The sequence below is a fragment of the Desmodus rotundus genome, chromosome 2 (genome assembly GCF_022682495.2).
Source record: "Desmodus rotundus isolate HL8 chromosome 2, HLdesRot8A.1, whole genome shotgun sequence".
Taxonomy (NCBI): Eukaryota; Metazoa; Chordata; class Mammalia; order Chiroptera; family Phyllostomidae; genus Desmodus; species Desmodus rotundus.
Window position 1 is genome coordinate 51,223,949 of NC_071388.1, and position 126,036 is coordinate 51,349,984.

At 38.5% G+C, this 126,036-nt stretch overlaps 2 protein-coding genes across 10 annotated transcripts; both read right to left on the reverse strand.

Annotated features, from left to right (window-relative positions):
* Positions 1-103: 103 nt before the first annotated feature.
* On the reverse strand, positions 104-3,170 carry GP5 (glycoprotein V platelet). Its single transcript, XM_053919421.1, has 2 exons — positions 3,122-3,170; positions 104-2,042 (listed from the first exon to the last, which is right to left on the reverse strand). Exon 2 carries the CDS (start codon positions 1,873-1,875, stop codon positions 184-186), a length of 1,692 nt encoding a protein of 563 aa, XP_053775396.1. The 5' UTR covers positions 1,876-2,042; positions 3,122-3,170; the 3' UTR covers positions 104-183.
* Positions 3,171-6,771: 3,601 nt separating this feature from the next.
* On the reverse strand, positions 6,772-92,241 carry ATP13A3 (ATPase 13A3). Of its 9 annotated transcripts, none has more exons than XM_053918225.2 (35): positions 91,743-92,241; positions 90,957-91,000; positions 78,496-78,637; positions 68,877-68,975; positions 67,390-67,563; positions 65,974-66,156; positions 65,614-65,684; positions 63,841-63,921; positions 62,614-62,683; positions 60,944-61,078; positions 60,442-60,514; positions 57,950-58,123; positions 54,648-54,827; positions 54,200-54,357; positions 53,311-53,499; positions 49,596-49,657; positions 45,535-45,685; positions 40,797-40,913; positions 40,237-40,254; positions 39,763-39,916; positions 39,548-39,668; positions 36,194-36,318; positions 34,501-34,676; positions 33,875-33,997; positions 33,706-33,785; positions 32,726-32,768; positions 32,529-32,638; positions 32,142-32,238; positions 30,973-31,045; positions 29,185-29,362; positions 27,749-27,936; positions 22,657-22,745; positions 18,718-18,798; positions 17,154-17,243; positions 6,772-10,218 (listed from the first exon to the last, which is right to left on the reverse strand). In XM_053918225.2, the coding sequence occupies exons 4-35, from the start codon at positions 68,925-68,927 to the stop codon at positions 10,021-10,023; spliced, it is 3,813 nt and encodes a 1,270-aa protein (XP_053774200.1). In that variant the 5' UTR covers positions 68,928-68,975; positions 78,496-78,637; positions 90,957-91,000; positions 91,743-92,241; the 3' UTR covers positions 6,772-10,020. The 9 variants fall into 9 exon arrangements, with proteins under 9 accessions (XP_053774200.1, XP_053774199.1, XP_053774198.1 ...); XM_053918224.2 differs by having other exon boundaries at positions 78,496-78,640; XM_053918223.2 differs by lacking the exon at positions 78,496-78,637 and having other exon boundaries at positions 91,749-92,241.
* Positions 92,242-126,036: the final 33,795 nt, after the last annotated feature.

A 126,036-nucleotide genomic window follows, 5' to 3' on the forward strand; every position in this document is an offset into this window, starting at 1 on the left:
CAAAGTTTATAATGGGAAAAGGGAGGTAGGAAGAGGAAGCAGAGAGGTGGGACGGAGGGGAGAGGAGAGGACGGCAGGGAGAAGAGAAAGGAAGACAGTGGGAGCCTGTCTGGATCTCCCAGAACCACATCTAACAATACTCTGGTCACGTTTTAATTAATTGGAAGGTTTTTTTTTATTGACTCAAACAAGAGCTCTCTCTCTGATTAATTTTCGAAAGAGCCGGCCGAGTTTAATCATAGCAAACACAATGACCCCAGTTATTACGGCCTGAGCAGCTAAAAGCAGAAAATAAAGACCCCAGAACAGGTTATGGTCTTGACCCTTGCCCTCGGCTACAGGCTGGGCCCATGCCCAGGGTTCTGAGCTGTTGGGCACCAAACGTGGGGGGCTGCGGGCCGCCGGCAGGGCTGGCGGGGTCGGGTCGGGAGAGTGGGGAGGCCGACCCCGGGTGCTCAGGCACCCCAGGTCACTGTCCTGCAGGGCCTGGAGGGGCAGGCCAGCGCGCTGCCCTGGGCCGTGGCACTGCGGGGGCTCGGCTCGGCCCACGAGGCCCGGGTGCTGTCGCAGCCACGCCAGGAACGGCCGCAGGCTACAGTCGCAGCGCCAGGGATTGTGCCCCAGGAGGACCACCGCCAGCCGGGGCAGAGCCCCAAACACATCGCCAGGCATGGTCTCCAGCTGGTTATGGTCAAGCTGGACCTCCTCCAGGCTGCGGAGGTCGCGGAACAGCGAGTGGGGCAGGGTCCGCAGCTTGTTGTGGCGCAGCGACACTTGGCGCAACTGGCCGAGGCCGCGCAGCAGGCCGTCGGGGAGGGAGGCCAGGCTATTGGAGTGCAAGGCGAGCACCCGCAGGTTGCCGAGGCCCCGGAACGCGGCCCCTGGGAGCGCGCTCAGATGCGGGCTCAGGGTCACCCCTAACGCGGATAAGCGGCTCAGGTTGCTGAAGACGGCGGCGGGCAGGGTGCGCAGCTGGGTGCCGTTTAGCCACAGCTGCTGCAGGCCTGCCATCTCCCCGAAGAGCACCTCCGGGAGCTCCTCCAGCGGGTTCTCAAACAGCGTCAGGGAGGTCAAATTGTGCAAATGGAGAAAGAGCGCAGAGGGCAGGAACTCTAGCTGGTTTCTGGAAAGAGTCAAACTGCTCAGGTTGCGGAGCCGGTCGAAGGCCCCTGGCGCGACCGAGCGGATGAGGTTTCTGTCGAGCCGCAGCTCCATCAGGCTGCGCAGGCCATCCAGTAGCCCCGAATCCAGAGAGAAGAGCTGGTTCGAGTGGAGCAGAAGTCTCTCAAGCTTAACCTGTGCCCCAAGCAATCCCTTGGGCAGGTGAGTCAAATTGTTTTCTGATAAATCCAACAATCTCAGGTTCCCCAGAGCTGAGAAGAGGCTAGCAGCAAGGAAGACGAGTTGATTGTGTTTTAAAGAGAGCTCCTGCAGGTTAACCAGGTTTTGAAACAAGTTTTGGTCAATACTCTTCAGCTCATTGTGGTTCAGAAACAGCTGTTCCAGGAGCACCATCTTATCCAAGAGAGCACCTGGAAGATGAGTGATCTTGTTACGCGACAACCTGAGGGTTTTAAGTTTTATCAGGTCGTTGAAGACGCCTGGGGCGATGGCGGAAATGTTGCTATCTAACAGTATCAAGCGCTGCAGGACCGTCATGCCCCCGAAGCTGTGATTCTGCAAGGTGCCGTGGCCCATTTGGAAAAGCAGGAGGTGCGTGAGGTTGGTGGGCAGGCCGAGGGCGGCAACGCGCGCCACGCTGCCCCCGGAGCACTGCGCCGCGTCCCGGAACGTGCACTTGCAGGCGGGTGGGCAGGGGAAGGGCTGGACGCGCAGGAACGCGAGCGCGGCGCACAGCAGGGTGCTCCTCAGCATGTTGGAAACCTGCGGACAACGCGCAAGGGCCAACGTTCGCGTCCGAGCTCGTAACCCTGGGAATTTAATTTTGCAGAGGCGGGATTCTTACGCCGGGATTATCACTGACTCAGAAGGTGATCCAGACACAACTAAGTCTTCCGCGTCCCTTAGGCGTGTAGATTTTCCTGGGTGGTGGGTGGAAAGACATCCATTCATTCTCCACTGCGAGGTCTCATTCTTTTGTTTCACTGATTTTCCACTCTCCATATAAAACACCGAAATTAAAGCGTTTTCAGGTTATAGAAAGCGCAATACTTTAAAAATCTTTACATAGAGAAAACTCATTCTCACATGGAAGCTCCAGATATCACAGAGCAGGGCCACTATAAAATAGGTCTGCTCTTTCTACCTTACCCAGGGGCGGCTATAACCCAGTCGGGAAAGGAGCGGCAAAGTCCTTTAGAACAATGCAGCCGCCCGATTGCTTTGATCACAGCCGTGCTGCTCTATCGCAACACTAACTACTCTGCTAAAACAAGGAGCACCCCTCCAGTGGTGAACACCCTCGGCCACGCTGGAGAAAAGCAGTTGATAACACTTGTCACTTTAAAATGCCACGCACTGTTCCTAGCACTTTATTTTAATAAATGCACTTAATCCCTGTGTAGATTCTATTATTGTCCCCCAAGAATGAAGAACGTAAGGTACTGAAAGTTTGAGGAACTAAACTAGGGTCACAGAACTAGAATTGAGAGTAGTGTATCTGAGCCGTAAATAAGAAGCTATCATTTCTAAGATGCTTAAAAATGAATACTCTTGGCCCTGGCTGGCGTGGCTGGAGCATCACCCCACACAGGAAAGGCTGCCGGCTTGATTCTCTGTCCGGGCTCATACCTAGGCTGCAGTTCAGTCCCGGCCTGGGCACCTACGATCCCTGTGGGAGGCACCCAATCTACGCTCCCTTCTCGCATCAGTGTTACTCTCTCCCCTCCTCTCTCTCTAAAAGCAATGAAAAAAAAAAATGTCCTCAGGTGAGCATTAAAAAGGTAATACTCTTGACACTGAACTATCTGTGAAATATACAGTAATACTAACCTGCCAAAACAATGTTTACCAAGTATAATTTTACACAAATCATTTCTTCTAGCTAAATTTTATTTCTTACGCACACACAGACTAGCCAAGCCCTCCAGTTGCCCATATTCATTTTTAAAGTATTTGGCCTTAAAAAAATAAAATAAAATAATAAAATATTTGGCCTTACCTGAAATGGTGCTGCACCCCAAAGCGACTGAAAGGCTCAGGGCCTCGCCTGTGATTCAGCACTTTCCAAAGGAAAAGGGCAGTACCCTTGCATCCTCAGGATAAAGACTCCAGCAGAGTAACAGTCATGGAAGGGCCCTATCTCAGGGCGTATTCCGGTTTTTAATGACAAATGTTTTCAAACCAAAGACATCACACACAACCTAGGTTCTACTGTCAAAGCTGAACGGTAAGAGCAGGAGGGAGAGAAGTTTCTCCATAAATGGCACAGTGTAACTCCATGATGCTAGACAAACCTAGCGACACAGTTGGGTCATAGTAGCAGCCACACCCCTAGATGGGCCACACTTCCTCTGGGGCTTCCTTTTCATGCCCCAGTTCTCTAATCCAGTCCCCCACCCCCCTTCAATGAATAATAAGGTTAAGACCATTCTCAAAGGCTTCACTCAATTTCTTTTTAGGAACAATAGGGCTGAAAACATTGTCTAATATGTTCAACTGCGCAGCACCGGTTTGGGTGAAGGGCGTTCACGCGTTCCAATTAACTCAGGAATGTCAAACTGCTTCCAAAGCCACTGCACCCCTGCAAAGTCGCCGGCAGCGCCTGACCTTTCTGGTGCTTCGCAGCTCTGCCCACACTTGGAAATTTTTTAAATTTAACTTTTGCAATTAATATGAAATGACTGTCAATGTGGTTTTAATTTTGCATTGCCTTAATGAACTTGAGCATCTTTTCATATTTTAAGGGCCACTTCTTCATCCTCTGAGAAATTTGAGTTTTCTTTTGCCTGTTTGTCTTTATGTAAAGTATGCATGCTTATATCGTTATAAAAAAACTGAATTATAGGCATTCTTTATACATTCTGGATACTAATCCTTTGTTGATTATAGGTATTACAAGTACCTTCTAACTAGTTTTTGGTTTGTTTGCCTTTTCACCATTTTTATGAGGGCTTTTCATATATGTCTTACTGTAGTCAAAGTTATCAATCTTTTAAAATTTGTCATTTTTGTGCCTGTTAAAATCCCCCTTTCCTCCGAAATCAGAAATATACTTCCCTGTAATGCCTTATTAAGTTTTATAGTTTTGCCCTTTGCCTTTAGGTCTTTAATCTATCTAGAGGTGATTTTTGTGTATGATGTGAGTTGAGCCCGATTTTTTCCCCCCACCAGGACAACCAGCTCTCCTAGCCTAGTTACACAAATCCCTTTTCCCTCAGAGCTGCAGTGTCGGCGCCAGCATCCCATGAATGTGTGGGTCTAGTTCTGGGCTATCTGATAATCCCTGCACCAGTACCACAATAAATGACCTTTTAATGTTTAAAGCCTGAAAATTAGTGTTTTGTAAAGTGTGAAGAAATAGACATCTTCACACTACATTGGTGGGCATATAAACTGGGGTAAACTTCTTGAAAGAAAATTTAGTAGTATCAACCAAATTTAAAATATATGTATTTTTTGCCAGCAGTTCCACTGATTTAAAAATACACCCTATGGATATATGTTCATTAAGATATGCACACAAAGACATTTATTGCGGGATTGTACAACAGAAAGAGAAACACAAACCTAAATGACCATCAATAGGAAACATCAACAGGAAACACGTTGTTTGTAGTATTGTACGTCCATGCAATGGGATGCCTTGCAGACTTTAAATAAAGTTGAGCTCCAAGAGCTGACATAACTAAGATACACTGAATGACAGAAAACAAGGGCAGTGGAGCATATACAATGGAATTCTACTTCTGTAGCATTTTTCAAAACATATTTACATGGGAGTGTATACATATTTTTTCTGGAATGATACACCCAAGAAACCTTAATAATCACCTTTTGGGGGAGATACTTGGGAATAGGTGGACTTCCCTATATACCTTTCTGTGAGGTTTAAATTTTTATTAAACATGCTTATATCACTAACATTTAATTTTAATTGTAATGCAAAAATAGTGATTTGGAAGGGAAAATGGCATTATTGAGGGAAAAAATATAAAGGTATTAAAGCATACTGGGAAGTCAGAGCTTGAGTTGTGAAAGAACAAACATTAACTTCTGGAATCACTGAGTGGAGCGGTACAGAGGGGTTCTTACATTTTTACCCTGGTCGAGAAAGAACTCTTGGATCCATGACATTTGCAGTAGAAAAAGCACTGAAGTCCGGTCAGCCTGTGACTTAGCCAAATGTAGTGAAAGCGCAGCAAATGCTGAACTGACTGAAATTACCTTCTAAGTCATGAAGTCCTAAGCCACAGGGAAAGCCACTGCCTCCGCCAGGTATGTATGGCAGGACGTCTTCCAGCTTTAATCAAGGGAAGGAACTCCAGAGCTCAGAATAGATACCCTGGTGACTCCGTGAGTCAGGCATGCATAGGCACACCACGTGAAAGGCCCTTTGCCCATGAAAATGCCAGGGAGTAAATATGGTAAGATAGATTGGGAATTACTGTTGGAATAATCAAGAGTAAAACTTGGCGCCAGATTCTGGTGAAACTTCTTTAGCCTACTTCCCCAGGAAGACCTCCAATCTGGGTGGCCTCCAAGTTTTGCTTTTTGAAGACAGCAGGACATTCAAACTGCCCAAGGGAAAACGGGGAAGAGATGTTGCAGACAATGGAGGAACGCTGTGAGTTCATCCACCAAACAAATGAACAAGGTATTGAGAATTATTTTGAGAAATAAAGTTGACAGTTCTAGTGGTTCAAGTCCTTTGGAGCTGGGGTCTATGATACAGGTCAGAAATCTGCTGTCCTAAACGGCTTCTGTGAGAGTCACAGAACCCTGGTCTATGAGGTTTGGCCATTCAAGTGCAGGTATCTGCCTGGATGTCATACTTTTCTTCTTCTGTAAAGGAGACTCAGAAGCCAGGGCACAGCAGGGATCTCTCTGCAGAGTAACCACAACCCCACCTATGAATAGGGACAGTCTCAAACTCCTAGAACTCCTATCCTTCCCTGCAATGTACACACACTCAGAAGGCGGCGACTGGCAGTGATGTAGGGAGAAAGAGGAAGGACAGAAAGGCTGTGCTCACACCAGCAGGCTGAGGGGACATGACCATTTCCCATAAAAACCATAGTGCATGGAAGAATCTGGGTTCAAACGAGGCCTTCACACCGCCCAGATCCATCACACCATAGCCAGCCTCACAGTCCATAGCAGACGATGCACGTCTTCTGCAGAACCAGCCGTACCAGCAAACACCTACCCAAGCACAAAGGCCTATCACAAATCTGCCTTGTCCGGGATTTCTAGGACCAGCAGTTAGCTCCACAGCTTCTGTCTCCTTGGAGGGCTCTTTTTGCACCCATGGATGCTACTTCACTTCAAACTTACCATGTCCTACATGATATTAGCTTTTGGTTTGGTCTTCCCAACTATAAATAGACTAACTCCTTAGTCTTATAATTCACCATTTCCAACAGACCTCCTGACACTTAATATTTGGCTCTACATTGTAACTGACTGATAGGTTTCTACAGTCACAGACATAAAGTTATATGGAATGCTCTATTTATTTCCTTCAAAAACCCAAAGCTTAAAAAAAAAAGAAAAGTAAGAAAATGAGAATTAAGTAGGAAAATAAATGCAGAGAGGGAAATATTCATGTAACTAAAAACCAAACAAATGTATAAAGACAGAAAAAAGAAATGCCGTTTCATTCATTTACATTTTTATTTTGAATAGCTTCAATCAAAAAAGATTTCATAAGGTTATTTACAGTGCTGAATGTACAATTATGAATGTATGTCTTTGACATCAGGGTACCATTCTTGAGCAGCAATACAATTTTAAAAATATAAAGATGCAGTATCATTTCTGATATAAAGTTTCTTAAAAAAATTCCAAAGTCTTAGGGAATTAACAAATCATAACAGGAAGTTAACTATTTATTAATTTAATGTGCACATAATTACCAAATTTTAATACATTAAAAATATGTGTAAATACCCAGACTGTACAAAAATTAACATCCCATATTTTGTTAAAAGTTCCCTACCACCTCCCACCATAAATATACAAAAACCTGTTTTCAGATGTCAAAATTACATGCAAGAAATCTTAGACTGTTTTCTAAAGCTTGAATTTTGCTCCTCTCTGAATACTGAATGTATAGCCATTCTGGAAGCAGAGTGTATAAACACCGACATTTTACCATGCATTTGAAACTGCGCAGTGTTTTCATAAGCAAGGAAAACAAAATAAATATAGTAAAAACTGCAACAGTTTTGTTTAAATGCACGTGCAATTTGGAAAGCTTTTGAATACAAGGACTATAAAACTAATATAAAAAGTATATATTTTGTTGTTGGCTTAGCCATTTTTATTCAAGCATTATTTGCAGCATTGCTTTATAGCAGTTGGTGCTAGAAGATACAAAACATAGTTACCACTATTTATATTTGAGGGGAAAAAAAATCTTTTAAACAACCCTGAGGGAGACACACATTAAAAATCTTGTTATTTATTTAAAAAGTTAAAAAGTTACATATCATTATTTAACAATTACTTTCCTGGACATTTCTGTCCTTAAGTATGTGCATAAATAAAATTTAAATCAGCAATACTTATTAATACACCAAAATAATATATGTACAGATTTTAAAATTTAGGTCTGTATACACTCAAATAATTTAATGTGAAATTCAGAATCAAAATTACTATGTAATGGTGACCTACAGGGAGAGGACTCTCTCTATGGCACTGAGTAGGACCCACACCTATATTCACAGACATTCTTCAAATATTCTGGAAGCCATCAATTACAACTTGAACAACCACTTAGTCTACATTCAAATCTAATTTCCTACAAATGCTTTTCCACCTACCTAAAAACCTTATTCCTTTTAAAACAACATGGACAGACAAGATATAAAACCCTTATAAAATCTAAATGTTAAAAAAAAGGGAGGGTGTAAAAAATATAGCTCTTTACGATCATGCTCTTAAAGATGGTAAATACAATCTGATAATCGGGTTTTTAAGCTGCTACTTAGCAATTACCTTAATTATATGCTTCAGTATTTAAATCAAAGAGTAAGATTTACAGTTTTGGGATATCACTGAAGAATAACACTTGTACATGTTGAAAATGAATGTGGAAATTATAAAACAATCAAAAGCGTTAGTAACTATAGAAAACAGTGCTAATTCACAGCTCAAGAGGTCTAAGATGCATAGCTTCATAGAATCATCCATGGGACAGCTGTCCTTATCATCTAATGTGTGTTCATACCGTTATAATATTTTCTGATGGAGAACTTCGATTGCATTTCTGTAAGAATCATCAGCGGCAACAGCAATAACGGTGGTCCTGAGTGTAACTTACATTTTTCTATAGTTACCAAACATCACTCATATCACTGCACCATAAAAAATGAGAACCATTTGATTCTACAGTTCTGGGTAACGTTTGATAAATTGGTAAGTACGTATCAGGAAAATGATCAGCTGGAAATGGAAAGCACATGCATGCTACTGGGTAAGGAAGAACATAGACTAACGCCAGAGTTCTAGCAGTTTAGTGTCCATTTACGGCAATACCAGTTTCCTTGTGTATCACAACTGCGGGCTTTGTCAAACTGCTGGATCTTACCTATAAAGGCCTTCTTAAAGTCACTTTCACTTTGTTTAGAATTTAAACGTTAACCAGGCAAAACGGAAAGGTGAAAATATTATCCACATTTCTTTTGGTTCAAGAAATGTCTAATCTTTAACTTTATTTCCATTTTAATTTTCTCCAGGAAACAATTACAACCAAAATACACTCTCGTAAAATTCGAATCCAAAACTAGGTAAACTCTGACCTCTGGCGCCACCTAATGGCATAAAACAAACTCTCACCAAGTTCATACTGTTTCGGAAAAATGGCAGTGGTTAAAACCACTCATTTTTAAGCCTTAGTATTGATAGGACAGACATATATCGAATCTTAAAAATTTTAGAAGGCAAAAGTCTAACTCAATAAAACTAAAAAATAAACCCACCTCACTCACTGTTATCAAATGTCTTTAAGTAATTTAAAAGGTGGCAAATAAAAAGGCATTTAAAATAATATAAAACCTGAGAGACAGAACAGGTATGAAGAGATAATCAGACAGATGGATCCACATCTACTGCCAAAAGAAATAATCTTTGTTCCTAGTGAAAAAGGCTTTACAACATTTAACTGCAGCAAATCATACGACCGACACCAGACAGCACAAGATGCATTTAATAATTTTGAGGGACATCTCAAGAAGGCAGTGAAGCACCTTACTGATTAGAAAAATAAAACCCAGGCAATTTGTATGGAAAATATAAAACCACAAGTGGAAATCACCTGAGTTGTTCTACAAGCAACACCATAAAACTCATCTTAGCTCCAGGCTATCAAAGGAATCTGGTGTGTGTACATACAGAATTCTTTGGAAGAAATGTTGGAATCAAATGAAAACAGGGTTTTTACCTATTTCACTAGAGGCTAACATCCACTTTATTTCTCCATCACAAATTTAGGGCCTGTAGATAAATGAGGACATTTTCTAAGAGGGGTTGTGAAATTAATTTAAAGGTGTAAACTAAGTCTCAAAAGCTAATGTCGAAAACCTTACCAAATACCAACTTTCTTCTTATACCTTATATAAAAGAGTATCACTGAGAGTAACAACCAAGAAAAATGTAGACACATATATATATATATAACACTCAAAGTTACTGAATGAAGAAAGAAGACTTCAGATTGATTATTAATTTAACTGGCAGGCCAATCTTATTTTTGTTTTCAAAGCTCTTAAATCAGCTACTGTATCAGAAGGATCATGAACTGAAACGATGCCATTCTGGCACACAGGATCAGGAAGTCCTAACGTTATATTCTGTTCAGCACTGCCGCCAGCACGCCAGCGAGGTGATGCACTGCTATGTTATGGTGATGATTTGACATGATCCATTTTCCTTAACTAAAGCTTTAGCCTCTGTTGTTGTTTGAGGTTTTGGTGGCCATTCCGGATCAACCAAGAGTTCCTGAGCCAGATACATGTACTTTGCTTTTGGTATCTTCTTCCTACAGTCCAGGACCCAGGACAAGCAGCACTTCCCCCAATGATCCACTGACTCCTAAGGAAATAAGGACAAAAGAATACCCTAGTAGGTTAAAGGCTGCTTGTTTTTAATGTTTGTTAAAGCACAGTACATCAACACACACACACACACAAATAAGGGGAAATGACTTCTGAGCACAAACAAATGAAAAAAATCCATGTAAAAAAGTCAGCTTTCAATTATTCAGGAACATTTAAGGTCAGATTTTTTTTAGTTATCAATGTAATTTACTTCAGTTAGTTTTATATACCTATCCTCTTCTCTATGGATACATTTAAAAAATAACGAATATATGGATAACACAAAACACCTAATGCATTAAGAGTAATGTTGAACGATTCAGAAAGGAAATAGTTTTAATATTTAATATGGCAACCTTCATACTCAATCCCAAACTATCCTTTGTACTGTTAGTCCTAACAGCTTAGCTACCTGATCATTTTTGAAAGAAGCAGTGTAAAGTTATTATTGTTACTGTTACCATTACCTTTCAAAGCGTGAAACGTTATGAAAATATTATCAGGTCAAAATTAGAACTTAGATCATGTTTAATGTCAATCACTTCTTTTAAAATCATATTTTTGTGAATATAAAAACAGTTTTATTTTATAATGATGGCTTCCCTTGGTGTTCCACCTTTGGAAAGAGGTACATAAAAAGCTATAAAGCAAGTACTATTTCGTAGTATTATTTCATTACAAACAGCTGTGCTATCATTGAAATCCTTCTAATCAATCCCAATGTTTTTAATGACTGTGATCTTAGATAAATAACTCTTGAAGAATAAGAAGGCAGAGAGTCCTTTGCTATTGTACAGAAATATAAATTCAATAGAGGCCTTCAAAATTTATCTTAATTAAAATTTGTGATAAATAAAACTAAACAATTCTAAAGTACAGTCAATTTTTAGTTATTTTGGCTGTTGCTTCTCCAAAGCAAAGTTTACACTCCAGGTCATTTTATTTTGCCATCAACATATAACCCAGGTCACAACTAGGTCTCACCTCAATCGAAGGGATCTCACAAAATGGGAGCATAACAAAACTAGAGGAGTGTTCAACTGCTTCATGAGCAAGAAATGCAGATTTGCTGTAACATATATATTCTGAACCATGTTTCTAAATTTGCCAATGGAGAACTGCAAAATACTTTAAAATGAAACCTCTTCCATATTTGGACTTGGCAGGCCTTCTCATTTTATTGAGACAACCATCAGGAACCCACCACTCCTTCCTTCTCCGAAACTGGCGTGGGCACGTGGCAGCACTGCCATCATGATAAATAAAACTACGTGTTCTTAAAGATCTGTTTGCTTTGTCAACACAGATCTTTGTCAGTACAGTAATCTGCACCGCTACTGAGAAATTAGGGGCAAAAACTGTGGTGACAAGGAAGGTATACTTTAAAATTCCGCAGGGAGATGGGGGGTACAGATTCTAAGACTAGTCATCTACCTGAAAAGAGAGTCACTAGCATCACCGTAAAAGGAGCCTGTAAGAAAGTATTTTGCATTAAGATACAGAAGAGACTAGATATAGGATTCTTCAGGTGACCCAAACAATTCCTTTCCAGTGCAGGCACATATAGAACAAACCTTAACATTTACTGTGATGCGATGGCTCACTACCTGGACCTATCTTTTTCCCCAAGGTGTTTAAGGTCTTCAATTTTATTGCATAAAAGATCATTGTTCCTAAATCAATCTGAAAGCCGTCACTTTTTATTTTATGGCATGTAGCACTATTAAAGGACCACAGGAAAAGGTTAATGGTGAATGTTGACTTTATGAAAAAGCAGAAGCATATAGGCCTTGTCTGTCCAGATGAGCCAGCAGGGCTGAAGGGCAATGCAGAGCAGGCTGAATTAAGGAAAGTCACAGCCAGGTGTATTCAAATGGAAGAAGACACATACACACATCTCTAAATCCACTGTTCCCTACCTGTGGAAAGTGAGGCAAGCAATAAAATTAAAACTAATTTCACTGCAAACAGAATCACAATTGAATAATTTTTCTTACATTAAGGTACATGTTTTAAAAATTCCCCATTTCCCTATTAAAAGCAATGTACACTTGTTATAATTCAGAGAAAATAAGTTAAGTTACAAGAAACACTAGGGATACCCCCTGCACTGTGATTAAGATGCACACGCTGTTCCTGTGCTCTCAACCCCCCAAACATCACACACAGGCAAGCGTAAGCTGACAAGCACAGACATACCACACACACCCTCAAACAAATATAATTCACAGGTAGAGAAAATAAAAGGTTCCACAGGAACGCTGGGTTGAGAAGTCAAGGGAGAGAAGATGTTGGCAAGAGGACACAGGCAAGCACTGTGCAACAAGAAAGCAAAGGGGGGGGGGCATCACAGGGCTGAGAACGAGCACTTGGGTCTCCCCAAACACGTAGGTGTAAGTCCCTGAAGCAGGAGAACAGAGGAGCCATTGTAACCGAAGCTTTGGGTTGCTACTGAAAGGACACCCTGGTGAAATAATCAAGCGTATCCTTCAGGAAGGGGAAAGAAGCTACCACAGACCAGCAGACAAACCACAAAGAACTTTCAAAAAGATCTACAGCTAAAATTCTCCTGCTTCTTAGACCATTACAAGCTGTTCATTAGAGAACCCCAATGCCTCTTTAATCTTTGCAATATCTTTTAGGAAATGTTTTCATGGGTGGCATGTAAAATATAAAGCCATGCTTAGAAGAAATGTTACAAAGGTACTATGATTTTCGTAAGTCTTCTTCCATAACAATCCTGAATATAAAATAAGGACAAGAAGAATTAGCATTCTATATAAATAAGCTTGAACAATATTCTAAGTGGCATAAAGACTACAGCTAAGACTCGGAATTTCCCCCCAAAAGGAAAACATAATCAGGCACATATCCTCGGGCAGGGTCGAACTACACGATTCTAGTTCCACATCTACCACTAAGCACCTTAGGTTTACCAGGCAGAAGACAAGACACCAGTGCTGCTCACCCGAGGACATTCCTTCATTGTTTTTAGAGACAGGGAGGGAGAGAGAGAAACATCAATGCCAGAAAGAAGCATCAATTGGCTGCCTCCCATATGCACCCAGACCAGGGATGGAACCTACAACCTAATTAACTGCCCTGACTGAGAACCAAACCTGCAACCTTTTGGTTACGGGACGATGCTCCAACCAACTAAGCCACACCGGCCAGGGCAGCAACACTAGAGCTTCCAAGTAAGAGAATATGCAGTACAGATCTGCTCAAACAGGGGTAAAACTGTATGGAGATGATGGGACCCTCCACTGAAAATTTGTCATTCAGTAGGTCAAGGGTGAAGTTGAAGGCTTTTTTTTTTTTTTTGGAGAACACTTTTGCTTGAAAATCACTAATATATCAAGAATTTTTTTTTTTTGTCGGAGAGTAAGTATTAACATTTGGGGGAAAATATTTAGCTATATAAAAGTTTTAAGTTTGATTATTTGCACGTGGCTTACTTAACCTGTTTTTAATTCGATTCAGGCCACTGAGCATCAATAAGAAAAACAATCACTAACATATATGATAATGGAAAAAATATAATAAAAAATAAATTTAAAAAATCAATTACTATGAGAAACAAATTAGTATTATGTAAAAATGCTTCCTGTATCTAAATTAGGTTAGCTGCATGAACATTCAATAGGCCAAGTAGAACACAATGTCTAGCCCTGGCTAGTGTGGCTCAGTAGATTGAGTGCCAGCCTGCGGACCAAAAGGTTGCCGGTTCCATTACCAGTCAGGGCACGTGCCTGGGTTGTGGGCCAGGTTCCCGGACAGGGGTGTGCAAGAGGCAACCAATCACTGTTTCTCTCACGCATCATGTTTCTCTCCCTCTCCTTCTCCCTCCTCCTTTCCCCCCCTCTAAAAATAAATAAAATCTTTAAAAAAAAAGAACACAATATCTAAAATGTCTACAATTAAATAAAAATGATACTTAAAAGTTTATTTCATCTTTAAAGAACAGAAGCTTTTTGGTATAGAAATAGTATGGACCTAGGTCTACATAAATCTAAATCTGAATTCTAGTTCTAACACTGTTTCCTCATCTGTGAAAATTGGGAGAATGAAATTAAAGACATTCCTGAACCTCAATGTTGTTCTAACAATAAGAGAGAACTCATACAAAATACCTCATACTATGTCTACCATAAAAAAGAGGTATTAAAAATAGTAGCTATTGTTTGTCTCCATTTTCTCATTTGATTATAGTATTAATTTACCTCTTTATGTTCCAAAATATGTGAGGTAATGTGGTATACAGTAGGAAAAACACTCCTCTTGAAATCAGAAACCCTGGCTTCAACTCTGAACTCTGCCATTCATCAGATGCAAAACCTTGGCAAGTGAACTGAATGTTTTCTTTATGTAGAAGATGAAGTTAGAAATGGCTTACAATTGGAAGGATCCTGGACATAACTGCACAGTGCCTAGCAGATCACCAGGTATTTTGGACATGGTTACTAGAGATTTCCAGGTGAGGTTCTTAACTTCCCCATTCAACTAAGACCTGAAGCCTAGTCCAGGATCTCTAGCTGTCAACTCAACTCAACTGTCCCCAGTATCTATGATAAGGGAGAAAAAGAAGAAACAGGAATTTTCTTCCCCTGACAGTAATACAGAGCGGGCTGGTTGTTTCAGTCTGAGAAGACTTCATGGAATCCTTGATAGTGAGAGCACAGAATGCACAACTGTGGAAATAGTTTGTGGTGCGGGAAAATTATGGAAGCTACAGAAGTTCTCAATCTGGATGTTGCCGGTCACACTGATCTTTTCTTTCTTTTTCACCTATGGCAGGGTTTTTCCAACCTGGGTACTACTGTCGTCTTGGATTATATATTCTTTGTTGTGAAGGGTTGTCCAGCACACTAAGAAAGATGTTCATTCAGCAGAATCCCTGGTGCCTGCCCAATTACATGCTAATAGCAACACCCCTCAACCCAAAACTGTGACAACCAATTGTGTCCAGGTACTGCCAGATGTCCCCAGGGAGTGACAGAGTGCCCCTGTTTGAGAACCATAGCCTTACTGTAATATATATGACTGACTACCTGGTTGTTGAAGGATCACAAATATGAATAGGGACACATTACATACATAAATGTCAGAAGACAAAAGTGTACCATTCTGTGCTAAGAGGTTACAAAAACTCTCTTTTTAAAAGCCAAAATTTTTAAAAACTGCTTTCTTAATTACGACCATAGAAATTGAAGCCTGAAGTTCGTGTCTGTGCAATGACTCTCAGAAGTGGGGAGCACAAGGGCATGCCACAGCCGCCTGCTCCAGACCACTCCCTCTGCCTTCTCTCTCTCCTAAATGCTTTAGAGCTAGGACTTCACATGAGAGACACAAACTCTTAAAAGTAAGGACAGATGCTTATTAACATTTTAAAAAATTAGATATAAAGCAAATGAGAGCATTTTCTGTTATTTAATTTTGGTTGAAAAGTAGAGGGATTTCCAATTCAAATGTTTTAAAGGAGCTTCATGATACCCAATTTTGACTAAATCAGGGTATAACTCCTCTCAGAACCTACATTTACTTCTTGTTTAGATCAACAGTCAAATATCTCTCTGGAGAAACTGAAAACTCAATGTAAATGTTTTCCTTGGCCTGAGCCTTACCCATACAAGTACCTCATATGAGGACTGATGAGCCCAAGCTAACACTTGGAAGTTATGTAGTGAAGGAACCAAAAGGAAAGAAATATAGACACAGAGGAGATTTGGCTGAAGGACTTGAGCCTGTAATACAACTCGGGTCATACCCACTATCAGGGACAGCTGGGCATTACACTGCTTTGAGAAAAAGAATCTGAAGCTGATTCCAAACTTATCATCGTTACCAACGATCACTATTCATCATAAAGCATTAGAAAGGAAATGGCACTCTCCAGGACCTCTTATAAAAGGACCTTAGGATATTACACTGGGCATTAAGCCTGCTGACTTACCAAAATAAAGCTCAGGAAGTTGGTACTTAGGGGAGAAAAAAGGCTATAAAAATGATCCAACTCAGCAATGCCAAGGAATCCTCTCGAACTCTAGAAGCCTCCTTGTGGCTCAATATGAGTAAAAGATTCGTATTTAGAAACTTTTAGTAAAAGATTTAGAATACATCACTCACCCTATAAACAAATGGGTAAGACAATGAGGGGGTGAGGCTTTGTATTATCAAGTTCTCTATAGCCCAAAAGCTGTAGAGCTGTATGTAATTCAGTGGCATCAGTTTAAAAAATAAGACTAACCTGTATTTTCTATTAAAAACTATATATCAGCACCTTAGCATCAGGAAATGGGTTTTATTCATCTGATTCCCTTTTCTTTCTTATCACACAGCTTGCATATTTTTCAAATAATAGGCTATTAATGGGCCCAAAAAGTCAAAAATCCTAAGCCATGGTTTGTATAAAAATGAGCACTGTGTGTCTGAAAATTTTTCTGAATGAGAGACATATGTTGAAGAAAGCCAAAAGGCCACCAAAAATTAAGATACAATAAAAAGATATAAAAAATAATTGCTGAAAAATGTTGACCTTTGAACTCTGATCCATTTAGAAATAATTCCCATAACTTTGTTTACACAAATCTCATTTAGCTTCTAATGGGACTTATAAAAACCCAAAACACAGAATTTAAGCCCAACAAAAATGGAAAAATTAACTCTCACCTCTGGGGACAAGGCCTTCACACACATACAAGATAAGGACTGAAATGGAAAAGAGACTTAGGAAATTTCTGAAGTCCTGAAAAGCTTGTAACAAAGGTTTGCCAGGCATTTTTTAGGACTCCTTACAAGAAACAAAATGCCAGGAACAAGGGAAAAGGTGGAAGCAACACACAACAGAACACCACTCTACAGAATGCAGAGCACACAACTGACAGAGCCTAGATACATGTGAAGAATTGAGAGCAAGTGCTGATTTCCAACCTGTGGTGGCTGTGTGGTGGTGAAGCAGTATTCTCCTTGTCTGTCTCGACTGAACACAACTTTCCAAAGGACCGTGTCAAAGCAGAAGTTCTGAGAGATATTCCAGTGAGTTAAGAATTAAAAATGACTAAGTCATTCTTTATTAATGTGCACATTTAAAAAGAATCACACAATGCTGAATCATTAGTGAAAAACATGATTTGATTTTTATATACAGAATTTCAGTAACATGGCTTTTATGACAAATAATAAATCATCATAAAAAACTTGATAAAATGAGACCTCTAAATTTTCCACAAAACATTACTTTTATATGGATAATGGGGTCTTCCCCATATTAAAATAATGCTTACAATCCAAAGTCTTTTCTTAGCAATGAGTTATTTCCATTGAATATATACAATTAATTCTATATCTATGAGTATGATTTCATCAGAGTCCAATACAAATAATTCTTTTGATAGTGAGCAAGAATAACAAATTACTAGGGATTATGAAAGGATTCCCTAAAAAATCTGTTTGATAAAAATATTTTATCTTAAGCATTTGAGTGAAAAGATGAACTTACACTATAGAAGAAGAAAAGCTTTTAAAATACAATGTCTTGGATGTACTTTCTGTTGTTCACACAATAGCAAAAACACATTTCCACCGGGCAATTTGAAAAGTTCAGTACCAGTACCATAATATCCATGCTGCACACTATGGCCCAAATTTAAATACCAAATCATCTTTTAGAAAGATAATAAATTAAGCATAATTTCCAAGTCAAGAACTATTATCGCTAAGGTATACATTTCACAAATTACCTGATTTTAATTCAAAATCATGCCCTATGAAATCCTTAATTTAAAAATCACAACTGTTATCTCCTTCCATTTCATACACTGCTACTGTAGGAGTGAATGATAACAGTTCTGAGAACATACAAAATTATACTAATAAAAGCAGGAAATATGAGAACTCCGTAGCTCCTTTTATAGAAGTGGATCTAAAGGTACACCTAACAGGAGAGTAGTTCCCAGGGCTCAATGCTAAGATTGGATAGATTCATAATGTTCATTATTTTGTATTCTCAATAAACTCTCTTGTTAATATTTAATATATTTCATGGAGAAAGCCCCCTTCCTTTTCCTTCTTTAAAAGGGGAGTTGTATTGTACATCTAAGGACTGGGTATTGCCCACCCACTCTGATTTCTTGGCCACCAGTTTATGGGACACCTGAGCACCAGTCCACACCCCGCCCCAGCCAGCTTGGTGGTTTCCTCTTTATTAATGGGCCTCTTACATTCCCTCGCCAATTCTCAGCACCAATCCTCTCTCCATTCTATCAATCACTAATTCCTGCCATCTCATTGCTTATTTTCTCCAATCTATATGTGTGCACCTAAGTAATATCCCTTAATTAACGAAAAAGTTCAGAAGGGCTTAATGAATTTAACTAAAATAAAACTGAAATTTTGTGGGCTTCCACAGTGCCACCTGTCCTCTTCCCCCATTATCATTAAATCACCAAGAATCCCAAAGCAGCAGGGCAGACATCTGATTATCTTAAGTGCTTACCTCCACCATGACAGATACAAGGGCATTGACAAGAACAATGATGAGCATAGTTATACGCCACTGATATGGTACACACACTATCTGTAAGACAAAAATTTGTAAGTTAAAACTACAGTATTTAGTTGGTATTTACAGCATTATATCATAACTTCAAAATTAAATGAATTCCTATTATGTACCAAGCACCTTCACATAGAATATCTACTCGATTCTCAACAGTGCCACAAGGCAGATATTATGTCCACTTTTCCGATGATAAAGCTCAAAGTGTAAATAACTTAAGGTTAAAAAATTATTAAAGTGGTTGCGTTTAGAGTCAAATCCTAATCACTCAGATTCAATAACCCATGCTCTACCAGACCATACATTTCTAACCAGTCCCTATTTTAAAATAACACCCTGTCTTTAAACAATGAGGCAGATACTGATTTAATAATGACGTATTACTCAAATATCTATAACTGTTATAAAGACAAGTTCAAAAAGAACTATACAGATCAATTCAAGAAATATGATCTAAGTTTTTACTTTAAAATCTGTGATTAATTTCTAAGGCCTAAAAAAGCAAAAGAAAAAAAATCTCATGCATTCATCCTTTTAGTTAGCAAATGTTCACTGAGTGAATACTTAAGATACTGTGATAGATACTGAGGAGTGATACGATCTAATGTTGTAGAAAAACACCTATGACTCTAGCAAGAAGCATTTGAGGGGTAAAGACTGCTATAGCAATCCAGGCAAAAGACGAGGGTAGCTTAACCAGAGTGGCGGGCATCATACTAAGAACTATATATCTGGTCTCTATCCCTGGTTCATGACACCTGGCCCTTAAAACTCTTGTAATTTTCTCAGTGATGGAGGTGATAGAAGTGTCTCATACAGAGCTTCTAAATCCCCTGGGATTTCCTGGGGATCAGGAATGTTTTTTGTTCTAATGAGGCTACTCTTAGTGGGCTCCTGGATAGCAAACCTCTCAATAACATAGAACAAAGGAAAATTAAGTCTGATCTTACTCATTCAATCAGAAGCAAATATTCTAAACAAAACCAGAGCAAACAAATCCAGAGAGTATAAAAAAGAATTTATCAAGACAAAATTGGGTTGATGGAATACAATATTAGTTCAACGTATGAATACCAGTCTAACTATAATTCACCACATTCTCTAGGAAAAAAAACTGTGTGATCATTTCAGTAGCTGTAAAAAAAGCACTAGATAAAACTAATCATCTATTTTATGGCAATCACATTATGGAAGGAAGCTTCCTCAACATGACAGACAGGATATACCAGAAACCTACAGCCCATAATATATCCAATGGTGAAATATTCGGCTCATTTCCTTTAGAGTGAAGGACAAGACAAGCATATCACTACCATCACAACCAACATTAATAAAGTTCGTAGACATGAAAAACACATACAAGGTGTAAGTACTGAAATGTCAGAAACAAAACATTTGTCGTTTACAGATGATGACTATCTAAAGGAGAAAATCCAAGAGAATCTCAAAATGTTTAGAATAAATTTTGACAAGCCTGCTAAATACGAGATGAATATACAAGACATCAGTACTGCTTACACCAGCATAAAAGAATTAGGAAATGTAATTTTAAACAGGTATTTATCAGAGGAATAAAAATAATAATACCCCAGAAATAAATCTAACAAAAACTCGTATTACAACACTCAGGGAAAAAAAGCTGTCACACTTTATTGAAAGACATACAAGAAGACCTAAAGAAATGTAAAAAAAAAAATATTGTTCATAGAAAGGGATACTAAATCAATTTTTACTCTATTTCCAGTAACAATTCCAAGAGGGCTTTTCCTGGTACTTGACAAGCTAAACTTAAAGTTTGTATGGAGGGGGGAAAGCTCAAGGGCAGACAAAACGGTCATGATGAACAACAATGAGGTGAGGAGAGGAGTCCATGCATCCAAATTTCTTATACTGTCCTGACAATCTGGACAATGTGGTACAGGCATGGGGAAAGACAGAGAGAACTAGAGAAGAAACTTCAGAGCCCCTATCAGGCAATGGTACACACATGAAAAACTGAGAGGACAGAGACACCACTCACTGAAGGATCAGTGGAAAAAGATGAGACTATTCAACAAATAATAGTGAAATAAATGGGCATTTATGAGGAAAACAAAGAAATCTGATGCCCATTTCAAAGGCTATATATAAAATTATATAGAGAGATGAATTTAAAGACTATGAAAGAGAAGTATCTATATAATTCTGATAAACAAGTCTGCCAAACTAAGACACAAAAAGCACAGAACATAAAGAAAAAATTGTTAAGCTTGGCTACTGTAAAATCGTAAAATTGTTTTAAAGAAAGATATTATAAACAAAGGAAAAACCACAAACTGGAAGAAGTTATTTATCACATACGTAGTCAAATACATTAGGAACTCTTAAAAGTAAGAAAAAGACAACATCCCAATAGAAAAAAGGGTAGAAAACACGAATATGCAACTCACAAAGTAAATAAAAATGGCCAATAAACACATGAAAAAACACTCAACCTCATTAGCAATTTAAAACTTATAATCTGCAAATTAAAACCATCATGATATAACACTTGACATCCACTAGACAAGTGTGAGCAATGATGTGTAACAATGGATCTCATACACTGATGAAAAGTATAAACTGGTACAATCACTTTGGAAAACAACTTGGCACATTTGAGAAAGCTGAAGAGCACAGGCTCCAATTTACACTGCAACAAACCAGAGAACCCTTTCCCCCTAGTGGTACAGCAAGGTAGAGTGGGTGGTAGTGTACGTGGTATTTTATCTCTGACGTTATTTAAAATTCCCAGCATATGGTGATATTTTAAAAAGAGAGACTTTTAGTGGGCTTAACTGCTGTACTTAAATTCTCTACAGCAATGCACCATGCTCTTGATATTTGTACCTGGGATGTACCCATCCCCACTCTGATTCACCACCTCTCACTCCCCCACACTAAGAGACATGTACAAGAATGTTCGTAACAGCCCTGTTAATACAGGAAAAGAAGACAACTCAATTATTTACCAACAGAGAATGGAAAAATGAATTATAGTATAATCCTACAGTGGGACACTACATAGCAGTAAAAATGAAGTGCGAGTACCAGCATGGATGAATCTCAGAAACAATGCTGACAAGGGAAAAAGCAAATCACAGAAGAACACAGATGGCAAGACACCATTTTTATAAAGTTCAAAAACAAGCAAAACTATCTTTTATGACTTCATACCTATAAATATGAAAGCAAGACAATGAGGTTAAAATCAGAACAGGGGTTCCCTCAGGGTGCTTGGACAACGGCTCGCAACAGTGCCTTGTGTTGGTGATGAAACCTTTTTCAGGTTTGATAATGGGCTTAAGGGCGTTATTTTCTTATTATTATGCTTAACAACTTAAATGTGTGCATATTCTCTTGTATATAATAACTATTTCATCATTCGCAAGAAGTAGGTTGAAAAAAAAAGAAGTAGGTTGGTAAGGGACAGATCAAGTAACAGAATCAAAGTTTTTTGTTTTTAAAGATCAAGAGACATTTATTTGTACACAAAGGAAAATGGAACCAAAAGCAAACTGAAGAAACAAGAAATAAAAATAAAATAGCAAGTAGAGTCAATAAAAGCTACTGTTTTAATTATGTTATTTTTTTATTCATTAGAGGGTATTTTTAGATTCATATAACTGTATCTTAGAAAATTCAGAAAAAAAGAGGTCCTGGAGAAAAGAAGCATGGAAATTTAGTCTCTTTCCCCAGTAAAGTAAGCGTAGAGGGATAGATTTTAAGCCATCGCAAACATCAAGAAGTCTCATTTGTTGTGTAAATTAATACTAACGTGTCATTCTCTGCTACTGTCCCAGATATTATCACTGCTCGGACAAGCAATAATATTGATGTGCTTAAATTAAGCCTTACCTGAAGAACCTGGTCAATAGAGGCAACTGGATGCAACATGATGAGTAATATGAAAGCATACAAAGTAATCACAGACACAACAAAAAGATCTGAAAAATAAAGTAAAACAATTAAATGAGAAAGTTCCTTTATATAAAATGGAGTATAGTAACAACTGGTACACTGTCAATACTGTCAACCCTAAATTTGGTTTTGAACTCCGAATGCTTCTATTTAGGTTGATGATGTTACAACTCTACGTTATCTCCTAGAGTGTGATACATCATTCAGGCCCAAAGGATTCATTTATGTGATATCAAAATAAACCGCATTTTAAGAAGTCAGAGACAGACCTTTATGGACATTTATTTGTATTTCTCCCAGATAGCTCCTATGTAAGATAGTCAACAGACAACTCACAAATAGGAGACAAGACAATGTATGGCAAAATGAGATAATCATTTAAACATGTATGGAATGACAATTACTGTTGATTGTAAAAAATGCTGAATAACATTTATTTCAGTGCTATGTATGATATAATCCTAAAAAGAGGCATTCTAAGTTGAATGGAAGTATATTTCTATTACGTGAATTCCACTTTTTCATTTGACTTCTTCCCTGAAAATATATCCACAGAAAATGTTAGCTAAAACCTAAAAACCGAGTTGATTTATTATTTTAAATGTGGGCCACCCCTATGGCTGACTGTGAAAGCTAGGGATAGTATATCCTACCCAACAGCACTTCGAGTCACTTTTCCAGCTCGACAAAAACCCTTTCTGCTCTTGGCCCTCTTATTAACTGTGTGTGCACGTGCACGCATGTGCACAAGCACACCCTTAGACCACAAGCCACGGAGGAGGCTCAGCAATTTCCTGGGTACAGTGATGGGCCTAACTTTCACCCCCTTTTTTTCTTTGGTCTGGATATTTATTTACAAGTTCCTACTTGAGATCAGCTTTAAACTCAAACTTTACTAAGACCAAAACTTTATCATGAAGCCTTCATATTGGATAAAGGACTCAATATCCTATATTATGAACTGTAAATGAAGGGGTCTCAACAGTAATATTAAATGTGGGAGTCATTTATAAATATAAACTTTATTACATGTTCAAAATTATGGGCCAATATCTACTGTTCTACAAAACACTATTATAAACACACATATTGTTTTCTAATACATAAGTTATATGGTCATTCAAATAGCTATTGAAGTCAGTTAAAGAAAAAGTGTTTAGAAAAATGCCAGTTGTAAGTACACACACACACAAACTAAAAAGAAAAGGACAAAAAGAAATGGTCAGAATACAAATGCCAAAGAGATGTGGAGACAGAACTACTTTTGTTTCAATAAGAATGTTTTTCAAATTCTATCGCATTTTCACTGTTATAAGCAAAAATAGATTTGCAATCTACTTCCCGGCATGTTGCAAGATGAAAAAATTTACTCAGGCACAGAAACTGCTTACATCTACCTCAACACTGTTTCTCATATCTTCATGCTTTTCTTCTGGAACAACCCTCTTTGATCATACCTCTAAAGCTCTGCCAAGACCTCCATGCAAAGGAGAAAATAAATAATTGAATCTCTCCTCTATTTCACCAGGGGGAGAAAAAGAGGCACTATTCATTTGACATGGGAGGTGGACAGCTGGCAGATTTATGTAATCATTCAAATAAAAGGACCAATAAGGATTTCAACCAAGCATGGAAAAATCAGGTGTTCATTTTAGAGAGGTATGAGTTTCCAGTGCCCTGTGCTCTCAGCCTGACTTCTTCTGGCCTGGTCAGTAATTTCTTAGTAATCCTACTGGAGTGCAAGTACTCTTCACCAGAAGACAGCCACCAAAACAAATTCTGTGCTGGTAGTGATTAAGGGTCAGGGGAGTATGCTCCTTAAATTAAATGTTTAGATTGTTTTAGATTCTGCCACAAAGCTTGTGAACACAAGCAAGTCATTCAGAGTCAAATTACTTTCACTATAAAATGGAAATATAATGAGGGTCCCTTAGGAAAGAGTAGATTTAAGTACTTAAAATGCAACATAATATGCATAATATGTAAACTCAAGTTATTAAATATGCCCCAGTTTATGGCATTATAGATTTGTTAATGATACCAGATCCTTTTGAGGGAATATGACACCAAAGTAAGGCATCGTAAAGAATTTCCTTCTTATTTCCTTTAGTGATTTCAAAAACAAAACCTTCATGGAGTAAAAAAGCCCACAATACTTTTCTATAGCTGATATATACCTCTCTTGTTCCTTCCTCAGAAATACTAACTAGGATCTTCTGACCTTTAACCATAAATTTCATCTTTTTATTCCCACGCTCCCCTTCCTTACTCAGTTACTTGTGTTTTAGAAGACCTAATCCTGAAGGGCCGACAGATAACTGCTCCAATCAATTCAGGCATGGGCAACGTACAGGAAAACCAATATATAGGCCACGAGTAAGAGAGATACTGGCAGTTAAGTAATAATGCCTTCACAGACTGAGAAAAGATACACAATTCACAAGCAGTCAGTTGGGATCAAGTAAGAAACTGTGGCAAAAACTGAAGCCAAAATCCCAAGAAATCACATCTAATCAAATAAGAGTGCAAGAATTTAGTCATATCATCATGGCCCTTGAAATGATTAGTATAATAATCAAACAAGAAAATATAACTGAGCTAATAAGCTAGAGTTGAAGATGGGTAACCACAGACTGAAATTAGATTTTATTTAGAATCAAATAGAACCAGTAGAAGACAGCCAAAAACCTAGAGAATGACTTAAATGTCTAAGATTGATTTTTTAAAAATAATAATCTCAAGACTGATGTAACAGATTACACTATTTGGATACAGAGAACAGCAACTAGCAGATACTAACAAAGAACTATGACCCGTCTATTCTATAAGAGAAAATGAAAAGCTGTCAGCTCTTGGAGAGCCTTAATTTCCCCCCCTCATTTCTTTCCATATTTATACTTTACATTGTACATTACTTCATTTCAGTCATTTCTTTTCTTTCTTTATTCCTCAGTATTCCAAGATTAGGGAACTCCACATAAACATAAGATGTGAAAATTAGCAAAATATGCGTCTGTTGCCTTTTCTGCTCCCACTGGACTTTTGGGACGCATGTTTCATGGCAGCACGCACTGTTTATCCACTCACAGACATGCGCAAGCTACTTAAAGAACAAAGGTTTTGTGGCTATATTTCTGCTGAAATATAATTTTTAATACACATTTTAAAAGCACAGTCTTGTGGTCAACAATTAAGTTTTATTATTTAAGTCAATCTGAAATTAAAAGGGAATACAAAATACCTAAGCCTTTAATTTTTTTGAAGTTTTCCAAATATCATAATATAAAACATTCATTTTAAAAATAGGCAACTAACAGTCCCCCGTTCTTTTTTTTTTTAATTGGAGAAGTTCAGACAGGGTGGATTTACTTAGATCTTTAAAACTAACTTTTTCTGATGTGGCTAGCATGCTTTACCAACCAATCTGAGCACCAGTTTTCTTTATACAAAGAAAGCATTGTTCCTTGACAGATGTTTCAGCTATCCTTGGGCATGCTCAGTACTTCCTTGAAATTTAAGAAATAGTAAAATAAAATTAAAGAATGTATATCAATCTCAAGTACTAAGTTTGCCTTATAATAAGTTAAGTTTAATTACAAAGAGTTCTATAGTGATAGATCTTCTATGGAAGGCTTTTGTCCCACAACATAGTTCTACATGATTGTCAGTAACAGTTCCTATTTCTTAGAAAATAATCAGTTCTTTTAAAAAAAGGTCAATACAGACTTTAATATTATAGATACTTATATTTGAACAGCCTTACCTGTCCAAACATAAAGTAATACAGCCTGCCTTGCAAACCATATTGGGTATAAGTATAAAATAATGTATCTGAAAATACTTCGTAAACTCTAACATGAGACAGAGATGCTGGCAGCTGTTACTCCTATGACATGTCAGAATCTGTGACCGGACATTTTGCCAACCAGAACACTGGCATTTCTTCACAACTACAGCAAAAGAATAACTACTATTCACTCTAAGATGCTGCCATACTCTAAAGTTCTATTACAGAAAAAAAAATTAAGTTGTTCCATATATTAATTAGTATATTCTCCATGAAAAAATAAAACTGGTAATTTATGCACAGAACTAACTTTTTTCCATAAATCATAATTCTGATCAATCAAAATGCTATAGCAGCATGAATGGACCTGGAGAAGTATTATGCTACGTGAAATAAGCCAGTCAGAGGAAGACAAATACCATATGATCTCACTTATATGTAGAATCTAATGAACAAAATAAACTAGCAAAGTAGATATAGACTCAAAGATACAGAGAACAGATGGCTGTGAGAGGGGAGAGGGGTTGGGGTGTTGGGTGAAAAAGGTGAAGGGATTTAAAAAAAAAAACCCAAACCACAGAAAACAGTATGGTAGTTATCAGAAGGAAAGGAGGGTGGGGGAACGTGGAAGAGGGCAAAGGAAGGGATAAATGGTGGCGGAAAGAGACTTGACTTCAGGTGGTGAGTACACAATGCAGTATGAAGATGATGTATTATAGAATTGTGCACTTGAAACCTGTATGGTTTTATTAACCAATGTCACCCCAATAAATTTAATTAAAAAACAATTAATTTAATTTTTAAAAATGCTATGGCAGATAAGTCTACAAGGCACAAGTCTCCATCCCATGCGTCCCTTCTGCAGGATGCAAAGGGTATGGAAATGAAGAATTACAGGTGAACTGGCTGCACCAGTGTCAAAAACGAAGAACAGACAGCTATGCTGTGCAGACCACCCAGAAGGAAAGTATAACACTCTCTGTTCCAACTGAGGAAACACTGTTCCTGCTCCTAATTCTAACTCTCTGCAATGGACTGTGAAAATAAAAGTTGGGGCCAGAACTAATAGGATGTGGAAACCAGGGATGTTTACAACTGGTGGCTTTAACTTTAAACTTAGGGTGGCAGCTAACATGAAAACAAGACAGTAAACATAAATCACAATTTTCACTCTAGTCTTCTTACATTATTTTTAAAGAATTAAATAATCAAGACGGAAACCACAATAAATGCCAAACCTACAATTCTTGTAGCACGGTTGCCTGAAGGGTTTTCCTTTTGAAAAGGCAATTGCCACTATGAGATACTGAAAACTGGAGATAAAAAACACTGTGGTATTTTCATAGTTTTGTATATTATGTGGATCATCTTCGGTTTCATTGTACAAATGTGAGGAATTCCCATATAGGCCTCCTGTTGTATTACAAGCACTAAAACACACAAAAAAATTTTAAATTACTAAACACAATACCCATTTCCCAAAAGAAAACAATTTTACCTTACCTGCTTTAAGTCACTATTATAAAATAAATAGAAAGAAGGTACATAGCAAAAACTCCAACAACATTAAGGTAAGAGATATAGACCAGGTAGAACATTGAGGGGTTTTTCACGTTAGCCACATTACAATCAGTTAAAAAATTAGAAGAGGCTTCATTATTAATAAACCCCTCTAGCTTTTTAAATTTTGTAACTTTAACATAGTAAAGATAATAGATCTTGGGTTTGACCTTGGCTCTATCACTTTTTACCTGTAACTGAGGAAATATTATTTAATTCCTGAGCCCATACCCTGACCTATAAGTGTGGAAACTACCTGCTCATTCACAGGGTCACTGTGGGGAATGAGTAAGGTAACATATGTAAATGTGAAGCAAAGCACTTCGCACTGAGATGGCCTTCCGTATTCTCCAGCTATGGCTCCCTCATCTCTACCTCCAGGGGGGCAAAACCGTCAAACATACACAGGTCCAAGTCCGGGAAGTCCCCAGTATCCATTACTAAATCACAGTCAAGTGGTAACAAAATGTTAATCTGCTACAAATCTGGAAAGATTCTTAAGAACAATCCCACCTATGCCTTTTCATATGCAGTGTCTATATTTACATATAAGCAGACAGTAGTATTAAGTTTCTAAAACTTGTAAAAACTTTTAAAGATGAGCAATCTCCCTCAATCAACCAAACTAAATGTTTGCACCTGAAAATTTAAATCTACAAAATTACCTTAGTGATTTGCTTATATGTTTAATTACTTAATGTTATCATGATCTGTGAACTGTAGAGCACTCTACCTATAAACAAATACTACTTTTAAAAAAAGAATTTAGGTTTTAAAATGTCATTTCCTAAACTGGGGTTAGGCAAGTTAGATGCACCAACGTAGACACCCTACTGGTTAATTTCAACTTTCTCATTTACAGATAAGGAAAGCAAGGCTCAGTAGCAAATTAAGAAACTGGTCCAATGTCCCATCTTGGCAGTGATTACTGAAATCTTGCCAGACCGTCTTCCTACAGATAGCAGTAGTTATCATGATATAAAGTCAAATACAGGACAAATTACTTAAGTGTGTAATCAAGCTGCAAGTAACACTTTTATATAAATTTTTAGATTTTTTTACATACGTGTATATTACACATACTTTACACAAATTTTTTAATGGATTAACCGACTTACTCTGAATGTGGATGCCATACTTCATACCAAGGTTGCTGCTTGACCCAAAAAAACCCCAAAGATTGAAACGCAATGCAGATGACGATCTGAGACAAAACGGAGAAGAGCAGAGCTCCCGATATGAGACCTGATGGTGGTCTTTGTGCCACGAGCTCCTTCCATGCAGGATTTAAACTCACTATGTTGAGAAGAAAAAGATGAAAGGTTTGTAGCTAAATTAATTTGTCACTATAAAATACATAAGCAGATTCATCTAGGAACTTGAAAAATTTGTTTTTGTCTAACGAATGTTTAATATGAAAAATGTCCAAAAACCAAGCCAGATGTCCATAAATAATCTGTAAAAGGAAACAATTTAGGCTTTTCCAAAAATGACTCAGGAGTACTTTTTAAATTAGTCTAATGAAATTCAAAGGAAACATCAATACAAGTAAAAAGAATATTAAATATAAGCATATAAACTAAGATTAATCACCACCCTGTATGTTTAACTAAGAACTTATTTTTAAATTTTTAATTGTAAAACCAGTTAAATTAATGCATATTTCTTCCTCTTAATAAATAAGACATTAACAAAGGTTTGAGGCAATATAAACATAACAGTAACATTAAAAAAGGCCTTGATTACTTATTAAACTGGAACCACCGAGTCTCTGTCCACTGTCAAGCTTCCATTTATTTCTTTCTACATAAATAATTTGAATATTGAGACTATGTAAAAATTTCTTTCCTCATCAAACTTTTATTCACTAGTTTTAGCATCCATTAAAGACTGTCTAAGTAAGTCATTCTCAACCAACATAATTTTGCTCCCAGGGAATATCTGACAATGTCTGAAGATACTTTTGGTTGTCACGACTGGGACAGTGTGTTACTGGCATCTAGTTGGGTAGAGGCCAGAGATACTGGTAGCATCCTACAATGCACAGAATAGACCCTCATGACAAAAAATTATTTGGCATAAAATGTCAATAAGAACAGGCAGGATCTTTCCATGCTTTAAGACCCTCATTCCTTCTGTATTTATTAGTTTGCATTTTATTGTAAGGAAGAACTTTCCTTTCTCTCCCATTTATTCACTCACTTATTTATTCCTTCATTTATTGCCTGTCTACCTGCCAGTATCAACTTGTAAGTTTTTATTTGATTAAATGGGTCAGATCCCATTACCATCATTATTTATTTTGATGTGAACATCTTTTGTCTCCTTGTAAGATGTATGTAGGACACAGTCATGCCTGTGATGTTCCCACCAAGAATTCATAGCCCAAGTCTAACAACAATACATCAGAGAGTACTATATAACTGCGAAGAGGCCCTCCAAAAAAGGCTGATGCAATATTCTGGGTTAAAAAAGTCTAAACAGACATGATAATTACATGAAGTTTATGAACCTTGATTAGATCCTGGGCTAAGGAACTGAGGAAAAAGGTATAAAGAACATTATTGGGACATATGACAAAACATATGAATATGAGCTGTAGATAAGATTGTATCAACGTTAAATTTCTTATATAATAGAATGGCCTTGCTTTTAGGTAACATACTAAAATATTCAAAGGAAAAGGGGCAAGATAACACAAGCTTATTCTTAAATATTTCAGAAAAGAGTGGAGAGAAAAAAATAAAATAAATGGCGCAAAATATAAGCTATTGGTAATAAAGGGAATATTCACAAGAAATCTGGAGAGGTATGCACAGTATTATAATTATTGATATAAATTTACCAAAGTTCAATAAGTCACATTAGAATTTCATATGCTTTGAAATCAATAACAAAATACTCACTTGTAAATACCACCACCAAAATGATTGCCAGATCAATGAACAGAAACTGGAAATCTCCTAGGTTACTTAACACCTACAGAAGTAATTTTTAAAAACATAATTAGTTTTCAGGAACTATTTTCATACCACTTTTTCTGCTTTTAGTTTTTTTCTCCCTGCTAATTATTACTACTAAATGATACTCGGACCTGATGAAAAAGTTAACTACATTTGCCATTCAAATCAGTGAAATACAATGTATTTGCAAACATTCAATTTAATATATTAGTATAAAAGGCATCTCCTTACAATTCACTCAATAAAAATCTTTCAAAAGTGTTCTCGCAAGAGGAAAACACAAACTTTTACTCACAATAGTCAATATTCTTGAATATTAGTATCTTGAAGTCTCCTTAGTATCTAACAACATCCCTCCTGATACTATCTACAAATTATAAAAAAGTATAGTTCCACAAAGATGCCTTGGAATGTCTCCAATGTTCGTTTAGACTCACAGGGGTGTCCAACCTTTCGGCGTCTCTGCACCACACTGGAAAAAGAAGAGTTGTCTTGGGCCACACATTAAATACACAAACACTAACAAAAGCTGATGAGCAAAAAATAAGTTTTAAGTAAATTTACATTTTTGTGTTGGGCCACATTCATAGCCGTCCTGGGCTGCATGCCGCCCACGGGCTGGACACCCCGGATTAGAGATATGTCTAAAGTAAGATCACTTCAAGTGTAAAGTCGGATGGAGTACCTAGGACACCACTGTCCAAGCTTTTTCTCCAAACTCGTAATATCCTACAATTATTGCTGAAACATCTTTTCTCATTCTGGCCTTTTCCTGTAAATCTACTGCAAAGTTAACTGTACTTCCAAAATATGTCACAGCTTGACATTTGAAAGAATTCTAAGAGAGATGTCCAATCTGTGCTGAAGGCAAAAAACAAACGATCACCTTTTTCCACAAGGTTCAGCCACAGTTGTTGGCCTTAAGGAAAATATTATTCCATATTAATGAGATTTTTCAATCTGCTACACAAAACATAGTAAAATAAAGAAACATTCATAGCTACTTAAGTAAGTTCCATAATTAATGGATGCTTTCAAAATCAAACATACAGGCTCAAATCTTAATTTAAATGTTTTAAAGTGCCCTGTCTGTAAGCAATATCAGTACTCACAGAATACAGTAGAGTAACACTGAAGTACTGTATAATGCTGTACAAAGCCATAAATTTAAACACACAGAAGGAAGTCATTAGAGCAGCACGGCCTTCCCTGTGAAAACAAATATTGGCATGTGAATAAAGGCATTTTAAACTCCTCCTCAAACCACAATCATATCTTGACACACGAACATCTACATTCAACAGCTACAATAAAGCACATTTCTACCCAAAGAACTAAGCCAAAACAGAACTGCAAGAGATGAGGAGTAAAAGTCAGTCTGTTGCTAATAAGTAATATAAAATATAGCAAGCAAATCCACATTAGTTTCTATGATAAATTTATTTTATTTTATTAAAGCAAGCTACAGAGGTTATGGGAAAATTTTCAATTTGTACTACCTGATAAGGTTTGGCACACAGGAAATACTAGGAGTTTTAGAGGTAAAGGGAGATGCCACTGAAGCCTCAAGCTCTGATAAGGAAATGCCTCCATGCGCCCTCTTCAGAGCCTAAAAGTTTGAAAAAGGAAACTGGCTGAGTTTTGTAAATGCTCCTTAGAGTAAAGAAGGAACTATAAATCAAAAAATTATACTTACACCACAATCATTTGCACCATCACCACACATCCCAACAAAGTAACTAGGAAACAAAAATTATGTTAAGATTTTAATTAATTTCTTAAAATAGACAATATTTAATTAAAGATTTTTCCAATATAGTATTATGGAGAGCTAAGAAACCAAGATTCTCCCAGTGAAACAAACAAATCTTTTCATTACAATGACCATAGGCATGTTGTTTGCAAACAGCACCAGCCTGCATGTCAAACAACCTGGGTATTGCCCTATTTCTGTCACAAGATGGACAAATAAGTTTCTCATTTTGACATCTCAATTTCCTTTTCATTTGCAGGCCAGCGCTCAATCCACTGACCCACACCAGTCAGGGCCCCTTAATTTCCTAATCTTTAGAGCAAAGTTCTTGGGCTTGCACAGTCTCTAGGCACTTACTTTAAGGCTATCAGTAAAGAGTTCTCCCTTAAAAACGTGAAACATAATTATTTATGAAAACTATAAAGTCACTTCTGTCAAACTGAAATGAATGAACTCTACCTCACAGATTACCTGGAAAAGAAATTGTCGCTATTGTACTTTAGCTGCAAGATTCTGCATGAGCACATAAGCCTCTTTTATTTTTTAAAATATATTTATTGATTATGCTATTACAGTTGTCCCATTTCCCCTCCTTCCCTCCACTCCATCCTGCCCACCCCCACCCTCCCACATTCCCCCCTATAGTTTATGTCCATGGGTCGTACATATACGTTCTTTGGCTTCTACATTTCCTATACTATTCTTATCCTCCCCCTATTTTCTACCTACCATTTATGCTACTTATTCTCTGTACCTTTCCCTCCTCTCTCCCACTCCCAAGCCTCTTTTAAATAGACAAAGTTATCACCTATCTAATAGGGGGCAATATTATATATGTGAAATATTAGTTATTAATACTTTTGGGGGGGTTGAAAATGAAACAATTCAATGTTAAGAAAACACAAGCACACATCAGTACTTACTCTACATTTTGCAGTGCTTCTACCAATTGTGTCTTCTGATCAGGTGCCATACGAGCAAACACAGTGCCATGCAGCATCAACTGGAAAAAATAGGAATTTCTTTTAAATACATTGTGTATGCATTCACAATGTATTCGTGTGAATGCATACACAAACCCAAATCACTAACCTTAGGAACAAGGTCTTGAAAATGCTCCAGTATCACTGAAAATGATTTCCCATTCATGGCAAAATGATAACGAGTCACCTGAAGATCCTCTAAGCTATTATGGGCCAATTTAATTGGAATAGCCTGTGTATATGACATTCAGAACAATATTTAGGCAGCCAAACCAAGTAACACTACCTTATTTTAAAAAACAGTTGATCCAAAACTAAATTATTTCATTTGATATTTTATATGACACTGAAAGTTTAACATTTATTGAAAATAAAGGGAAACACAATTTTAGGGGGATTTATGTTTATTAAAAAAAGAAAACTTTAAGGAAGGCTAAATATCTGCTTCAATTTGAAATGACCCATGAACTGAATATTATGGCACACCTGCATCATTTATCACTACTTTTAAAATAGGATAAATCTTTGGGATTCATATACTTAAAATTGTGCTTCTCAACTTTGTCTAACTATCAAAATTTAAACATTGAGATTCCTGATTCTAATGATTCAGAAACCCAGGCTTCTGTTTTTGTTTACTTTTCGTTTTGTTGTATTTTAATGTACCACATTTTATTTCTTTAGACTAAATTAAAACAAGCAAGCTACAAAAGAGAAAATTCATCTTGACATTACCTCCGAGTCAATTGCTAATGAATTACTGCACTGTGTTAGGGAGTCTGCATAATGCCAATTGATTTTGGCCACTTTTCCATCCTTTGGAGGTAATGCTTCAGCAATAATAACTTTATCCTGAGGTAGTATCATTCCACAGTCTCTGGCCACAGAGACAGCAGTCAACATGTTGTCACCTAATTTTCAAAATGTTGAAAACACATTAAAATTAAAATAGGAACATAAATGTATTAACCAACAAGTACTTATTCAGAATCTAGTAGAGTCCCCCACGCCTAGGATGTGGCACAATGAAGATAATGTATGGTCTTTACTCTTGGAGCTTAAAAATAATAAAATCGGAACATACTTATCAAAGGAAGCCTCAAATAACTCAAGCATATATATACTAAATAGTCAGAACATTCTCACCCACAATTTTTAAAACCAAATACATTCTCAATCTTTTTGAGTCATTCACTAGTAGTGTCCACTCAACACCTGGCACAGTGCTACATACAGAGCAGGTGCTCAAGAAATATTTGTTGACATAAGGTAGAAGTGATTGGTGATCTGTACAAGAATACTAGAGTATCACAGAGAAAGAAAAAGAATGAATTACAAAAGGAAGACTACACAAAACTAAAAGATAAGCAAGACAATAAGAATATAATCTCTACGAAATGTAAAGAGAAGCAAGACAGGTAACTTCTCAGTCATGAGAAAGAAAGAAGAGCAGCACTGTAAGGACAAGATCAAGAGAAGAAAACACCAGCTTACAGGAGAAGCTGGCAAAGGCCTGGGGAGCCCACTGCTATCAGAACTGAGGGGGAACATCATTTTCCCCCCAAACTCCCGCACTCTTTTTCCAAGGGTGCCTCCCTGTGACCAGGTAGACCCCTTGGGACAACAAAGCCATAGTCAGTCATGGCAGAGGAAGACGGGGAAGAGACAGAGATGGAAAGTGCTTTGAAGGCGTCATGAAAACCAAGAATTGCTAGGATGCTAATAAATTTAGTTCTTGAGCTATATAGTAATAAATATGCTATCAGATGAATCTCACAGTCTAAAACATGAAAATGTGCTTGGACCTTTACTACTAAGTCTTACTGAACACATAAATGCCGTAAGTGAGTATCTCTTAAGTGAGTATCTTTTAAAAATATATATATTTTATTTTTCGAAGGAGAAGGGAAAGGGAAAGAAAGGGAGAGAAATAGCAATGTGTGGTTGCTTCCCATGCATCCCTCACTGGGGACCTGGCCCACAACCCAGGCATGTGCCCTGACTGGGAATCGAACCAGCAATCCTTTGGTTCGCAGGCCCTCGCTCAATCCACTGAGCTACATCAGCCAGGGCCATAAGTGAATATCTTAACTCTGATTACTTACTTAACAAAAAAAATACTCAGAGCTTCCACAATTTCACACAGCTAAGGAATAACAACTATCTAATATTATCAATACTCTGTAACACCAGGAGAATCAGTCAGATATAGTAGTTATACTTTATAAATAGAATTTGTGAGACCTCAAAAGTGTATTGCAAAGTTATCTTATACCTTGAAAAATATTCAGAGCTGAAACAGGGCAATGTAGGATGGAGCCACTACATAATAGGCTTTTATAAGCCAACTGCTCATTCCTCAGTATTACATATCTTGAACTCTAAGAGTCACACTCAATTTTTTCTGTGCCCTTTTATAAAGTCTAACCTGTGACCATGACAGTGCGAATGTTGGCTTTATGCAAATCTTCAAGTACTGCAGGGGTTTCTTGCTTTAGTTTGTTCTGCATTATAATTAATCCCATAAAATCCATGTTGTTTTCAATGGCATCTCTACAGAAAAAGAAATTTTAACATATAATGGTTTAGTCAAGAGAATAGGTTATTTTCTCTTTATATCGATAAAACAAATTAAAATATCCATAAATTATAAACTAAGACATTTCATATACAGAAATAAACCACATATGTGTTTGAGTTCAGTATCTCAAAATTTTTCAACCTGGAAAAACAATTCCCAAGAAATACATTTTGAAATTAAATTTCACCTGTTTAAATGCAGGAATCTAAGAATCATTTGGAAAGGTATAGTTGCTCTCCATATCCCCAGGTGGGACCTGGGAACCAATCCCCACACAGATATCAAGGGAGAACTGTATACTTTCATAAGACACTAAACACTCATAGTATTAATGAATCACCTTGTGTCTTGGAAACCAAATAAGCAAGCATAAATAAATCTATTTTTTACTGTCCCCATACAACATACCCTAACTTAAATGTTAAGTAAAAGAGAAAAAAAAACTGCCCCATAAGCACATTTGATACAACCATACTACATTCGTTTTCAAGTTTTTGATGAATTTTATAAAACTCGTGATCAAATTATTGATCCTTTAAATGTGATCTAAGAAGCACTAGCAATCCAACATGAGATCTACTTGGAACCCAGAGATAAGTCTTTTAGAATATTTATTCATGTTCAATAGTTATCAAGATGCTATTCCTTCAAATAGCGGCCTATATAATGCATCAAGTATATAGTAGTCGCTGGGATGTCAAAGATGAAAAGGCATGATCTCCACTCTCAATATGCTTTTGTGAGGAAACGGACAAGCAAGCAAAGGGATGTGAGCGAAAATAATATGTGCTTCAGCACTATGATGGAAATGAAATCTGTTCAGTGATGGTTGTGTTAAAAAATCCATAGCTACCAAAATTAAATCACAGATTTTTTGCCCCCCCAGTGGAGAAAGGGGGCTTGAGGTTAGGGACCAAAATTTCAGACCTGCAATAACCAAGTGGTTTTTCTACACAAAATTTAACAAAAGTCTTTTACATAGCCATACACCTAAACATCTTTAAAATGTATTGTATAACAATGGGTGCTAAAGGTGTTAAAAAATAGAAAACTTAATACAAATGATATTACTGGTGGCAACAGGAAAAAACAAGCCTTGAAATCTAAAACTGCAATTCAAAGCACAAAGCTCCGCGAACGTGAAACTACTCTGTCAAAGGCACTGCAGCCATTTCCCTATGAGGTACTAGCAGTTTCTGGCTGCAGCTGGTTTCCTAACTTTCCTATGACACAGGTCATGGAAATTTTGCCCTCTTCTTGAATGAACAGTACAATATTTAATTTGAGATGTAAAGGTTCAACCTATTCTCAGAAGACAGAATGAAAACACAGAGAAGGCCTCAGTTGAAGGATGAGGATGAAGTGCAGCAGAGAGAGCAAAGCTGATAGAGAAGGACAGGGTATTCTGGGCAGAAGAAATGCCTATCAGAGGGCATTAGTGTATGGTCGTCAAAGGGTGACAGTTCCTCCACAACTGGGGAAGTTGTGTCTTGAAATTCTAGATGAAAAGGGATGTCTGACTATAACATACTCAAGCTCTACAGTCACCTGGTTAGTCCTTAGAAGGGAAATGGCAAAAGGTGAGCTGTAGAGAAAAAAAAACCTAGTATGCCCTTCACAGGAATCAGGATATAATAATTTACATTTTGGCCCCGAATCACGCATATGTATCATATTATTTAGTTATTGCTTTTTTGGGGAAACATTCAAGATTAGACCACATCCCTCAAATATTGTTTTATAGTTAGAATTCCTAATGGAGTTTTCCCTTTAGTTAATCTGGGCACCCACTCTACTCCTGCAGTTCTCACTCAGAAAAACAGGAATGTAATACAAACACTATTTACTTAACTTGTCTGGGATAATTAACAGAAGTTCTAATGGTCCATAATTTAATTACTGCCCTATTGGTGGCTGTTACGTTATCTGTACTATTTAAACACGAACTTACATACATGAGAAGTAATCTTCAAGGTGGAGTCCTAAAAGTGCACTAGCTAGGTCAAATAATATAAGCAAATTTAAATATTCTTTAAGATTTACAACAGTGTAGTAGCAATATGTTGTTGTTATTGCTAACACTTGCTACTATCAATCTTGCCAATTTCGCCAACTTTAGGAAAACTGTGATGTCACATTGTGGTTTTGTAGTTCTCCAAGAACTAAAGTGTCCTGCCTATCATTTTCATGTGTTCACTGCTCATTTGTATGTTTTTTTTCCTGATATTTACCTATTTGTATAATTTGCCTATTTAAAAAATCCCATGTTTTGTTTTCTTTCCTGTACATATCCCTGGATTGTGAACTCATCCAGTTAGTGATAGGGAGCCACTTATAAGATTCCAGGTAGGAGATTGTTAAAAAGCTTTCTCTGGAGCAGTATTCAACATAGATTACAGAAAGAAAGGACTACAAAAAAGAGCTAAGTCCCTGAATTATAGATAATGGTAGTGGGGATGAAGGAAGAGAAGGCTATTTCACAAGCCGAATAAGCATGCACGTCATAAGAGAGTCCTAAATAAAAACATTATCCTCAAAGGGTAGGTCTAGCTCTGGTTCTTGTGGCTCAGTGGATTGACCGCCAGCCTCTGAACCAAAGGGTCGCCGGTTCGATTCCCAGTCAGGGCACATTCCTGGGTTGTTGGCCAGGACCCTAGTAGGGGGCATGCGAGAGGCAACCACACACTGATGTTTATCTCCCTTTCTCCTTCCCTTCCCCTCTCTCTAAAAATAAAAATAAACATATTTGAATATCTTAAAAAAAAAAAAAAAGATAGGTCTATATCAGTTACAGCCAAAGTAACAATCCTTGAATGTAAAACCTGTATTTATACATGGAAGTAAATGTGATGCTGGTAATACCATTTGACGTTTGGGGTAGAGAAGATCTTGCACACTGTGACTCGTGATACTCTGACTAATTAAGTACTTGGTTCCAACTATTGGGCAAGAGCAAGCTGATCATTTGGGAAAAATAAACCCAGTGGGGAGGGACTCAATAAATATTTAACAAATAAACTGAAAATAGTTCCAAAGAGCTGTGCTTTTATCTCAATCAACTAAAAAAACATTGCATTATGTATATTTGCTACATTCAATAAATATTCAATAAATACTCAACTACATATAAATTATTGTGACTTACATAAACATAAATGACATTATTGGAAAAACTGTAGGAAAATTGTTCATCAACCTTACCTGCTAATATTCTGTACTTTATGCCATGTCAGTTTGGACTCCAGTTTTTTGTGTGCAAGAGCAATTACACGGAAGCCCTGTTTAGTGTAATCCTCTAAAACTTTTTCAAAATCAATAGGAACTTGAAAAGGAAAAAATAAGTATCACTGTTAGAATTACTAATACAAACTTATACAAACATCAGAATTTTATTCAAAGCCTGGTTGGCTCCTTACCTGTTTCAGGTTTACAAAGACTGGCAATGACCTCAGGTGCTCCTTTCATGTAGGCATCCATTTTCTTATCTCCCAGGACCCTTGAAACCACACTCATACGTTGCAAAGCAGAAGAAAAGGGGAACTGGCGAACAATTCCTATCTCATAAATAGCCTGCATAATTTCAAAAGATACACAAAGCATGTATTATTGTCTCTTTTTTAAAAAAGATTTTATTTATTTTTTAGAGAAAGGGGAAAGGAGGGAAAAAGAAAGGGAGAGAAACATCGATCAGTTGGTTGTCTCTTGCACACCCCCAACCAGGGACCTGGCCCACAACTCAGGCATGTGCCCCAATGGGGAACTGAACCAGCAACCTTTCACTTCATGGGCCAATGCTCAACCAACTGAGCCATGCCAGTCAGGGTGCATTTATTATTCTTTAAGAATTAAAACAAATATACTTAGGTAACAAGTAAACATTCTTCACTTACTGGAAGTTCAAACAGCTCCTAAAAATGAAACAAAAAGAACAAAGGAAATAGTACAGATTAAGTCCATTAACATACTCAAGATAAAAAAATAATGCATCCACAAAACACTGTCTGAAAAACAGCAAGGAACTTTGATTATTTCAAAGTCATGTTTCAAGACTGCTTCTCCCCTGCTTCCCATTTAAAAGAAAATTCTTGAATATTTTCAAATATTGTTATCCTAAAATATGAACATTTTAAGTCCTAAAATAAACTAAGGAAAATATATTTAAATATCCAACCAAAAATAAAGCATCTCACCACATCACCATGTATCTAAATCACAGGGCACTAAGCTGCTGAGGAAATATGAAGGTAAAGTAATGGTACTAAGAAATAAATCTCAGTATTTTACAAAGAGTATCTGCAACGGCCCAAGTGCAGTTTCTAATAACCACAGTTAAAATATTCATATCTGCATGAGAGTTAAAGGACATGTGATTTCATTTTCTAGTTATATTTCAAATTTAGGATTAAATATGGGCACCAACAATATAATCCAGCTTAAAGTAATTTCGCACCATCTCCTGGTTTCCTGCAGGTGTAGATTCAGGAAGCAGTTGCTTTGGAGGACGAACTACAGTTGGCATAATTCTATTATGAAGTGCTGTTTCCTCTTCAGTTGCTTCTTCTAGAATCTGAACAGAAAATATTCAACATACTGTTTTATAACTGAATTTTAAAACTGAATTTACTGGTTCCATTTTTAAACAAAACACTATGGCTGCTTTCAGTTAAAAAAATTTTAGTGTTCAAGGAATAAATGAGCACTATTAGATTATTAGCCTAAATAAAACAAAATAAAAACAAAGCTAGGGGCTTCCAATCAAGATGGTGATGTAGACAGACATGGCTCACCTCTTTGCACAACCCCAGCAAAATTATAACTAAAATACAGAACAACCATCACTCAGGAATGTCAGAAATCGAGTTGAATGGAAGTCTGACAACTATGGAATTGAAGAAACCACATCCATCAAGAGTGGTAGGAGGAGTGCAGACAATGAATGGGCTAGCCCCACACCCACGTGGATAAAAATTCAGGAGGGATATCTTGGGAGCGAGGAGTCCCAGACCCACACCAAGCCCCCCAGTCCAGGATTCCAGTGCCAGGAAACTAAGTCCCCATAACTTCTGGCTGCAAAAACCAGCGAGAATTGAGTCAGTGGAGTAGGCTGCTGGAGCCCTAAGCAGTTTCTCTTGGGGAACCCACACAGGGACTCAGATACTCAGACTCGCTCCCTCTGAGCCCTAGCACTAGGGTGGCAGCTTGAAAGGTACCAGTGGTATACAGGGAAAGTGTGTGGCATCAGGGCAAGTAGAGGCCATTGTCCCTTGGCTGAACCCTCCCCCCCCCAGAGCCCATAGGCTGGTGCCACATCTGAGACTTTATCAATGTGGCTAACACTGTGTGACCCACCTTGGAGGACCCAACTATGGGCCCACCCAAGCTGCTTTTACAGAAGAATGGCTGGTCTTGGCTCCTAAATCCTATCAAACAAGCAACTGCTGGCTTAGTGAGTCCTATAGGCAGCCAGATTAGAGTCACTGGCTTCCCTTCACCTGGGAATCTCCAAGCCCAGCACAAGAAGCAGGTATCTCAGATTGTTTTACAGCTAAGGCAGGGTGGCCCCAGGCAAAACACAGGTGGGGGTTAACCTTGGCTTGTACCACCCAGGAAACCCCAGGGCCTACACACCCAGTGTACAGCTACAGATTACACTGGAGCACCACCACCCTGCCCCTGCACAGCTGATCCTCCAAGGAGGGCAGAAATTGGCGGTCAGTGGCCACAGCTAGTCCTTGCAGCTGACTGGCCTGGGTAAATCCCTCCCATTGATCTGCCAACAGCAACCAAGGCTCAACTACAAGAAGAGGGTATACTCAGCCCACACGAAGGCAGCACCTTGAGTACCCAGTTTGGGTGACAGGGGTGGCTGTGCCACTGAACCCTACAGGACACCTACTACATTAGACCACACTACCAAGGCATGAAAACAAAGCAGCTCTACCTAATACATAGAAACAAACACAGGGAGGCTGCCAAAATGAGGAAACAAAGAAACATGGCCCATTTGAAAGAACAGATCAAAACTCCAGAAAAGAGCTAATAAACAAAATGGAGATAAGTGATCTATCAGGTGCAGAGTTCCAATAACTGGTTATAAGAATACTCAAGGAACACAGTGGGGACCTCAACAGCATAAAAAAGACCCGGTCAGAAACAAAGAATACACCAATTGAAATTAAGAACAATTTACAGGAAAACAACAGTAGAATGGATGAAGCTCAGAAATCAATGATTTGGAATGTAAGGAAGCAAAAGACAACCTCGCAGAATAGTAAGAAGAAAAAAGAATCCAAGAAAATGAGGATAATATAAACAGCCTCTGGTACAACTTTAAGAGGAGCAACATTCAACTCCTAGAGGTTCCAGAAAGAGAAGAGGAAGAGCAAGAGATTGGAAATCTACCTGAAAAAACAGTGAAAGAAAACTTCCCTAGTTTGGTGAAGAAAATAGACATGCAAGTCCAGGAAGCACAGAGAGTCCCAAACAAGATGGGTGCAAAGAGGTCCACTCCAAGACACATCAAAATTAAAATGCCAAAGGTTAAAGATAAAGACAGAATCTTAAAAGCAGCAAGAGAAAAGAAGTTAGTTACCGGAAGGTTGTCAGATGGAAGTGGGGAGAGGGAGAGTGGGTGAAGGATTAAGAAGTACAAATAGGTAATTACAGAAGAGCCATGGGGATGTAAAGTACAGTATAGGAAATGGAGTAGCCAAAGAACTTATATGCATGACCCGTGGACATGAACAATGTAGGGGAATTGCCTCAGGGAGCAGGGGGCACTGGGTGGAGGGAGGCAAAGAGGGAACAATCAGGACAACCATAATAAAATAATCAATAGAACTTTAAATTAAAAAAACAAACAAAAAACCAAAGCTAGTTAAAGTCCTAGCACCTCGTGGGAGAGAAGAGGAAGACGTTATAAGTGGAATAAAGAAACAGAGAAAAATTTCTCTAATTTTGCTCCTACAACCTGTAGGGCTCAGAGACTAATTCTATTTTTTAAAAAATGTTTTTATAGTTGCTAAATTTGCAATCTATCATCCAGGAATTCCTTTCTGCTAACATGAAAGTGTCCAAACATATTATGTACCTCAGATATGGTTGACAGAACCAATGGGTCAAGAACATATTGAGATCCAAAGATATAAGTTTATTGTTTCAGTTTGCACTCTTCTAGTTAGGTTGGATACCACTACCCTAACCCCTTAAAATTGACTATAAAAACACTTTTTTGTTAAAAAAAAATTCAAATAAGAACTTGTATTAAAAAGATACATGAAAAACAAACTAATTTGACTCCACAAATGGAGGAATCAATCGATAGGAAAATGATGGGGAGTGAACTATGCCCAATTAGCCTATTTTACACAATTCTAAGACACACTTTAATATCTCTGAAATTGGGATACATCTCACAGGGCTTCTATCACACCAAATAGCAGTAGTGATCAGTTATATGAAAACATTTCTTGATCCTTTCTGGTAAGACCAAGCATTAAAGCATTAAGTCAGCAAAACATGCAATTATACAAACTTACTTATCGAACCCATTTTTTAAAATTCTACAAACACTAAAATCTACTGTAAATCTATTCATTGTAGAGAAGCTTGAAAGAAGATCAAAAATGAATCAGTCCTATTTTGCTTTACTCTCTACAAACGAAGTGGGCCTCCTTTAGAAAATTAAATTTGAGAAGTGTTTACTGTGAGTTTTCAGAAGATGGTAGAGCACTTATCCACTCATTCATCTCCTTCCCTTTCAAAATCTCAACACCACACACACAACACACAGAAAATAAACCTGAAAAGGTAAATAAAAAGGCAAGTAGGGAGAGGAGATTTCCAATGAGGACACAAAGTCAAACCGGAACCGTATTGATGATTACAGCAATGGAGGGAACAAGAGCCCAGAATAAACAGAAGAGGACATACATGAGATGGGGGAACATTTCCTATCAACCAGAATAGCTGAGCTAAGCAAAGACCAAAAAACAAAATAAAGGAATCATTCCCTAGAGATATTCCAGAGTAAAACCCTACTTGTGGAAGCACTGTTGGAGTATGTGAGGAATTCAACCTGAAGACTAATTCTGCTTCTTTGAAACTGAAGAATGTCTGCCCTCAACACACCCTCGACACACAAGCTCCCCCTAGTCAGCCTTCTTATTCAGGGGAGATGCTTCTCAAGAAAATGGTTTTACATACATATTGAGGTTAAAAACTTCACTGCAGCTACCTAGAGTTATCAAATCAGACCTTCATTCTTAAATACGAAAGTATCATCAAGATGTATAATGAAAACAAAAAGCATAAAAAAACGTTAAGGATATGGAAGAGAAACAAACAAACAAAAACCCCCAATACTGGCCCAGAGAAAATAAATCATTCAGATGCCAGAAGGGAACTTTAAAAACAAAACTGTTACTGCATCTTTAAAGGAACTGAATACGCACTGACTGGTGTGGCTTTGTGGATTGAGCACCAGACTGCCAACCAAACGGTTGCTGGTTCAATTCTCAGTCAGGGCACACAGCTGGGTTGCAGGCCAGGTCCCCGAGAAGCAACCACACATTGGTGTTTTTCTCCCTCTCTTTCTCCCTCCCTTCCCCTCTCTCTAAAAATAAATTAAAATCTCTTTTAAAAAAAAAAAGCAAAGAGAAAAAGAAAGAACTGAATGCAGTGGAATGGAATAGTTAACAACCAAAGAACATAATAAAGCACAAAGAAATCAAAATTATCAATAGCAAAACACGTAGGAGGAAAACCAAACACAAACCTCTGTGTGTAAGGATACAGGAAGTGTAAGATGAGGACAAAGACACTAAAGACACATCACTACTCTGTACTCTTTACCTGACCACTAAACTGTAGCTCCGAAGATCATCTTACTGACTCAGGCTTACTGCCCCAAGGTGCTGACAGCTGATTATCTATTATACACATAAAGCAGGGGTCTGAGCAGGTCATCCTCTATTAAAGGTGTTTAAGTGAGTCAATCTAACTAAAACAAACATTTTCTTTATACAATTATAATGATCTCTCCAGTGATGCACCTTTAAAAATTATATAGTTCCTTTCATGGTACAAGGCAAACTGTCATCGAAATAACCAGCAGAAATAATACTTCTGTAAGGTAATTTTTACTCTATCTTCCTGAAGTTACTTGTGCTTTAAAATATTAAACTTACCCATCCGATGGCTTCGAACATTTTCAAATCAAGAGGATCACCAGAAAGCACTCCTTCAATTTTTGTGAGTGAATGGCAAGTAGCCATACATGCAACAAATTGAGACTTTACCAACATCTCATTGCAAACGTTTTCTTCTGGCAAAAGAAAACTAAACAGAAAATGTACTGAATTAGACTCATGAATTCCAAGACTCAGGACAATATTCTAACAATATTCAGGTTTCATAATTTTAAAAAATGGAAATAAAATGTTTGCACTTCAGCACATTGTAACTAAAGTTTTAGAGATTCAAAAACATTTTCTTCCATGAAAATTATACATGACTAAAATACAGTATTGTCTTAGATTCTGAATAACTAGGCCAGATATAACACTGTAGAAAATTCTAGCTACTAAATAATAATTAAAACTCCTGCCTATGGACATATAGTAGATTAGAAAAACTCTTACAAAAACATAAAATAAATGTGTAACACATAATCTTTTCAATGTAAAACTGAGCTCACAAGAAACAAAAGGGAATTTTCAAGAGCCAGAAATAGAAGGAAAGGAAAACCAGAGGGGTATAAACTTGCAGATGCTGTGACTACATGGGGGAGAGGAAAGAAGGGAGGGGAGCCTTCTTAGGGAGCCACCAAACATACCCGCATTGGAACAGGAGACAAAGTCCAGGCCACATACAAAGTGGGGACTTGAAACTAAGACAGCTAGTGTTCTTCAAGAGCTACATCCTTGGAAAAACAGTATACTAAAATAAAAAATGTACTCACAGGCACAAAGGCATAACAAACAATAAGCTTATTTCTCTTCATCCTCAATCCCTGCCCAAAGTTCAAGAAAATTGTTAATATCTATATAATATTTACCGTGCACTAGGCACTGTTCTAAAAACTTTAAGTATATTTGCCTCATCTCATCCTCACAGCATAGGAAGTTGTTTTATAACCCCTATTTTAAAGACGAGGAGACCGAAGCAGAGTGGTTAAGTATTTGCCAAGGTTACAGAGCACATAAGTGACAGAGTTCAAGGATTCAACCACAGGTCAGGTTTCAGGGACTAAATTCTGAGCCACTACACTACTCGGGATGGGATTTGGGTTTTACTGTATATTACTGACTGGTTTGAAAATCCCCAAGTTATGAAAATAACACTAAAGTTTATCTGGCACCACTGATACCACTCTTGGCCAAGTTCCTGGCCAAGCAAAGGCAAAGCTCTCTAGAGAGGAGCTCCCATAACACAACCACAAAGGAGGGACTCTCACAGGAAAATTCTGCTAAGGATGAGTTCATAATTTAACAATGCACTAGGAAATAATTCTCACTAATTAATAGACACAACAAAGAATTAGAATCCCATAAATTTCAGATAATACATGGTCTGGCACAAATAACACCCCTTTTTCATTACATAAAAATCTTTTATCACAAAATCATAAGCACGTAATTCTGTAACACAGCAACATCGTGCTCAAGCAGACCATATGTCATTTTAGGTGAAACGTTCAAATTGCTGCCCATCTCGTGCAAGACATTCCCATACCCTACCAACCACACTCAATGGCATTACTTTTGCCAGACCCTGTAGAATGGCAATCTAAAAAAATGCAAAAAGGGATTTTAAATTAAAGACTTAGAGAGGGGGAAAGGGAGATGAGGATTTGGAAAGAATCAAATGAAGTTTTCTGTCCAACATACAGTTAGGATTTCTAAGTGAAGAAACAATAGGGGAAAGGCCATAATGGAACAGAAAGAAGATGAAAAATTCCCAAAATTTATGACAAGCATATATCCTTAGAAAAAGCAAAATGAGTCCTGTACAAATAAAAAGATGATGGTGAAACTGCAGAAATCAAAGATAAAGAAATATTTTTAAAACAACACAGGAGAAAAAAGATTACTAAAGAGAGTAAGACTTCTCAACAGGAGTAACAAAAGGAATCAGGAGAGATGGAATAATTCCTTCAAAGTGCTGAGAGAGCAAAACTGTCAACCTAGAAATCGATACAGTTACACCACCACTCAAGAAAGACAGTGAAACAGAGAGTTCCTAATGAATGTAGTTACAGAAAATGGAATTTAATGCGGAGGAATGAGATACAAGAAGCAATGGTTAGCAAAGATTTTTGAAAAACCCAGGTAAATCTTAGCATGGAGATTGTAGAAAACCAAAATCATAATCATCAAATATTATGCAATAAATATGTATAAGGGAGGGGAATAATCAAAGTATTCTACAGTGCATGGTGTTTGAGGACAAATAAAGATACCCATAAACTTTAGGCTTTTAATATGAATTATTAATACTTTAAGGATAAGTAGTAAAAGATTAGGACATACAAAAATACTGAGAAAATATGAGAAAGAAATACGTGAAGATGTGTGTATGCATTGATCTGAAACCACCATAAATGTGAACACAAGGCACAGAAAGACTGAGAAGTAAAGAGATTAAGAAGTAAAAAGATTAAGAAGTGCCCCAACTGGTGTGGCTCAGTGGGTTGGATGTCGTCCTGCAAACCAGAAGGTCACCAGCTCAATTCTGGTCAGGGCACATGCCTGGGCTGCAGGCCAGGTCCCCCGTTGGAAGCAATGGTGAGGCAGCCGATTGATGTTTCTCTCCCTCTCTTTCTCCTTCCCTTCCCCTCTAACTAAAAATAAATAAATAAAATCTTTAAAAAATTAAGAAGATATGCAAATTAAGGCTGGTATGTTAACTATATAAAAACATTAGATGAAATACAATTTAAGTCAAGATGCATTAGTAGGGACAAATAAGTTTGCAACTGTGAAACTGCATGAACCAAAAAATAGTGAGCCAAACTCCCACAGATTTTTAAGAGAAAAAAATGACATAAACACAACCATAGCAATAAAACGTCTAGCACCCAAAGACAACAACAACAAAGTAAAAAGAAGAGACAGACTGGTAGAACATTTCTGCAATGCATGCTACTGAAAAAGATTACTATTCAGAAAATACAAAGGACTTCTAACAAATGAGTAAGATAGAGACTAACAACACAATAAAAAAATTAGACTGTATACTGACAAAACACACAAGAATGCTAAATATGAAAATAAAGCTATAATAAAATATCATTTCATATCTACCCATTTGGCAAAAATTAGGAGTCTGACAATATCAAGTTTGGCAAGCATGTGGAGCAACCGGGAGCTCTTATCCACCAAGGGAGAGTGAGTTAGCAACATCACTTAGAGAGCAATTAGGCAATACTCACTAAGGCTGTAGCCATGCCTGTGCTATATAACGATCGACACTTTTAGGAAGTAAGTTGACTGAAACTCAACCACATGCTCACAAGAAGTTGTGTGTAAGAATTTTAATTGCAACAGTTTGTGGAAGTGGAAGGAGAAGGGGAAGAAAAAAACTGAAAAGGTCCATTAGTAGAACAGATATTAGGATTTAATCACATAATGGAAAACAGCTAAGAGTATAAATTAGATCTATACATATCAACATTGATAAATCTTCAAAACAATGATAAATGGCAAAAAAGCAGCAAAAACATCTATAGGATATCAATTATGTATATTTTTTATAGACAGATTTTTATTTAGGAAGATATGTATGTAGTGAAAATATAAAAACATGCGAAGACAGCCCTGGCTGGTGTGTCTCAGTGGACTGAGTGCTGGACTGCCAACCAAACAGTTGCTGATTCGATTCCCAGTCAGGGCACATGCCTGGGTTGCGGGCCAGGTCCCCAGTTGGGGGCATGCAAGAGGCAACCACACATTGATATTTCTCTCCCTCTCTTTCTCCCTCCTTTCCCCCTCTCTCTTTAAAAAAAAAAAAAAGCGAAGATAATAATAGAACACAATTTGAGAATGATGGTAGGGGTAGAGAAAGGGCTGAATAAAACTTCAGCAGTATCAGTAATATTTTAAATCTTTTAAATATTTTAAATCTTTTAAAAGAAGCAAATATGACAAAATGTCAACTGTCTGTTACTTTTTATATGTTTGAATGTTTCACATATTAAAATATTTATTAGAAATTTTCTAAAAAAGAAACAAGGCTACTTAATATTTACCGTGTATTTTCCACTCGTTGAATCCCCCAAAGATCTAAACCATCTTCAGTTAGAGTCCCAGTCTAAAAAGAGTATACATACAAAATATGAATAATACCTCCAAACACAAAAATCATAAAAAACTGCTATACGCACATAGTGGCATACTATACACCTGTTTAAAGCAAACAAACAAAGGAAACAGTAAGATCCCCGCATGCTGACAGACAATAAACTCCAGGATAAATAAAGTGGGGAAAAGGGTAAAGAGTTCTCCTTATGGTATGGATCCTCTCTATATAAGTGGGCATTTATGTGTACATCTGTATATTTATGTGTTTATATTATTAAAAAACCAACAGAGGAACAATACACCAATTAATCTATCAATCAATAAAGGATGCCTATATAGGAGAAAGAGATTAGGGCATAGAAGTCACAAAAGGAAGGGAACAAGTTGAATGACATCAAGGGAAGCAATCAGCCAAATCTAGATGTAAATGACCTGATTTCCTCAAAATGACCAGGATTTCTTCCCTGATTGGGAAGAAAAGCAACTGTTACAGATTAACTGTAACCAATGCAATCATTTGGATTCTGACTGAAAAAAACAAACAGTAAAATTTTAGGACATTTTGTGAAAGGCAGAAACACCTGACTATAAACTGGATGTTAGTTAATACTAGGGAACTGTTAATTTTGTTAACTGCAGTAAGCAATTATAATGGTATTGTGGTAATGAGTTTTAAAAAACATCTAAAGAAACATACTTTGAGGCATATGGGTGAATGTCTGATGCTACCACTTTCAAAGTGAGGGACTAAACAAAGATTGACAAAATGCTGACAACTGTTAAAGCTGGGTAATGGGTACATGAGGGTTTATTGTATTTGATCTTCTCTGCACATCTGTATCTGCTTTAAAATTTTACCAGTAACATTTCCAAAAAAGAAAAGCATAAGTGAAATTTTCTGAACAGAGAAATATGAAATTTAGTCTTGGGATGTAATATTTCTTTTTTCAACAAAATATTGTTAAAAAATATTTTGTCTCCTTTGTGTGGTGAGCACATAATGCAATATATAGATGATGTATAATAGAATTAACGTGCACTTGAAACTTTTATCTTATTAATCAGTTACCCCAATACATTTAATAAAAAATTTTTTTAAATGAGAAAAAAATTTGCCTTTCTTTAATAATGAAGATGTACAAAAATCAAATTCTTATCTTATCAGTTACCCAGGTTTAATTCTCAAAATAAAACTTTCAGGAAAACTAATTTCAGTTGAAAAAAGGCTAGATGTATTTCACACAAGTACAAAATTTGTTATTTTCACATAAAACAGGAAAATCAGTGTCCTTCATTATTTTGAAACATATTCAATAAAATCATACAGAAAACACTAAACATATATAAACAGCAATAAAATTCCAGTAAATATATCTGTATGGAGCCCGTTCTGTTAAAAACATGAAGCCTCTACTGCTACTGCTGCTGCTACTACTACTACTTCTAAACACTGTTCTGGATATGAGTGATTAGACAACTGCAGATATGGGCAAATAAGCAATACCCAAAGTACTAAAAATTAGAAAGTAACGAGAAGAGAAATACAAAATTGATTCACATGCCAAGTAAGTTGAAAAAGAGCAAAATTAGAGGAACATGAAGGAATGTGTGCAGACTTCCAGCCAAGATGGAGGTGTAGGTAGAGATATACTTTGCCTCCTTGCACACCAAAAGGAGTACAACAAATTGAAAAACAAAAAAACAACCAGAACTGACAGAAAATCAAACTGTATGCAAGTGCAACAACCAAGGAGTTAAAGAAGAAACATTCATCCAGACTGGTAGGAAGGGCAGAGATGGGCAGCTGGGGCAGAAAGGACTCAGAGCAGGGCAGCGGCTAGAGGACAGGGGTGGGCAAAACCGAAGCTGGAAGAGCAGGCGGTCCCACATTTGCATGGGGATAAACTGGGAGGAGCAACTGGGGAGCAAGACAGACCACACAACCCAGTGTTCCAGCATGGGGAAATAAAGCCTCAAAACCTGACTTTAAAAACCTAGGGGGGTTGAGGCAGCAGCAGAAACTCCCAGCCTCACAGGAGAGTTCGTTGGAAAGACCCACAGGGTCCTAGAATGCACACAAACCCACCCACCCACCCAGGAATCAGTACCAGAAGGGCCCAGTTTGATTGTGGGTAGTGGGGGAAGTGACTAAAAGCCAGCCAAGAGCCAAGCAAGCAGCACTGTTCCCTCTTGGACACCTCCCCCACAGACGGCATCATAATGCAGACACGGGATTGCCTGCCCTAGTGAATACCTAAGGATTGACCCTTATTACATAACAGATGTCGAGACAAAAAATATGGCCCAAATGAAAGAACAGATGAAAGCTCCAGAAAAAACACAACTAAGCAATGTGGAGACAGCCAACCTATCATATTCAGAGTTCAAACCAATGGTAATCAGGATGCTCACAAAAATGGTTGAGTATGAGCGCAAAATAGAGGAAAAAGTAAAGGCTATGCAAAGTAAAATAAGGCAAAATGTACAAGGAACCAACAGTGACATGAAGGAAACTGGGACTCAAATCAACAGTTGGGACCAGAAGGAAGACATAAACATTCAACCAGAACAGAATGAAGAAAGAAGAATTTTAAAAAATGAGGAGAGGCTTAGGAACCTATGGGACAACTTTAAATGTTCCAACATCTGAATCACAGGGGTGTGCCAGAAGGAGAAGAGGAAAAGCAAGAAAATGAAAACTTATTTGAAAACATAATGAAGGAGAACTTCCCTAATCTGGCAAAGGAAATGGACTTCCAGGAAGTCCAGGAAGCCGAGAGAGTCCCAAAGAAGTTGAACCCAAGGAAGCACTCATCAAGGCACATTCTGATTACATTACCCACGATGAAAGATAAGGAGAGAATCTTAAAAGCAGCAAGAGAAAAGGAGACAGTTACCTACAAAGGAGTTCCCATAAGACTAATAGCAGATTTCTCAAAAGAAACCTTGCAGGCAAGAAGGGGCTGGCAAGAAGTATTCCAAGTCATGAAAGGCAAGGACCTACATCCAAGATTACTGTACCCAGCAAAGCTATCATTTAGAATGCAAGGGCAGATAAAGTGCTTCCCAGGTAAATTCAAGTTAAAGGAGTTCATCCTCACCAAGCCCTTATTATATGAAATGTTAAAGGGACTACTTAATCTAAGAAAAAGAAGATCAAAACTATGAACAGTAAAATGACAACATACAACTATCAACAACTCAACCTAAAAAAACAAAAACAAAAATAAACTAAGCAAACAACTAGAACAGGAATAGATTCACAGAAATGAAGATCACATGGAGGGTTATCAGTGGGGAGGAGTGGGGGGAGAATGGGGGAAAAGGTACACGGAATAAGAAGCATAAATGGTGGGTACAAAATAGACAGGGGGAGGTTAAAAATAGTACGGGAAATGGAGAAGGCAAAGACTTATATGTATGACCCATGGACATGAACTAAGGTGGGGGAATGCTGGTGGGAGGGGGGTACAGGGCGGAGGGGAGTACAGGGCGGAGGGGAATAAAAGGGAGGAAAAAATGGGAGAACTGTAATAGCATAATCAATAAAACAAAAAAAAAGGAATGAGTACAAATTGGTTGATAAAGAATATAGAAAACATTAACCTAAGTATTTAAAAGCTACAAAGTAATCTTTGAGAACAATGATGAAACTCAACCAACCTTGTCAAAGCAAACAAGATTCAGCTGTCCACAGATATTTATCCTTTGGGGACTGATGCAGAAAATACCAATTTTTTTCAGTCTTCTTTGGGCATACACAATACCGGCAGTCATTGCAGCAGGAAGTGCAGGTGGCACAGTAATTGTAATAATATCAAGAGATTCAATAATTATTACTCCAACCTCTACCTATAATCACAAAAAATAAGTGTCAGTGCCCCAGTATGTACTAATCTAGTAAGGGTATTGAAAAAATTGAAAAACCATTTTCAATTTTATATAATAAAATACACACTATCAGCCCTTTATAATCTTTTCCATTTAGATATACTGCAATATAGAAAGCTCAATGAATTCTGAGTGATTTGTAGAATAACAACTATTTTCAAAGAAAATTCTCATTTTAACAGCTCTACATACTTCACATACTATACCCTTCAAAGTTAACAAACATTTGTCAGATGCTGACTTTTACTATAAGCACTATACTATACCAGTCTCCACAGGGAACAGAAAGAGAAATTTGGCAAGGTCCCTCAAAAGTACCTCTAATTAAGTAATAGCAAATAATTTTAATGTCATATATCCCAGAAGTTAAAAAAATAAAGGTGATCATGAGCATGTGGTTGTCCCTCCCTTTTTTAAGTCACCAGACAGCAAGTGAAAGATCATCTAAACCAAAGCCATTCAAAAGAATTTCCTGCTATGATGAAAATGTTCTGTATCTGTTCTTTCCAATATAGTAGCTACTAGTCTCATATGACTTTTTAAGTTAAATTAATTTAAATTAAAATTTTAGTTCTTCAGTCTCACTAGCCACTTTTCAAATCCTCAGTAGTCACAGGCAACAATTAAGAATCAAACCCTACTAGGAGTCCCATGTACATACCTCATTTAAAATGCTATTGATAATAGTGTAGACAAACCCAATGGCAGCCACTGCCACAAGACACAGAAGAAACAAGTAGGCGTCTCTGTAGAGTTTGAAATCAGTTGGTTTGGGATACAATATGGAACGAACAAGTTGTCCTTTGGAAGTACTAAATCCTTTTTAAAAAATTAAAGAAGAAAATGACATATAAGAAAATGAGAATTCTCTCTCAAAACAGGGTGTGTGTGTGTGTGTGTGTGTATTTTTTAGTGTGTATTGGTTTCAGGTGTACAACTTTGTGGATAGACAACCACATAATTTACATAGTGTTCACCTTGGTATTTCCAGTACCCCAAATGGCACCATACGTAGCTGTCACAATATTCAACACAGAATCTCTTTTTAAACATTACATAGACGTCAGATATGCTAAACCATGCAAGGAGAGATCAAATGTTTTTTTTACCTGTTCTAACTACTATGGCTTTGACAAGTTCGCCAGCGTAAAAACGAGTTTGAATAACAGTAGTCCCACAAAACAAAGTGTGTCGTTTATGTATTTCTGGACTATATAATTCATCTTCCATTCCTTTTATTTCCACTGAAGGATTTGGCAAATTAGTCTTTGTCACTGGAACACTTTCTCCTTAAAAAGAAAAAAATAATAATAATAATAAAGCACAGAAATCAGTGTCAAATACATACAACTTGAAATGCTGAATACAATAAATGTTATACTGTTCAAATAGCTATTAAAATAGAGTTCTCACAATGGATAACATACCTTATTCAATTAGCTTTTTGTCTACCAATTTCCTTGCTCCAAAATATCAAATCTTGTCTCACACAATTCCCAAAAGTGATTTTTGATTCAAAGATAATCATTTAAAAGATTGTCTCAAGTTTCAAATAAGGAAACCAGCTAAGTTGCCATAGCCTCAGCGCCTGTACTGTTATCCGTAAGAAAGGAAGTGGAAAGCACTTTGCAACCTCAAGCAGGCAGAGATGTGAAGACCCACTCCTAACCCCCAGTAAACACACACACACACACACAAGAAAGAGAAAAGGCATCTGGAGAAGGGAGAGGAATAATAAGTAGTATGGTAGTTCTCCCAAACAATAACAAACAGCTAAATTCTTTGTAACACTGAAATTTAATTCTGTGGAGCATCCATACTTCTTAACTTCAGAGCCAAAAGTGTGTGGGGATATTTAGGTGTGTGTGTTTTAAGATTCTTTTTATATATATATATTTTATTGATTATCTTATTACAGTTGCCCCAATGTTTTCCCTCTTTGCCCCCCTCTGCCCAGTAACCCCCTCCTCCAGCAGTACACCCCCCTTAGTTCATATGTCCATGGGTCATGCATGTAAGTTCTTTGGCTTCTCCATTTCCTATACTATTCTTGATATCCCTCTGTCTATTTAACACCTACCAATTATGCTTCTTAATCCCTGCACCTTTTCCCCCATTCTCCCCATTTGCTCTCCCAGCTGATAAATCTCCAAATAATCTCCTTATCTATGATTCTATTCCTGTTCTACTTTTGTTCAGTTTGTTTTTTTAGATTCAGTTGTTGACAGTTATGAATTTGTTGTCCTTTTAATGTTCATAGTCTTGATCTTTTCTTAAAGAAGTTCTGTTAACATTTCATGTAATCATGGCTTGGTGATGATGAACTCCTTTAGTTTTACCTCATCTGGAAAACACTTTATTTGCCCTTCCATTCTAAATGATAGTTTTTCTGGATAGAATAATCTAGGTTTTAGGTCCTTGCTTTTCATCACTTTGTGAGTATTTCTTGCCAGTCCCTTCTTGCCTGCAAAGCTTCTTTTGATATATCAGCTAAGAGTATTATGGGAACTTCTTTGTAGGTAACTCTCTGCTTTTCTCTGGCTGCTTTTAAGATTCTCCTTTATCTTTAACCTTTGGCATTTTAGTTATGAGTCTTAGTGTGGTCCCCTTTGGGATCAACTTGTTTGGGACTCTTGGTGCTTCCTAGACTTGTATGTCCATTTCCTTCACCAAATTAAGGAAGTTTTCTTTCATTATTTTTTCAAATAAGTTTTCAATTTCTTGCTTGTCTTCTTCTCCTTCTGGTACCCCTATGATTTGGATGTTGGTACATTTACATTTGCCCCAGAGGGTTCCTAAGCCTATCCTCATTTTTTTGAATTATTTTTTCTTCCTGCTATTCTGATTGAATGCTTTTTCCTGCCTTGTGTTTCAAGTAATTGATTTGATTCTCAGCTTCATCCTCTCCACTGTTGGTTCTCTGTACATTTTTATGTCACTTAGTGTAACCTTCATTCCTTCCCTTGTGTTTTTGCTGTACTCAGTGAGTTCTTTGAGCAGTTCTTATCACCAGTATTTTGAACTCTGCATCTGATGGGTTGGTTATCTCCATTCCATTTAGTTCTTTTTCTGGGGTTTGTTCTATTCTTTTACTTGGGCCATATTTCTTTGTCTCAATTTTGCAGCCTCCCTGTGTTTGTTTCTGTGTATTAGGTAAAGCTGTTGACTCCCTTTCTTGGAAAAGGCACCTGTAAATTGTGTGGGGCACAACCTTAAATAACAGCAGGATAGGGCAACCCGCTTTACAACATTGTGGCTCTGTGTGGGCAGAGGGCTCAGAGAGGGGAAAATGTCTCTGCCTGGATTCTGGAGGTTTGCCCAACATTTGTCCATCTCCAGTCATTTCATCTACTTCCCACATGTGACAGGCACCCTTCAAGCTATTGCCTGGTAGTGAATCCCAGAGTGGGTGGGTGTGCATATGTTCTAAGTCCATGTGGGCCCTTTAAACGAAGTGTCCCAAAAATCCAGTAGTTTCTTCCACTGCCCCAATCCCCACTGGTTTTTATAGCCAGAAGTTATAGAGATCTATCTTCCCAGTGCTCTAACCCTGGGTTGTGCTGTCTGCCTGGAGCTGCGATCACTCACTCCCAAGGTATCCCTCCCAACTTTTATCCACCATGCTTGAGTGTGGGACTGCCCATTCTGCCACGGCGAACTCTCCACCTGTCTCCATGACTCTGCCCCTCCTACCCATCTGGATGAATGTGGCTTCTTTAAGTCCTTAGTTGTCGGGCTTCCATACAGCTTGATTTTCTGACAGCTCTGTTTGTTGCTTGTTTTGAGATACAGTTGTAATTCTCCTGTGGTTGCGTGAGGAGGTGAAGCATGTCTACCTACACCTCCATCTTGACCAGTAGTCTAAGACAAGATTCTTCAGTTTGAAAATATATTATATAGAAATCCCTTTCTTAGCAGATTAACTATGACAATAAAAAACAATTCATGTGATTAAAAAATACATAAAGCTCTATCTTTAGATTGTGAATTTCCAAATGGAAATCATTTTGAAGTCTACTTCTCCCTGCTTTACGAGAAATATAGTCTTTATGCCACTTTCTACACATCAAAAGGGGAAGTAAAGATGCTGCATTCTCTGTAGGCTAAGGACTTCTTTCCCCTTCCCTTACTATAAAGCATTTCCTCATGTCAAAAGAGTGGCCAGGAACATGCTAAGAAATGCAGTGATAACCAGAATAGTGATTTATTATCGCCGCTGAGAATAATGCAGAATTTGGTTCCCTCCGAATAAAAACAAAAACAAACATTTCAATTTCCATGACAATCATAGCATTCATAAATAAAGGATACAAACAGCATAGCTAATTTTTAAATAAATTAATCAGTAACCACTTAATCCAATATCATTATAAACAACTCATGTGATTTTTACCCATTTTGTTTAGTTTACCTGTTAACATGCTTTCATTTACAATGCAAGTACCATTAATAAGTACTGCATCACAAGGCATGACTGTCCCATTTAATGGAATGACCATAACATCTCCTGGTACAAGGTCTGTAGAAAAGATCTCTTCACTTTCTGGATTTAAAGAAAGAAAATGGGAGCGGGGAGGGAGAAAGTCTGAAAAGAAAATTCTTCAACTTAGAATAAACATAAACAAAAGGTCACCTGATCTCAATAAGATGTTATAAATATAATGGACTTAAACAGGAAAATTCCAATAAATGAAAAGTTTTAATAAGTAAGTTTATTATTCCTCAGGCTAACAATACCTGGTGTTTATGGATGTCAGCTGGTTTGCCCTGACGGGACACCAACTGTGCACAGGTGATGCCAAGTCCCCTCTGACCAAACAGGTGGGTGGCCTCTGACACTCATAACAACACTCAAGTATCAATTTCAGCTAGTAGCCCTCTGAGAAAATAGCCCCCTTAGAAAAAACTTACTCTCATGAGTAAGTTCTCATGAGATCCCCTGCAATAGGTAGATAAACTTAGATTTCTATAACCCTTGGGAAACAGAGGAAGGCACTGGAAATTTTAGCGTACTCACTTTTAACAGCATTTTTTACAGTATTCTTCTTCTCACTGCCACTACTTATAACCTATAAAGTCTCACTGCCTTCTAATATTCTAAAATAGTCCTAATAATATTTTAGATATTATTTTAAATAAATTTATAAAATAAACATTGTGGTATTTTATCTAGTTCATTATTTCCTTAGAAATTTGTATATTATATTCAAGCGAGCTAAATACTTTTTAAAAAGATCTCCCCAAGTTACAAGTTTTTCTTTAGGATTATCTTATATTTGGGCATTCTCTCTCTCCCCCTAATTCTTTTTCCCACCCAGTTTTAACACTATGCTCAGGAGATAGTTACACTAGTTTATAAACAAAAATGGGTAAGGCAAAACTACTGTTTGTGACATTAGTTTGTAGGACAAACATTCTTTTGTAAAAAATAATTAAAAAAGGGGTGTACTAAGCTATGAGGAAAAAAATCTTTAAAAGAATTCTAATAATATTTAGTATACAGTAATTATAATAATGTTCATTTTTAAATAAGATACCTGGTTTTAAAACTCTTTTAAAGCTGTTAACACCACTTGAAGTTCTACTCTTCTTAAGTCTACCAGGAAGCAAAATATCAGTGATGTGTTGTTAGACTATACAAAGGGGATAGGACAAGTTGAATGACATATGCCCTAGCATGCCCAGTATTTTCAGCAGGAGCAGAGAAGGAAGAGGAGCATCAGTTAGCTGACACATTTAAGACTGCAGCTATGGGAGACAGACAGATACTCCCAGCTAAAGTAGCAAGTCACCAGCAGGCAATGGGAAGGAACTTCTAGGCCAAAGTGTTTACATTTGGATGTGGTATACTGAGCGAAGCAAATGGAGACTGATTTACTGTTCTTGATAAATCTAAGTGGCTACCTCCCCCTTATTTACTTTATCTCTTCAATATTTCACCAAACTAACATGTCCATAACGTAATCCTTCCCTACAATCCTGCTTCTCCTTCTATTTAATTAAATGGCACCAACGTCCATTCCGTAGCCTGACACTGCTCTATCCCCTTGCATCCAATGAATAGGGAAATCCTGTTCAGTGCCCACATTTAAGTATCTTTCAAACCCATATCATTTCTCTCCATTTCCACAACCTTCACCTCAATCCATTTCATTCCTTCAATATTACTCCCCTCTAAACCAGTGTGAACATGGCAGTCAGAATAATTTTTTTCCAAATGGCAAATAATGATCAGATCACTTCCACTGCTTAAAACCCTTCAATAGCTTTCCATTGCACTTTGGAATGAGTCAAAATTCCTTAACATGCCTTAAAAGGCTGTCCGTCATCAGCTTTCCACACCTGCCACACTGAATTTCAGTTTTTCTGATGACCAAACGCCAGGCCTTTGGGCACTTAGCACCCTCCTCCTCTCCCACTCTCATTCCTCCCATACCACCACCTTCTCACCTACCTCTTATCTGAGTAGTTCAATCACTTAAAAAATACTTATATTCAAAGAAACCATCCCTGACACCCACAGTAAAATGAGTGCTCTCTAATATCTAACAAGCTCCCTGACCTCTCCCTATCACAGCATTTGTCACACTTTATTTTTACTATTTATCATCTCTCTTTCCAACTAGTCTGAAATTCAGTGATAGAAAAGACTATGTCCATCTTGGTAATCACTGCATCCTCAGAGCCTAGTATACTATCTGTTACATTATAGAAAAATAAAAAACGATTTTACGTAAATGGATTTGATACAAACTCAGAGATGAGTACAACTCCAAACACATTTTTATTTTTTAAGAAATTAATTTGTGTGTATATATATTACACATGGCTTGCTTTATATATTATTGCTTAATGGAAATCTTTTTTGGTTTATTTCTGTCAAGAGTCACCTGAAGTACTTACCTTCATTTACTCTGCAAACTGAAACTCTCACAGTGCTGTGAGCTGCCACCATGTCATGCAACATAATATATTGCTGAAATTAAAAAAAAATGATTTCAAAAGAGCTAATATAAACCCACTCTTCAAGATATTAAAAAGCAAGGATGCTATAAAATAATGTAAGTTAATACAATGAATGCTTATAACTCTGCCTTTAAAAATGTCAAGACTAAAAGACTAAAAAATTATTCAATGTTTTAGCTACCAACAAAGTTAGACACACTTTATCCCTGAAAACGGTAGAACCAGTATTGTAGTCTGTGTTAAGATCCCTAGGGACTCTAAGAAGTCAAGTAGTAATCTGACTCTTAGAAACATCTGTCTTACCCCACTTCAAAAAAAAAGGACATATTCATATAACTAAAAGAAAAGCTGTATTGAGTATTACTTTGTACCAAGTACTATTTTATACACCTTACAAAATACAAATACAATTGTGAAACCCATAATAAGTTGGACTTACCTTTTTAATGGAATATAGGGAACTTAGGATTGATACTACAGACATAATCACAATGGCTAGAGCATAGTAGTAATATTCATCAGTGCACCACAGTATAACACTGAACAGCTGGAATATGTAAAATGGGTTGAGAACCTGTAAAAAACAAAAAAAACCCAAACACGATTTGTAAGTCAAAATGAATGAGACAGTTATAACCAACAGGTTTTCCACTTTTTCATTTAAGGTGTAACTAACAAGACACCTACAGGATAAACTCTATGGTCCCTATAGCAACCTGTACTACCCAAAGAGGAGGGCAAGACAGCAGCACAGCACTTTTTTTTTAACCATTAAGTTACTAGCATTTGGCTAAGTAAGCTTCAATTATTAACATACATTTGATTCATGCCAAACATAGGAAGTTAAAAGGTGTGAATATAGCTGTTCTTCATTCTGCTTTAGCAATAAAGTACATTTACTTAACAATACATGCTAGGCTACTAAAAGATACAAAAGTTTTAATCAGTTGGAACAAATGTTTACTTTTTTTGAACTGTAAATATGATTTACTTTTAAGTGAAAGGTTTGCTACAGTCCAAAGGGAAGAAAAATGTAAGTTATACTGTTTTGCTTTCTCTAAGGAAATAATTAAAGATTAAAACCTGAGTAAAAAGAGATAACAGGAGCCCTGCAATGGACTTCATTTACCCAAATTTCATACTATATTATCAATTTCATTAATAAAACCCCAATGTCTTAAAATTAATGCTTTCATACTTTTCAAGGCACTTCACATATAGAGTCCCATTTTACTTCCAAATCAGATGAGATAATCAGAAAGGATTTACTCCACTTTTGTAGATAAAAAAGCAGCAAAGAGAAAGATTTTTCTGATGATTGAAGCTAGTTACTGATGGAACCATATTACAAACCAGGCTTTCTAATTCCTAACCACTTCGCTATGTTCTAAAGCAACATTACATGGCCATTCTCAAGAACTGATGGAAAACAATGTTATTTCTACTAAAAATATTCACTCAATACAGCTAACTTGATCTTTAGGAAAAAAAAAAAAGCAAAAGACAAACTGGAGAGCCTAATGCTGCTAGGCAACATCCCTTACTCTCTTCCTTTACATGCACCACCTTTACTCATACCTCTTCTACAGCACTTACAACTGAACAGTCACTACAGTAGCTACTAACACGTTTTCCTCCCAGGCTAAAGTGCAAATTCCTCTATATGATCATCAGCTCATGTTTTCTACTCCAAACTTTTGGTATAACATCTAGTTTCCAATAATGTACCACAAAATGCCATGTAAAGAATAAAACATGATAAACTGTTTAAAAATCAGAAAACAAAAAAGGCAGGAGTACACACCTTTAAGGGCAAGATTTAGATGTGTGACTTCCTTAGGGAAGAAAGGAAAGGAAAAGGAAAAACTTCTACATAAAAGAAAAGCAAAAAAAATAGACATGCAAAAAGATAAGTCCTATGTCAAATTATTTCTCTACCAGTGTTACTCTCCAAGTAAAAACAAAACTCAACAACAACAAAAGAAAACAACAAAAAAGAGTGAGAAAACAGAAAACTAAGAATGTCTTCCTATTACTTAAATCATGGTTCTTTACAACTTGACAAATCCATTGATCAGAAATGCTGACACATGTACAATATAGTCTTACCTCCTTAATTAGAAGCTTAAAAACAGAAGGCACTTTCACAGAAATTTCATTTACTCCATAAAGCAATTTTCTATGGCAAGAAAATATAATAATAGCATTACATTATATTACATAATAGTATAATTTTGGGAAGGCAATTCATTACCTAAGGCTCAAACCACAAATGCTCCTAAATCTAGAACTTAAACATTCATGTTTCCAAATACTTGTCTTCTACAATTCAAATTCTCTATCTATAGTATTTCAATTAAGTTGGTCAATACTCGATAACTATACTGTTACCATTTTGTTTCATTCATCTGACATTTTTTTGTGTGACAAGTATCTTTCCCACTTATCTACAATTGTGTCAGCAAAGATTTTGTTTTCCAGTCTTGAACACAATAGGTCTCAACAATTTTGAATTGCAATTAATATTTTGAAAAGACTAAATAAATTTGAGGTACCCTATACTATTTTTCTTATAATATTGTACTAAGAATGTTTATTTCAAAATACTGTACGTTTGACTTTAAAAAAATACTTAAGAAAAGTTGCTTAAATTGTCCACTTAAATTCCTTAAAATAGTACTTTATATATGATAGAGCAATTCTTGTTTTGTAAGAAGTGTAAGTCTAAAAGAATAAAATTTTTAATATTCTAATACTGAAAAAACATACTACAGGAGTATAAGAAAATTTCTAATTTAATTTGAAAATGGCACTTATTTTTAAAATATGCAATACACTGATATATTTGTATACTTTAGCAGAGAATAACATGATAAAAAAAGATTCTATCTCCCAATTTACAAATTTTAACTGTGGTAAATTTGAGCTCATGTTCATTATTCCTAATACATGTCAATAAAATCTAAGATACTATCAATTGTAAGACATACCCATTATTTTATGTACCATCAAGAAAGATAAAGGGTGACAAGACACTCGTCCTTTTAGAGATGTTAAAATGTGGGGAAATGTGTACCTTAGAATCGAAGAAATATGGTATATTTTCAGGATATGGTATATTTTCGTATCTTCGAAACATCAGCTTCAACATTTTTTTAATTCTTAAACTGAGAGACAACCTTACCCAAATAAAGTATGAATAAGTTGTCAACAACTATGTCTATAATATTGCAATAACTGTTAATATGTACAACTATATGGTGAAAGGGTGGACTGTATATACTACTGCACTTAGGAATTTGATAACAGATCTGACTTTAGTTGGATAAAAATTACCTGTAGGCATGCATCCCCTTTGTCAGTCCTGCACTATGCTTTTCATAAATTGACGTACAAGAAACACCTTCATCCAGTCCCCTAAATAAATCCAAAGTTTTTACTTTAAACAAAGTTTAAAATATCCAAATGTCTTAATGCCTCATTTTTCTATATTCCTGATTTTAAAGTGTGACTTCCTTACAAGTAGAAATCCTTAACAGAAATAATGAGTGAGAATTTTCAAATCTCAAATTCCTAAGATAAACAATAATGAAAGGTCTGAGTCTTAAACGTGGCAACTAAGTTATACAATGTATGTATCACATGATAAAATGGCTCTGAATACTGAAGTTTGTATACTAATATTATCCTTTAAGGCTGTGTGCCAAAATAGTTTCACTATTAGCTGTAGGAGCTAATAATTAAACTAATAAAATTAAAGGTAAAGTATAACTAGCTTGAGAATTCCAAACTAAGATGTAAAAACCTTTTACTTTTTTATTTATATAGTTTCCCCTCCTCAATTTTTTAAGCTTCACACTAAGAAATCCCATTCATTTATTTTCTTTCTACAAAAGCAACAACCCAAATCCTTCCCTGATCTAACACGGACTATAGAATTTATGAATCACAGGCAATGTCTAAAATCCGCAACAACTGTAACTTGGATTCAACTAACCTATCAACCTCCCCCCACAGCAAAATATCTTTCTTGAGCTGATTTTAACTGAGGTACTCCAGTTACCTCATAGAACTCCAAAGAGAATTTTATACATCATTTAACTCCAATCCTTTTCCACCTTTTTTCAGATAGGAAAATTAAGCTCCATAATTAACTGTTTCCATTTGGGTAAGCTTAAATTCTACAAGTTTCTATGGTCAACAAAGACTGCACAGCAATTTGTCTGACATTTGTCCCCACCATAGCTGATTTCCCCAAAGGCAGCAGGGATCAGCTTCAAGTCAATTTTTTAAAAACTAAAACGGCAGCTCATTGGCAGTGTTCTTTAAGGCAATGGTTCTTTACTAGGAATGGTGTTCAGAAGTAGGCACGTGGAAATGCCCTGGTCCATTCCAGAATATACTCACTATATTCATTAGTGTCAGGGGAAAAAAATTCAGGCATGAATATTTTAAATGTTCATGAATATTTTAAATGAATATTTTAAAGGTGATTTTCTTTGTTTTGCTAATATTAAGGATTCCCTGAGCACTCTCAAGCAATGATAGTTGACTGTTGTAAGAATCATTTTAACTTACAAAAGCAATAAAAATAGCCTCATAATTAATTTAGTACTTATATAACTTGAAGCCCCCACAAAAATAAATTTTAAGAGATTGCTCCAATTTGCCCTACCCAAGTTTTAACACATTTGACAATGTCCCATTTTATCCACATAGTAAATTTAAATTTTTCTTAATCTATCTCTTCATTCCTCCAGTACAAGTGGATGGAACTGTGAGCAAATTGGGAGGTTATAGTTCAGACAGTTATACTCAAAGTTCACTTCGAGATGAACCCTCGAGAAAAAAAAAAAAAAGAACTCACACTCAGTGGATTTTAGGATCATACTGCTTCTAACTTTTATATAAACTTTGCCAAGGTACTAGTTGTGAGATTTATTCTAAAATGGCTAATCAGTTTTCAAATAACACTGGGAGTTAATGAATAAGTGAATAAAAGTTATTCAATAAAAACCTCTTCAATTTTATGTAACACTAGAATGAATTCTTTTCTAAGACATTTTCAATATATTCATAATACAATCCAAACAAAAGAAAATCACTTACTTTAAGAAATCAAAATTGTGAAGGGTATCATTCCAGAAATATTTTACACTATGGTGAGTGAAATAACGAACCTGTAGAACACACATAAATGTTACATCAAAAGGCATTATCATCACGTCATCAATTAAGTTTACTAGTAAATCTGTCATATAACATATTAAAATTAGTTATTATATGTGGCATGTAATCTGTGTCTTCTACTATTACCTAATCTGTTATAATATACTGATAAATGGGTATCCTATATGCATGTAAGTTTAGCTCAAAAATAACTGCAAGCACAAAATTATACACTATCCATGACAGCATAAAATGTAACAATCCTGACTGTAAAAAACTGTAAGACTAAGATCACAATACCTGTTCTGATGGCGTCTGTGAATATTTGCTTATCTCACGTCTGTTCTCATCAGCCAGATTTTCAGTTAAAAGAACAGCATGGCCATTTGAAACCACATTAGCCATAGATTTTGGACTTGAAAATGGATGAGTTTTCAGAGAAAGCAAGCGAATTTTTGCACAAAACCACATTCTAAATTCATCCTTACAAGAGAAAAAGGTAGAGTCAATTATGCATATTCTATTACTGCCTGTATTTTTTTATTTCAATTCTTTACTTATTATTTACTCATCTCTAATTGAGAAAGCATCATTTCCTACTTACTAAATGTTAAACCATTTCATAGATGCATAAATTCAAACATGAAGTGCTTCCCATTGCTCACCGTTTAAATGATATACTGTACTAACACAATATCCCATAAAACTTCACCAGTAATTTCTTAATTTACCCATCAACATACTGAGACTAGATATTAAAGATTCACATAAAATACTTCTAGGCAAGAAATATTCAGTCATGAAAAGCAGGGACCCACAGTCAAGATTGAAATGCCCAGGCAAAGATATCATTTAGAATCAAAGGGCAGATAAAGAGCTTCCTGGACAAGAAAAAAACTGAAGGATTTCATCATCATCAAACCATTACTATACGAAATGTTAAAGGGACTTATTTAAGAAAAAGAAGATCAAAACCATGAACAATAAAATGGCAATAAATACATATCTATCAACAACTGAAGTAAAAAACAAACTAAGCAAACAAGAACTGAGACAGAATCACAGATACAGAGAATGTTTTGATGGTTTCCAAATGGAGGAAGGTGTGGGCAAATGGGTGAAAAGATGAGGGATTAAAAACTACAAGTAGGTAGTTACAGAATAGCCATGGGGATGTAAAGTACAGTATAAGAAATGGAGTTGCCAAAAAACTTGACCCATGGGCATGAACAATGTGTGGGGAATGCCAAGGGAATGGGGCATGCTGGGTGGAGGGGGCAAAGGAGGAAAAATTGGGACAATGTAATAGTATTATCAATATAATTTTAAAAAGAAAAAAAATGCTTCCAATTAGGATCACACACACACACACACACCCAGGATACAGCAGTATCACAAAGTAGAGGCAGATGATGTAGTGAATGAGAGATCTAAGATATAGTCCTAACTGTCCAGTGACCTTGACACACAAGCATCAAATCTCTCAGTGCATTAAGAGCTTAAAAAGAAGAGGTGGATTTGATCATCTTTAAGATTCCTTATACTCTAATTGCTCTGAAAATATTCACTTCAAACACAGATGCTTTAGAAATACCAGGATAAGTATTCCTCATTTCATCTTAGAATGTTGTTTTCTTCATATATTATTTTGAACAAAGTATACCCACAGCCTTGACTTTACTCCTCAATCAGCTACCAGTAAACCCATGGACTTACAGTAGTCCTCAGCAGCACCACTTCACAGTCTTTAATTGAAGATCTAACACAGGTCGCCTTCACCCGCCACTCGGGCATCCAATAGAGGAGGAGGAGGAGAAAGCCACCAGTGCAAACCACTCCTAGAGAAACTATTGCAAGCTTCCAGCGACAGAAATTATAGCCATATATCTCCTGCATGGACACAGTAATCATGAGCAATTATCAAATCATACGAGAGAAATTTCTAAAATTTGTATTTTCCAGATGGGTGCTACTACCTTGTCAGATAAACTGCAAGTACTTTCCCAGACCATAGTTTATCTTTTAATTTTGTTTCTGACAAGCTCATTCTCAAAGGTATACTTTTAAGTAGGTAAATCTGTTAATATTTATATATTATAGTTTTACGTTTGATATTATCCTTAGTTAACCTCTTTCTCACTGACATAGATATTTGTATTCAGTATACTTTCTTAGAACTTTTATAATTCCCTTTTTACATTTATCTTTTTAATTCTCCCAAAATTTATCTTGTTATAAAGTAGGGGTTTTTTTTAAATAAACTTTTAATTTTGGAATAATTTTCAATTTGCAGAAAAGTTACAAAAATATTAAGACTTCCTGTATACCCTTTTGTCCAATTTTCCCCCTAAAGTTAACATCTTGGTACATTTGTTAAAATCAAAGAGATTAACAATGTACATTATTATTATTAAGTAAACCTGGTCTTTATCGGGATTTTACCAGTTTTTTCACTTTTACCTATTTCAGAATATAATCCAGAATACAATGTTGCATTTAGATGAGATAGGTTTTAACTTTATTCTTCCTCCCAAATTATTAACTAATTTCCCAATACCACTGTGACTGACCAATCTGATTTCCTGACTCAAATTATTTCAATTGTTTCGGTTACACCATTACCTGATCCCCCCAACATAACAAGAGTTGCCAAATTTAGCAAATTAACACACTAGGAGCCTAGTTAAATTCAAATTTCAGATTAAAAAAACAAATAATTTTTTGTTGCCCTCTGCAATATCTGGGACATGCTTATACTAAAAATGTTTTTCTTGATTATCTGAAGTTCATATTTAACATTAAACTATAACATTAAGTCTTACACTATTTTATCTGACAACCCTATCTCCCCTCACATACACAAAGAGTTGTTTTTTCATTAAGCTGATTTTAAATGTCTTTATAAATCAAAATTAGAAATCTTGTATTTGGGATTATATTTAAGCATTAGCTAACACAACTTCTTAAATTACCAATGAAAAAACATACTTCTTTCCTCTAAATTTTAACAGTTTACAAGTGAAACAAGGAAGTACGCTAAAACAACAAATAGAAATGTTACATAATCCCAATTCAAAAACAGTCTGGATCATAAAATCACATTTATTTAGCTGTGGTTTTTGTTAAATGTACTTTTCTACTTGCCTATAATAATAAGTTGCAAAGATAAATGCTTTGCACTTTTTAAGTAAATTAATGCCTACCATTTCATCTTCTTGACCCTGGTTGATAGTCTTCCTTTCTTCTTTGTCCATATCTACAGTGATTTGAAAGGTCTTGTACTTCAGAACAGTTGAAGACAACTGAGAAATGAGAGAAACAAATGTTATGGAAGTATTTTAGTAGACTACATAACATCATATTTTTACATTTCCTGTTGTGATACATGTATCCAAGTAATCTCTAAAGTGCTAATTGGTTCTAATCACATTTTCAATGGTCTACCAGTTCTTGAAGCTGCATTACAAAACTATGACAAAACTTGACATATTACATTAATTAATGTAATAGCATTAACTGTGATTATTACGTTAATTAATTAATGTAAATGTTATACATTAATTAATGTAAATGTTATACATTAATTAATCATATACTAATTAATGTGATTAATTACATTAATTAATATAATAGCGATAGCCCTGCCACAAAACAATGTAAATTCTTGGAGAGCCCTGGCTGGTGTGGCTCAGTGGACTGAGTGCCGGGCCTGTGAACTGAAAGTTCGCCCGTTCGATTCCCAGTCAGGGCACATGCCTGGGTTGCAAGCCAGTCCCTGGTTGGGGGCATGTGAGAGGCAACTGATAGACGTTTCTTTTCTCTCTCCCACATCAATGTTTCTCTCCCACTCTTTCTCCCTCCCTTCCCTTCTCTCTGCAAATAAATAAAATAAAATAAAACCGACCTCCTTAAAAAAAAAAATTCTGGGAGAAACTATTTACTACAGAATCTTTCCTTTTCATTCCCCAAACTCAGAGAAGAAACCTAGCTGTGCCATAAAAGTGCTTCACACAACTCAATTTATTGCTTCAAGTAGAGTGAAGAAGTAAAGCATTAGCAGTGAAACCACCCCAAACCTCTCAGAGATTAAAAAATCATTCGAGAAATATTTACTGAACATCTATTAACATGAATAACATTCCCTGACCATGATTCAATCCCTAAGGCAGGTGAACCTCTATTGGAGGTCACTCGACTGACTCCCCCTTTCTGATTCCAAGTCCACTAAGCAATCTTACGACTGTTTCTGACTACCCATGACATTTTTCTAGGAGAAAATTCATTGAGCTTATTGACAAAGTCTTTTTTTACCTGTATAAAAAAATTAGATTAATTTCAAATATTAGACATTTGGCCACACATTAAAGAGATTTGCAAACTGTGAAACAGTGCATGTTTTCTCATGAAACTTTTTGGGGAGGGTTGGCAAATAGGTATTTTCAGAAAAATGTTACTTAATATGTAATAAATTACTGTTATGTTTTATTAAACTAATATTCTCAAAGATGGATCAGCTTTCACTAGCATGGTATCGGTATCAACAGACAGAATGAACACAAACAAAAGATCTTTAGAGTTCATAATAAACTTTCAAGGTTACTGGTCTGAGCCCAAAGAGTTTGAGAGCCACTGCTTTAGGCTGATCTCTGCCGAGCAGTGGTAGATAATATTATCTCCCTGATTACAGATGCCATACCTCTGACTCATCTAGCCAATGTATACCACAGGCCTAGGCACTCAAAAAATACTTGTTGAGTGAATGATCTTATGAAGAATTTGTGCTAAGATAGCAATAGCTGTTTAATATTTACATGATATGAATTAATAGCCAAGTAAAACCAACTACAGGATTTTAAACTAATCCCATATATAAGACTACTGAAATTTCCTAATTTATGTCATCAACAAAATGACCTATAAAAATATTAATGCCTCCCACAGCAGCACCCAATACTTGTTTACCTTCTGGAAGCCCTGAAGATGGGCTGAGTAGACCCAGGGCTTTTTACAGAAATAAAATGCACTATATATATATGAATGACTTAGTCTCATCTTGGAAAAGAAACTTGAGAGGCTATCTGGTCCAACTTCTCCAAAACAAGCCATATTATCATACAAAACCCTTTGGGAAATTTACTAACAATTTCTTTTCAGTCTAGGGTAAGAGTTACAGCCCTGAATCATTCTACCACCATGTTAAGAATGATCCATCAAATCAATATGACTTGAGAGGCAGTTACACTCAAGGGCCATACCTGCTGCTATAAACAAGCCCAACGTCTTCCCTAAAACATTAGTGGTTGTTAGCTGAATGTTTAAGGTACAGCCTAATCCTGTAAGATTTAAATGTGCACATGCCTACTTTCAAAGGGTATCACAAAGGCACTCTACCCTGATGCTGTTCCCACAAAAGAATACCAGTCTGGGGTTCTTAACCATTAGTCTGTATGGTTCACCCATAAGTTAGGGATGAAATCTCAGGATCATCATTCAGGATTTTTGATAATTAATTACATATAATTCTGATCTGCATTTTCCATCACCATCACCTAGAATATGTTTCGTGAGAAGAGAAACTATTCAAATTCTTATATATGGAGACATCAACTTCAACCAAGATGGAAAAACAGGGACCAGATTTGCTCTCCCACCTAAAATAACAGCAACAACAAAATGGACAAAATATATAAAACAATAGTTTTCAAGAAACTGGAAATCAGGCGATGAAGGAAACTGATACAGAGATGAGAAGTAAACTAGGTGAGCTTGACAATGATCTCAGTTTACAAACTGAAGAGTCTACAGGCTGCAAAAAGGGAGGGCAGGGAACCCAGGGGGAGAAAAAGCAGTCTCCCCGAGATGGAGAGATGAAGCTGGGAGTCTGGGGAGGCATCAAAATGATCAGGTTTGCCAAGCAGATTACCAGTGGAGAAATCTGGACAGAGAGTGGACACTGAAAACCTGCAAGATGATCCCCCCTCAAGTCTTCTGCTGAGTACTGATCAGTGCTTATGTACTAGAGGCTAGGTAGGGAAAGAACCACTCAAAAGGCTTAAGGGGAAAAAACCATCAGGACTCACACTGACCTGGGAAGAGTACCTGGGAAGATCTAGACTCACACCAACCACAGTGACTAAAAACTTCCTTAGTCACAAGGAATCAGAGTTTTCAGAAGGGTTTTGCTTCAGTAGTGGGATCAAATTAGCCCTCAACTACTCTGGTGGTCCTGCCTAACAACACTTTTAAAACTTGAAAGGATAAAGTTGTTTCTAAGTAACTCACCTGCTTCCCAGAATAAAATTCAAGATTTTTAGGAATACAAAATACCTAGTCCCAATAAGTCACAATGTCTGACATCCAAATAAAACCTAACAGGCACAAAAAAAAAAAGAGTAAGAAAATACATGCCATAATGAGAAAAATCAATCAGTAGAAAATTGACACAGATAATAGACTCAGTAGACAAGGGCATTAAGACAGCTGCTGTAACTGTAGTTTTTATGTGTAAAAACCAAGAGGAAAGACTGAACATGTTGAGCAGAGACATATGGGAAAAAATCAAATTGAATAAAATATAAAAAATCTCAGATGAAAAATACACTAGGTGAAATTAACAGATCTGACATGGCAAAAGAAAAATCAATGAACTTGAAGACACTGTAATAAAATATCCAAAAATGCCAAATGGAGAGGAAACAACTAGGAGACACATACGCCGCCGCCACCAGTAAGCTGTGAGACAACGTCAAGTGACCTAATATACATGCAACATGGGAGGAATCAAAATTTAAAAATATAACAATATAATGGCAAAAATTTTCCAAATTAGATGAAACAATTATAAGCCCACAGATCCAAGAAGTCCAACTAACACTAAGCAAAGACAACATTAAGAAGTTATACTAAGGCATGTCATCATCAAATTACTTAAAATAATGAAAAAAAGAACTTGAAAGGAGCCAGCAGAAAAAGATGTTACATACAGGGATAAGAATGACATCAGGTTTTTTGCTAAAAATAATGCAGGTGAAAAGACAGCAGAGCAGAAAGACATCTTTGAAGTACTGAGGAAAAAAAACTACACACACAATTCTATACCCAACAAAAATATCTTCCAAAATCAAATGAAATAAAACTGCAAAAAAAATTCACCAGCAGCAAACCTACAAATAAAAAAATGTTTTAAAGAAGTCTTAGGCAGGAAAAAAAAACAAACACCGTGATGGAAATATGGATTTCCATACAAAGTAATGAAGAACACCAAAAATGGTAACTGTGGGTAAATATACATAACAGCACAAATAACAAGGAGAAATGGATGTATACTTTAGTAAGGTTCTTATACAATACATGAAGTAGTATATGACTTAAAGGGAAACTGTAATAAATTAGAAGTATACTATAAAGTAACCACTAAAATAAGACTTAAGTCATAGCTAAAAAATCAACAAAGGATTTAAACTGAACCATAAAAAATACTATGATGTAAAAGGCAAAAAAATACTGTGATGTATAAGGCAGAAAAAAAAAATTAAAAACAAATAGTGCTCTGGCTGGTGTGGCTCAGTAGATTGAGCACTAGCCTGCAAACAAAAAGGCTGCTGGTTCGATTTCCAGTCAGTGCACATGCCTGGGTTGTGGGCCAGGTCCCCAGTTGGGAGCATGTGAGAGGCAACCGATTGATGCATCTCTTGCACATCAATGTTTCTCTCCCTATCTTTCTCCCTCCCTTCCCCTCTCTCCAAAAATAAATAAATAAAATCTTTTTTAAAAGTAGCAAGATGACTGACTGAGGCCTAACCATATCAATAACCACATTAAATGTAAAAGGTCTAAACATAATTATAAGGCAAAGATTGTGGTTGTGCTTTTGAAAAGCAAGACTACAGACAACTACATGCAACTTAAATATAAAAGCACAACAAGTAGGGTAAAGTAAAAAGAAGGAAGATATACCATGCAAAAGCTATTCAAAGGAAAACTGGAGTGATGTATTTAAAATCAGACAAAACAGATTACAAAGCAAAGAACATTACCAAGGATAAAGCCATTTAATGACACAGGTGTCAATTCATGAAGATAATAATCCTAAATACATACATTTAACAGACCTTCAAAATACACAAAGCAAAAACTGATAAAACTATCAACACAAGGAGATAGAGAAATTCACAATTACTGCTAGAGATTTCATTTTAATACCACTCTCTCAATTAGAGATTGAACAAGTAGATTAAAAAATACTAGTTAGTACATAAATGAACTAAGTAACATAATCAGGTAGTCCCAATTGGTATTTACAGAACACTCTATGCAACCACAGTAAAATATAATTTTTTTCAATATGTACACAGAACATTTACCAAGAAAGACCATATTCTGGGACATGTAAAGATTCAATTAATACAAAGTATGTTGTGAATACAATGGGAATTAAATTAGAAACCAATAATAGAAATATAAGTAGAAAAGCCTTTAATATTTGGAAACGAAATAACACACTTAAAAAATCTATAAGTAAAAAAAAAAAAAAACAATGGGGAAAATACAAAGTATTCCAAGATAAATAAAAATGAAATTTGTGGTCTGTGCCTAGAACAATATTTAGAAAATTATAGCACTACATTCCAGTATCTGAGAAGAAAGGTCTCAAATCATGACCTCAGCTTCTACCTCAAGAAAGTAGAAAATAGCGAAGTATATCAAAAGTAAGCACTAAAAGGAAACAATAAAATTCAGAGTAGAAATCAATGCAATAAGAAACAGAAAAATGGGAAAAAAAAATCAATGAAACCAAAAGCTGGTTTTTTGAAATCAATAAAATTGATCATTTCTAATTTCTAGTTAGATTCAAAGAGAAGGGGGTAGTGGAGAGACACAAATTATCAATATCAGGAATAAGACAAGAGACATCACTACAGATTCTGCAGATACGAGAAGAATAATTTGAAAAATGTAATAAACAACTTTACACCAATACACCAACTTTTTTTCAGGTTTGAACTTACTACCAAATTTTTTAAAAAATTAATTAAAAAAACTTGTCTTTATTGCCAGAGGATGACCATAAATTAACACTGCTAAAGCCAAGTTAAAAGCTGAATAATAGGTACATGAGAGTTCATTATACTAATCTAGTTTTCAGCCTAAGTAGAAATTATGCATAAAATTATGCATTTTTTAATCATAAAAAGCACCCATCAGAAGCTTTTAAATGGAAAAAAATCTTCATTCTTAACACATAAGACCATAAACCTTTAGAAATTTGCCTCTGTAAATCCAAAATCAACTGACTCAACCCATTATGTACCAAGCATTACTCATAAACTCATACTGCTGGGTTTTGAATTTAATTCTTTTTTACTCATTTTCTTTTTATCCACTGCCTAGGAATAGAGATGTGCTTCCTCACTTTTGTAAATCCCGATTTTTCACTATAGAATATATTAGTAGGTAAGTAATCATGCTTCTTATAATTTTAGAAGAATTACCCTTAAAATTCAATGTTTTCATTTAGTCCATGTACTTATAACTATTTAAAACCTTCTTCTCAAATATCTCTTGACATAACTATATTCTCATCTTCTACAGTTAAAAATTGACCAAAACAAAAAATACTCCAATTATTTTAAATGACTGATTATACATGATATGCTGTCTCTAAGCATCTATTTTCATACTTTAAAAATATAATTCTTAACCAAATTATTTCCTTATTCTTTTTACAAATGTTATTTCTCCAAAATTTAGCTTCCTTTTTAAGGTAAAAATTTAAACTATTACCAAATATTAGCAAAGTTGAAATATTAAAAATACCTTAAGTAAAAAGTTGCTCTAAAGCCCACCCATTTTTTTTCTCTTTAAACATATTATATCTCATAGGAAATTACCAAGAATTCTTCTTTCAGATGAACTTTTAGTAAAATCCAATGAACCAACAATTCAAGTTTACATTTAAAACCTATACAAATCATAAATGTATATCTAAATTTTAAAAACATACTGAAATAGAAATCCCATAACAATTCTGAGTCCATAAAAATTAAAATCTATATAAACACATTTTAAAACATACAGCTTGTTAAGATGAGAACATTTTAAATACTATCCTACCATAAATCTAATTAGACATTTGAAGAATTAATATAAAACTCCTAAAATCTATTTAACTTACGTAAGTATAACTTTGGTGGTTTGCTGGAATTCGTATTTTTTAATCAAGTCAATTTCTAGATCATAAAAATCAAATTTTCCTTACCAATAGCAATTCCTTCCAATTGTTGGTATTAGCAGAGCTTTCAAAAGCTGGCTCTTATAATAAAAGTAAAATAAAAATAAGCATAAAAATCCATTTAAATGAAAATTTTCTGCTAAATATTTGTTTCAGTTCTTTTTTGAACTGCTTCCAAAATAAGACATTAAAATTTAGGATTTTTTAATTCACTGATGTTAAATGAGTTTTCGAAGACATGTCCCTCTGCCATCTGACTACCACTGGTAGAGCTCCTATTACTTGAATAAATCATATTGAGCTAACCACACTGAAGTTCTAATTCCACAGTGCATGCCTGAGCCTTGATGTTATCTAAATAGCAAGGAGCTTATAGGCTATTGTGCTTAACCAAACCCTTCCTTGCATTTACAGTGAACTTGATTTTTTGTGAGTGAAAACAGCAGCACAGGGAAAAGTGAAGCTATCAGAAATAAATCGCACTAAATCTAATATTAATTTTTTTAAGTTTACTTACTTTTTTCCCTTTATATAATTGCCAGGAACCATTTAAAGTACATCTTTAATCTAGGAAAAGATTAGTCATATCTCATTTCCTAAATAAGATGAGTTGGCTTCAATAAGCATAGAAATCCCCAAACCTCTAAACCATCTCTGCTTCAAAACCTGAATTTCTCATTAACTTTACCAACAGTTTTATAATAGTGTGTGTGGAGGGTTTTCCTTAAGGGTATTCAATGTATGTGCCAAGAATTCCAAAATAAGTGATTTCACAAGGTAATTCAGAGAATGATCTATAATTCAAGTAAAACTATGAGCAAAGCAAATTTGAATACATTTTTAACTGTTTAGTTCACTAAATATTTGCCAACTTCAGCAAGAGGGAAGTAAAAAATTAAAAGTGTATTAATTTGAAATTCACAAAACTAAGTTAGTAAAAAATTCTCAAATGTCATTTTGGATAGTTTGTAACATATACCTCCAGAGTTTTAAAAATTAATACTGACCTAAGACCTTTAGGGAACTATGTATTATTGAAAGAGAATGAATCCTCCCACCTTGTTTTGTAGTGCTATAGCTTTTTTCCTGAGAATTAAACATACCCATGTTAAATAAAAATCTGATAAATGCATCTTTTAAGGACCACTCAGCAAAAAGTGTTTTTAAAGATCCTGAAGCAAAAAACAGCACAGCCAGCACTCTGAGTATCATCTCATTGTCAAATTGAAGCATCCCCAGCAACTACAGGACCCCTCTGCAAGGCAAAAGCAGTTTCACCTTTACAACTGAAATAAAAAGTACCCTAATACATATAAAATCCTTACTTTGCTCACTAAACTTCAATTTTAATATCCATACAAACATTTGTGTAAAAAGAGTGAAAAAATCTGAATCTCCCAACTACAGCAATCAAATTGTGACAACTATGAAGGCAAAACTTACCACTTCAAGTCAGCTCCTAACAATAAGAATGACATAATATAATTTAATGAATACATGGAAATTTTACAAGGATACCAGCTAAATTTTAACAAAGCTCCACTCAATACCCATTTTATCACTTCCCATCTTGAACTTTCTCTTATAATACATGCTTTTGTTTCTGTGTTTAGGCTTAAGGAAGACCATTGTATCTAACATCCAACAGAGCAAGACTGTATTTACATTTGTAAAGTGCAGTCTTTGTATAATTATACTTTTTTTGTGTGTTACAAAACAATGTGATAGGTATAAAATAAGTTATAATTAGGAAAGATAATGCAATTATCTGTCATAGAATCAATATTAAGAACATTAAGAGTTATAACTTAATAGTGTGTTTGGGTAGAAGGGAGAAACTTAGAGCTTTTTGAATGCTTTTACCATCTACATGTAATAATATTTTTAAGTAGTTAAAGACATCAAGAAAGCTGAGCAAAACTATAAACTCCTACTTGTACAATACATGGCCAACCTTGGTTCTGAACTTGTAAGAACCTCTAAAAAAGGTGCTCTTTCATGGTGCTCTTTCAGACCATTCTCCAGATTCTCTGAATCTCAGTCTTAAGTGACATTAGCCCAGGAAAGTAGTTATATTTAAAATATTTTTTCAATTACATTAGTATACGATACTACATTAGTTTCAGTTGTACAACACAGAAATTAGACATTTATATAGCTTACAAAGTGACCACCCTGAGCAAGTAGTCATTTTGAAGACTCCTTTAACAAGTACATTTCTAATAAGCTACAGCTAGCTAGCTGTTTATATTTCTTTTTATATCCCCTCCACATTTTGGCTCCACTGAGAAGTATTAGCCACAGCAATAAGTCAAGTCGCAGCAAATTTGAAATTATTTTATCAAACTAACTTACCTATAAGCATTAAGTAAATATATATGCCATATTCATTACCATATTAGGAACAATAGAAGATATGCCAACTTTACTCCAAAATACATAATGCAAAACAAAAACAAATGTAAAAAGCACTGAACTCAAAAGTCAGCTTTAACTTGACCTTAAATAACAATTCAATATGAGCTATTTTCAAGTTCCTTCAACTGTCTTGGTTTCAACTTCACTAAAACTAGGCAGTTGTAATAACTCACATGAGGCAGTCCAACCACGCAAGTTTTTGACCTAGGAAAACTGCCTTGGTCTATGGCCTGCTGTTGCACTCTTCCACCAGGAGGTGACACTCCAACATTGGTAAGGAAGGAGGCTGGCAGCTCACAAGTCTTCACAGAGCAACTGCTAACCAAGAGTGATTAAGGGTAAGAAGTTACAAAGGTTTTTTTCAGTACCACTGGAGATACAATATGGAAAAGTAGTTTTTTCCTATAGCATGGAGTTTCTGTTTCATGTGTCTCAACAGAAATATAAGACATGCAATAGACACAAAACAAATGATAATGGGGAGGGGATAGAAGGCAGGTACATTATTATTCCCTTTATACTATAGATTGATTATTCCCAAATTCACAATTGTCTGAAACTAGAATTTAGGAATCTTACGATATTGTGGAACAGGGGAGAACAGTAACAATTAAAAAGCACATGAACCTGCAAGAAAACAAGGCAAGGTAAAGTATAAAATTACATGGTAAAGCATCACTTGCCCAGAGCTGGCAAAAAAAAAAAAAAAAAAAAGACAAGGAATACCCACACATGTTGCTGTTAATAGCGCACTACCTTTTTGGAAAACCATCTGATAATAAATTAAAATTTAAGACCTCCTCCCCACATACTTTGATCCAACAATCCCAATGAAAAATTCATGTCACTTGTACCTATAATACATGTTACCATTAACCACTTCTTCAAATTCATCTGCACTGTTAGACTTATGAAAAAAATTAAAGTTTTGTGCTTTTTCTCTATGGGACACGAGTAGGTACTTACAAGCAAAATAACGTTGTTTAAACAAATAAGAGTACTTCCAAAACAAGCACAAAAGAAATTGTGTGGCATGAGCTGCTAATTCAACAGGAGACAAATCAAGAGTTTGAATAACAGCTTGTATAAACAAACCAAATTGATAAGTGAGCCTAACTACCCAAACTAAAAGCTACACTTTCAAGTTCAGAGGTAAGATGAGGGTTTTTCTATTATGTAATATATAAATCAAAGTTTATTCCATTCTAATGCAAATTAGTGACTATCTCTTCTAAACTATAGTGCTATTAATCCAAATCCCTAGTGAGCTGACCATTTCAATTAACAATTTAGAAGATGGCCTTTGAAATTTAAACATTCATTAATTCTAAGATTCATACTTTCTACATTTTAGCACAGGTAAAAAAGCAGGATGCAGCTTAGATGAAACCTTGCTGCCATTGGCAGGTGACCATCCTGATGATGTAGTGGTCACTGAATGCACAGGATCAAACTTGGTCTCAACTGTTCCTAGATTCGTCTACTTCAGTTGAGTGAAGTGCAATCTTGGTGGTATGGTGCTGAGTTTAAATTGTTGATTAAACTATTCAAAAAGATTACACTGTATTTGCACAATGAAACAAACGTAACAGTGTAAACAGATAAGTAACAAAATAGATCAGCAGAGTAGAGAAAGGCCAGGATAAGAACGTGGGGGGGGGGGGGGGGAAGCAGGAAATAGGAAACTATAAAAAAAAAAAAAAAGGAAGAAACGAAGAAAACTTCCAGAATTATAATTCTAAGCCTTCAGTATGTTAAGGAATTACACATAGATCCCAGAGATGTTCATTTTTCTTATCAACAGCAAACCAAAAATAATTTTTTTTCATTACTGAGTATGGTTCACTCTAGGATTATTATATATCTGCAAGAAAAAAAATCAGTTTTATTCATGATCTATACTAGAATGTTTTACATTTGATTCTTCCAGACTTTATGAAGACCCGAACACAAAGCAGCACAAAATCACTAGGAAGCCAATCATACAAAAAAACACTATCCTAACAAACTTACAATTATAACTGATTAGGTACTTAGATCAATTTTTAAAAATAATATAAATTAATATTTTTCCACTTTACTCCTTTTTCTCAATTTGAAACCCACCCATGTTGACCCAGCATAGGAAAGAAATACAAAGCCCTTAACACATCTGCATTTAACAAATATTGCAAAAATATAGCACTTTAAATTGCTGAAGAGAATAATGGTCTTGCTCATGGTACAGCCATTACAAAATCTGAACTTTCTCATTTTCTGTGGTCATTCTGTAATTCATTATTAAGGATTTTTTTTAAATCAATGAATTTGGATACCGTGCCAACCATAATAATAGTAACTGACATTTGTACAGAGATTTTTAGTTTACAAAACACTTCTAGGGGCATTATCTACTTTATTTGCCAGTTTTAAATCAATATTGTCTTTTAAAAACAGAGGAAAAATAATCTTCACTTAACCAAGAATAGTATTTTCACATTCCCTAAAAGTCAAGTATGGCCCTGGCTGGTGTAGCTCAGTGGATTGAGCACGGGCTGCAAACCAAAGGGTCGCTGGTTCGATTCCCAGTCAGGGCACATGCCTGGGTTGCTGGGCCAGGTCCCCAGTGGGGGCCACATGAGAGGCAACCACACATTGATATTTCTCTTTCTCCCTCTCTTCCCCTCTCTCTGAAAATAAATTAATAAAATCTTAAAAAAAAAAGTCAAGTATGGAGTGACATATCAAAAAGCATTACCAATAAATTAAGGACATGCAAACGGCACCACGATCTTTCAAGGGTCTATTTTCCAAAAATTCATTTGAAAGACAGGTGTACTTGAAATCCATTATTTCCTAAAAAAATACTAACCAGGCTCTCAAGATGGCCCACAAATGACCTTTTTATTCCCACAATTAAGTTAAATTATACTTCATATTATGCTAACCTGGGTTGTGGGACAGGTGGCCAGGTTATCAAGCTTCCACATCCTCTGTCCACTTCTTTATTATTAATATTCTCCAGGCCTCCACTTCCTGTGCCCACTTAAATACTAATTTTACCCAGGCTTCTCTGTGTAACATCCCCAGGATCCAAGGATAGCACCATCAGCCCACTTATGGTGGCAGCTTCCAATCAGTTCTTTCAGCACAGATCTAACTGGCTTCAGACTCACAGATTAACAGTTACCAAACATGTTTGCATACAACTAAAATTCAATAGGTTCATTTTATCTTTCTTCCCCAAAACCTGCCCCACCATGAACCACCACCAATTCCCTCCATCTAATGAATACAATTTGCCTAAAAATCCACGCCAGGAATTTGGAAGTCATCCTATACTCCTTCCTACTGTACACCTTCCATTGCACAGTATGTCCAACTGGGCACTGAGTCTTATCGTTTCTACCTTTCTCAGATCCACCTCTCACCACGCTGTAGTCTCTGCTGTCACTGCCTCAACTCAGACTCTGATCCCCTCCCTATCTAATACCCCTCATTCAAATCAATAAACAAACCAGACAGGACCATTTCTCTCTCTGCTTAAAATGTCAATAGTTTCCCATTGTCTGCAGCTGCATCAGCCAACTGCTAAGTAAGAGTCCTTCCAAAATAAAATTTTGAAAAAGGCATCCCCAGTTCCTATAAATTGAAAAAAATACTGTATTAAACCAAGTTATGCAGTCCTTTCACTGGCAAGACTTTAAAAAGGCAAGCCTTACAATGCAGCAGTCCCCAACCTTTTTGGCACCAAGGACCAGTTTACAGGAAGGGGGGGGGGGGCAGGAGGCAGAGTTCGGAGTTCAGGTGACCTTTGCTCGCTCACCCAATGTGGATGGGGGAGAGGAGCAACAGGAGACAGGAGGCCAAGGTTAGGTGAGCTTCACTTGCCTCTGGTTTCCTAACAGGCAGAGGCCAGGGATTGGGGACCCCTGTTACAATACACAGTACTATGTATTTTCCTACCAAGGGGAACTGGGGTGCAAGTGAGGCCCAAGTGGTCTCCAAGGACAAAGTTGCAACAAATTGGAAGACATGTAAAATCCTTCAGACTCTGGCCCTGCCTCAGTATCAACACCATCTGCCATTCATCAGTGGTTATCATTGACCTCTCACAAACATTACACCCTATCTACCTACATAGAACACAATCTGTAACTCCCCAAAGAGCCTACTGTTTCCTGACTCCATTCCCTCTACCAAGGATGCCGTTCCCTAACTCAGTCTTGCTGAAGGGCTCCTACCCACCCTTCCAGGTCCTAGTCAAGAATCCTCTCTACTAAATTTTGAATGTCTATTCTACCTCCCAGCAGAGGACTTTTCCCACATTTGTCCCTTTTCCATATGTGGCAGAGCACTTGTCCCACCATACTGGACACACAGACTAAAAGCTTCAAAGGTTGGAAACCAGGCCAGCGCCCAAGCAATGTAGCTGAATGAATGAGACAGGGCAAGACAGGCAGTAAAATCCTTTCTTTCTCTGAGCAAAATTCCACAACAAAGTACATTTGTCTTTGGCATGCCCCCACATCTCATCCCTATGCCCCATTCCTAACTGTCCCAATACCCTCTTCCCAGGGCCCTCAGTGACCTCATATAACCCTATACAATCACCACCACGGCACTAGGTTCGTCACTATCAACTACTTCCTCTTCCTCTCAATCAAGAATCATTCTGTTCAGAAGTTAAAACACAAATGAGTTATAGTTTCTTAAAGCTGAGATATCTAAGACAAATCTCTACCTAACAAAATAAAAAATAGTATGGAGGAGATATGGGGAGTGAGTACTGCAGTTCCACTCTCTCGCTTCATCTCCCCCTGCACAGGAGCAGCAGTGAGCACTCCTGGCAGAAACAGATGGGACTGGTGCTACGGCAATCCTATGGGTCATCTGTTCTTGAATTGAAAAACTTTTTGTTGTAGACACCATTTACAGTCAATCCTTCACTATTAAAGTTTCACCAATATGTTCACCAATGAACTTAAACCAGTGCCTTGCTGGGAATGCAGACTGGTGCAGCCACTATGGAAAGAAGTATGGAGATAACTCAAAAAATTAAAAATGGATCTGCCTTTCGACCCAGCTATCCCAGGGAATTTATCCAAAGGAACCCAAAATACTAATTCAAAAGAACGTGACACCCCTATGTTCATTGCAGCATTATTTACAGTCATCAAGAAGATATGGAAGCAGCCCAAGTGTTTATCAGTAGATAAGTGGATAAAACAACTATGAAACATTTACGCAATGGAATATTACTCAGCCATAAAAAAGAAGAAAATTTTACCCCTTGCAACAATATGAATGGACCCGAAGAATATTAGGCTAAGTGAAACAGGCCAACCAGGGAAAGACAAACACCATACGATTTCACTCATATGTGGAATCTAATGAACTAACAAGGAAAACGGGGACAGACTCATAGATGGAGGGCAGAATAATAGCTTGGGGGTGGGGGGTGGGAGCAGAGAGATTAGGAGATGGAGGGATTAAGCAAAAAGGAAAAAGGACTCATGGACATGGGCAACAGTGTGGTGATTGCAGGGGGCAAGGGAGGTGAAAAGGGGCTAAATGGTAATGGAAAAATATAATAAAGATTAAACAAAGGAATTAAAAATACAACAAAGATTAAATACAATAAAGATTAAATAAAAGATTAAATGATGGAGATTACACAGATAAAATTTCTAACCTCAAGGAGCTAATGGATGAGTCAGGCAAGTAAGCAAACATGTATCAGACAAAATGGTTGTGTGCTGTAATAACACAGGAATCATGGCAGCAGGGAGAGGAACAGGGGAGGGAGAGGAGGGGAGAGGACATTAAAGACTTCAGATAACTATCCTCTAATCTAAGACCTGAAGGGTGGGAAGTTCATCAAACAAAGCAGCAGTCAAAAAAGGGGAAATACCTGGCTGGTGTGGCTCAGTGGATTGAGCACAGGCCTGCGAACCAAAGGGTTCCTCGGTTCAATTCCCAATCAGGGCACATACCTGGGTCGTGGGCCAGGTCCCCAGTAGGGGGCGCAGGAGAGGCAACCACACACTGATGTTTCTACACATTACTTAAACTGTCTTGGCCTGTGGGGGAAGTCTGGAAATGGAGCTAAAAAGGGGGGGTGGGGCAGAATCAGATTATGAGGAAGGCCTTATTTGATATGATAAATATATAGATTAACTTGTACTCAATGAAGATTCAGAACTTTTTCCAACTGAAAGAGACCCAAGGCCAGGCCAAGGGGCCACATTCCAAAGAATGCAATGTAAGTGATGTTCTCTAGACAAGTGTGATGCAGCAGTATGGTTTCTAGGATGGGAGGAGTAATTCATCTGCCATGTATACCCAGTATCTTAGCCCTGTGCTTGGCATATACAGGAACTAAAAAAGTATTTAACAGTTAGAGGTGCCAACACAATCCTAAGGGCATAACCAAAAGACCCTAGCCAAACATCCTTCCTTACTACCTATGAAATCACAACTCTTATGCATTACAGTAATTGGTAATTGCCATCAGTTTTAACGGAACATGAGGGCCATTCACAATAGGCTGTGCCAGGGAGACATGAAAGGACTGAGGGAAAAGAACACATTAAGATGCTTTTGAACTGACTAAATGAAGCAGTTTATTCTGTTCTTCTTCTTACCAAAAACTGAACAGAAAACAACCATGGGTTAGCTCAAAATTATTCATCAACTGACTCTAGGCAGTGGTGATAACTATAAAAAGCATATTTCCATGTCAAAAAGAACCACGAAATAAAATTTTAACTAAGAATTTGCTAGGTTATTCTAGTTTTTCAAATAATTAACTGCCCCAGACAACAGTAGGCTACTTACCTGTAGTACTTTATATTTTCATTAGTAAACTAAATTATATTTTTATATTTGGCATGTAAATAAGAATTCCACCTCTTATGCTTGGGAAAATAAGCAAAAAGAATTTTTAAAGAGAAACTTTGTGAAATCATTACACAAAATTATAAATGACCTTAAAAAAGCTGATGGCTTAAAAAGCTAAAGCATAATCTAAAGATGAATGTAAAATATTTGGTCCATGAAAAACCAGTAACACACATTTAAAGAAATCAATGCAAAGGCCACAGAAGTAAAATAAAATTTCAAGTCTTCTTTAAAAAAAAAAAATGTATAATTTCACTAATCGGTATTTTTAAATGAAAGTAAGGCACAAAAAATGCTATTGAATATATAGAAGTAAACATGATTTTTAGTTTTATAACGTGGCCAGGGAGAGAGACAATGGGTAACGGTAACACAGAGGATGGGGGAGGAGGGGGGCAGGCAGGAGATTGCTGCACACAACCCAAAGACACCCAGAGAAAGACAAAAATACACATAAAATGTACACTACAGATACATAAGATTAACAGCTTGAGTTTTTTAGGATGTTGTTACCAAAGATGCAAAGTCATGGTATTTTTGCTATGGAAAGACTGAATATAACACCATGTCATTATTGTCTGCTGCTCTACCAAAAAAAAAATCATTCCTCTATAACGTGCCCCCCTCATTCTCTCCTCCTCTCTCTCTCTCACACACATACACACACACACACACAAACTTGTTTTAACTACTTTAAATATTACTACCAAATAAATAGTAAATGACCATTTACTGAGCCCTCTTATCCTCACAATACTCAGGTAAGTTTTATTACCTCCATTCAGCACATGAAAAAACTAAAAACTCTTAAGTGACTGGACCCAAACTGCAAAGCTAGTTAAGTGATGAGGCTGGAATCCAAAATAACTTGCCGATGGCTCTGAAGCCAGTATTTTAACCAACACACTATGTCCTCTCCCAGGGCATCCTTAGCTATCATAATGTCTTTTTAAAGACTAGTGTTTTCTTACGGTGCTATCCCAAGAACATTTAGGTTCAGACACTTTAAATTCCATGAAAAACATTAACTTCTATAGTTCTTTTAAAATAATGCAGATTTTGCTAGCAGTAAGGAAGACAGCTCTTAAAAAACACCAAAAGTAGCTATCAATCCACAATTATACAAAGTACCAATATTTCCCCAATATTCCCAATTTTATTAATTAGCCTTTTAGTTATGCTACGTTTTTTGTGTGGTATGACTCTGGGGAAGATTTTCATAAATACCTAATTTCTTTCACCATTATTTACAGTGTGGAGTCACATCATATATGCATTTAATTATACCCATTCAACTCTCTGTGCTGCAGGAAAAAAGAAAAGCAAGAGAGAAAAATACTTCGAATAATGGTGGCAGGATGTCTGCCTTTTCTCCTTGCACCAAAGTAAGCATGCAGTGGAGACTATAAATGCGCTGTTCCTCAGCCAATCTAAAGACTGAGTCACCTGTCAAATGTTATCCCACACAGCTGGTCATGATCCAGCTCACTGAAAAAGTAACCTGTTCTCAAAGCTGGAGGAAAACCAGGCTGTTAGAATTGAAAAACGATGTATCAGTTAACCATTTCTCAAACTGGCGCCTTCCTAAAGGACTTTTTCAAAGGTAATTTTGACAAGATTTTTACCTTAAATGAGAATTTAGCCCAAAGCCCCCACATAAAAGGTGATTTGACTTCACTCAGCTCGTTAGATCAGAAAGAATTAGGAATCAAATCACTTGTCATTTATATGAAAGTTAATAACATTTTTCAACATATTTCACAAAATTAGAAAACATAGAACAGGACTACATATCCTGGGAGCTATTCCACAGCTTACTTTAAAATAAGCTAAAAATATAATAGAAGTCTGTCAAGTAATCAAAAGCAGCCCTTAAAAGTTGGTCCTCAGTAGGGAAAAAATAAAACACACATACAATGAGTTTTGAGACATGCCACTACTAGGGCACAAAATAAAGGCGAGGGTGAAAAGAATACCCAACTAAGATAGAGCTTCTAACCCCAGTCACTTCAGTAGCATCACTTACCTCCCCAGATACCAGTTTCCTTTTCTGTAAAAAGGGACTAGTGTATGATCTATCTATGACCATTTGGCATTATTATTTTCCAGTCTCATACCTCTCCATTTCAATGCCCAACTCACAAATTCCTTTGTGAAAAAAGTAAGAAAAACTAAATAAAGTAAGAGTCAACTAGCTTGCTATCATTGAGGTAGAACTGTCTTTCATATAAAGCAACAGTGATAAATATTTCTATTTAAAATTTCTGAGATTCTATAGACATCAGCAAATTCTACATCATGTAGTCAAAAAATTGTACTTCAGACATTAATGCACTTTTCCCAGAAACCTAATTCGTTACCTACTAGTATCTGAGTGTCAACAGATCATTTAAAAGCAAGATCCATAGGGAATAAGTGCGAGTCAACAAAAGGGAAATTTTGATTAAGAGATTAATCATAACTCAATTCATCACATCTCACATACATAAACAGACTTCAAACATAGGGCACTTCTTCCCGCATTCTCAGTTCACACTAGTATTAGTGGCCTTTGGTCACAGAAAGAGGCAAGAGATGCATTTTCACCTGTACCTTGAAAGGAACATGCTTCAGAGGAGCTGTTTCCACAGGTCTAATATGGCCTCTGTCCATGGGGATACATAAATCCTTTTTTTTTAAATTTGGCAGTCTTAAAAGTTTGCTATTTGAGTTAATGTTTTACCACCTCAGTTGAAGCAAAGGCCCCCCTATGAGCCTTTGGGTCAAAGATGTTACCTGCTCTGGTGTTGGGACAGTTCTGTCTCGAGAAGTGTTCTATGGAAAGCTCACCAATCCCCATCCTCACCTTTCCTCACTCTCAGACATTTGATTATCTGAACCGCTCTCCCTTTCCTTCATTCCGTTTTTTCCCTTCTTACTGATTACTACCAAATCATTTTCAACTCCCTATTATAACAGGGCTCATTTTTTTCCAATTGCCATTTCACATTACATTTCACATTACATCTATTTTTACTCTTACCAACACAAATGTTTTTAATGCATAACTTGTATAATTACTAATTACTGTTAACTTCAGGACATTCTAGCTTATAAATACCACCTGTTTTTCTCTAGATTAAATATGCCCAGGACCTTTTACTTTTTTACCTAAGTCTCAAGATATATGACCCAATTTTGATCCTTTCTTGTTTCTTTACTCTCAAAATATGAAGATCAACAAAATCCAAGTAGACTCTAACAATTATTTCCTTGGTTTTTGCATGTTTTCTGGACTAGCCACGTGAATTAACTAGAACATGGTCTCCATGGGCCAGTTAGTTTCACTTCACACAGACAAACTAGGTTCCAAAACCAAAGACTAAATCCTGTCAGCTCTCGCTCGCACTCTCGCTCTCTCTCTCTCTCTCTCTCTCTCTCCAGATTTAACTAGAAGCTGTGCGTATTCCGCTGCTGGAACAAACATTCTGCTGTCGTCTCAGGTGGATGTCAGACACTACGTATCTTCTCTTAGCTTACCACTGTGAATTGTTTTAACCGTTTTAACAGTGTTGTCTGTCAATAGTGTGGTGAAGGTGGGCAGGGCTGGGTGAAGGGAACAGAGAGGGGAAGTGGGGGACACCTATAAAAGTGTCAACAATAATAAAATTAATTTTAAAAAAAAGAGTGTTATCTTTAAGAAGTGATAAGCTGCCAAGATTTTAGAAATCACAACCACCTGTTGTCATTTCCAGCATCAAGTTCTTATTTCCACCATTACCCAGCCTACTGGAAACAAATACAGAATAAAGACAAAGTTTCACAGGATGGCCCTCTATCATTGATCATAGCCCATCTCCCAGAGCTGCTACTAATCTTAGGAATAAAGTATATTGACACTTTAAAACCTTTTATTCACAGTGGTTACAAAACCACCACACTATACAAGCACAGCCTGATTCAGTAAATGGAATGGAAGGGTGAAAGGAACTACTTATTATGTGACAGGAGAGTATTACTTTCTTTACATATGTCCTCAGCTAATTCTCAAAACTCTGATGTTCTCTGTTAACTAAAAAAAGGGAAGAACAGAGAAGTTAAGCAACTTACAGTATAAGGGACTTTGAAAAAGGCCAGAATCCTAGCTCTGTTACTGCAGCGATTTTCAACTGGTGTGCCACAAGAATTTTTAAAACACACAATACCGGACTATTTAGTCCAGGGCACTGACCTCTCTTCCCTTAGATTGTCAAATTTAAAAAATGAAAACAGCCAACACAATAGCCATCCAATGCAAATAAATCAAAATTATACCTGTTGTTTTTGTCACATCGGCAGAAAATGGTTTTTGGTGTGCTACAGAATTTCAATGATTAGTGTGTGTACCATTTACTTACTGTATGTGACCAGAGATGTCTATTTGTAGGTTTACCAGATAAACTGCGTGTGACTCTGGACAACTTAAAATCTCTGAACCTCAGTTCCCTTATCTGTGAAATGGGGTTTAAGTGAGACACTTCATGTCAAGTGTTTAATTCAAAGCCTAGTATACAGTAAGCTTGCTCAATAACTATTAGCACTGGTCAAAGTCAAACAACTATTTAAGAAAGTCAGAAATCAAACTCAGGTCTGATTCCCAAGTCCATGCTTTTTCTACAACAATATGCTATAGTTACCAACACACTTATTATCCACAAAAGAATCCATTCTGGAAACACGACACAGAGGGAAACTGATGTTACCCGAGATAACTATTAAGAACTAACTAAACCAACAGAGGTATTTTAACTCTAATATCTAATAAGCAATACCAAGTAGAAAACTCATCAAAAGATACTTTTTAGACATTCAAGCTTACAGAACTTAGCTCTGACTCCTATAAGATTATTTTCCTACGTAGAAATTTATACTATTTCTCTCAAACCAATTGTACATTAAAATTTTAATTACCAGAGGCTCCCCAAATAAAGCTTCCTGGTTGGCCTGGACAAAGAAATCAGACCTCCCTCCTACTACACAATTTAAACGCTGATTCAAATTGAAGACTCTCAACTTTACTTTCAAAATAAACTACTACTTAATATTGTTATTTATGTATAACTGTAACTACTTATAAATTGAGACAACCAGTGTCATCACTTTTCCTACCCAATCCCTTGACCCAAAACAAACTTTGTTGTTCTAACAACCTTCAAAAATCTCACTTAACAATATAACATGGATACTGCAAGACCAAGGATAGTAGCAAAAGCAAATTTCCCTAACAATTACTAGGCTTACTATTTCAAACAACTTCCAGGAACTAATTTGCTTTTCAAAAGGGTTGCTAAACCAGAATGGGATGCCCACAAACAGCTATTTTAGCAACTGGAGCCTGCTCAGCAAGGCAACAAGCCTCCTGAGAAAGGAATGCCGCTTATATTCCAGTGAAACAAAATCAACGCATGTGCCTCGGTAAAAAGACCGAGTTCTAACCAAAGGTAGAACATCTTGACTGTGTAATCACCCTTCCAAAGACAGTCAAGTCAGAAGACAATGTTCGTTTTGCAGTAATCTTTAACGTCCCTGCATTTTTAAAATTCTAACTTCTGACTCACAGATATAAAAGTTATTATACACACATATGTTCTACTCGTTCAGCTCAGAATCATGTAGGAAACATTGGTTTCTGTTTCTAGGTTTACAGCCCATTCATTTTGCGCTAATATAACCACTAAATATAGCTCTTAGACACTGATGATTAAAAGCAGTTAATTATGTGAGTGATTCATACCTTCTATGTCCAGACACCAAGATCCAAAGATGTTTCTGTCAGATCTATGGAAAGAGGAAACGAGGAACACCTGTCACAAAAGCTTTACAAACTGGGAAGCCACCGCCAAGGCCCATCCGATCCACTAGTCACCCCCGCCCCAAAGAAAAGAGGTCGAGAACCTAACTTTGTGAAGGGAATGAAGGCCGTAGAGAGCCCGGAGGAAAGGGCCCTGGTTTTCCAGTCCTCACTCCGCGAGTCAAGGCGAGAGGCCTCAGGCAAAGCAAAGTCATCTTTCCTCTCCGGGCCTCCCTCACTTTATCTGTCAAATGCGGTGATTGCCAAGGCGCGCTTCCACTCCGCGTCTCAGGGCGCGAAGGACCCCTGCAGTCAGCCCCGCAGAAGCCCATCAAGCGCCCCGCCGCACCCCCACCTCCGACCGCACGATCTCCCGGACTCTCTAAAAGGGCCGGGGCGCCGTCCCACTCCCACGCCCCAACACACGGTCGCCCTCCCGCCAAGCAGCGCGTCCAAACCAGGCCTTCACGCCTGCAACGTGGGCGCCTCCTTCCCACCTCACCTGTCCCACACATTCCGCGGTCTCAGAGACCCCCTCCCGACTCGACGCACTCCTTCCCCGCGAGGGGTGCCCACGTCCGGCCGAGGGGGCCGGCCGCCGCGCACCCGGAACCCACCGCCCCGACAGTACCTCTCGCCTCCTCCAACCTTCCGCATCATCGCCACCCACCCGCGGCACGCGCCGCTCGCCCTACCCTCCACTGCTCAGAGAAGGCCCAGGCCACTCACCCGCCGCCGCCGCCGCCGCGCCGCGCCGTCTCCTCGGCGGCCTCCTGGCCCCAGCAGCCCAGGGGCCGCCCGGGCCGGGGCCGGGGCCGCCGCCGCCGCCGCCGCCGCCTGGCCTCAGCCCAGCCCCATCGCCCGCGGCCGGCGCCGGCGGCCGCGGGTCGCTCGGGCTCGAGGCGCCGCCGCCGCCGCCGCGCACTGCGGCTCTGGGTGAGGGGAGACAGGCGCCGGGAGAGGCCCGGGCCGCGCCGGGCTCAGGGGCGTCCGCGCTCTCCTCCTCGGCGCACCGGCGGCGGCGTGCAGCCGAGGCAGGGCGAGAACAAGGGAGGGCGGCCAGGGGCAGCGAACAGGGGAGGGGGGCGGTCTGCACTTGGAAACGGCCTCCCACCGCCGGCGACGTAGCGATACCCCCCTCCCCTCCGCCGTGGCGACCGAAGCACGCTACGGGGAGAACCTGAGGGCGGGGGAGCGCGCGCGGCGAGCTCGGTACTCCCGCGCCGGATGTGAGGTCACGTGATAGCCTCAACCCAGCGCCGAGGGCGGAGGGGCGCCGCGGGGACGACGGGAGGGGTGGGACCAACAGAGGTGGGAGGAGCGATGGGGACTGGCCCCCGCCCACCCTCGCCTCTTCGGGACCCCCGACCCGGCGAGAAAAAGAAAGCGTGGGGGAGGGACCTCCGAAACAGCTGGGCGTTGGAGGGGGTTACTAACAGAGGATGGCTTTTTGCGAGGCGGGGGAAGGTGGAATTTGCCACCTGGCCATGCAAAGACGAGAGCATACTTCAAATGCTCGTTTTATATACAGGGAAACTGAGGCCCAGTGAGAGGCGTAGACTTGACTTGGCCGGAGTCGGGGTCACGGAGGAAGCTTGTGCTGGAGTGATGGAGAGAAAACCAGATCCAGGTCTCTTTCATTCCTTAATAGCACCCCCTGCCTTACAGAAACAAACAGAAAACTACTATAATTAGCGTCGGACAACGGGCTCGGCGCGCCCTGCCTGCCTCGGGCGGAGGGCTGGGAGGCGTACCAAGTGAAAGCTCCCACGCGCGCACTAAACCGTCTCCGGCGGGAAGGAGTTTCTTCCAACAGTGCTGGATGCATATGAAATACTTTCCTCCGCAGATTTCTCCCCTGGCACGGCCCCGGCCGGATATACAAATCACGAGTTTGGTTTTTGCGGCGTTCCTTCTGCGGCGCGAGCGCGTGCTCAGCCACCTGCTGCCTGGCGTTCCGGCCATCTTTCTGCTCTGAATCTATCTTGCCCGCGCCTTGAGGCCGGTCCATCTGTGTTATTGTTATTCCACCTGGCCGCCAGCAGAATTCTTGAGCGTGAGAAAGGGAAAGGACTCACTGGGTGGCCCCTGGTCCACCCACCTAGGACACTTCCCCGGAGACAGGGAGCATTCCGGCTCTGGTTCATACATAAAACGTAGCGACACTTCTGAGGTCTGCCACCCCTAGTCCACAATGTATGATGACACCTTATCTGAGGCAGCACACTGCCCCCAGAGTCCAGTTGCGCTGATGTCACCTCAAGGGGAGCCAGGAAAACGCTGCTCTTGGTCCCCTAGATTGTGTAGATCTGGACGTGTTCGTGCGCATGGCATGGTGGCAGGGACTTGCCCTAGACTGGAATGGATCCCCGCCTCTCTTCCCAACACCTGGACTCGATCTCACCGTTTGTTTCAAACCTCAGAGGTGTTCACACGCCCGAATAAGATAAGGGATGTTGAAGTGTTGGGCAAACCATAAGAAGTCTATGTTGGGGTTGAGCCCCTAAAGCCCCCTCCTCCACCTCTCCCACCTCCTTGGCTCCTGGCTATTTCCCCTCAGCCTTTATTTATTTATTTTTAATTTTTATTTATTGATTTGAGAGAGCGAGAGAGACATCAATTTGTTGTTCCACTTATTTATGCATTTATTGGTTGAACCCACAACCTTGGCATATCAAAGGATGCTCTAAACAACTGAGCTATGCGGCCAGGGCCTCCCCTCAGCCTTTAAACAAGCTCAAATCTCTCAAGTCCTAAAAACAAAACTATCAAGCCAACCTTCTACTCCAAGTGCCCTCTTCACTTAGCTTCCAAGTGTTTCTCTCCCTCTCACGCAGACCTCTTAACCAGTGGTCTAACTTGGCTGTGTCCACTTCCTCATTTCTCAGCACTTGGCAAACTGGCCTCCCAATTCTCTCATTTCAGTAAATAAGGCCTCTTCCTCCTTTGGTAGCATTCTTAAGTGATACCAACTGTGAATCTGCACCTTAAATTCAAGACTCCACTTTACACCCACAGCTCTTCTCACTCCACTCTCAGGGGATCACCTCCACCCTCATGGTTTCAACCACCAAATCAGCAATCTCCAGCCCAGACCTCTTCCACAAAAGTTAGACCCAAATATCCAACTGCCTGCCAGACAGTCCTATCTAGATATAAAAGGGGTACCGCAAACTCAGCATGTCCAAAACTGAACTCATCCTCTACCTCCACAGTTGTTCCTCCCTCAGCTATTGGCATCATAGTGTGTTGGCACCACCATCTAAAGTGATCAGAATTAGAAAGCTGGGGAAGAAGTGAGTCATTCTTGATTCAGCCCTTTGCCTTACATGATCAACCAGTTCTATCCATTCCACCTCCTTAATAAGCCTCAAATTCCTACCTCCATGCCCACTGGCATGCATTCTAGCCATCGTTTGCATCCTGAACTGTTGCAGCAGCCTCCTAACAGTCTCCTCCACGCAAAGCTCATTCTCCACTGAGCCTCTGAATGAACTGTCTAAAAAGTACTCCTATTTAAAATCCAGCAGAGGTTCCTCTGGCTTCTGGCTGCCTGTGTACTTTCAAAGTACCCAGCAGCAACCTGTCAGGATTCTAAAGGGCCATGGAGAGAGCCCCAGACTTCAAGAGGCGGCAAAAATCCCGAGAGTAAGGTAATGCACACAGACAAGGGAAAACTATAGGAAGAAAGAGTGATCGAATATTTTCAAAAATTCCCTCCTACAGATGTTTTGGGTATGGAAAGAAGAAAAATTGGACACAGGAGGAGATGCTGAGTCACTGGGAAAGGCTTGAGCTTGTTTATAGGCTGCTGGAAAAGATTGAGCTAGAAAAGGAGGAAAAGCCAGAAGCCAGAAAAGGAGAGACAGAGAGCGGAGTAAGTCCTGAGAAGTTCTGGAAGGCTTATTGATCCTCTGCACATGATGATTCCGGGCCAGGTTGCTGATCATGCTTCCCTTCTCTCCTCTAATCCTACTGACTCTTTAACACCCAACCCATGATCACAACCCTCCCAGTTAATACAGAACAAAGGGATAACAGCTTTCCCATTAAACTCTAACTCTACTTTCTACAAAGACTATTTCAAACATCCTCCATCCTCAAAATCCCTGTCCGCGTGTCACTTCCCCTCTCACCATCACCTTACCTCCTATGTCACTGGGACAAAAAATTGCCTACCATCAAAAGGGACCACCCACAAATGTGCATCATCACCCACACCTGCGTCCAGTGTTGTTCCCTCGCTCCGGTTTTTGCAGAGGGATGATGCCTCCCCCTGAGAGAGCGCTAACCCTTTGCCAGTACCTCCCATAGGTCACCGCTGTTGCCAAGGCCAGTGGACACTTTTCAGGCCTTACCTGTCTAGCCCTCTCAGCAGCATTTAGTTCCCATTCTTGAAACACTTTTCTGTTAGTCTGATCATTCTCTTTTGGAATTCTTTATCCTCTTCTGTCCTCTAAATGGTGCTATTATTCCCCAGGGCTCAATCCAGGGTCCATTTCCCTCTCTACACCAGTTTTATTGTTGTGTTTTTTAAATTTGTAATCTATAAATCTTACAAGACTTGTGGATAGGCTTCAGGGGGTCTATAAATTCCTTAAGATTGAATGCAAATACTTTTTTAAAGATGTTATTGATTTACTCTCAGCGAGAGGGTAAAGGAAGGAGAAAGAGAGGGAAAAAAACATCTATATGAGAAACATTGATTGGTTGCCTCTCACACACACCCCAGCCAAGATCGAACCTACAACCCAGACATGTGCCCTGACCAGGAATCGAACCAGTGACCTTTCACTTTGAAGTTTGACACCCAACCAACTGAGTCACACCAGTCAGAGCTTGAATGCAATTCCTTTGAAAGAAAGAAATACAGCTTTCATCAGCTTTCCAAAGGTGTCTGAGACCCACTACAAAAAGAATAAAAGCACTGATTCATATGCACTGCCCCAGCTGACCTCATCCAGCATGGCTGTAGCTAACGTCTGCATGAATGTTAAGACCTCTCCCCCATATACCCACAGCCCAGGTCTCTCTTTGCAGTCCATGGGCCAGACGTCCCTATCCCCTTCACATGATGCCTCGCTGCTACTTCATAAATTCACTTATCTAAAACCCTTGCCCTACTTCTCCAAACCATCTTCTTTCACAGGCTTCTCAATCTTTGCAAAACACAGTCGCCCACCTAATTGCTAAAGCAACTAGGAAACTGGGAGTCAGTCTTTCTAACCCAATACTAAATCCATTTTAAATCCTTCCACACCGTTCCATTTCTACTGCTAGTAGCATAAGCCAAGCTGCCTCCATTTCTCACCTAGAACTACTGCCTTAACCCAACTAATTTCCCCACTTTCACCCTTTCCCCTCCAATCCATTCTCACACAGCAGCTAGAGTGTATTACTGAGTGTGACTTGTAGTACAGCTCTTGGTGAAGGCTTTCAATTGATTCCCATTTCATTGAGAATAAAATGTGAACTTCTTTGGCCTACAAGGGCCAGTGTTGGATGTGCCCTGACCACTCTGCCCCTTCACTGGCACTCCACCCTCGCCCTCCTCCCACCCCAGACCTTCTTCCCTATCTCACCTCATTCCAAACACAGGAGGCCTTCTTCCAGCTCTTTCCTACCTCAGGACCTTTGCAAAAACATTTTTTCTCTTCCCTTTTTTTTGTTGCCTGGCTAACTCTTACATGTTTTAGCTCTTGGCTAAAATGCTTGTACACCAGTTCTTGAAAAAGGCATTCCCAAGACCCTTATTCTTTATTTTCTGATGACTTCCATTTATTTTCTTTATGTTTATTTTTTAATTATATTTTATTGATTATGCTATTACCGTTGTCCTGATTGTTCCCCCTTTGCCCACCTCCACCCAGCAACCCCCACTCCTCATCTATTTTCTTTATAATAATTATCACTATTTTAATTATCATTTATTTTCTTTATAATGGTTATTACTATTTTAAATACCTGTGAGTTTATGTGTGTATTTAACACCTGTCTCTCCCATCAGACTTCAAGCTCTGTAAAGATCAGGACTAGATGCAGCTCTAGCTTTTTTCTAGAGGAGGCTTAAAAACAGCAATCTTTTTGGAAGAGGAAATAAGTGTTTGTCTTGAGGCTGTGTTTGCATGGCACTTTATTAAGATTTTAAAAACCATCAATTGCCCATTTTGTAAACAAGGAAAGGATTTTTGGAATTAGGGGAAGGGGCACATAAAGCATCCCCCCCTTCCCTCAAGCCCCCTCCCATTGCTGCTACTGGCAGAGACTGAGCCCAGCACCAGAAGGCCAGGCATGTGGTTGACTCTCAAATGTTTGTACTCTGGTGAATGAGTAAATGAATGAATAAATTTACAATCTCAACTATCATCTCCTTCAAGTACTTTCCCTGACTTTCAGACTAAAAATCCCCCTTCTGTGTGTCTTTTCACTTCACTTGGATAAGTAGCCTCTGTTTATTGACACTGCATAGTGCCTGTGTCTTCCATTAGTCTATGCCGTATTCGTGATTTTTACTCTACAGTTCTGAATATTCTATGTGCGATGTGATCATCACAACAAAGCCAATACTAAAAGTAGCAGTTTCTATTATCTGTATTTTTTATAGATGCTGAAACTGTATATGTATTAAATCATTAAATCTTTAGAATATTCCTAAAAAGTAGGTACTCTTATCTCTGTGTTTACAGATGAAACTGATGAAACCTTAAAATTCCATATTATGGAATAGAAAAAGATGTTGCATAACTCATTCAAGATCACAGAGCTAGTAAACAACAGCCCAGCCAGGATTCAACCCAGGCAACTTGGCTCCAAGGCCGAATTCTTTACCAATGTGACCAAATGAAGCCATCGGGTTCCGTCTACTGGGATCCAAACTCTGGATTACCTGTTTAAGCACCCATTGGCTGAGCTCCTTGTGAGCAAGGACTGAACACATGCATCTCTGGATCTTCAGCCCCTAGCAGAGGACCTAGCATATGATGGTACTCCATGATAAACATGCCGAATCTCTGAATAACAAGTTACCATTGGTTTTCACAGCTACTATGTCAGGCTAGCAGTGGAACGGTTATGATTCCTATCTTATAGAGATGAAAAATTAAGTTCACAACTTCACAAGAGGAAGTGACTTGTCTAATTGTCCTTTTGACTGACTCCAGCCCTCTTTTGTATTTCCTCTGCTGCTTTCATGGAAGGTCAGAAGACACGTATTTAGATTAGGAAGACTTCACCTTAAGAAAAGCTTAAAAAAAAAAAACCAAACCCACAGCACTCACTGTCTTTCCTAGAAAAAGTGGCCATTAAAATTATTTTAAAGATTTTATTTATTTCTTTTTAGAGAGAGGGGAAGGGAAGAAGAAAGAGAAGGAGAGAAACATCAATGTGTAGTTGCCTCTCACGTGCCCCCTGCTGGGACCTGGCCCACAGCCCAGGCATGTGCCCTGACTGGGAATCGAACCAGCGATGCTTTGGTTCACAGGCCAGCACTCAATCCACTGAGCCACACCAGCCAGGGCTAAAATTATTTTATTATGATGTTTGCCTAACAAGCTCTCACTTTCCCTGAGCTCTTCCTAAACTATTCTGTCCCTGTTTAGCTTGAACTCTGTGGGGCACTCCCTCTCTCTGTCTCTCTCTGTCTCTCTCTCTCCCCCTCTCTCCCTGTTAGAACAGAAGCAGGGAGCAAAGTTGTGAGTCATATGTCTTGAAATCAGAGTCCTGGGGCACCACTGAGTAGTTTCTGGTGCTAAGCAATGTTTTGTTTTGTTTTTTCTTTTTCTGTCTCTTCAACAAAGCAGTAGCTGGGGGCACAGCATTCTTCTCAGGCTGGGGTACCCTAGGTTATGGTGCATCACTGAATATTGTTTACCAACCTGTCATTTAGGACATAGGGCCCCTCCTGGAGGAGTGTTCACTGTTGGCATATAGCCAGTCATGTGCCAGTAAACTGGTTCTCCAAGAGGAAAAAAGCTGTGATGTATAGCACATGCCAATTTCATGGTGTAAATACTCCCACTGCAGCCAATTTCAAGCTAACAACAGTTTAAATTGCTCACAAAATTCCTGAAAATTTAGCAATCTATTCTCATGAGCTGACACAATCTGGTTCAAGCACACTGCTGCTTGTAGTAACTGCTCATGTGGATGAGGAGAGGAGAAATGTAAGTAGCCCTTTAACTGATGGTTTTACAGGCAAGGCTGGACTCATAGGCTGTTACAGGGAATTTTCTAGCGTTTAGATGTAATGGTTTCACCTCTGATGAGTAAAGAACAATTGTACTGGAGATGGGAAAATGAGGTTCATGGCTTAGCCTTCTTAGAGTAATGTATTTATTTTTTTGAACCTCAATTTTAGTGGGAATTATATTACCTCACAAAATGGTTAATTATCTAACAAACACTTATATAGCACTTATCTACTAGGAACTGCTTAGTACTTTACAAATTTCCTTATTTAACCTTTATAACAGCACTGTGGGGTAAGTACTATTGTCAATTTAGAGATGGAAAGACCAAAGCACAGAGAGGTTAACAAAGTTCTCTAAGGTCACTAAGGCAGTTGACAAGTAATAGGGTCAGGGTTTGAGTCTGGCTCCAAAACCCATGCTTTCAGCCTCTAGGGCCCCAAGTCAAAACCAGTCACCTATTTTTTTTAAATTTAATTTATTTATTTTTTAGAGAGAGGAGAAGGGAAATAGAAAGAGAGGGAGAGAAACATCAGTGTGTGGTTGCCCCTCACACACCCCCAGTTGGGGACCTTCCCTGCAACCCAGGCATGTGCCGTGACTGGGAATTGAACCAGCAACCCTTTGGTTTGCAGGCCGGCATTCAATCCCTGAGCTACACTAGCCAGGGCCAGTCACCTATTTTTAAACAGTTTTATTGGAAAACAGCCATTCTCCTTCATTTACATATTGCCATGGCTGCTTTTCTGCTACAACAGCAGTGGAGTAGTTGGAATAGAGACCATTTGACTTGCAAAGCTCAAAATATTTATTATCTGACCCTTTAATGAAAAAGTTGACTGACCCCTGCTCTGTGGTATCTTGCCTGTTTGTATGGGGTGAGACAATAGTTATTATTAGGAGCCTAGTAGTCCCCACATGCAAGCTGGCTTTGAAGTTGTATTTTGGGCCAGTAATACAAGTGAAAAATAATGTCAAGATTGTAACTGTAACCTAACATTTATACTATAACAATTGTGTTAGTGAAATAGCATGGAGGTATAAACCAGTTACAAATGATCCATGAAAATGTGTATTAATAGAAACATGTATCTAACTTTATGGGATCCCAACATCTGAGGGTTGGAATTAATTCAGAGGTTGATCCCAACCCCAACACTCTACTTGGGGATATTGTGTAGGGTTTCTGAAGTTAATGCTCTAAATCCCTATGATCATCCCTTGAGTCTTGCAAGATGATTCCCCTATATAGACATGGTTTTTCTTGTTTTGTCTTGTTTTGTTTTGTTGTTGTTGCACAGCAGGACAAAGGTACCTCTTCCATTGGGCTCAGGTAGCAGGTTCATATCTCCAACCTGTCATTCAGCTCCACCCAGTCAGCTCCACCATGTGGCTACCTCAGATACCAAGCAGAGAAGCTCTTCAAAGCCTATCATTCACTGGCCTCGGGTACAGTCATTAAAAACTTTCCCTGACCTTTGTAGCTACTTCCTGTGAGCCTCTCAGGGACTACTAGTCTCTTGTGACCTATTTTCAGATCTGGCAGTTCTGGCTTCCAGAGGAACAAACCCAGCTGCAGGTGGCTGAATATTTCCTTTACATTCTGGCAGCAAAAAAGATTGCTCTCAGTGACATGCCTGTAGGTCTGACCGGCTCCTGATTGCCTCACTCGGGTCAATAGATTTTCATTGCACTGTGAACCACAGGTCAATATCTCAAGATCACCAGAAGGCTGTTTATTATCTTCTGTTTGCTAAAGATAGCTGCTTCCTTATAGTAGTAAAGAAAAAAAAAACATTTGCTCTTCTTGTTGGTTTTTTTTCTTTTCTCAAAGCAAAATGCCTCATCAGAATTGATAAATTAAGGCAATGCTGATTGAGCTCCCATGCAGAAACCTCACTGCCAAAGAATTTATTTCATAAACATTTCAAAAGTGAGTTGATTCAAAACATACCTCCATCATGAGGTTACCTGTAATGTAATCCAGTCTAGGAAGCAGAGTCCAAACAGTGTGAGGTTTACAGATTCCCAACAGCTGCAGGCAGAAAGCGAAAAAGAACAAGTTTTCAAGAGGGAGACCACCAGAAACATCTCACTATCCCCATGTTGTTCTTTGTCTCTAAACTCCTCAAAAACACGTAAATAGTTCCTATCACCAGCAAAGCCATCCAAAGTGAAGCCTCTTGGGCCTTTACTAAAAGTTCCCTTTATCATTCTTTAAGCTTATGTGGTTTATAGGATATCTTTAAATAAATGTACAAACTTAGTTTCATTTTACAAATATACATAAACTTAAAGAACACTCGGTAAAGGTAGCTTAAAGATGTCAAATATTCAGGGGCTACCTAATAGCTTTTTGGGGTTCCTGAAATACTTGATTTTATCTTTTTATGAGAAATTATGTGTTCCTACAAATAAAAATCATGCCCACCTCCATCCTACTCCATACCAATTTAAATATTCAAAAATATTTAAAAGCTACAAGCTCCAAGAGAGAAGATGGGGTCATATCCATCTTTTTATCCCCCCACAACATGGCAGTGACTGTTATTGTTGATACACGACTTCCATGGAGTCAGAAACTTTCTTGAAGTTGTTCATTCCTATAACCCCAGCAACTACAACAATCACCACCAGGTAGAATCCACTCAATAAATATTGAATAAATGAGCTTATGGCTTTAATAAAGTTAGGAGAAGGACGTTAAAAATGGTTTTTTTTTTCCCAGTAAATTTGGTCGCCCTCTAAGAGTCAGGGATCAATCAGGGAAGTGGAATCGGTAGTAGAGATTTAGTTTAAGGAATTGGCCTATAACAGCAATTTTCAACTGGTGTGCAATAAGAAATTTTAAATACCTGACTGTTTAGTCAGGAGCACTGACCTCTTTTCCCTTAGATTGCTGAATAAAAAAAAAGACAACAGCCAACACAACAATAGCCATCTGGTGTGAATGCTCTGTCCTGAACCATACATATATAGGTTATATAATAGCTGATTGGTCATGTCACATAATAAGGTTGCATCTGATTGGTTAATTCTTGATACCAGAAATCCTTATATACAAGAATAGGCACCTGATCTTTTAAAAGTTACTTTGGAGCAAAAAGTGTAGATAATTACTTTTTCTTTTGTAATTCAATCAAAATTATACCTTTTTTTCAGATCACCAAAAAATATATTTTTTTGGTGTGCCGCAAATTTTAGTAATTATTTAACGTGTGCCGCGAGATCACAACAGTTGGAAATCACTGGCCTCTATGATCTTGGGGCTAAAAATCTGCCAGGCAGGTCCTCGGGAAGGCAGAACGGAATTCTTAGATGGAATTTCTCCCTCAAGGAAGCTTCTGCTTCTGCTCTTTGGGCCTTTCAAATAATTGAATTAGCCCCACCCACATTGTTCAGGATAATCTCTCTTAAAATAGTATTAAATACCATAATGGCCAAGTGATTATGGTATTTAACCACATCTACAAAATACCTTCTTTTTTTCCCTACAAAATACTTTTTAAACAATATTTAGATTAGTGTTTGAGTGAAGAACTGGATATATCGTGTAGTCCTGTTGACAGATAAAAAAGACCATTATCTCCTTCAAATTCCTATCTGGGAACTTTGGAAGTGATTCCTTCCATGCATATATTTATTTCCTTTTCCTATCCTTCTCAGAAGGACTAATTTAAAAATATTCACATCTTTAGAAATGTTTGCATCCTCTGTCCTAGATATTTTAATTACAGAACCCTAGTAACATAGCCCAACTACCTAGGAAAGGGTTGACATCCCCACATTTCAGGTGAAAAAACCCAAACATGATTGACTTGTCCAAGGTCACATAGTCGGGTAAGTTGAAGGACCAGGGTGTCCCTCCAAAGCCACTTCTCCGTTACCCCATACAAGAATTTAAAATAGAGAAAATACTTATATAGAGATAGTCACTTAAATATATTTTTAATGGGGAAAAATTAAAGAAGAGAAAACCTAAAGCTCTAAAGACAGCTATCAAAATTGGAATTTAAATTGTAACATATCCACATAATGGACTATTGTGCAAACATTTAATAGGACAGAAATAATAAAGATTAGAGTAGAAATAAATTGAATAGAAAATATAAAAACATTAGAGAAAATTGATGTAACCAAAACCTGATTCTTGGAAAATTTTGACCAGATTTGACAAACCTTTAGCTAGGTGACCAAGAATAAAAGAGAGAGGATTGATATTACTAAAATCAAGAATGAAAGAGAAACAAAAGAAGAAATAAAAAAAATCAAGAGAAAAGGAATAAACAAACAAAAAAGAATGAAAAGACATTTTTATCTCAAAGTAAAAAAATTGTGAAGGAATACTCTGAATAATTGTATGCCAACAAATTAGATACCTAAGCAAAATGAATACTTCCTAGAAAGACACAAACTATCAAAACTGACTTGAGCAGAAATAAAAATCTAAATATAACAAGTAAAGAGATCAAATTAATAATTTTTTAAAAACTTCTCTCACAAAGAAAAGCCCAAGACCAGATGACTTCTACAAACATTTAAAGAAGTATACCAATTCTTTACAAACTCTTCCAAAAAAATAAAATAGGAGAGAACACTTCCCAAATCATTCGATGAAACTAATTTTAACCTGATAACCAAAATAAAGACATCACAAGAAAACCATAAACCACTATCCCTTATAAATCTACACATGAACGTTCTTAACAAACTACTAGCAAACCAAGTCCAGTTCTATGTAAAAATGGTTTTTCACTCTGACCAAGTGGGATTTATCTCAGGAATGTAAAGGTTGATGTTACATATCAAATTCAGTTTGATATATTATGACTATATTACCTGGCATACTCCTCACCTGCCCCATGGTCTCCTTGGGGTTCTTCTGACACAAGCAGCACACACACCATTAGGGCCTTTGCTCTGCTGGGCCTTCTTGCGGCGCCCTTCCTCCGAGCACTCGCTTGGCCAACTGCCTCACCTTCTCCACGTCTGCTCGGGTCTTTCCATGTGATGGACCACCTGTTTAATACTGCAGCTCCCTCCACCACCAACCCCTAACAATACTTGGTATTACTGTTTATTTTTTCCATATTGCCTGTCACCTTCCAACACCCTATACAATTTTCTTATTTATTCTTTTTGTTTATTGTTAATTTTCCTCATTGAAATATAAACTGCAAAAGATACCTTTGTTGCATCTGCTGATATATTTCAAGTGCCCAGAGCAGTGCCTGGCACAGAGAAGGTACTCAATCCTTGAAATTCTTCTCTCCACGGACTAGGACTTAATTTCAATTAAAGTCTTAATAAAGAGGGAAAAAGTTTACATAGAAAAGGTGGGGTGGGAGATTATATTGAGTGTTTTCATTACTTAAAGGGTTGGATTTATGTGAACAGGCATAGGACCTCTTCCTATATTTCATCAGTCCTGTTTTGCACAATGTCAGCCAGCTCTGCTCTGTACACAAAAACAGATTGGCAGCATCGCTTCCAGCCTGAGGGCTTATGTGTTGCAAATCTCTTGTAATAAGTTCCTAAATATTTAATACACGAATGACTTCCTAATAATGTGCTGATTTACTACATTACAGGCATAATTGAGAGGCATCAATTTATGTCTGTGGGCTTAAGTTTATAGCCCAAAATCTTAGCTTCCAGAGCCAAGCACATCAGAAAACAGCATGTGCATGAGACAGAGGAACATTTACACACAAGCTAAGACTTGCAGCTGTATTTTTCTAAGATCTCCACCTTTGCATTGGGCCCACTGGGTCTTGTCTCATTCTGAGTGTGTGGTTGAAGCTTAGATGAACCCAGGGTGCTGAGTCCACTGTCGGGCTCTGTGGTGGGTTCCACAAACAGTGACTGCAGTTTTTAAGCTTTGGAAGGAGACCCCAACCTAGTATTTAGGGAGATGGGTCCACTGCCATCTCCAAGTGTGGATGTGGGTATTCATTGCTAAATTTTGCCAGAGAAGCTGAGGCTAAAGTTCAGAGAGAAAAATGTGTCAGCTTGTGGCAGCTAAACACTCTGTGTGTTTTGCTAGCAACTTCTCGTTGTAAACATATGTGTATTATCTTACTGTGACCTCAAGTTGTAGACGAACAAATACACGGAGTGGTAAAGGAGTTTGAAAAGTTTTGACAAAATGTGGCCAGGTTTATTTTCTCCATCCTCAGTGTACGGCACACCTGGGCCTTTCAGAACATTTTCTCAGATCACAAAATTCCTCTCTTCCTGTGGGCTAATCTCATCCCTTTTTTTGGTGCAAGACTACCTGAACGATTACTGGTCTCCACTCCTAGTGGCAAACCATTGCCACTGCTTACATATTTCTGGATTACCAGACGTAAAGAAAAGAAGTTTAATGAGAGCCTCCTTTAAAAAAAATAAAAAGCCTTCTTTTTTGTGGTTATTGCCATCATTCATTAAAGAGCTATTTACTGAATCCCTACTGTACGTTTTAGAATAAGCCAAGCACTGGAGAAACAACAGGACATTTGGCACTTCTTCCATTCCAAAAGTTTATAGTCTAGTCTAGCAAAACAGAGAAATAAGAAAGTGGGGAATTGAAATGCAGAAAGAGAGATGCGACAAAGGAGGTAAGTACAAATTTTTGTGGAGACTTCCTGGGCATGTAAGAAAGACTTTTAATAGGAAAGAGCACAGGTAGAAATGTCCAAAATAGGAAGCAAGAATGAAAACGAACATCCATAGTTCCACTACCCACATGAAATACTGTGAACATTTTGCACATTTTCAGTCACTTTTGATTCCTTTTAATACACCTGTGTTCATCCGGAAGGTAGAATCTGTTCTCTCTCTTCTTTATTATTTAGTATAAGAGCACATGCATTTTCCCCACATTATTAAAAATTGATTGTAAGCATCATTTTAGTTATATGAGTATGCCATCGTTTGCTTATCCTGTTCCTCTTTGTTTATAATTTACATCGCATGCTGCTTTTATTTATATGAATAAATTAGTTCTGCATTTAATGAGATCTTGCTGTTCAAGAGTCTGGCATTGGGTTGTGTTTGAGGAACAAACATGAGTAAGTCCAGACCTCCAAGAACTCAAAGGGTAGAAGGAAAGTGACTCAGAAGCAGTCATCTATAATTAATATAAGGTGGTAAAAGGAGGCGCAAGGGGTTTCAGTAGCTCAACAGGGAAAGAAGTTATAAAGTGCCCCAGACTGGGTGGCTCAAAAAACAGAAATGTATTTTCTCACAATTCTGGAAGCTGGAAGTCCAAGATGAAGTGGCAACAGGTTTGGTTTTTTCTGAGGTCTCCTCCTTACCTTGCAGATGGTCACCTTCTCACTATGGGCTCATCTGGCCCTCCCTCTGTGGGTGCTGGCATGCTTGGTGTCTGTGCATCCACATAGCCCCTTCTCATAAGGACACCACTCTCAGGCTGGATCAAGGCAGACCCTAAGGGCCTCATTGTAATGTAATCATTGCTTTAAAAGGCCCTATCTGCAAACACAGTCATATTCTGAGGCATTGGGGCCTTGGACTCTATACATGAATTTGGACAAAAATATTAAGTGACAGTAAATGCTTCTGGAAGGAAGTGACATTTAACTGATTCTGGAAGGATGGTAAAGAATGAAAGTGAAAGGAGATACAAAGTTGCAGCTTATATATGAAGCCCTGTACTACATAAAGGCATATATATAAAGGCCGTGAGAGAGGGTGCAGCAGGTTTAGGGGATCTACAAGTATTTCATACGACCAGTGCAAGGGGTGGAGAGAAAAATGGAGAAGCAATTATAAATAATTCTGGAGTATATAAACCTATGTCTATATTTCTGATTATGTCACGAGATCGACTTCAGTGGAATGACTTAAGCAAAGGATATGTTCTCCCCACACCACCCCTCAGTCATTCCCTATGTTTTCTGTCTTGATACTCAGCTGATCATTGAAGTCACCTGTGCCTGCTGGTTAAAAACAGATTCCCAGGCCTCTCCCCTAGAGATTCTGCACTTGTTTTGGGTCACGGTCACTATGAGGCGTCAGGCGTCAGCAGCCCACTATCTCTCCGGGGAGCCGTGAACATACTTTTATATGCAGTCACTTCTGTGCCCTCTTCTCATTTGGTTTCCTCTACTGCCTCTCCAACCTTGCTTGGGAGACTTGGGCCCCTGGGCCACCAGTTCGCCCTCAGAGGCAGCACTAGGGCATGCTATTCAAATGAAGTATTGGATACAAACAGAAATTAAGGACTACGGGTTTAATTTCTCAGTGTCCTCTCTCTTGAGTTAGATTATCAGTTACTTGCATGTCTTATCTGTTTGAACCATCATAGCCTGGCAGTATCATTTAAAATAGGGAAAGATGATCGGTAAGTGTTTTTGCTTCTCAGGGCCTCGGTTTCCCCATCTGAAAAATGTGGGGCATGACATTTTTTGGAGTCTCTGAATCCACCAAACACAATAACTCCTTTGGAGAGTATTTTAAAGTGGATAAAATACGTTTGACAACCAGGATCTTATTTAACACAATATTAGATCTTGAGAGTATCGTGCTAAGTGAAATAAGTCAGAATGAAAAGGACAAGAACCATATGATTCCATTCATATGTGACACCTGAAACAAAAAGCAACAAATGAAGAAACTCACATAAATAAGAGAATGGGGTTTACTAGAGGGGAAGGCGGTGGGGGGACGAAGAGGGAAAAGGGGGTCAGCTACACGGTGACAGAGGAGACTAGACTTCAGGAGGCGAGCACACAGTGGGGAACAAAGAGGTGGTATTATAAAGTTGCACACCTGAGATTTATATAATGTTGTTAACCAGAGGTACCCCAATGAATGTAATTAAAATACAAACATTTAGATGCCCAATGAATATTTACTGACATGAATGACACCAGTGATTCTGTATGAACTGAAGGAAGCCCACTTAATGTCAAAGTTTCCTGTAATCATCAAGTCTGAGAACCAATTTGGTTTTCAGATGACTCTCAATCATGATATGGTAGAATTAATTTTTAATTCCTAAGTTTAATTCTAAATATTATCACAACCTGAAGAAATGGTTTAGGCGCAGATGCTGGTTAAAAAAAAAAGAGAGAAGGAGGTGGGGGCGCCCTCCCTGTAATACTACCCTGCCATGTTGTGTAAGTGCTATTGCATTTGAAACGAATGTCTCCCCAGGTGTCTATTTCTACCTAAGGTGATTGAATGCATTCAACATGTTCAGTGTTCAGCCTTGGTTTTGTCATCGTATTTTATTTTTATGTGAAACTCTATTTCAAAATGTAGTTCTTTTCAGAAAAGTGCCGCCCCATTCCCCTACAGCAATCCTGAACAGAAGGCGTTGGGCACGCGCCGGCACAAGGCCGGTTCCAGGCACACACGTGGGCAGGTGCTGCTCTGCCCTCTCAGGTACACAAGCTCTTCTGGGCTGCCGCCACCACCAAGGACTCCAGTTTCACTGTCACTGTGTCTCTGATGCCAGTGCTAAGGACAGTGAACTTTAAAAACAACCTTCCCTTTCTTCTCTAATCTGATAGGAAAACAAAACCCAGTCAGGAACCAATCAAGTAGGAGAGAGTGTGGCCAAATCAAATAAACATTGAGCCCTGGCTGCTGTGGTTCAGTGTGTTGAGAGTCAGTCTGCGAATCAAAAGGTCACCAGTTCAATTCCCGGTCAGGGCACATGCCTGGGTTGCGGGCCAGGTGCCTGGTTGGGGGCAGGCAGGAGGCAGTCAATCATTGTTTCTCTCCCTCTCTCACTCCTCCCTTTCCCCATCTCTAATCAATAAATTTAAAAATATCTTAAAAAATAATAATAAATCAATTAAACATTGAACTTAACTTTCTCTGACATGGGCTCCCAGAATCTCCTGACAGGTGCCAGGATCTACAGGATGGGCTGTTTTGAGGCTGTTGCAGGGATCTTGGTACTGTACACTTCAGTAGGCATGCAGAAAAATAAGGGGACGGGGCCCTATGGTTATAACACTGCCTTCCTCCTATCACCTGCCCCTGAACCTCAAAAAGCCTAAGAGCCAGGCTGTCCGAACCATTCTCCCTTTAGGGCACTCCCAGACAAAACTGGAAAATACCTAACTTGAGAATTTTGAGATCTCAAGGGTAAAAGTTTCATTTTACTGTCGGGAAAACAGGCCCAGAAAAGGAAGGAGGCTTTTGCCAAGGTGATGTGCCAGCTGGTAGCAGAGCTGGCAGTAGAACCCAGGGTCCTGTTACCATCCCTCCATGCCTTCCCAAAATGAGTTCTTGACCCCCAAAACTAGCTCCTTTCCTAGTTTATCTGTTGCTATCAGAAGCCCTTTTCTTCCCATTGAGTGAGACGGGGAATCAGAGAGCCATTAACTATTATTCTTTATTCCACACTTCCAGTTAACAAATCCTACTGAACCTTACTTTAAAATATCTCACTCTCTACTCCAGCTGCCCTCGCCCTAGGCAGTGCTGCTTCAGTCCAGGCCTCTGTGGGATCCCTGCCTCTGACCTCTCTCTGGTCCATCTAGCAGGTGGCAGACTTCCCGATGAGAGCTAACAGTCCTATCACGCGCGCCATGACTGTGCTGAGTGCTCTACGTGTATTACCTCATTTGCTCCTCAAAAAACCCTAAAAGCCAGATGCTTTTATTACCCCCATTTTATAGATGAGGAAACTGAGGCACAGAGCAGTTAAAGAATATGTCCAAGATTGTACAGCTAGCAAGTGGCAGAACCGGAATACTTAACAACAGACAGTTTGGTGCCAGAGTCCAAGCTCCAAAGTACTACACCATACTGCCTGCTTTCTGAAGCACCAGTGTGACCAGGTCACTGCTCTGCTCAGAAACCTGCAGTGGCTCTTCTCTGCCTGTGGGAGTTCAAAGTCCTCATTTGACACTCACTGAACTGTGGGGCTCTTGCTAGCCTTCAGGTAAGTTAATCACCCACTCTATCTCAATTTCCTGATCTGTTAGCTGAGAATGATCATAATAGTAACCTCCCCATGGGGCTGTTGTGAGAATTAAATGAGGTCGCCCAGGTAAAGCGCTTATCTCAGTGCCCAGCACAAAGGGACTGATCAATATTAGTTACCTTTGGACCCCATTTTTCACATCTTCCTTGTAGGACTCTGAGACTACGATCATGCTGCCAACAGTGCTTGTTGTTCAACCGCCTGTTCACTTTCCCCCTTCTGGAAATTTCCCCCACTCCCATTCCCGGATGCCGACAGAGCAAACCCTCTCATCCTCCAGTCTCCCTTCTTCAGTGGCCCCTCTCCCAGATGAATCTAAATTCCCAGAACTTATTTTCCCCATACAAGTGGTAACTCCGTGTTGCCATTTGTTTACTCTTTTGTTAATTGCTTAGTCGAGTGCTCCTGCTAATAATAACAATAATTGTATTTCACAGCATACTTCACAGAAATCTTCATGTCGCAACTATGCCTCTGTAAATCTTTACAAAAGCCTTGGACATTCCCATTTTAGATGGCTTTAGTTTCCCCAGCTGTTCAGTCCCAGGGACCATGGGGATGCAGGGTGGTGATGCAGACGGGACCCTCATCTTTAGGAAGCCTGCATGCAGCTTTGTACTCAAAGCAAGGTCTCTTCACATGTGGTGCCAATCCCAGGCAGGCGGTGGCAGCCTGGTGGAGTGGGTGAGAGATGGTAACAGTGCCCGCAGCAGATGCGGGCACACCCCAGCTGAAGGGAGACTTTCAGAAACAGAGGCTGCTGGCTCTCCAGAACATCCTGGATGTCCTCAGAGCTGAAAGAGCAGCTCTGAGAGAAATATGGACTGCCATCTTTCCAGGTGGTCAGCTTTGCCCCGGGTTGTCCTCAAACATACAGCTACATGAGTTGACTTGAAGAGCCTCCCACTGTCCAAAGATGGGTCAACATACTTCAGTAAGAATTGTAACTGCACTGGATTAAAACTCACCAAATAGGTTTTAAGCCATATATTAATAATAGTGTATTTTTAGAATTAAATTGTATTGGTCCCCTTTGGTTGGTGCTGGAGATCCATTTAGTACAGTATTTTGAAAATTGGTAAATAGGAAGAAGTAATTATTTTACCTTTCCGATGATTAATATATCTTAGACTAACCACATAGGTGATCAGGGGAAGCTCTTCTTTCTGATTAAATGAAAAGGGAATAGAAGGATGGATTTACCACCAATCTGCAAGCCCTAGTGTAGTAATGGATTTGGACTTTGATCATTAATGACTATTGAAAGACAAATAGTCAAATATTGCTAGATATTAGACGCCTCCTGATGAAACACCAGTCATTTGTGCTTTGGGACCATTATTAAGCAAAATCAGGGTCCCTTGAACACAAGCACTCCAAGACCCCCACAGCTGATCTGAAAACTGCGGCAGCTACCAAATGACTAACGGGTGGGTAGCCTACCCAATGCGGAGGCAACGGACAGAGGGATGATTCACTTCCTGGGTGGCAGGGAGCCACACGGCAAGAGCTTTCCTCATGCTACTCAGAACAGTGAGCAATTTAAAACTTATGAATTGTGTATAACTAGAATTTTCCATTTAACATTTCATGTTCAGACCATGGTGAGCATGGGTAACTGAAACTGTGGAAATCGAAACCGAGGATGAGTGGGGACTACTGCACTGAAATCTTCATGGGAGACAGTGATACGATGATGTGATCTGCTTCAGACGAACCCAGGGAGGGGGTAGCGATAAAACAAGATTAGCCATGATTTATTAATTGTTATCACTGGGTGATATGATCGTAGGGGTGCATTGCACCGTTCTCTCTCCTTTTGTTTATGATAGTAGTTTTCCATAATAAAATAAACAAAAGAAAGAAAAACAGTGTGGCCACAGAAAAACAAAACAGAAACAAAAATAAATACATTTAGACATTTTCTGGTGACAAGGACTCAGGCGTGTATTATTCCTACTGAGGAGCAGCACCCAGCCCAGGGTCTGCTCCTCAGGCAGCACTTGATGACCCCACTTGAGCTTGAGGGTTCGCTTCAGCAGAGAGGGTGCCATTGCTTCTGGGTGCGGGGAGTGTTCCTCCGCACCCTGGGGTCTGACTGCTGATGGAGCAATAGTGAGGAAGAGAAACCATTCCGCAGGGTGCAGGGACAGGCCCCCGGGAGCTGCTCCCACTGGTAAATTTAGCTTTTTATCCTTTTCATTACATTTATTCACTAATCAAGTATTAAATGTCTGCTAGGGGCGTGTGTGTGTTTGAGTTCGCCAAAAAACGTCATAGGGCCTTAGCCCAAAGAAGCCATGCGGCACAGAGAAAAGAACGTGAATTTTGAAGATAGACAGGGCCGGTGTCAGTCCCAGCTCAGCCACTTACTCGCTGTGTGGCCGTGACAAGTTCCAGCTCTGAACCCAATTTCCTCAGTAAACTGGGGATAACACTCACCACCTTTTTGTTGTTGTCAGAATTAGAGATAACAGTTGGAAAACACTAGGCAGAGTTCCTGGCACATGGTAGCCACTTCTATTTATTCCTGGAGAGAAGTTTGTCCGCACTTTGGCTGTTTCTCTTTTTGGAATAGCTAGTCCGGAGCCCAGGTGATAAGACTATCTGAGGCGGGTCAAGGGGCCCAGAAAATCTCTCTCTTTTCCTGGAAGGGAAAAAAAAGAAAACATCATCTGAATATTCTTCTTGTTCTTCAGGGCTCCTTTCAAGTTCTACTTCCAGGTAAGATGAGTATCACCTCCTTTCTCCCCAGTTTTTCCATAAGTCTGTTTTAACACATCATTGATTCTTTTTGTTAGTGTGATACATACTTTTTATATGTTTGTTCCTTTTCCATCTCTTTCTCCCTGCTCCCAGGTTATAAAATTCCCTCCAGGGCAAGAGCCTTCTGGATCTTTCTTGTCTCTTCTGGGTGCCCAGCACAGTGTCTGGCATGGTATAGGCCCTTGAACAATGCTTACTGTCTTAAAAACTTGCCCAGCAAGGGCCAACTGTATATGGTGGGAGAATGAGCAGGGCTCCCACTTTCAGCTCTGTATCATAATCTATACACAAATGCAGAACAAATCCCTTACATTTATAAAGCATTTTATGGTGTACAGATACAGAGCTTTTTTGTGATTATTACTCTTATCACCTTTCCAAAATCTATTTAAAAATTCCTCATTAAAATTTATTTTATAACTTCTCCCTCTTCCTTCCCCTTAATAATGGGGAGGTGATAGAATTTTGTCACAATTCTCTGTAGACACACTTGTCTGCTGGACACACAGGGACAGGGTTTCTTAACTTTGACACTTCAAGTTTCAGCTGTCTGTGAGCCCCTCAGATTTTGTCTGTGGTTTATAAGTAGATTCTCACAAGAGTCCCTGACCTAACAGCGGAGTGCAAAATAATGACACGTGCTAAGTGTTCACTGGGGATTCTCTGCTTATAAAAGATCGCACTCACTCCTTATGTTCAGCAAGTAAGGGAAAGGTGTGACATTGTGATGTAATAAGAAATATGTGTATTTGGTCTTCATACCTGATTCCTGACACAAGAACTTCTAAAACCCTGGGAATTTCCTGAGTGAGAAGAGTGTCTTTTATTCATAATAAGCCCTTTCAATCATACCTGGGTTTATGTTAATAAGGTGACCAGTGGGCCCCTAGATAACTTCTGTGGGGGGCTGGTTGCCACAGAAACCAATACTGTGACTACAGGGTTGGAACTTTCAGGACCCCCGCCCTCTCTGGGGTGGGAAGAGTTGCTGGAGGTTGAGTTAATCAGCAAAAGCCAAATGATTTCATCAGTTCGGCTTATGTAATGGAGCCTCCATTAAAACCTAGGACTCAGAGGACTTCCAGCTTGGCAAACACATCCACATGCCGGGAGAGGGCAGAAGCTCCTGTGCTCGGGATCTTCTGGACTTTACTCTATGTACTTCTTCGTCTAGTTGTTCATTCGTATTTTTTAATAATAAACCAGTCATAGGAAGTAAATGAAGTGTTTCCTGAACTCTGTGAGCCATTCTGGCAACTTACAAAACGTGCAGTGGAGGTGTATGGGAACCCTAACTCTGCAGCCAAGGCAAACAGAAGCGTGGACGCCCAGGAGACCCAACACTTCCTGAAGTGGGTCCGTCCTGTGGGGCTGAGTCCTTAATCCTGGGCAGGCTAATGCTAACTCCGGGTGGTCAGTGTCCCAGTGCAACTGAACACCCCACTGGTGTCTGAGGAGCTGGGGAAGTGATTCATGGTGTGGGAAAGCTCAGCCACTTGGTGTCAAAGTGTTCTGAGTGAAAAAAGTCTAAAGAAGGAAACACCCTTTTAAATAACTTTAATGTATTTTATTATTGTACCAAGGATGCTTTAGTAATGAACATTTTATGGGAAAAGGAAATCCAGTGAGGGCTGAATGGGCATGAAATATAATAATAGACTCCAAATGAGGAAACTTGAGTGCATTTTGCTAAAAGACACTTGAAAAGAATGTATATTCTGCTCCTTTGGGGTGAAATGCTCTAAAAAATCAATTAAATTCATCTGTTCTCATGTGGCCACTGTTTCCTTATTGATGTTCTGTCTCGAAAATCTATCCATTGACGTCAGTGGGATGTTTAAAGTCCCCTATCATGACTGTGTTACTGTCAATCTCTCCTTTTATATCCATCAATATTTGCTTTCTATATTTAGTTGTTCCTATGTTGGGTGACTAAATGTTTACAAAGGTTATATCTTCTTATTGAATTGACCCCTTTATCATTATGAAATGTCCTTTGTCTCTTATTATAGCCTTTGTTTTTAAGTCTATTTAAAAACAGACTTCTGATATCAGTATTGCTACCTCAGCTTGTTTTTCTTTTTCTTTAAATAAAGATGTTATTTATTTCCTTTTAGAGAGAGGGGAAGGGAAGGAGAAAGGAAGAGAAATGTGTGGTGTGTGAGAGATACCTGTGAGAGAAACATCAACTGATTGCTTCTCTCACGCCCCCAACTGGGGACCTGGTCGGAAACCCAGGCATGTGCCCTGACCTGAACTGAACCGCAACCTTTTGGTTCACAGGCCAGCACTCAATCCACGGAGCCACACCAGCCAGGGCATCAGCTTATTTTTCATTTCTATTTGCATGAAAAATCTTTTTCCATCCCTTTACTTTGAGTCTGCGTGTATCTTTCGATCTGAAGTGGGTTTCTTATAGACAGCATGTACACAATATGTGGGCTTTGTTTTCCTTTCTTTTTCCTTTTTATTTATTGGGGTGACACTGATAATAACATTATTACAGATTTCAGGTGTTACAATATCACAATATATCATCTGCACACTGTATTTGGGCATTGTTCACTCATCCATTTAGCTACTCAGTTTTTGATTGGAGCGTTTAATCCATTTTCATTTTAAATGATTATTGATAGGTATGTAGTTATTGTGATTTTGTCATTTACATTTATTTTTCTTTAATTATATTTCATTGTTTATGCTATAACAGTTACTCTGATTTTTCCCCTTTACCTGCCCCTTCACCCAGGACACCCAACTGCTTCAGGCAATTCTCTCCACCATTGTTTATGTCCACGGGTCATGCGGATAAGTTCTTTAGCTACTCCATTTGCTATACTGTACTTTACATCCCCATGGCTATTCCTCAACTGCCTATTTGTACTTCTTAATCCCCTTACCTCTTCACCCATTCTCCCACAGCCCACCTCCCATTGGCAACTATCAAAATGCTCTCTGTGTCTATGATTCTGTCTCTGTTCTTTTTGTTTGTTTAGTTGTTTTTTAGATTCTATTGTTGACAGATTTGTATTTTTTGCCATTTTAGTGTTCATAGTTTCTTAAGTAAGTCCCTTTAACATTTAATGTTAAATGTTAATAATGTTTTGGTGATGATGAACCCCTTTAGTGTTTTCTGGTCTGGGAAGCTCTTTATCTGCCCTTTGATTCTGAATATCTTTGCTGGGTAGAGCAATCTTGGTTGTAGGTCCCTGCTTTTCGTGACTTGGAATAGTTCTTGCTAATCCCTTCTAGCCTGCAAAGCTTCTGTTGAGAAGTCAGCTGAGAATCTTATGGAAATGCCCCTGTAGGTAGCTAACTTCTTTTCTCTTGCTGCTTTTAAGATTCTCTCTTTATCTTTAACCTTTGGCATGTCAATTACGATGTGTCTTGGAGTGGGCCTCTTTGCATCCATCTTGTTTGGGACTCTGTGCTTCCTGGGCTTGCATGTCTATTTCCTTCACCAAATGAGGGAAGTTTTCTTTCATTATTTTTTCAAATACATTTCCAATCTTTTGCTCTTTCTCTTCTCCCTCTGGCACCCCAATGATGCAAATGTTGGACCTCTTGAAGGTTCAGAGGCTGCTTATACTACCTTCATTTTTTGGATTCTTTTTTCTTCTTGTTATTCTGATTGGTTGTTTTTTGCTTCCTTATGTTCCAAATCATTGATTTGATTCTCAGCTTCATTCACTCTACTATTGTTTACCTGTAAATTGTTCTTTATTTCAATTAGTGTTTCTGACTGGATCTTTTTTATGATGCTGAGGTCCTCACTAAGTTCTTTGAGCCTTCTTATAACCAGTATTTTGAACTCTGCATCTGAAAGATTGCTTATCTCCATTTCATTTAGCTCTTTTTCTGGGGTTCTGATCATTCTTTCATTTGGGCCGTATTTCTTTGTCTCCTTGTTTTGGCAGCCTCCCTGTGTTTGTTTCTATGTGTTAGGAAGAGCTGCTTTGACTCCATGTCTTGGTAGTGTGGCCTAATGTAGTAGATGTCCTGTTGGGTCCAGTGGCAGAGCCTCCCCATCACACAAGCTGGGTACTCAAGGTGTGCCCTTTGTGTGGGCTGAGTACACCCTCCTCTTGTAGTTGAGCCTTGGTTGCTGCTGGCAGATCAATGGGAGGGATTTACCCAGGCCAGTCAGCTGCAAGGATTGGCTATGACCACTTACCACCAACCTCTGCCCTCCATGGAGTATCAGCTGTTCAGGGCCAGGGTGATGGTGTTCCGACAAGGTCTATAGCTATCCACTAGCTGAGCTGGACCTGGAATTTCCTGGGTGGTACAGGCCAAGGTTAGCCCCCACCTGTATTTTGCCCAGGGCTGTCCTGCCTGAGCTATAAAGAAATCTGAGATGGCTGCTATTTTTGCTGGGCTTGGAGATTCCCAGCAAAGTCAAGCTGTGAATCTAGGCTGGCTGCTGTTAGTGCTGGGTGGGGGCTCACTGAGACCAGCTGTTGCTTATTTGAGAGGATTTAGGAAGTTGTGCAGCCTGAGCCAAGACCAGCCATTCATATGTGAATCTGCAAGATAGGTCAAACAGTGTTAGACAGGTTGATGGAGTCTCAGATATGGCACCAGCTGTCAGCTCTGTGGGGGAATGGTTTAGAAAAGGGACAATGGCCTCTGCTTACCTTCATGCCAGACACTTCAGTTTCTCCCTGTGTACCACTGGTACCTTTCAAGCTGCTACCTTGGTGCTAGATCTCAGAGGGAGTGAGTCTGAGTAGGTGAGTCCATGTGTGGATTCTTTATGAGGAACTGCCTGGAGCTCCAGCGGTTTCTTCTACTGACTCAATTCCCAGTGGTTTTTGCAGCCAGAAGTTGTGGGGACTTATTTCCTGGCATCGGAAACCTGGGCTGGGGGGCCTGGTGTGGTGTTGGGACTGCTCGCTCCAGGGATATTCCTCCCAAATTTTTGTCCACCACACATGGTTGAGGGACCAGTCTGTTCTGCATCTGTGCCCCTCCTACCAGTCTGGATGGATGTGGTTTCTTATTTCTGCAGCTGTCAGACTTCCAACAAGCTTGATTTCTTATGGTCTACATGATGGTTGTCCTATCTTTTAGTTGTAATTTTGATGTGATTGTGGGAAAAGGCAAGCCATGTCTGCCTATGCTGCCATCTTGACTGGAAGTCCCCCTTTAACATTTTTTGCAATACTTTATTGGTGGCGACAAACTCCTTTAGCTTTTTCTTGTCTGGAAAGTTCTTTATTTCTCTTTCAATTTTAAATGATAAACTTATTGGGTAGAGTAGTCTTGGTTGTAGGTCCTTGCTTTTCATTACTTTAAATATCTTGTGCCAATCCCTTCTGGCCTGAAAAGTTTCTGTTGAGAAATCCCCCAATAGTTTTATGGGAGCTATCTTGTCATGTTTGCTCTTTTAAGAGTCTCCCTTTGTTTTTAACATTTGCCATTTAAATTATAATCAATCTTGATGTGGGTCTCTTTGGGTTCATCATGTTTGAGACTCTTGTGCTTCTTGGACTTGTATGTCTTTTTCCTTCACCAGATTACAGAAGTTTTTTCAGCCATTATTTTTTCTATTGCATTCTCAATCCCTTGCTCTCTCTCTTTTCCTTCTGATATTCCTGTGATGCAAATATTGTTATGCTTGATGTTGTCCCAGAAGTCCCTTAAACTATCCTCATTTTGGGGGTTCTTTTTTCTTTTTGCTATTCTCATTGGGAGTTTTCTGCTACCTTGTCTTTCAAATCTCTGGTTTGATCCTCTGCTTCATCTAATCTGCTGTTGATTCCTTCTAGGGTATTCTTCATATCAATCATTGTATTCTTCATTCCTGACTGGCTCTTTTTTATGGTTTCTATGTCCTTTTTTAAGCCTACAATCTCTTTGTTGAAGTTCTCACTGAGTTCATCTATTTTCCACCTATGTTCCAGGACCTCAATTTTGGGTGCTCCCCTGGGGTTTCCTAGGTTTGGAGGGAGCTCCTCTTAATGACCAGCCACTTGTGAACTTCTTGAGGGAAGGGGTCATATTTGATCTGCCTCTAAATTCTCAGAACCTATAACAACAGGTTTAAAAGATTTTTCCAGCAACCTGGATACCCATATGTTTCAGACAGAATACCCATTCCTGCTCTGGAGAATTAGTCCCCTTCTAGAATCTGGTGGCCTGATCCTGCAGGTTAACCCAGAGGCTGGTGACTTCTCAACTGAGGATAAAAATCACCCATCTTACAGCCAGCTCAAAATGTTCCTTTTCACCCTGGCCTTAGATACCCAGCCCTGGGATGTTCCCTTACTCATAGTGAGAGCTCAGGGGCTCAGAAATGCAAGCAGAAGCCAAGAGACAGAGGCTACAGACAGACACTATTTTCTAGTTTACTGTGTAGTCTTTGCCTTTTTTCACATTATAATCCTCTAGCCAGGCTATTGATAGGTTGAAACATAAAGTTTCTTAGACTTATCTTTCAGAGTTAATCCTGCTCAAAAATTAAATACAGATGGGGAATATTTAATGCCACTAAGTTAAATATACTTGTCAGGTTATCTTGCATTGGAGAACTCCAGTCAGACTTTCAGACACCAGAACATATAGCAAGGACCAGACTGAGAGCCTCTGCAAGTCACAGGGGAGCAATTTGACCAGGAAGTCCATGCTCCTCATGCTTACTGACATGTGCTGACTGCCCTGGGGATGAGCAGCTGGTAATTGTACCCAAGGGGACACCAAAGCTGGTTAAGGCTTGTCCACAGCCAGAAATAGTTTAGATTCCAAAAGTTCTTGCTATGTCAGAGCAGCAAGAATGCTTCATTTTCTCTAGCCATCAAGAAACTAGGAGCCAGAAAAGATGTAGTTCAGAAAGATAGTTACAGAAGAAACGCCCAGAACAGAGGTCTTCTAACAGCCACATGTTTATTGTTTATTCATCATAATCTCTGTATCTCTGATTCCATCACCTGAGTAGCCAGGGTCAAAGGCCTGCCACCCACCACAGTGGTAATGAGTCTTCTACTGGCATCTGTACAGGGTTACACCTATGTACGGTAACTGGAAGAAGAAAAAAAAAGCACGCCTAGCCTGCTGAGTGTATATATACTGATTACTCATTCCTGGCTCTATCTTTATAATGCGACAAATTTGAGGGGTAGGAATTTTAATTTGCCATCTTATTATTTTTTAAATTATGTCTTATTGTTTATGCTATTGCAGTTGTCCCAGTCTTTCCCCATTTGCTCCCCTCTATCCAGCCTCCCCACTCCTCTGGGCAATCCCCACACCACTGTCCATGTCCATGGGTCATGCATGTATGTTCTTTGGCTACTCTATCCTCTATGCCATACTTTACATTCTCTTCATTAGTCTGTAACTAACAATTTGTACTTCTTATTCTTTTCACCTTTTTTGCCAATCCTACCGACACCCTCCCATCAAGCAACCATCAAATGTTCTCTGTATCTATGATTCTGTTTCTGTTCTGCTTGTTTATCTTGTTTTTTTATAATCAATTTTGATAAATATGCATTTATTGCCCTTTTATTGTTCATAGTTTTGATCCTCTTCTTCTGAAATAAGTCCCTTTAAAATTTCATATAATAATGGTTTGGTGATGATGAACTCCTTTAGCTTTTTCTTGTCTGGGAAGCTCTTTATCTGTCCTTTGATTCTAAATGATAGCCTTGCTGGGTAGAGTAATCTTGGTTGTAGGTCCTTGCTTTTCATCACTTTGAATACTTCTTGCTAATCCCTTCTAACCTGCAAAGTTTCTGTTGAGAAATCAGCTGACAATTTCTGTGTAGGTAACTGCTTTTCTCTTGCTGTTTTTAAGATTCTCTCTTTGTCTATAGCCTTTGGCATTTTAATTATGATGGGTTGGTGTGTGCCTCTTTGGGTTCATCTTGTTTGGGACTGCACTTCCTGAACTTGCGTATCTATTTCCTTCACCAAATTAGGGAAGTTTTCTGTCATTATTTGTTTTAAATATGTTTCCAGTTTCATGTGCTCTCTCTCTTCTCCTTCTGGCACTCCCATGATGCGAATGTGGGTGTGCTTGAAGTTGTTCCAGGGGCTCCTTATATTATCCTCATTTTTGGATTCTTTTTTTCTTTTTGCTGTTCTGGTTGGTTGTTTTTTGCTTCCTTATATTCAAAATTATTGATATGATTCTCAGCTTCATCCACTCTACTGTATTTACAATTCCCTATAAATTGTTCTTTATTTCAATTAGGATATCCTTCATTTCTGACTGGATATTTTTATGCTGTTGAGGTCCCCATTGAGTTCCCTGAGCATCCTTATAACCAGTGTTTTGAACTCTGCATCTAGTTGATTGCTTGTCTCCATTTTGTTTAGTTCTTTCTCTGGAGTTTTCTTATTTTCTTTCATTTGGGCCATGTTTCTTTGTCTCCTCATTTTGGCAGCCTCCCTGTATTTGTTTCTATGTATTAGGTGGGGTGGCCTTATGTAGTAGGTGTCCTGTAGTCTTGTGGCACAGTCTCCCCTATTACCCAAGCTGGGTACTTGAGGTGGGCCTACCATGTGGAATTGAGCCTTAATTGCTTTTAGCGTGTCCAAGGTCATCCACTGACTATTCTGTCCGGGGTCACACAGTATAAGTACAAAGCAACCTACAGGTGGTGGCTACTTGTGCTGGACTTGGAGGCGCCCAGGCAAGGCCAAGCTGTGAACCAAGGCTGGCTGCTGCTAGTGCAACTTTGTAAGTGGTACAGGGCTCCACTGAAGCCAGATGCCACTTGTTGGATTTTAGGAAAATCTGAAGCATGGGCCAGGGCAAGCCATTTGTATGGAAAAGCCACTAGAAACAGATTGGGTGGGCCCAAAAGCTGGGTGGGGCAGGGCCTCAGGGAATCCCCAGGGTGGGGAAAACAGTGTGAGCCAGGTTGATGAAGTCTCAGATACGGCACTCACCTGCTAGCTCTGTGGCTCCGTGGGGTGAGGGCCCAAAGAAGGAACAATGGCCTCTGCCAGCACTTCTGTTTGGGAAAAAGTTGTCCCCCCAGCTCTCACCCTGATGCCAGACAATTCAGTTCCTCCTTGTATGTCTCTGATGACTTTCAAACTGCTGTCCACACACTGGAGCTTAGACAGAGTGAATCCAACTAAGTCTCTGTTTGGGCCCTTTAAGAGGAACTGCCTGAGATTCCAGCAGTTTTCCACAGGCTCAAATCCTACTGCTTTTCACAGCCAGAAGTTATGGGGACTTATCTTCCTGGCACTGGAACCCTGGTCTGGAGAGCCTATTGTGAGGCTGGGACCCCTCACTCCTGAGATATCCCTGCTGATTTTTATCTACCACATGTGGGTTTGGAACCAGCCTGATCTGTGTCTCTGTCCCTCCTACCGATCTCAATGAGGTTTCTTCTTTAATTCTGTAGTTGGATTTCTCTTTGATTCTGTATTGTAGGACTTCCACTTAGTTTGATTTCTGAGGGTTCTGAATGGTGGTTTTTCTTTAGTTTAGTTGAAATTTGATGTGGTTATGCAAGGAGGCATGCCATGTTTATCTATGTTCCCATCTTGACTGGAAGTCCTAACATGCCATCTATTTTGCACTCATATATTTATAAATAAATACCATGACTCAATTAGCAGAATCTGTAGTAGCTAAATCCAGTTATGTGGAGCATTAGCACATCCACAACAAACAGAAGGACTTTTCTTTTACAGCCACTCTTCTATGCTAGAAGCATTAAATCCTTTACAGAATAAGGTACTGTTACTAGTCAGGAGCCTGGCCCCGAGTGGGTCTGCCTAGGGCCAGATGTTGTACGTGGGTTCCTGACTTCATGTAGGAAAAATTTCACAAGTCCAGGTGACTATGAGGATACATTTATTAAAGCTGGGGACAGTGAAACAAGGAAGGGCTTCGCATAGAAGAAGCAACAGGAGAGCATAGGCTGGGCTGCCTTAGCCCACCAGGAAGTCAGAGAAAAGGCGGCCTTGGGGACAGGTTCAGGGGATTAGCCTGAGACAAGCTGCCTGCTGCCATTGCCTTAAAGTTTAAAAGACTTATGCCTGTGAAGAAAAAAGTAGAGAGAAGAAGGGAAAGCGAATGGTGTGCGCTGCTCACCAGAGGTAGAGTGTATGCTGGGTCCTTTGTCTTGAGGCTTTTATCTCTTTCTTGCAGGCAGGACTCTTAGGAAAGGTCTCAGGGGAGAGTTTCAGTAGACTATTCATCAGTTTTCCAGGTGTGTCCTTTCAGGGTCATGGTCTCTGCTGATTGGTCAGCGACAAGGCAGGTGGTTTAGTCATTGCAGTTGGTTCTGACATAGCTCACCTGGTTTTGCTATTTCTGGGCCTGGAGCTGAAATACAACTGAGGCCTGGATGTTATCTCCAGGGAAGTAAGGCCAGGGGAGAAGTGGTTAGAAGTGGTTAGAAGGGAAAACAAGGACCCTGGGAGTGAGGTCCTTGTTTTACCAGTTTTGCCCCCTGCCGTCTTTGCCCTGCTGACCATATCCACCTGGCTGTAAGTATCTTGGCCACTTTGTTCAGCTATATGTCTCTGTTTTTCTATTCCACTTGTCAAGGAATTTTCCTAGCTTTGTACTATCCTGTCTCAGTAGGTTGTGTATATATAAATATATTATCCATGGCCCAGTATAGAAAAGCAGCTATTGCAGAATTGATATCTGTTACTCTGAATGACAAAGAGACTAGGCACCCTTTCTGCTCTACCCTTGGCTTATTCTGAAATAGGGGTGAGAGAGCAAGAAATGAATTATATAAAGGGAACACTTCCTTTTCAAGCTGAGTGAAACAGAAGAAGGACAGCCTGAGTTCTAATCATCTGTTCATTGAGAAAATACTGCTTCAGTCCCCGATATGTGCCAGGCTTCGTGTGAGGGGAAGACGATATCTAGTAAGACCCAGGATCCCATCTTTTGAAAAGATCCCGACATAACTGCCCAGGGTGAAGAGCAGACGCCTAAGGAGATGACGGTTGCCCTGCGGTGGAAGGGCCCTTCACTGGAAGCCCCAATCCCTGACCTCAGTCACTAACTTGCTGTGTGAATTTGAGCCAATTGCTTCCCCTCTTTGGGTCTCAGTAGCCTTGGCTGTGAAATGAGAGGCAGGAGAAACTTGCAGAAGAAATGCAGCATGAATAAGGACCCCACAACCTCTCAGTATTTTTTTAGTCTGTGGCTGTTCTGTTCTCCACAGAAACAAATTCAAACCTTTTCTGCTGTGCTCAGATCCCCATTTGTCTCTCAATTTCCTTCACTCTTAGCAAATGCTCTTGCTCCTACTGCACAAGGACAATAGAACTCTTTGATGGGGATTCCCTCGACCTGCCACCACTGCATCTGCACCCAGGCTCTTCCCTGCCCCTCGTGGACAAGGAGGAAGCACCTTTTCTCATCAGTGTTTAAATTAAACATGTTCCAGTCATTCTCATCATAAAAACAGACAAATATAGCCTTCCCTCTGGTTAGCAATGTGTCTTTTTGCTCCCTTCTCAAAAGTCTTCAAAGTTGACTGTATTCCCTGTTTGTTTCCTCAGCTTTCAGTCATTCTGCTGCCTCCATTTGGCTCCCCAGCCCCCCATACACACACACCCCCTCCCGCCCCCACCCCTCCCCCTCTATAACAGCCGCATTTGTAAGGGTTACCTGAGGAACACTCTCACATCTTCACACCTCCTTTCCTTTGACCTCTCAGCAGAATGTCAAGCAGTTAGTTGCCCACTTCCTCCCTCTGGAAGCACTCTGTTTCCTTGGTCTTCAGACACCAAACACTCCTGATTCTTATCTGGCCAATTGGTAAGTTTAGAGGGTTGTTAAGACCCAGTCCTGGGCACATTCTCCTCTCACCCTATGCTTGCTCCCTAAGCAATCTCATTTATCCTCAGGCTTAAGTCACAGTTCAAGTCCCTTGCTTACCTGTTCACAAGTATTTATCGAGTATCTAGAATATGACAGATTCTGTGAGTTTTAGGTATGGAATCCCTGGATTTTCCCAGCCAGATAGGAAACCTTTGCATTGGCATGGAAAAAAAAAATCTCTTCTGTATGTGTACATGCTGATTTTACTTAATTTTAGAGAAATTGTATTGAGTGTTTACTCTGTGCCCAGAGCTGTTTTAACAGCTCTACAAGAATAAAGTTATTGAACTCTCACAGCAATCCAATGAGGTAGAGAGGTTTTTTAAAATAAGACTTTAATTTTAGAGCAGTTTTGCAAAACTGAGCAGAAAGTGCAGAGAGTTCCCATGTACCTGTCTCCACACACTCACAACCTCCCTCCTTACACACATTCGGTGCCAGAGTGGTCCACTTGCTGTAACTGATGAAGTTACATTGACACATCAAAGTTTGCATCACAGTTCATCTTAGCGTTGGACATTCTATGGGTATTGACAAATATATATAATGACATGTATGCACCATTACAGTATCATACAGGGTAGTTTCCATTGTCCTAAAAATCTTCTGAGTTCTGACTACTCATCCCTCCCTCTCTCTGCCCATGGCAACCTTTCATCTTTTTACTCTCTCCACAGTTTTGCCTTTCTGTAAAGTCATATCATTGAAATGATACAACATGTTGTCTTTTCACGGTGGCTTCTTTCACTTAGTAATATGTATTTACATTTCCCCAGGTCTTTTCATGGGTCAATAGCTCATTTCTTTTCAGTGCTAAATAATACTGCATTGCCTGGATGTACCACAATTTCTTTATCCATTCACCTACTGAATAATATCTTGGTTGCTTGAAAGTTTTGGCAATTACGATAAAGCTTCCATAAACATCTGTGTGCAGGTTTTTGTATGGGAATAAGTTTTCATTCATTTGGGTAAATAGCAAGGACCACAATTGCTGGGTGGTATAGTGTTAGGGACTGAATGTTTGTGTTCCTCCAAATTCATGTGTCAAAGCCCTAACCCTCCCCAGCATGACTTTATTTGGTTATGAGGCCTCTAAGGAAATAATTAGTGTCAAAGAAGGTCATAAGTGGGGAGTCCTGATTGGATAGAATTAATGTGTTTACAAAAAGAGACAATAGACCTTTCTTTCTCTCTCTCTTCCCATGTGAAGCGTGGCCATGTGGGGACATAGTGAGAAGATGGCCCTCTCCAAACCAGGAAGAAAGACCAAGAGGAAACCAAATCATCTGGAACCTTAATCTT

Bases quoted from the DNA above. Each gene is read 5' to 3' on its own strand.
- GP5 (XM_053919421.1), bottom strand. From the start codon at position 1,875: ATGCTGAGGAGCACCCTGCTGTGCGCCGCGCTCGCGTTCCTGCGCGTC.
- ATP13A3 (XM_053918223.2), bottom strand. From the start codon at position 68,927: ATGGACAAAGAAGAAAGGAAGACTATCAACCAGGGTCAAGAAGATGAA. The intron at 60,515-60,943 runs GTAAGTCCAACT...TTTTAATTTCAG, and splicing joins CCCTATATTCCATTAAAAAG to CAATATATTATGTTGCATGA. The intron at 27,937-29,184 runs GTAAGTCGGTTA...TGTGTGTTTTAG, and splicing joins GTATGGCATCCACATTCAGA to TGCTTGTAATACAACAGGAG.